At 41.3% G+C, this 104,314-nt stretch overlaps 2 protein-coding genes across 6 annotated transcripts; one reads left to right on the top strand and one right to left on the bottom strand.

Annotated features, from left to right (window-relative positions):
• Positions 1-6,135: 6,135 nt before the first annotated feature.
• zbtb21 (zinc finger and BTB domain containing 21) lies at positions 6,136-53,527 on the bottom strand. The gene is made up of 2 exons (XM_059968731.1): positions 53,395-53,527; positions 6,136-11,541 (listed from the first exon to the last, which is right to left on the bottom strand). Exon 2 carries the CDS (start codon positions 11,527-11,529, stop codon positions 8,299-8,301), a length of 3,231 nt encoding a protein of 1,076 aa, XP_059824714.1. The 5' UTR covers positions 11,530-11,541; positions 53,395-53,527; the 3' UTR covers positions 6,136-8,298.
• Positions 53,528-55,430: 1,903 nt separating this feature from the next.
• Positions 55,431-99,594, top strand: LOC132393466 (uncharacterized). 5 transcript variants are annotated; one of them, XM_059968735.1, is made up of 13 exons: positions 55,431-55,501; positions 73,297-73,503; positions 76,818-76,930; positions 79,027-79,213; positions 79,302-79,589; positions 80,447-80,559; positions 81,228-81,453; positions 84,268-84,548; positions 87,162-87,286; positions 87,993-88,271; positions 90,316-90,466; positions 95,640-95,751; positions 97,089-99,594. In XM_059968735.1, the coding sequence occupies exons 3-13, from the start codon at positions 76,844-76,846 to the stop codon at positions 97,283-97,285; spliced, it is 2,046 nt and encodes a 681-aa protein (XP_059824718.1). In that variant the 5' UTR covers positions 55,431-55,501; positions 73,297-73,503; positions 76,818-76,843; the 3' UTR covers positions 97,286-99,594. The 5 variants fall into 5 exon arrangements, with proteins under 5 accessions (XP_059824718.1, XP_059824716.1, XP_059824717.1 ...); XM_059968733.1 differs by having other exon boundaries at positions 55,467-55,691; XM_059968734.1 differs by having other exon boundaries at positions 55,467-55,691; positions 76,803-76,930; positions 79,156-79,213.
• Positions 99,595-104,314: the final 4,720 nt, after the last annotated feature.

Genomic DNA, 104,314 nt, shown 5'->3' with positions numbered 1-104,314 from the left:
AAGAGAGGCTACTGCCACACCAATAGTCATTCTGAGGGAGCTGCAGGTCAGAGATTGACTGGAGATAAAATTCGTGGCAAGGAAGCCCTGGCTAAAAAAATGCATATCTTTGCCCATAAAGACTTTGCAAAGCGTCCCTTATAAAATACTCTAAAGATGTGGAAGGAGGTCTTGTGGTTGGACGAGACTAAAGTCAAACCGTTTGGCCTCAACATTAAGTGGTACATGTAGCTTAAATTTAATACTGCACATCAGCCAGGTAACACCATTCCGACTGTGAAGTATAGTGGAGCTAGCATCATGCAATGGGTATGTGTTTCAGCAACAGAGACTGGAAATCTAATCAGGATTGCTGGGAAGATGAATGCTGCTAAATCATGAGAGATCTTAAATAAAAACCTGCTAGCCTTTGCCAGAAAGCTTACACTGGGGATGAGGTTCGTCATTCAGCAGGACAATGACCCAAAGCACAGTGGCTTCAAGCAATGAAAACTAATGTCCTTGAGTGGCCCAGTCGAGTCCTGACCTCAATCTGATTGAATGTCTCTGGCAAGATCTCAAGATTGCTGTTCATTGCCACTCCCCAACTAACCTGGCACAGCTTGAGCAATTTTACCAGGAGGAATCAGCAAACCTTGTCCAAGTTATGCAAAGGTTATAAAGACTTACCCAAAAAGACTACTGGCTGTAATAGCTGCGAGAGGCGGTTCAACTAAGGACTGAGAAAAAGGGGATGAATACTTTTGAACTGCTGACATTTCAGTTTTTGAATTTTTAAGTTTATCATGATTTACAATTTCCTTTTATTTTGGGGCTCTACTGTGAAAAAGGAGGATGTGATTCGTAAATAAAAAATTCTCAGTTAAACTGATCGAATTCCCTGGTTGTAATACTCATTTATGTGAACAAAGGGTTGGAGGCTGAATACCTATACAAGGCACTGTAATTAAAGTGGAGCTTGATAGGTTCTTGATTAGTTAAAGGTAAGACGAGAAGGATAATAAATCATCCATGATTGAATGGTGGAGACCTAATGGGCTGAATGGCCTAATTCAGCTCCCATGTTTTATGGTCTTATCTAAGCTGACACACACTGCAGTACTGAGAGAATGCTGATGGAGAATCCACCATACTGGTAAGATGCTAAAACACAACATCTACATTCATCTGTGAAAGCATCGGATCATATGAGATTGTTTCAAACTGTTTTTTTAAAATCATTTCTCGCCAGGTTTGTCAATGTTACTAAAATTGAAAACATAGCTAGTTGTTTGTAGGAGCTTCCAGTATGCAATTTGGCTACAGCTTGAACAAATTATAAGGCTTCAGAAATATCATGATGGCTGCAAAGTACTTTGGGAATTTTAAGATTGTGAAAGGTGCCACTGTATATAGTTTTCAGATATTGGAAATTTCTATGTACATGATTTCACGCCTCTGACTATTTAATCATTTGTCATGCATAATCAAATATCTGACTTATACTCACAGCAACAATGCGGAACATGAACCAAGATCCTAATCAAAGTAAGGCAATTCACATTTGGATCTAATGTACATAACAATGATATATAAATCAGATGTACATTGCAGCCTAGAAAGTTACAGGTACCATAGAGAACAGACTGAGTTTTATAAAAGAGAATCAAGATTATTAATGTTTTTTATAACACAGAGGCTATTTGGCCTATCAGATCCATGCCTGCTCCAGGCAGAGCAATGTTATCAGTCCCATTTTCCTCTTATTTACCTAAACACTTCAACTTATTCACCCTAGCCCATCAACTTCCCGTTAAATTCATTTGCCATTTCCAGTGGTCATTTAATCTATCAGAATAACCTTGGGATGTGGGAGGAAACCAGAACACTTGGTGAAACCAGACAGTCACAGGGAGAACATGCAAACTTCAAACAGGTAGCTACAACTTTCATTTTTCTTCCTCATCTCCAATATTAGACCAGGCAGTGAGATCCCTGTAATTGAGTGACATCATCATTAATGCATTCCTGGGACAGCAATGCCTCAGCTCTGCACACTTACAATGGGTGAATGCAAGTGCAAGGGATAGATGTGACTTGGTCCAGGCAGAGGTACGGAACCAAGAGGACAAAAGCTGGGTATCAAAGGTAGTGGAGTTGGGGGTCACAGGGCACCTGGTCGAAATGGGATCTTCCCAAGTGCAAGATCACTTGGGCAGAGCTTTGGAGACTGGAGCCCTTCCACATTTCCTTCCTTCTGCTGTCTGCATACAACATTCTCCCTACACCGCACACATGGGGTCTGAGAGAGGACCCCATCTGCAAGCTTTGTAGTCAGTGGGGTTTACTGGCACACATACTGTCAGGATACAAAACAGCTTTAACACAAGAACGGTATAGGTGGCACCCTAAGAAGGTTCTGTTCTCCCTTGCTGACATTTTCATCAGGGAGAGGGCCACACCAGTCATATCAAAGAGCCTAAATCAATCTGCTGCAAACTGCCAAATCATGGGAGATGAGGGTCAATGTGGGGTGGAAGCTGCAGTTCCCAGAAGTGGTGCAAACCACACTTCAACCAGACATCATACTGTGGTCTAATTAAGACAAGAAAATCATCTTGGTGGAACTCACAGTACAATGGAAAGATTGAGAAAGTAAGGAGGCATGGGATTCAAGGGGAAATTGCTTTGTGGATCCAGAACTGGCTTGCCCACAAAAGGCAAAGAGTGGTTGTAGATGGGTCATATTTTGCATGGAGGTCAGTCACCAGTGGTGTGCCTCAAGGATCTGTTCTGGGACCCTTACTCTTTGCGACCTTTATAAATGACCTGGATGAAGAAGTGGAGGGTTATGTTAGTAAATTTGCTGATGACACAAAGGTTGGAAGTGTTGTGGATAGTGTGGAGGGCTGTCAGAGGATACAGCAGGACATTGATAGGCTGCAAAACTGGGCTGAGAAGTGGCAGATGGAGTTCAATCCAGTTAAGTGTGAGATGGTTCATTTTGGTAGGTTAAGTGTGATGACAGAATATAGTATTAATGATAAGACTCTTGGCAGTGTGGAGGATCAGAGGGATCTTGGGGTCCTAGTCCACAGGACACTCAAAGTTGCTGCACAGGTTGACTGTGGTTAAGAAACTATACGGTGCATTGGGTTTCATCATTCGTGGGATTGAGTTTAGGAGCTGAGATGTAATGTTGCAGCTATATAGGGCCTTGGTCAGACCCCACTTGGAGTACTGTGCTCAGTTCTGGTCAGCTCACTAAAGGAAGGATGTGGAAACCATAGAAAGGGTGCAGAGGAGATTTACAAAGATGTTGCCTGGATTGGGGAGCATGCCTTATGGAATAGGTTGAGTGAACTCGGCCTTTTTTTCTTTGGAGCAACGGAGGATGAGAGGTGACTTGATAGAGGAGGATAAGATGGTGAGTGACATCGATCATGTGGATAGTCAGAGGCTTTTTCCAAGGGTTAAACTGGCTAGCATGAGAGGACACAGTTTTAAGGTGCTTGGAAGTAGGTACAGAGGAGATAACAGGGGTAAGTTTCATTTTTATTTTTTATTTTTAAACGCAGAGACTGGTGAGTGTGTGGAATGGGCTGCAGGCGATGGTGGTGGAGGCCGATACAATAGGGATAGAGACTCCTGGGCAGGTATATGGAGCTCAGAAAAATAGAGGGCTACAGGTAACCCTAGGTAATTTCTCAGGTAAGGACATGTTCAGCATAGCTTTGTTTCTAGAATGTGAAGAGGCTCATGAGAGGAAGGCCCTGAAGTACCATTCCTGAGTTCAGGAGTATAGTTCAAAGGATGGCTGACATGGCTATTCCCCGTGGAGATCAGCTGTAAAGAGTTCCTGACAAGGTCGATATGGAAGTTGCTGTCTGCGTTGGGCCTTGATAAAAAGAGCAAGAACCAAGCAGCTTGCAGGATGGTGGAGGAAGCAGAGAGAGCCTTGTGCTGGATATGGGGCAGCTGAGAGGGGTTGAGCTGGAAGTCAGGAGCAGATGGGCAGTGACTTGGCCACCACTGCTGACCCACCAACTGGAGAGTGTAGTAGTTAGGGTGGAAACACTCTATGAAGGTTGAGCACCACCTGACAACATCTGCTCCTGGCAAAAGGCTATGGTTATCTCATCAGGCAACTGAAGAGAGCACCCCAGTGTATGATGCAAGCAAGTTTAATCCATACTCCAATTACTTAAGAGTCAAATTTCACAAAATACTAGAATTTTTGTCCAAACTTGTTCCTCCTCTACTATATCCAACTGTTTTTTAAAAAATTATCATTGTACCCATAAGTATATTTCACATATACACAAACCTCTCCAATCCCAAGTTGTCCAATATCAGTATCAATCCTACAATTATGTTTATCCTAATTTTAATCTATAGCACTCTTAAATGCTTTTTTGCAAGATTATTATTCAAAGACCACTTTTTCAGGCCAAAATACATCATGTTTCTTTATAATTCAGAACCTTACAATGAAGAACAGCTGAGGGCTAACGCTTTGCCTTCAATATCCAAGTCTTCCTCTGTTGCTTTTTGGATAAATTTCAAGGCATGGTCTAAAATCTATGGTCTGCCTAGAACTCTACACACCACTACAGTATACCATTAGAACCTGAAACCTATATACTAAGTTAGTTAAAAACTATTAGTTACAACACTAACACTGACTTCTCTGTTCTGTGACATTTCTGTGGCACTGACTTTCAATTTCATGATCAATTGGCATTATTTGCTTTTGTCTAACCCAATCTTTCTGAAATACAGACCAGTTTTGAAGATGTTATCTAATTCCACAAAATAATATTTTGTTATGCTCAAATTTTTACATTAAACTATTAAGGTTCCTGAAATATAAATTGCTTAATATATCATGTTTATCCAACAAGATGTAGATTTAAAAAACTAAGAATTCAATAGTGTTAATATTACAAATATTGTTTAGTCCAGTTACATAGGAACTTCTATTCGGAGCAGCTGTCACCACTCTACTTGAAATTCTATAAGTATTATTCATAATTAGAAGATGTAATACCAGCAAATATCTGACACTCGCAAAATTAAAATAATATTGCCTATTTTCAAAATAAGACAACACTTTGAAGATGGATTATCTATCATCCATCAACTTTTTCTCTTTAAGATTAAATCCATTATTAAGCTTGAAATCCAAGCACGGAGACTTAGGGGATGCCTTGATTTAATTACAACTGGGGGGTATGAACTTGAAACTAGAGTCAAAACTTATGAAAACTTTGCTATATTGATTGAAAATACGTATTATTTTTATCACTGTTCCAAAATGCTTATAAGATACTTCAATTAATTTTGGTTCTCCTAGTGAAATGGCCAATTCGATCATCATTAAGCATTACAAACAATTACTTGTCTATTATTTCATTCTGTTTGCCAGAGACTGCTATGTGAAAAATTGTTTCCATGTTCCCTATATTACAAAGTGAAAGTACTTCAATTATTGTAAAGAAACTTCCGATGCCCTGGACAAGAAAAGTGTTCTAAAAATTTGGAACTTTAGCAATTTATGCATTTTTTTTTGTTCAGAATAATCTAACCTCTTCTTGAAGTTCAATCAGCTGAGACAATATTGACAGTCTTGATTTATATATCCTGGTCACCATAACTAAAAATCTTGTAATTAAAAAAAATTAAAAGTGCACATTAAATCTATGCTATAGTGCAAACAAACATAATGATCAGCTATAGTATTTATAACAAAGTTGTCTTTCTGCAATCTACAATACGATCGTTATATTCATTGCCATTCTTTCTCTATTTCATGATTCCGTTTCTTTACCTTTTGCCAATAGAAATGCTTTTTACTACTTGTAGGATCTTCTGTGCAGCTTTGAAAACAAGCAATGTAATTATCTAATGCCAACCAGGGTAGTAATATACATAGATACTCCAAGTTATAGACCGTCTTACTCCTCAATGTAACACGCTCTCTTATTCCCTGGATTTGGGAAAAGTAATGAAAGGTTAATACATTTTTTAAACCTTCGAAACTAACTTCCCTTTTTAATTTGGTTAATCATGAAAGTATCATTGTCAACAAATAGATAATTATTTCAGCCACCTTGTCTTTGTTATGCTGACTGGTGTTTACACTGACAAAATTACATTCCAAGCTAAGAGTGGAGCAGTTTTATTATGAGAAAGATCTTTTTAACTTAAAAAGACTTCATTTGGCGCTAGAGTTCCAATTTTAAAAGCAATCAGTTATCAAGATTATAGGGAATGATATATTGACTTCTGTTCCTTGTTGACTGCCATAAATGACATTTACCTGGAAATAAAGATTTACACAATTATATTCTATGCTGGTAATACGAAGTTCATTAACTCAAGAATTAAGCTGAAAATGTCCAAAGCTGCAGACTGTATACTGTCCTTTAAAATAACAATTCTGAGAATTAATGTTTAGCTACAATGAAAAATTAAGCTACCCGATTTCTTCTGCATTAAGATGAATTTTGCACTGATAATTATATTACAGATATAAGCAATAGTCCTGCCAGTATTAATAGAAGCTTTCTAATTTTCTGCTTGGGTAAAATGAGAAAGACTTTATCTGGTCCTTCAAATCATTTTAATGTAAATCACAACTGGATGCAGATCAGGAAAATCAGAACTGTTATGATCTTACTGGTCTGGACATGCCAGTATGTTTTCAATACAGCACTATCCCTACAGCAGATTCTGGTCAGATAATTCATATTTGAATGTCAAACATATACTAACCAGATGTCTTTCTATTAATTCCATGTAAAAAAAAAGAAATATTATTATGCAAAACATACTTATGGCCTGAAATGAAGGATACTGAATGACAACTTCAGTCACTGGCAGACTCTATGGAAATTTAAGTTCTTACAAACAAATGCAATGGCAATGAGCTATCCACTCTGCTGCACTACACTATTGACCTTCCTGAGATTATATTCAACAAAAACAAAGTCAGTGTAATGCTCTATTTTCTGTGCCATTGTATTTCACTGTTAAGCCAGATTATAATAAAAACACTATTCATTTATTACAAATTGGCCTGATTGGACATTCTGTACATAATTCTGAAAGACATATCCTCTTCCATGATCTCATTTATTGTCATTATTAGCAAATCATTATTTCACTAACTTTGAATATATTGTAATAGACTTAAAGAACTCAGTTATTAAGCAAACAAACCTGAACATTGTCTATCACACAAAAGAGAACTTGTGGTGGGAGTACTGTGCCCATTCTACTGTTCCCCATTAAAGTTCCAGTTATCATCTTTCAACATACACATATGCTGTTGGAGGATTAATATGGTTCTTGGACATAGTAGTTGGTTCCTTTCTCAAACTATTTGGAACTTTCATTCGTCTTGTCTGCTAATTCTGGTCCTCATCACAACATACTTTTAAAAACGAATTTCAATGTGTATTTCAAATCTCACAATGGAAGCACTTTTTGTTTAATAGGTACAGTATAAAATGATTGAATGACTGAGAGCACATGAATAAAGATAATCTTTATCCCTTTCTGGCTGGAGGTTGCAAATTATTTCTTGGAGTCACCTCAGTTAAAATTCCATTGCTTGCAGTAGCTTCTCATCCACGGTACTAACTGGTAAAGAGTGATTGACAACCATGTTTCAGTTCCTTCTCCAATCTCCTGACTGGTTTACAATTCATTTGTTGTAGGAGATCCCAATTAATTCCAAGGAGCTTTTAATGAGTTAAATCTACACTGATTGAACAATGAATTGCAACACATCCATAGAACTTAACCATCGTGTCTGTAGTCTTTGCTGTGCTGATAAATGCAACATTGTATTTGATTCCATCCAATCTAACAGTCAATCTGTCAAAACAACTGACCCAGTAATTGTTAATTAAGTTGTTGCTAATGTAATAAAATTGCTTTAATATTATCTAAACTTCATGTTATTCAATTTTAAAACCACATTGTAAGCAGCCATCTCAATGCATCAACTGGTTCAACAGTATTAATCCAGTCCTATTTAAATGAAGATTATATAATACTGGTAAACTCCCATCACATAAAAATATGCTTCTATATAGCACCGGAATAACAACGATGGATTTTTTTTTAAAAACTCTAGACATTTTACTTTCTTTTATCAGTAATACCAGTTTTATATATTACTTTACAGCTTTCTTAACAAACTCTTCAATATACTAAACATTTATATTGCCTTATAGTCAGCCCATGCTCTTTGCACCTTTTCAATAAATCTAGTGGAATTCCGTAGAAATCATAGAATTAAATCTTGTATCAGTTGTGTGTCTGTTCATGGCTCCACAAACTGAAAGCGGTCTTGAAAGTCCTGCGGCAAAATTTGCACATGAATGGCCTTTGAAAGGTAGCTGCTGCAAGAGGAGGGGCCTGTGAAAAAAGTGTATCTGATGCCTGTGGGCTGCGGGACCTATCTGAGCGATTTGAGGAGGGTTCAGGGTCAGGGGAGTGCTCTTGAGGTGGTGGCGGGGGTGGAGGAGGCGGAACACGAGAAGGACTTCTTGCAGGTTTAGAGATTTCAAGATGTTCTCCTGACTGAGAAATGTGAGACTGGAAGTGGCTCCAAAGACGGAAGTTGGTACGGAAGGCTTTATGGCAAACATGGCAAATGAATGGCTTAACAGCACACAGCAGTTCCTGATGACGCTCCAGCTGCTTATGGAGTGTGAAGAGCTTGCCACATTTTTCACATGGCCAAAGTCCATGTTCTCGTTTGTATGTTAGGTCTGCTGGTTCCCCACTACAACTGTTTGATTCAGAGGCTATGCCTTCCAAATGGATGGGATTAGAAGAGACCTCATCAGAGAGATGATCATCTTTAGTGTTGGTATTCCTGCAACTTGAGACACTCAGATCTTCAGGAAAGCAAGAGGAGTCTTCAGAATCAACATACATAGGTTCTGAAGAATCAGTGCATACTTCGTCATCCTTTGAAGTACTGGGGCTGGCTACTGAGTGTTCTCCAACTTCAGTCTGACCTTCCTTTGGCAATAAACCATTATGACCTACTGAATTCAAGCAAGACTGTTCTACTGGAGCCATTGTATTTTCATTGTGGACTTCGATCTGATGACGCCAAATGCTGAAAGAGGACTTAAATGTACGTTTACACTCTAGGCAGGTTAGTTTCTTGTATTCACACTGACTTTCGTGCTCTTGCTTTAGTTCTCTGGAACAGAACCTAAGGCTACAGTAGCAGCACACAGTAACATTCCTACAAATCCTCTCATGTTTTGCCTTCTCTGCCATCGATGGCATCTTGGTATTACAATGCTCACACTGATGTTCAGTACTATCTTCACTCAGATTTTCAGTAATACCTTGTTCTTTTGACTTGAAAGCCTTGTTATAGAGCTTGCAAACAAAGGGCTTCTCACCTGGATGGGTCTTCATGTGTTGTCTATAACGCGACAAGAAGCGGAACAGCTTTCCACATGTTGTGCAGATGTATACACCTTTGGTTACAGACTTCAAATTCTTTTTGAATCCTTGTTCTGATCGTAGCCCTGGGTAACTATGAGAGATCTGCTTGCGGCGCAACTTGTGAAAAAGGGCCTTCTTGATCTCCCTCTCACGTATCATGTCACTCAGTTTCTTATGAAATTTTTCTTCTGAAACTGGACCAGAGCTGGTGGCTGCCGACGGATTGATAACTACTCCATGTTGTGTTTGGCAGTGTGTCCAAACTTTGAAATTGGTAAGAAATCTCTTGTGGCAGATATCACAGGCATATGGCTTATCTGGATTATGGTACATGTCAACGTGGCGGAAAAGGCCTGTTGTAGATCGGAATATCTTGAAGCAGGTCCTGCATTTGAACTGCTTACCAGTTACTGCTGATTCAGGATCAGAATATTCCTCCTTGTTCTCATCAGTCTTCAACAAATCGGGATTAGCATCACCTGTAGTAGGGCTTGAACTTTCCAGAAAGCTTTGAGTTATTTTGGGAGAATGTTGGAAAGATTCTGATTTTTCAAAAGAAAACTTTGCATTTTCAGCCTGGAATCTTCTCTTCACTGGTAGCATTGATGTTCTTCTGTTCCCCTCTGCATTTTTCACTGCGAATTCTTTACTGGTAGATGGTGAAGTTTCTCCCACAGTAACCCGAATTATATCAGAAGTTTCTGAGACGGGACTACAAGGTTCTGTTTTCACTTTAACAGCTGTTGATAATGCGATGACCTCAGCATCTGCAGGCCGAGATACACCAAGTTGTTTTGGACGACACGTCTGCCCAACCTGAGGCATATCTTTTTGAAGCTGTTGCTTTATTGTATCTGCATTTAACAGCTTTTGAGATGATACATCGCAGGCCAACTCCAGTGGTTCAGGCTTACACACTGATGATGATCCATAGTTCAGTTTCTGATCAAGAGGAGAAGAGTAACAAGGGACCTGACTATCCATTGACAATGACCTCCGAAGTAAACTTTTCACTAGTGGACCACTGCTGACAACACTCTGGCTATTAGACTGCAATCTTGGAGGTTGAACTGTGGGCCCCACCTTGGTATAATACAACAAATTATTCTCTTCCATCATACCAGGATTTACTGTGTGCCCAGATTTTTGTTGGGAATATGCAAATCCTGTGGTTCCATGAAATGAGAATGCAGGTGTTAGTTGTGGCCTAGACAAAGGCTTTCCATTAACCAGGAGGTCAGTCAGACTTTGCCTTGTATCAGAAACATTGCCAGTGAAACTCGAAGTGCCATCCATGCTCATGGAACTTTTCCTATCCCACCAAAATCTCATCCTACCATTTCGTTCTTCCAAAGATTTGATGGCTTCGTGGTATTTTGTGTTGCCTGAAGTACTTGGCATATCCTTTAACGTTGGTTGTCCTTTATCTTCCAATAGATGAGTCGTCTCAACATCTCTAGCCACAGCACTAGAATTTGCTCTTAAGGCATTCATCAAAGATGAGGATTTAATACTGTGTCTTGGTTCTTCCTCTGATGTTTCCTTTTTCTGAGTGGAATCACCACCCTTTGCTTCAGACTCGTTGCTATTTTTATCAAGGTCATTGCGACTCTGACATACAATGACACTTCGTGGCTGGGAGCTACTGCCATCATCGACTTTACTCAGCTTTTTAGTAGGACCTGGTGTGCAAGAAATCTGAGGTGTCTGCGATGGGATGCTGGTGAGAAAAGAGATACCAAGGTCACCACCTAGATTATGGATGGCTGCTAGACTTTTCTTCTCTATGAAGAGGGATGAAGAGTAGATGTAATTCAGAACATTTTCAAAAATAGGTGCTTCACAGAGATCCAGCTGGAAGACTGACTGGCTCTCGTTCTCTTTCTTAGTAAATAAAGCCCGGAAGTAATCACTGCTGGCAGCCAGAACATTCTTATGGGCCCGGAATTTGTGGTCACCAACAATTAGGACTACATCACACAGCTGGCCTTTTAGACGATCTTCATTGAGAGCACTCAGGAGAGAGATGGCATGTGCTGGATTGATGTAGTGAAGTAATCCTTCCATGATCTAGTCCACCTGCAAAAGAGTAGAAAAATTAACATCAAACATCAAAAAGAAAATGTATATTGAGAATACAGCAAATACAGAAAAAATTCAATAAAGTGTTTGAAGAAATCTCGACATTCTCTAACAAACAGAAAGTATAAGCTATGCAACAGCAGTAATATTTACAGATCAGTATGACATTCACCGAAAGCCTGATTTGATATTCTTGTCCAAATTAAATACAGGTCAACCTTCTATAATCCAGCACCATTGGAACCTGAGGAGTGCCGGGTTAGTGAAGATGTTGAATTACAGAAGGATCACATTAAGCAATAGTTAACTGCCTCATCATATCTTTAAAATATCATGTAAATCAGTACAAGTTAGATAATAATGAAACAGAAATATTAAATGAGTAGCAAGTGAAATTTTAATAAAGTAATATACTGTACAGGCACAGATAAAACAAAGGGTACAGGTTAATGTACAGGAATTAACATACATACAGTTGAGCTTCCAAAGCAGGGGTCAGCAACCTTTACCACTGAAAGAGCCATATGGACCCGTTTCCCACAGAAAAGAAAACACTGGGAGCCACAAAACCCGTTTGACATTTAAAATGAAATAACACTGCATACAACGTTTTTTTTTGCCTTTATGCTATGTAAAAACAAACTATAATGTGTTGCATTTATGAAATCGATGAACTCCTGCAGAGAAAACGAAATTACATTTCTGCATGCAACAAAAACATTTTGAACTCCGAAAAAAAGACGTTGGGTTGAAGGTTACTTTTAAGTAAAATACTCAATGTCTATTTGAGTCCTTCTTGTATTTATGAAAAACGCTGAACTTAAATTTTCTGCTAGCAACAAACCAAAAATAACGTCAGCCAGCTGTCAACCTGAAAAATAAAAGGACTATTTCACTGAACCATGAAAAAATATGAATATATGTAAAATAATAGGCAATTAAAATATTTATCATACTTGGTTAATGGGATTTCTGCTCCTGGACCTCAGCGCACAGCGTCTGCACATCAGGGCACCTTCATCTTTACACAGGATCGCAAGCTGTCATCTGTGAGGCGTGCGCGATGTTTGTTTTTAATAAAGTTCATGTTGGAAAACACCTGCTCACATACATATGTGGATACAAAGATCGACAGGACTCCAAGCGCATACTTTTTAATGTTTACATAAATGTCGGGGATAGCATTCCATGTTTCGAACACGTTTGTCCGGTTAGGAGAGGTTTTCAATATCACTCCATTTGTGATTCTGAGCAAGAACGGCCTTCTGACGGGCAACATCTTCAAGGTCTGCTGTCAAGCGTCTAAACTTGGACACCCATATGTCTTTGTCGGCTATGTCGGCCAGTTCCATCTCAAGATCAGGTCGACTCACACCTGCCAATGCAGTCGTATTCGGTAGGGATGGATCGATGCTTCGGGGAGTGACCGGGAAGGATAATGTGTTTTTTTCCTCTCTGAACTCACAGAAGCGTTTCCCAAACGATGTTTGCATTGCGATGATTGCAGAATGTAAATACTCCAAATTTATCATGTCGTGAGCTTGTTTGAACTCTCTCAAATTGGGGAAGTGAGACAATGTGCCTTTCTGTAAATCTCTGGCAAGCACTGTCAACTTACGCTCGAATGCCAAAACATCCTCCAACATGTGTAGGGCTGTGCGTCCTTTCCCCTGAAGAGCTGTGTTCAGCATGTTCAGGTGCGCTGTCATGTCTACCATGAAGTGTAGCTTTTCCAGCCACTCTGGCTGTTCCAGCTCAGGAAAGGTCAGGAACTGGTTTACAGGTAGTTGGATTAGTGAAGGTCAACTGTACCATATATTTAGGAAATGTTCTGATACATTGTGCATTTCCAATTTGCACTTGACAATGAGAAATTAATCAAGCAGGATCTTTAAAGCATTCGGCTTTTGAACCAACCTACAAAACTCTAATCATTATCTCAGTATAGCAATACTATGCTCAGTTTGAGCACTTAGAAGCACTTGTTTTTGCTTATGCTGATTGTGCTCTTTCTTGTTAAAATAATGCTCTTTTTGTGGTTGTAGTCATTAGTGTCCCTGATAATTACACCTGGAGAAGTGCATGTGGCCATAGCTTCTTGCTGACTGCATTAGGAAACCAGAGCTAAAGATGGATGACCTAATTGCCGTGATTCAGGCCACACTAAGGTATCTGGGTAACCTTCAACATGATGGGATGAATATTGATTTCTTGAACTTCCTGTAATTGCCCCTGTTATGCACCAGCAGCAGTAGATATGAAGTTGAGTCAGGTTTTTATAAATAAACAATGAAATTTATTAACCTCTACTCAAAAACATCGAAAAGTAAACAAACGACTAACTTAAACGGAAGTTAACAGTGTTATGTGTCTAGTTATCAAACAGTCGAATTCAGAGATAATTCTTGACAATTCTTATTCAAGCACAGTCTTAAAGTGGTAGTTTAATAAGTCCATATGATTCATAAAGTAAGGGAGAGGAGAAGCTTCCCGAACCAGCTTTGGATTGATGCTTGAAGAAAGATCAAACTGTTGACACAGATCCCAGCCGCTAAATGCCTTTTCTGAAGAGAACCCGAAGAATAAGATTTCTCAAAGTAACTGACCTTTCGCCGGAGGTAGTCACCACATACCCGAAACCTTGCAGGGGTTAACCAAAAGTGTGTGCCACACTTCACGGCAATCACTTTGATACATACAGAACGCCATTGATTTTTACCCAATTCTTTGGGTTCACACGAAGCTGGTATTTCTTCACTCTCTCTCTCCCTCCTTCTATGATTACGTAACCGACTGCGACTCCCAACGAAATACCAACGCAACAAATTATTGTCTCCCCTTTTATACCAGCGGGGCATGCCATCATATGACATCACATCACCCCACTATCACATCATACCAATATCACAAGACAATTACATCATGCTCACAAGAAACTCACGCGACAGGTAACACCCCCCACTCCATTCCCGCTTCCTTCTCACCTTTTTCCTTACCTGCACATCACTCCCCCTCGGTGCTCCCCTTGCTTCCATGTCTTCTACCCTCTCCTATCAAATTCCCCCTTCTCTCGTCCTTTTACTAATCAACTTCCCAGCTCTTTATTTTACCACTCCTCCTCCCGATTTCACCCATCGCCTGCCACCTTGTACCTCTTCGTCCACTCCCTACTCTGACTTTTCATCTTTTCTTTCCCCCAGTCCCGAAGAAGGGTCTTGGCCTGAAATGTTAACAGTTTATTCTTTTCCATAGATGTTGCCTTACCTGCTGAGACCCTCCAGCATTTTATGTTTGTTGCCTTGGATTTCCAGCACCTGCAGGTTTTTTCTTGAGTTTGAAAGAGAATACTAGTGGCTTCTACAGATATGTTAAGAGCAAAAGGATTGCAAGGGAAAAAAAATTGGTCCTCTGTAAGATCAAAATAGTAATCTATGCGTGGAGCTAAAAGAGATGTGAGAGATCTTAAATGGAATTTTTGCATCTGTATTTCCTCGGCAGACAGATACACAAACTATAGAAATGAAGCAAAACAGCAGCGAGGTTTTTGACTCTATACAGATTACATCAGAGGAGGTGTTTGCAGTCTTAAGGCAAATTCGGGTGGATAAATCCCCAAGGCCTGACAAGGTGTTCCATTGGATCCTGTGGGAGGGAAGTGTAGAAATTGCAGGAGAACTAGCAGAGATATTTAAATCATCCTTAGCGACAGGTGAGGTACCAGAAGATTGGAAGATAGCTAATGTTGTTCCACCTAAGAAAGGAGAAGGCTCTAAGAATAAACCAGGAAATAGGCCGGTGAGCCTGACATCAGAAGTAGAAACGTTATTCTTGTAAGTTATTCTAAGGAACTGGACATATGAGAATTTGTATAGACAGGGACTAATTAGGGATAGTCAGCCTGGCTTTCAGAATGGTAGGTAGCAAGGTTCCAAATCTTGTCATTTTGTTCTATATGGTGTTGAGCTCCTTGAATGTTAATATTGCATCCATGTAAAGGAAGAATATTGGACATTACAAATGGCAAATGCTTTACATAAGGAGTCAGCAGGTAAATCACTTGGCACAGAATACCTAGTCTCTGGCCTACAGTTCCAGCCAAAGTATTTATGTGGCTGGTCTCATTAAGTTTATGGTCAATGGAGCCTCAAAGAAAAATAGCACCAATGACAGTGTTCCTCAATTCCTATTGACTTCTAGTTTGCCCATGCCCCTTAACATTTTGTCAAATTCTAGCTTGATGCTAAGGGCAGTCAACCTTTTCACACCTCTGAACTTTATCTGCTTCGTCTGGAGGTGGCTAAAGCTGTAATGAGATACCGAGTGGTTAGTCCTCATGGGACTCTAATGGAGCATGACCATGCAGGTTGTTGATGAACAAATGATCAACTTCTAGCAATCTTCCATCTCTTTTCAGATAGCATGTGATCTGCTTTTGGGCACTTGGCACAATTCAGTTTTAAGTAGGGTATCAGGAATGCTTCTCAAATATTGCTATTTCATAGCTATTGTATTCAGTAGAGTTGTGCTTAATATGTGGAGTAAAGAGAATGTAAAGATTCAAAGTACATACAGAATACAACTCAGAGATTCATCTTCCAACAGGGAGCCAAGAAACATAGAAACACCATGGAACCCATTCAAAGAAAAACATTGAACACCCTATGCACGATAAAAAAAATCAAAAAGCGAATGAACAACACATTCAACATCAAACCAGGAGTCCAGTATTAAGTTTAGTTCAGTTCAGTGCCATGATGATAGCCGAATGCAAGCTGCAGAGCTAGTCTTCACTAAAGTGCCCCAGTCTGCATTGATCACCCCGTCAAACTGCTCAAGAACAGCAAAAAAAAGAGTACCCAGAAAGCAACATGAATCTCAAAGTCCCCCAAAATGAGTCCACAACCACAAGCCTTGCTAATCAATCCTTGCCACATTGGATCCCAAGACTCCTGCACTTTCCTTTGTTAGCAACTAGTGAGAGGGAGAGAAAAACATCAAATGCAGGCAGATGGTGCTGAACACCCATCCATCTTCCACTCGTCTTCATAAATTTCAACTATTATGCACCAGCAGCAATAGATATGAAAATGAGTCGGGTTTTTATAAATAAACAACAAAATTTATTAACTTCTACTCATTAATATAGAAAAGTAAACAAACAACCAACTTAAATGGAAGTTAACAGTGTTATGCGTCTATAGTTATCAAACAGTTGAACTTAGAGACAATTCTTAACAGATCTTACTCAAGCAGAGTCTTAAAGTGGTAGTTGGATAAGTCCATATGATTCATAAAGTAAGTGAGAGGAGAGACTTCCTGAACCAGCGATGAGCAATTCTTCAAGAAAAGACGAAACCGTTGACGTAGATCCCAGCCGAGAAATGCCTTTTCGGAAGAGATCCTGAAGAATAAGATTTCTCAAAGTAACTGACCTTTCGACGGAGGTGGTCACCACACAACACCCGAGACCATGCGGGGGTTAACGAAAAGTGTGTGCCACAATCCATGTCAATCACTTTGAGACACACAGAACACCGTTGATTTCTACCCAATACTTAGGGTTCGTATGAAGCTGGTAATTCTTCACTCTCTCTCTCTCTTTTGACTCTCTCTCTCCCATTCTATGATTACATAACCATAGACCAGGGGTCAGCAACCTTTACCACTGAAAGAGCCACTTGGACCCGTTTCCCACAGAAAAGAAAACACTGGGAGCCGCAAAACCCGTTTGACATTTAAAATGAAATAACACTGCATACAACGTTTTTTTTGCCTTTATGCTATGTATAAACAAACTATAATGTGTTGCATTTATGAAATTGATGAACTCCTGCAGAGAAAACGAAATTACATTTCTGCATGCAACAAAAACATTTTGAACTCCGAAAAAAAGACATTGGGTTGAAAGTTACTTTTAAGTAAAATATTCAATGTCTATTTGAGTCCTTCTTGTATTTATGAAAAATGCCGAACTTAAATTTTCCGCCAGCAGCAAACCAAAAATAACGTCAGCCAGCTGTCATCCTGAAAAATGAAAGGACTATTTCACTGAACAATGAAAAAATATGAATATAAGTAAAATAATAGGCAATTAAAATATTTATCATACTTGGTTAATGGGATTTCTGCTCCTGGACCTCAGCGCACAGCGTCTGCACATCAGGGCTGTATGATGTCACCTTCATCTTTACACAGGATCGCAAGCTGTCATCTGTGAGGTTTTCAATATCACTCCATTTGTGTTTCTGAGCAAGAACGGCCTTCTGACGGGCAACATCTTCAAGGTCTGCTGTCAAGCGTCTAAACTTGGACACCCATATGTCTTTGTCGGCTATGTCGGCCAGTTCCATCTCAAGATCAGGTTGACTCACACCTGCCAATGCAGTCGTATTCAGTAGGGAAGGATCGATGCTTAAGGGAGTGACCGGGAAGGATAATGTGTTTTTTTCCTCTCTGAACTCACAGAAGCGTTTCCCAAACGATGTTTGCATTGCGATGATTGCAGAATGTAAATACTCCGAAATTATCATGTCGTGACCTTGTTTGAACTCTCTCAAATTGGGGAAGTGAGACAAAGTGCCTTTCTGTAAATCTCTGGCAAGCACTGTCAACTTGCGCTCGAATGCCAAAACATCCTCCAACATGTGCAGGGCTGTACGTCCTTTCCCCTGAAGAGCTGTGTTCAGCGTGTTCAGGTGCGCTGTCATGTCTACCATGAAGTGTAGCTTTTCCAGCCACTCTGGCTGTTCCAGCTCAGGAAAGGTGAGCCCTTTGCTGCCCAGGAAAGTTTTCACTTCTTCCAGACACGCGACAAAGCGTTTCAGCACCTTCCGTCTGGACAGCCAGTGATAAAAACACGTTGTAGCGGTGTCAGTAAACTGCAGTCAAAGATAGCTTTATTCGAACTAAACAGCCTTGCTTTTCAGCTTCCCTCAACCCAGCCCCCATGGACGTAGATGCTGCAAAAGACGCGTACTCACAAACCCCCGTAGGCTATCTCCCTTAGCCGGAATGCTGGCTAATTGTGAGCCGTTTCGGATGTGGCAGGAAATGTGTCGCTACACTTAGGTTGTACAAGATCACCATAATTACATTTCAAAAGCTAACAAACTAACATAAAATACATTTTAATTAAATACTGACCAATTATTTCCCAAAGCCACAGGGAGCCGCAGCACAGAGGTGAAAGAGCCACAAATGGCTCGGGAGCCGCAGGTTGCCGACCCCCGCCATAGACCATAAGACAAAGGAGCAGGAGTCAGCCATTCGGCGCATCAAGTCTGCTCCACCATTTCATCATGAGCTGATCCAATCTCCCATTTAGTCCCATTCCCCCGCCTTCTCACCATAACCTTTGATGCCCTGACTACTCAGAAACCTATCAATCTCTGCCTTAAATACACTCAATGACTTGGCCTCCACTGCTGCCTGTGGCAACAAATTCCATAGACTCACCACCCTCTGGCATCTCTGTTCTGAATGGGCGCCCTGCAATCCCCAAGTCATGTCCTCTTGTATGAGACTCCCCCACAATGGGAAACAACTTTGCCACATCCACTCTGTCCATGGCTTTCAACATATCATCCTGAGACTGCAACTCATCCCAATGGCTGCAAATTTGCTCCATCACCTGCCTGTCCTTCCTGACATCCTTACTGCTCACTACCTTAGATCTATTTCTGTTTTCCCTCTCCTCTGCTCCATCATTCCGGTTCCCATCCTCTTGCCAAAATAGCTTAAACCCTCCTGAACAGCTCTATTAAACCTTCCCGCCAGGATATTGGTCCCCCTGGGATTCAAGTGTAACTCGTCCTTTTTGTACAGGTCACACCTGCCCCAAAAGAGGTCCCAATGATCCAGAAACTTGAATCCCTGCCCCCTGCTCCAATCCCTCAGCCACGCATTTATCCTTCCCCTCATTCCACTCCTACTCTCACTGTTGCATGGCACAGGCAGTAAACCCGAGATTACTACCTTTGCGGTCCTTCTTCTCGACTGCCTTCCTAACTCCCTATATTCTCCTTTCAGGACCTCTTCCCTTTTCCTACCTATGTCATTGGTACCTACATGTACCACGACCTCTGGCTCCTCACCCTCCCGCTTCAGGATATCTTGGACGCGATCAGAAACTTCCCGGACCCTGGCACCAGGGAGGCAAACTACCATCTGGTCTCCTGATTGTGTCCACAGAATTGCCTATCTGACCCCCTAACTATCAAGTCCCCTACTACTACTGCCTTCCTCTTCCTTTCCCTACCCTTCTGAGCTACAGGGCCGGACTCTGTGCTGGAGACACAGCCACTGTTGCTTCCCCCAGGTAGACTGTCGTTCCCCCCCCCCCCCCCCCCCCCCCCAAGAGTACTCAAACAGGAGTACTTATTGTCAAGGGGTACAGCCACTGGGGTACTCTCTAGTACCTGATTCTTCCCCTTCCCTCTCCTAACCGTGACCCACCTGTTTGCCTCCCATTGCCCCAGTGTGACCACCTGCGTGTAACTCCTCTCTATCAACTCCACACTCTCCCTGACCAGATGAAGGTCTTCAAGCTGTAGCTCCAGTTCCCCAACTCGGTCCCTTAGGACATGCAGCTCGGCGCACCTGACACAGATGTGGACGTCCGGGAGGCTAGGAGACTCTAGGACCTCCCACATCCAACACCGAGAAAAACAAGCTGCCTCCAGACTCATACGTCCCCTTTCCTCAAATAACAGGAAAAACTGAAACCTAAACTTACCTTGCCTCGCCTGCTTCCACCTAAGCCCGTTGAGCCAAAGCCCTTCAGCTTACACTCTGCTCCCGGCTCACTCTGCTGCCCGCAAACGACGCTGCCTGCTGTTTAAGGCTGTGTCCTTTTTAAATCTTCCCCACTCCACTGCCCGACATCACACGCCTGCGCAGTCCCGCCTCTCTTGACTCCGATGAGAATAAGAAAAATATCAAAATGGCTCCCGCCGCACTCCCGTTCTGATCCTCTGACTTCCTTCTCCAAATGTTGGGGAGTCACCAACTGCGACTCCCCAACAATACAACTACCCAACAAACTACGGTCTCCCCTTTTATACCAGCTGGAACATGCCATCATGTGACATCACATCACCCCACTATCAGGAGACAATTACATCATACCAATATCACAAGACAATTACCTCATACCAATATCATGAGACAATTATATCATGCTCATGAGAAACTCATGAGACAGGTAACACAACCTTGTTCAATGTCTCAATCAGAGAGAAGCAATAGACTTGAACCCTACGTTCAGACCACCAGGCTGCACACTCCACTCCCATCCTCACCAAACACCCACAGAAACAGCAAAGCGCTAGATTGCTCAATTGGCTCAAAAACATACCATCAAGATGTAAATCACAGGGACCAATCATACACAGCTTATTAGCAGAATCATATTTGAAAGAAGTAAAAGTAGTTTTGTGAACTGTCTGCAGGAAGCTGCCATTAGTCACACAATTTGGTGCCATCTTGAACATATATTCTCATTTGTTATGATGGGATCTGATATGAAGATCAAGATGCCTTATCCACTCAGCTTTTCCAGCTAAAGATAGCAGTAAATACTTGTTTTTCTGATTTGCACTCATGTGGGTTTTGGCATCAGTGCAAAACAAGGCCTTCCCGTTGCTTTCCAACTTTCATCAATGATTTTGTTTTTGTTGTTCATCTCACTGGATGGGAAGGCTCTACAATGGTTAGTTAAAACTGCCTAACGCATCACTGGCACCAGCCCACCCATCAAGGACATATATAGAGAAAGTCTGCTATAAAAGTCCAGCTACATCATGAAGGATCCCATCCACCCTTTCTCCTAGATCGGGGGTCGGCAACCCGCGGCTCCGGAGCCACATGTGGCTCTTTTACGTCTGTGCTGCGGCTCCCTGTTGCTTTGGGAAATAATTGGTCAGTATTTAATTAAAATGTATTTTAATTAAAATGTTTGTTAGTTTTTGAAATGTAATTCTAAATTTGAAGATTATGGTGATCTTGTACAATCTAAATAAGATGTTGTGGCGACATTGGAACCGGCTCACAATTAGCCAGCGTTCAGGCTAAGGGAGATAGCCTACGGGGGTTTGTGAGTACGTGTCTTTTGCAGCATCCGCGCCCATGGGGGGCGGGTTGAGGGAGGCTTAAAAGCAAGGCTGTTTAGTTCGAATAAAGCTATCTTTGACTGCAGTTTACTGACTGCGTGTAGCACACCGCTACAACGTGTTTTTATCGCTGGCTGTCCAGAGGGGAGGTGCTGAAACGCTTTGTCGCGTGTCTGGAAGAAGTGAAAACTTTCCTGGGCAGCAAAGGGCTCACCTTTCCTGAGCTGGAACAGCCAGAGTGGCTGGAAAAGCTACACTTCATGGTAGACATGACAGCGCACCTGAACACGCTGAACACAGCTCTTCAGGGGAAAGGACGTACAGCCCTGCACATGTTGGAGGATGTTTTGGCATTCGAGCGCAAGTTGACAGTGCTTGCCAGAGATTTACAGAAAGGCACATTGTCTCACTTCCCCAATTTGAGAGAGTTCAAACAAGGTCACGACATGATAAATTCGGAGTATTTACATTCTGCAATCATCGCATTGCAAACATCGTTTGGGAAACGCTTCTGTGAGTTCAGAGAGGAAAAAAACACATTATCCTTCCCGGTCACTCCCCTAAGCATCGATCCATCCCTACTGAATACGACTGCATTGTCAGGTGTGAGTCAACCTGACCAAGTATGATAAATATTTTAATTGCCTAATATTTTACGTATATTCATATGTTTTCATTGTTCAGTGAAATAGTCCTTTTATTTTTCAGGTTGACAGCTGGCTGACATTATTTTTGGTTTGCTGCTGGCGGCAAATTTAAGTTTGGCGTTTTTCATAAATACAAGAAGGACTCAAATAGACGTTGAGTATTTTACTTAAAAGTAACCTTCAACCCAACGTCTTTTTTTCGGAGTTCAAAATGTTTTTGTTGCATGCAGAAATGTAATTTCGTTTTCTCTGCAGGAGTTCATCAATTTCATAAATGCAACACATTATAGTTTGTTTATACATAGCATAAAGGCAAAACAAAACGTTGTATGCAGTGTTATTTCATTTTAAATGTCAAACGGGTTTTGGGGCTCCCAGTGTTTTCTTTTCTGTGGGAAACGGGTCCAAGTGGCTCTTTCAGTGGTAAAGGTTGCTGACCCCTGTCCTAGATTGTTTAGTCCCACACCCATTAAGGAGGAGGCTACATAGCTTTCATGCCAGAACCACCAGACTCAAAATCTGTAACTTTCCCAAGCAATAAGGCTGATTAATACCTCCATTGACTAATCCACCACTTTACACTCCACCACCACCATTACCTAAATCATTTCCTGTCAGTCACCTTATAAGATTACAAGACCATAAGACACAGGAGCAGAATAAGGCTATTTGGCTCATCAAATCTGTTCTGCTATTTCATCATGGCTGAACCATTTCCTTCTCAGCCCCAATCTCCTGCCTTCCCCCATATCTCTTCATGAACTGACTAATCAAGAATCTTTCAAATTCTGTCTTAAATATACCTGTGGCAACGAATTCCACAGATGCACCACTCTCTGGCTAAAGGCATTCCATTTTAAAAGGATGTCCCTCTATTTTGAGACTGTGCCCTCTGGTCCTAGACACCCCCACCACAGGAGACATCACCTCCACATCCACTCTATCTAGGTCTTTCAACACTCAATAGGTTTCAGTGAGATTCCCCCCTCATTCTTCCGAACTGCAGTCGAAATAGATCCAGAGCCATCAATTGGTCCTCGTATGGTAACTCTTTCAGTCCTGGAATCATTTGCCTTTCTCACTACCAACTCAACTTGCAAATTAACGTTTAGGGAATCCTGCATAAGGACTCACATGTCCCATTGCACCTCCAATTTTTGAGCTTGCTCTCTATTTAGAAAATAGTCTATGCTTTTACTTTTTCTACCAAAGTCTTTCTGACACTGTATTTCCCCTGCCACTTCTTTGCCCATTCTCCAAAACTAAGTCCTTCTGCAGCCTCACTGCTTCCTCAACACTACCTGCTTCTCCATCCATCTTTGTATCATCTGCAAACCTGGAAACAAAACCATCAATTCTGTAATCCAAATCACTGACTTAGTATAAAGAGAAGTGGTCCCAATACAGACTCCTATGGAACACCACTAGTCACTGGCAGCCAACTAGAAAAGTCTGCCTTTATTCCCTCTTTTTGACTTTTGCCAATCAGCCAATGCTCTATCTATGCTGGTATCTTTTCTGTAATACCATGGGCTCTTAATTTTGTCAATAAGGCTCATGTGCAGCATGTTGTCAAAGGCCTTTTGAAAATCCAATTACATAACATCCACTGATTCTCTTTTGTCTGTTCTGCTTGTCATTTCTTCAAAGAATTTCAACAGATTTATCTGGCAAGATTTTCCCTTAAGGAAACCATGCTGACTTCGGCCTATTTTATCATGTACCTCCAAATACCCTGAACACACACCCGTAACAATCAACTCCAAGGTCTTCCCAACCACTGAGGTCAGACTAACTAGCCTATAATTTCCTTTCTTCTGCCTCTCCTTCTTGAAGGACAGTGACATTTGCAAATTTCCAGTCTTTTGGAACCATGCCAGAATCTATCGATTTTTGAAAGATCACTACTTATGCCTCCACAATCTCTTCAGTCACCCCTTTCAGTTTCCAAGCACATTCTCCCTAGTAATGCCAAGTTTACTCACTTCTGCCTCCTGACTCTCCCAAACTTCTGGCATACTGCTAGTGTGTTCCACAGTGAAAACAAGATATTCAGTTTGTCCACCATTTCTTTGTTCCCCATTACTACCTGTCCAGCATCATTTATCAGCGGTCCAATATGTACTCTCACCTCTCTTTTACTCTTTATTCACCTGAAGAAACTTTTGCTATCCTCTTTAATATTACTGGCTGGCTCTCCTTCATATTGTCTTTTCCTTTATGACTTTTTAAGTTGCCTTCTGTTATCTTCTGCTGGTTTTTAAAAGCTTCCCAATTCTCTAACTTCCCACTACTTTTTGCTCCATTATATGCCCTGTCTGTGGCTTTTATGTTGGCTCCGACTTCCCTTGTCATCTATGGTTGCATTATACTGCTTTAATATTACTACTTCTTTGAGATGTATCTATCCTGCACCTTCTGAATTTCTCCCTGAAATTCCAGTCATTGCTGCTCTGCCATCATCCCTGTGAGAGACCCCTTCCAATCAACTTCAGCCAGCTGCTTTCTCATGCCTCTCTAATTCCCTTTACTCACCTGTAATACTGATACACCTGAGTATAACTTCTCCCTCTCAAGTTGCAGGGTGAATTCTAACATATTATGATCACTGTCCTCTCAGTGTTCTTTTACTTTAAATTCTCTAATCAATTCCAGTTCATTGCACAACAACCAATCTAGAATAGCTGATCCCCTAGTGGGCTCTAGCACGAGCTGCTTTAAAAAGCCATCTTGTAGGCATTTTACAAACTCCCCCTCTTGGGATGCAGCACCAACCTGATTTTCCCAATCTACTTGCATATTGAAATCCTCCATGACTATCGTAACTTTGCCCTTTTAACATGCCTTTTCTATCTCCTGTTGTAATTTTTAACCCACATCTTTGTCACCGTTCAGGGGCCTATATATATTTTCTACCTTGTAGTTTCTTAGCTGTACCCATAACGATTCTACACCTTCTGTGATAAAGTATGTAAAGGGTTAACACAGAGTTAATCATAGCGGGCTGTTTTCTCTGAAAGAAACCATTGATGATCAACACATGTGCTATTCAATGCTGTGCAATATCTCTTCTTGAAGTTAGCCAGATAGTGTTTCAGGGTCCTTGTCCTTGTGTAGTTATACGCAGAGATAACACTAGTTTGTTCTGTGTATGAGGCCATTATACCTATTCTGTAATTTGTCTCTCGGCACTGTCAACCATATAGATAAGTCTGACTCCAGCTTGGTATATGTGGGGGTATCTCTTCTGTAAGGGGAATTGTTAGTTAGTTGGTGGACTGGTTAGGAACAGTCACAGACTGTTCTTAAAGAGCAAACATGAGGAAATCTGCAGATGGTGGAAATTCAAACAACACACACAAAATTCTGGTGGAACACAGCAGGCCAGGCAGCATCTATAAGGAAAAACACTGTCGATGTTTCGGGCTGAGATCCTTCGTCCTGACGAAGGATGACATGCAAATTGATAGTACAGTTCCTGGCAAACCTGCCTGTCCTTCCGCTGATTGAACACTGTTGGGCAGCACTGATGGGAGAGGCCAGCTTCCAACCAAGCACAGACTCCACACTACACCACTTCCAGTGTCATCTCACCTGGACTGCAGGAGCAGGCAAGCCCGCCTGAGGCCTTGCCTCACTGCAACAGAGGCCATGTTGCTGCCTCATCACCTGTCTCACCACCAATCAAGAGAAACAGACCTGCGGCATCTCACAATATCAATGTCCAACAGGGTCATGCAACCACAAGAGAACCATCCAAGACAGTCACTCATGTATACACTGCATGCTGCTTTTGCACACCAACTCTGACATTTTTGAGCAGCCGGCAACAGCACAGCTGCACCCAGCTCAGCTCCTCTGAACCTGACTGCTGGCTTCTCCTTCTCCCAGCCACCCACCAGCTTCTCCTTCTTCCGGAATAAAGAATAAAGAAGAAGAAATTTATCAGATACTTACTTTGCCCAAGTCAAAATCTCCCCACGCTCACAAAGATCGCTTCGCTTCCCGCTGCCTTATTTTAGGCGGTTGCCTCTTTTTCTCACACTTACATTCACTGACTGGCACAATTCAAACCCCGAAAACAGCCTCAAAGCACTGTTTTTTTTAATCCTCAATCACAAACTTGCTTGAAGATGCCTCTTCTCACACTTCCATCCACTGATTGGCTGCAATTCAAACTTATGTACAGATATTCCTGTCCCTAGCGTCACTTTTGACATAAAATCTATGCATATAAGCTATCTAATAATTTTAAAGTATATTGTGCTTTTTTTAATTATTGTGTTCTTTATCTTTTGTTTTGGTGCTGCATCAGATCCAGTGCAACAATTATTTTGTTCTCCGTTACAATTCAAAAATCTGAGGTACAAAAGGACTTGAAAGTCCTCATGCAGGATTCCTTAAGAGCTAAGTTGCAGTTTTAGTTGGTGGCGAGGGAAGCAAATGCGATGTTAGCATTCATTTTGAGAGGACTGTTATGTGGTTGGCAATAATGAATATAGAATTGAGTCAGGCTTTATAAACAAACATAGCATTTATTAAAAGCTGCTCAACAAAAGTGAGAAGTAAACAAATGACTAACTTAACCGTAAGCTAACTACTATACGGCAACTTAACAAAAGGCCAAACCCTGGAAAAGTTTTTAAAGTGGTAAATTCGAACACAGTCTTAAAGTAGTAAACTCGAACATAGTCTTAAAGTGGTAAATTTGAAAGTCCAAGTGATTTATACAGTCAGTAAGGGGAGATTTCCCTGAAAACTGATTTCATCAAAGACATGACGTTACTGCTGATCCCAGCCGAGATGCCTTGTCCAAAGGCTTCACAACGAAGGAAATAAAAACGGCTTAAAGGAACTGACCTTTATACTGGAGAGTGAACACTGCACAAACCTTCCTGATCTTGCAGGGTTTATCTCAGATGCAGGCCACTATTCCTGAATGAAGATTCAATAAGGTCGATCCTTTATAAAACGGCCGAACAACACCAACTTTACTCAATCCTTTGGGTTCCCATACTTTGGTAAGGTCTTCACTCTCCAGTACTAGACCGTAGCGGTAAAGCAAAGGTGCAACAAACAAAACTGGCAGCGATTAGCAAAACTGCTGGGAACAACCTTTACACCTTAAAGTAGAAAGTAAAACTCCACCTTAAAATGAAAGTACGTCATGAGACGAATACGCAGCAGAATGAATGAACTGCGTCACAAGGGTTTCCTCTTGTATACCTGTTGGAACATGCCATCAAGTGACCTCACACTGGCAGGAAAATTACATCATGTGATCTCACACTGGCAGGAAAATTACATCACCCCACCATCACAAGACAATTACATCATGCTCACAAGATACTCAATTACATCATGGTCATAAGACAGTCACAAGATACCCATGGGGGATGTAACAGGACTAGAATATTGAACTGAATTGAATTGACTTATTTCTTACATCCTTCACATACATGAGGAGTAAAAATCTTTATATTACATCTCTGTCTAAATGTGCAATCATAGTAATTTATAATAAATAGAACAGTCAATGTAACATAGAAATATACTCAAATCTGCATGAGTTAATCAGTCTGATGGCCTGGTGGAAGAAGCTGTCCTGGAACCTGTTGGTCCTGGCTTTTATGCTGTGGTACCACTTCCCAGATGGTAGCAGTCGGAATAGATTGTGGTTGGGTGACTCAGGTCCCCAAAGATCCTTCAGGCCCTTTTTTTTCCACACCTGTCTTTGTAAATGTGTTGAATCATGGGAAGTACACAACTACAGATGCGCTGGGCTGTCCGCAACACTCTCTGCAGAATCCTGCGATTAAGGGAGTACAGTTCCCATACCAGGCAGTGATACAGCCAGTCAGGATGCTCTCAATTGTGCCCCCGTAGAAAGTTCTTAGGACTTGGGGGCTCATAGCAAACTTCCTCAACCGTCTGAGGTGAGAAAGGCACTTTTGTGCCTTTTTCACATAACTGGTATGTATAGACCTCGTGAGGTCCTCAGTGATGTGGATGCTGAGGAACTTAAAGCTGCTTACCCCCTCAACCCCAGATTCATTGATGTCAATAGGGCTTAGACAGTTTCCATTCCTCCTGTAATCTACACCCAGCTCCTTTGTTTTTCCCCGACACTGAGGATAAGAACTGTGGGTGGCGACACAGTCATATGTATATAGGGAGTAAAGGTGGGGATGTAGTACACAGCCCTGAGGGGCTCCTGTGTTGAGAGTCAGAGGGTTGGAGGTGAGGGAGCCCACTCTTACCACCTGCCGGCGATTTGACAGGAAGTCCAGGATCCAGATGCACAAGGCAGGTTCAACACCAAAGTCTCTGAGCTTCCTGTCCAGCCAAGGGGGAATTTTGGTGTTGAATGTTGAACTGAAGTCCAAGAACAGTATTCTCACATAAGCATCCTTCTTCTCCAGATGTGCACAGCACTAAGTACAGCAGTGGCTATTGCGTCGTGTGTTGATCGGTTCTGTCAGAAGGTGAACTGTAGGGAGTCCAGTGTGGGTGGTGGCATGCTGCAGAGGTAGTACTTGACTAGCCTCTCAAAGCATTTGCTTATTATTGAGGAGAGTGCAACAGGACGCCAGTCATTCAGACATGTTATCTTGGTTTTTTTTGGTATAGGAACAATGGTGGATAATTTGAAGCTGGATGGCACTCTACACTGGAAGAGGGAGAGAGTAAAAATGTCTGTAAACACACCTACCAGTTGTGCTGCACCTATCCTAAGTACTCGTCTGGAATACCATCCAGTTCCACAAGCTTGCGACTGCCCACTTGTTCGAAACTCCTGCATACCTCAGCCTCAGAGATGACCAGGTTGCAGGTTGTAGCAGTGGCTTTCTCGGAGGCTCAGAGTTAGCGACATCGAATCGAGCATAAAATGGATTGAGCTCATCTAGGAGAGAGGCTGCGATGTTGGTGGCACCACTATGTTTGGCTTTAAAGTCTGCAATGGTATGTAACCCTCAGCACAAGTCTCCTGTGCTATTCGTAGTGAATCTTGATTCAATCTTGTCCCTGTATTGTTGTTTCACAGCCTTGATAGCTTTGTGCAGATCGTAGCTGCTTTTCTTGAGCTCCTGCTGATTACCGGCAACGTAAGCTGTGTCATGCTGTAAGTGCTGCTCGCACGGAACTACTGATCCAGAATTTCTGGTTCGGAAAGACCCTGACCAACTTCTGGGGACAATATTGTCAATGCACTTCCAGATGAAGCATATGATTTCATCCGTGAAATCGGAGACATCCTCATCATGGAAGACATTCCAAATAACATCAAAAGCAATGATGTAATATTGAGGCCTCACTTGGAGCACTGTGAGCAGGTTTGGGCCCCTTATCTAAGAAAGGGTGAGCTGATATTGAAGCGGGTTCAAAGGAGGGTCACGAAAATGATTTGCAGGATTTAAAGGCTCGTCATATGAGGAGCATTTGATGGCCTTGGACCTCTACTCACTGGAATTTGGAAGAACGGTGGTGGGGGAGGTGGAATCTCATTGAATCCTATTGAATGTTGAAAGGCTTCAGTACAGTGGATGTGGAGAGGATGTTTCGTATGGACGGAGAATCTAGGACCAGCGGGTACAGCCTCAGAATAGCAGGATGTCCATTTGGAATGGAGGAGGAATGTCTTTAGCCAGAGAGTGGTGAATCTGTGGAATTTGCAACCACAGGCGACAGTGGAGGTCAAGCTATTGGGTGTATTTAAGACACAGGTTCATAGATTCTTGATTAGTCAGGGCATAAAGGGGAGAAGGCAGGAGATTAGGACTGAGAGGGAAGATAGTTCAGCTATGATAAAATAGCAGAACAGACTTGATGGACCAAATGGCCTAATTCTGCTCTTATATTGTATGGTCTTATGAAGTGATAATAAACAATCTTGAATCATATAATTAAAATAGTGCAATTCTCTATGTAACATAATGCTCCATGCCTAACTCCCATGCAAAATTATTTAAGAGTAAAGAAGTTATCTTTTGAGCTAACTAGCAGAAAAGGAAAGTTGAGGCATTGATTAAATTAGCCATGATCATTTTGAATGATGGAGCATTCTCTAAAAGCCAGGTAATCTCCTCTGCCTGTTTTCTTGTGTTATGTGTCCTTGCATACAACTTACTAGTTGGGATCATGAGATAATACAATCCTCTTCCAATCATTCACTCTTTAACAATTTTGCTTCTCTATTTTTTTCATACTTTGATCCTGGGACTGTAATGATGATCACAAATCACACAATCTCAGTTTGCATGAGGATTTTAAATCCACAAATGGATTACAGGCTGAAGAATTACTCAATGCACACTCAGTTATACCTTGAGTAATTCTTAATCATAACTATTCCTTATAGATGATTTTCTTACACACCATCGACGCTGCAGCGTCGAGCGGGCAGCGGAGTCCGTGGAAGCAGAATCCTGGGCTTTGGCTAAGTGGGCTTTGGCGTAAGGGGACTTCGGTAAGCCTGTGTGATTGCTCGCTGAGGGGAAGAAGGTAAGGTCGCTAGGTGCTTTTTAGACATTCTATTAATCCAGTTCAGGTATGGGGGAGACAGTCAGAGCAGTGGTGTGCTCCGTATGCAGTATGTGGGAAGTCAGGGTCAACACAGTTGTCCCTGATGACCACACTTGCAAGAGGTGCGTCCAGCTGCAGCTCCTATCAGCCCGAGTTAGGGAGTTGGAGCTGGAGCTGGATGAACTACGGATCATTCGGGAGGCAGAGGCAGAGATAGATAGGAGTTATCAGGAGGTAGTCACACCAAAGAACCAAGATTTAGGCAGATGGGTGACGGTCCAGAGAGGCAGGGGGAGCAGGCAGAGAGAGCAGAGCACCCCTGCGGCCATTCCCATTAACAATAAGTATACCGTACTGGATACTGTTGATGGGGATGACCTACCAGGAATGAGTTGCAGTGGTCCTGCCTCTGGCACAGAGGTTGAACCCTCAACTAGAAAGGGGAGGAGGGAAGAGAAGAGAGCGATAGTTTTAGGGGATTCTATAGTTAGGGGGGCAGATAGGAGATTTTGTGGGGCAGATCGGGAGTCTCAGATGGTATGTTGCCTCCCTGGTGCCAGGGTCCGGGACATCTCAGATCGGGTGCAGGCTATTCTTGAGAACGAGGGCATGAACCCAGATGTAGTGGTCCATGTAGGGACCAACGATGTAGGTAAGGTGAGTGAGGGGGTCCTGCTTAGAGAGTTCAGGGAGTTAGGAGTGAAGCTGAAAGGCAGGACCTCCAGGGTGACAATCTCGGGATTGCTACCTGTGCCACGTGCGAGTGAGGCGAAGAATAGAATGATTATGCACGTTAATACGAGGCTGAGAGCATGGTGCAGGAAGGAAGGGTTCAGGTTTTTGGATAATTGGTCTTTGTTCCAGGGACATTGGGATCTGTTTCGAAGGGATGGTCTACATCTGAACCGGAGGGGTACTAGCATTCTTGCAGGAGTGTTTGCCAGTGCTGCTCGGGGGGGGTTTAAACTAGATGTGCAGGGGGCAGGGATCCAGATCCAGAGGGTTGGTCAGAAGGAGCATGGGATTAAATGTGTAGAAGGTTTGGGTAATCTTGAGAAGGTCATCAAAATTCAGGGTGCAATTAGCCCGATGGAAGTTCAAGGAGCTGGGTTAGGTACAGTAGACAGTCTTTTAAGCAAAGAGAGGAGGAATGGGCTAAGAATTCTATACTTGAATGCACGTAGTGTCAGAAATAAGGCAGATGAGCTTGAAGCTCAGATGAAAATGGGGAACTACGATATTGTTGGGATAACGGAGACATGGCTGCAAGGGGATCAGGCCTGGGAATTGAGTGTACCAGGGTATATGTGCTATCGTAGAGACAGAAATATGGGAAGAGGGGGTGGGGTGGCCCTGTTGGTAAGGAATGAGATTCAGTCCTTAGCAAGAGGTGACTTGGGAACAGGAGAAGTAGAGTCTGTGTGGATTGAGCTGAGGAACAGCAAGGGTAAAAAGACCCTAATGGGTGTTGTGTACAGGCCCCCAAACAGTAGCGTGGATATTGGGTACAAGTTGATTAGGGAGTTAACATTGGCATGTGCTAAAGGTAATGTAGTCGTTATGGGAGATTTCAACATGCAGGTGAACTGGGAGAATCAGGTAGGTGCTAGACCCCAGGATAGGGAGTTTGTGGAGTGTCTAAGGGATGTATTTTTGGAACAGCTTGTGCTTGAGCCAACCAGGAACGAGGCTATTTTGGACTTGGTGATGTGTAATGTACAGGAATTGATAAGTGATCTTGAAGTAAAGGAGCCATTAGGAAGTAGTGATCATAACATGATAAGTTTTTATCTACAATTTGAGAGGGATAAGGGCAGATCAGAGGTGTCAGTGTTGCAATTAAATAAAGGAGACTACGGAGCCATGAGGGAAGAGCTGGCCAAAGTTAAATGGGCGGATGCCCTGGCAGGAAAGACAGTGGATCAGCAGTGGTAGATATTCTTGGGCATAATACAAAAGATGCAAAAGCAGTTCATTCCAATGAGAAGGAAGGATTCAAAGAGGGGGAAGGGGCCACAGTGGTTGACAAAGGAAGTCAGAGATTGTATAGCATTAAAGAAAAAGAAGTATGACAGGGCTAAGATGAGTGGGAATACAGACGATTGGGAAAGTTTTAAGGAGCAGCAGATCTTAACTAAAAAAGCAATACGGAGAGAAAAAATCAGGTATGAGCTCAGTCTAGCCAGGAATATAAAAGGGGATAGCAAAAGCTTTTTTAGCTATGTGAAGAGAAAGAAGATAGTTAAGAACAATGTTGGCCCCTTGAAGAATGAATTGGGAGAAATTGTAATGGGAAACAGGGAAATGGCAACAGAATTTAATGCATACTTTAGATCTGTCTTCACCAGGGAGGACACAAGCAATCTCCCAGATGTATGGATGGGCCAGGGTCATAAGATATCAGAGGAATTGAGACAGATTGACATTAGGAAAGAAACTGTGATGAGTAGACTGGTAGGACTGAAGGCTAATAAATCCCCGGGTCCAGACGGTCTGCATCTGAGGGTTCTAAAAGAGGTGGCTCAGGAAATTGCGGATGCATTGGTAATCATTTTCCAATGTTCCTTAGATTCAGGATCAGTTCCTGAAGGTTGGAGAGTGGCTAATGTTATCCCACTTTTCAAGAAGGGAGGGAAGGAGAAAACGGAGAACTATCGCCCTGTTAGCCTAACGTCAGTCGTGGGGAAGATGCTTGAGTCCATTATTAAGGACGAAATAGTGGCACATCTAGATGGCAGAAATAGGATTAGGCCGAGCCAGCATGGATTTACCAAGGGCAAATCATGCTTGACTAATCTGTTGGAGTTTTTTGAGGGTGTAACAAGGATGTTAGACGAGGGTAAGCCAGTGGATGTTGTATACCTAGATTTTCAGAAGGCATTCGATAAGGTGCCACATAGGAGATTGGTGAGTAAAATCAGAGCTCATGGCATTGGGGGCAGGGTTTCAACATGGATAGAAAACTGGTTGGCAGATAGAAAGCAAAGGGTAGCAGTGAATGGGTGTTTCTCGGACTGGCTGGAGGTGACTAGTGGGGTACCACAGGGCTCTGTATTGGGACCATAGCTCTTTACGATTTATGTCAATGATTTAGATGAGGGCATTGAAAACTATATCAGCAAGTTTGCTGACGATACTAAACTGGGTGGCAGTGTGACATGCGAAGAGGACGTTAGGAGAATACAGGGAGACTTGGATAGGCTGGGTGAGTGGGCAGATACTTGGCAGATGTCATTCAATGTGAATAAATGTGAAGTTATCCACTTTGGAAGCAGGAACAAGAGGGCAGAGTATTGTCTGAACGGAGTAGAGTTAGGTAAGGGAGAAATGCAAAGAGACCTAGGAGTCCTAGTTCACCAGTCAATGAAGGTGAATGAGCAAGTGCAACAGGCAGTGAAGAGGGCAAATGGAATGTTGGCCTTTGTTACAAGGGGAATTGAATACAAGAGCAAGGATGTCCTTTTGCATTTGTACAGGGCCCTGGTGAGACCACACCTGGAATATTGTGTACAGTTTTGGTCTCCAGGTTTAAGGAAGGACATTCTGGCAATTGAGGAAGTGCAGCGTAGATTCACTAGGTTGATTCCTGGGATGGCAGGGCTGTCTTACGCAGAGAGATTGGAGAGATTGGGCTTGTACACGCTGGAATTGAGGAGATTGAGAGGGGATCTGATTGAAACGTTTAAGATAATTAAAGGATTTGATAGGATTGAGGCAGGAAATATGTTCCAGATGTTGGGAGAGTCCAGTACCAGAGGGCATGGATTGAGAATAAGAGGTCAGTTATTTAAAACAGAGTTGAGGAACAGCTTCTTCTCCCAGAGAGTTGTGCAGGTGTGGAATGCACTACCTCGGAAGACGGTGGAGGCCAATTCTCTGGATGCTTTCAAGAAGGAGCTAGATAGATATCTGATGGATAGGGGAAGCAAGGGATATGGGGACAAGGCAGGGACTGGGTATTGATAGTGAATGATCAGCCATGATCTCAGAATGGCGGTGCAGACTCGAGGGGCCGAATGGTCTACTTCTGCACCTATTGTCTATTGTCATCTCACTTAGTCCTTCAACACCACCTTTTTAGTCTAAAAAGCATAGCAGCATCCTCACTTCCATGAAGAAACAGAGGCTAGTGAGGCTCGCCAACCCCACCTCCAATTCTAACCAAATTTTACATGAGTACCATTGAGGATGTACTGATCAGTTACATCACTGTCTGGTATGGGAATTACATCTGACCACAAATCCCAACAAAGAACAGTGAGGACTACAGAGAGGATTATCAGGGTCTCTCTTCCACCCATCCAAGATATTTATCTAGAGCGCTGCATAAGCAGGCTGTTAACATTGTCAACGATCCCTCCAATAATCTGTTAACCCACCTCATCTCCACCATCAGGCAAGAGGTACCATAGCGTTAGGACAAGAATCGTCAGCTTCTTCACCCAGGCCATAAGACTACTGAACTCCAATCCCCACTCAGGTCTCATCATGAATGAAGGGTCAGCAGCGTTATTCTGTTTATTTTTTAAACTTGTGTCATAAATACACTTTATTATTCTTTATTTATTTGCGTAAATACTACTTTGTGTTTTTTGTGTACAGTATATGTACTGTGTTGTGCACCTTGGTCCAGAGGAATACATGTGTATGGGTTGAACAACAATAAACTGAACTTGAACTTAATTTTTCACTTTTGACAATATCAACATCAAAAGATGACATTGACACGTACTGTTAATGGGCAGAAAATGAGTATCTCCTTTCCTAAAGATATAAAAAGGAAATAAATTGTGTAAAATCTTCAAGTTTCCTTTTGGTTTAGGTTACTAATGAATTCCTAGATTAGGCTAATGCATTGCAATCAGTTTCAGATTTCTCAAGGCCAATATAAAGTATCCCACCATATTCCTGACAAGCTTTCAATTAAGATTCTGATCAAAGGTCTTGGACCTGACATGTTAATTCTTTCCACAGATGCTGTGTTTCACCACTTTCTGTTTTTATTTCTGTTTTCTTTTACCCTCTTCAATGTCATTTAACGCTGTGCCAGAGAAAGTGTTCTCAGAGCAAAGAGCTTCAACTGCGCAATGACTATGTGGTTGCCACTCCCATACAGACAGATATATTTGCAACAGGTAGTTCGATGATAATGATGATGAGGTATGTCCCTTGTGTTGATTTGTTTACTAACCAGAGATCTGATAATAAGACCATTCAACTAATAACAATGAATTATGTATGTTGCTTAGTATGCTGAATGAAGTACATTTATTCATAAAACAGATTACAAAGTTTAGGTGATAGAATCATGGTGTGGCAGAACAAATAGAAACGATTTGGCTTTCAAGGCTATGTAGACTCTCAGCAAAAATACAACTTATTTTGCTCCCTTGCCCTTTTTCCTCACTTATTATTTTTAAAACCCAAGTACTATTCCAAACTTCCTATGGACTCAACTATTGAATTACCTTCCACCACCTTGCTTTTCAGATGCAAAACACACACAGAATCACTGGCTGTGTTATGGTCTGGAATGGGAACACTAATGCCTGAGAATGGAAAATCCTTCTAAAAGTAGTGGATTCAGCCCAGTACATAACAGGTAAAGCCTTCCCAACCATTGAGCACATCTACGTGAAATGTTGCTGTAGAAAAGCAACATCCATCAGGTCCTCCCCACCCAGGCCATGCTCTTTTCTCGCTGCTGCCATCAGGTAGAAATTACAAGTGCTTCAGGACTTGCACCACCAGGTTCAGGAACATATACTACCCCTCAACCATCTGACTCTTGAGCAAAAGGGAAAACTACACTCATTCTATTTCTGGTGTTCCCACAACCAATGATTTCACTTTAAGGACTCTTTATCTTTTTATTTCATGCTCTCATTATTTGTTGCTTTTATTCATATTTGCATTTGCAGTTTGTTGTTCATTGATCCCGTTAACAGTTAACTGTTAGAAACATAGAAAACCTACAGCACAATACAGGCCCTTCGTCCCACAAAGTTGTGCCGAACATGTCCCTACCTTAGAAATTACTAGGCTTACCCATAGCCCTCTATTTTTCTAAGCTCCATGTACCTATCCAAAAGTCTCTTAAAAGACCCTAACGTATCCACCTCTACCACCGTTGCTGGCAGCCAACACAAGAAGTTCTTTTGACTTGTTGCATATGCCTGCAGGAAAAAGAATCTCAGAGCTGTATGTGGTGACATGTATGTACTCTGATAATAAATTTTACTTTGACCTTTAAACTTTGAATCAAGTAAGTTCTCCCTATTATCTGTAGTCCTTTTGTTGATCATGTTATATCTGGATACTTTGGTTGATTGAATTGAATTTCGATTTATTGTCATTTAGAAACCACAACTGCAATGCAGTTAAAAAATGGAACAACATTTCTTCTGAATGATATCACAAAAGCACATGACAAAACAGACTACACCAGAAAATCCACATAACATTTGGCAATCCCCAAATCCAGAGTCCGGAGAGGCTGCTGCGTATTAATATCGTGCTACCATCTTAGTGTGTTCCCTGGAAAGGAGCTCCAAACCCACCAGACAAAACAAGACTACCCAGACACACCAAATCAGGAGACCAATTCTACCACCAAACAAACCAAAAACTAAAGCTACAAGACCTACACAAAGCCACATAGTTACAACAGTGCAAACGATACCATAATTGATAAAAAAAAAACAGACCATGGGCACAGTAAAAATAGTCCAAAGATGTTAAAAGATTGTAAGTTCGAAAGAAACCACCACACAGTTTCTACAAGCCCTCAGGGTCCCGATAGACTCATCATACCACGCAGGCAGCAGAAATGGAATACCCCGCTATGGACTTCCACAGTGCCACCAGACACAGCCTCAGATACAGCACACAAGGAAAACGCCATTGGACCCAGCCTCGCAGACGCAGCGCACAGTGAAAAGCCCCGACTGCAGCGGACTCCGAGTCCAACGAACCTCTGAGCCTCTGACCGTCCCCAACGGCAAAGCCTCTCTGAGCACCATCCTCTGCCGAGTGCACTATGGAGCCCCCAGCACCGGCCACAGGTTCTTATCCCTGAGGGCAATTTCTCTGTAACTCCTCTCTCCAGAGACCCTTCATTATATAGAAATATCTTTTCCACTATTTCTCAATTTTGTCAGCTGTAAGAAGTGACTAGTGGTATTCCCAAGAGTTAGTGCTGGAATCACTTCTTTTCAATTATCTGTCAATGATTTGAATGATAGAATTGATGGCTCTGTGTCCAGGCTTGCGTAGAACACAAAGTAGTGTTATAGAATCATAAGTAGTACAGCACAGAAACAAGCCCTTTGGCCCATGTAGTCCATGCTGAAACCATTTAAATTGCCTACTCTCATCAACCTGCATCAGAACCTTAACCCTCCATATCCCTCCAAGTACCTATCTAAACTTCTGTTAAAGGTTGAAATTGAGCTTGCATGCACCACTTGTGCTGGCAACTCATTCCACACTCTCATGACTCTCTGTGGGAGGAAGTTTCCCCTTATGTTCCTTTCATTTAAACTTCTCACCTTTCATCCTTAACCCTTGACCTTTGGTTGTAGTCACATCCAACTTTTGTGGAAAAAGCCTGCTTGCATTTACCTTATCTATAACCCTCATAATTTTGTATACCTCTATCAAATCTCCTCTCAATCTTCTACAATTGAAACAATATAAAAGTTGACTTGACTTGAATATAGTCCTAACCTATTCAATCTTTCCTTATAACTGAGTTATTCCAGATCTGACAACACCCTTGTAAATTTTCCCTATACTCTTTCAACCTTGTTTACATCTTTCCTGTAGGTCAGTGATCAAAACTTGCGCAACGTCTCATACAATTTCATCATAACATCATATCTTCTGTACTCAGTATATTGATTTATGACGGCCAATGTGCCAAAAATTTTCTTTATGACCATCTACCTGTGACACCAGTTTCAATGAGTTATGTACCTTTATTCCCAGATCCCTTTATTCAACCACACTCCGTTCACTGTGTAAGGCCTACTCTGGTTGGTTCTATCAGTGCAAAACCTTGCACCTGTTTGCATTAAATTCCATTTGCCATTTTTCCAAATGATGCAGATCCCTCTGCAAGCCATGATAGTCATCCTTACTGTCTACTACCCCCCCCCCCCAAAACTTGGTGTTATCCACAAATCTGCTGATATAGTTAACCACATTATCATCTGGATCATTGATAAAGATGACAAAGGACCCTGCACCAATCCCTGCAACACACCAGTAGTCAAATGCCTTCGGTCAGAGAGATAACCCTATACTACCACTCTCTGGCTTCTTCCACAGAGCCAATGTCTAATCCAATTTACTACCTCATCCTGAATTTTCTTGAGCCGTGAGCAACTGAACCTTCTTGACCAGCCTTTCATGTGGGACATTGCCAGATGCCTTGCTAGAGTCCACGTAGACAACATCCGCTGCCTTGCCTTCATCCACTTTCCTGGTAACTTACTCGAAAAACTCTAGTTCGCTTAGACATGAAAGACCTATCACACACAAAACCAAGCTGCCTATCCTTAATCAGTCCTTGTCTATCCACATACTTACTGTCTATCCACGGCCCCTTAGAATACTTTCCAATAACTTTCCCACAACAGATGTTAGACTCACTAACCTTTAAATTTCTGGTTTCTGATTAGAGCCTTTTTCTAAAAAAAAGGCAGAACAACATTGGCTATCTTCCAATCCTCTGGTACCTCTCCTGTCACCAAGGAAGTTTTAAATATCTCTGCTAGGGCCCCGACAATTTTTGCACTTGCCTCCTGTAGGGTCCAAGGGAACACCTTGTAAGGCCCTAGGATTTATCCACCTGCATTTGCAAGCCACAGGGACCATGAAGTTGGTGCTGCTTTCCCTCATTTCAATAGAGTTTATATCTATCTCCTGAGTAAATACAGATGCAAAGAATGCATTTGATCTCCCCCATCTGTTTTGGTTCCACACATGGATTACCATTCTGGTCTTCCAGAGGACCAATCTTGTCCAAATCCTTTTGCTCTCAACATATCTGTAGTATCCCTTAGGATTTTCCTTTACCTTGTCTGTTAAAGCAACTTCATGACATCTTTCAGCCTTCCTGATTTCTTCCTTAAGTGTTCTCTTGCATTTCTTGTACACTATAAGCACCTTATTTGTTCCTATTAACCTAAACATGCCATACACCTACTTTTTTCTCTTAATCAGGGCCTCAGTATCTCTTGAAAACCAAGGTTCCCTACACTTGTCATCTTTACTTTTTATTGTGACAGGCATGTATAAGCTCTGTACTCTGAAAATGTCGCAATGATCCCTGTGGAAAGCAGAAAGAGGGGGGAGGGAAAGATGTGCTTGGTAGTGGGATCCCGTTGGAAGTGGCGGAAGTTACGGAGAATTATACGTTGGACCTGGAGGCTGGTGGGGTGATAGGTGAGGACAAGGGGATCCCTATCCCGAGTGGGGTGGCAGGCGAATGGGATGAGGGCAGATGTGCGGGAAATGGGAGAGATGCATTTGAGAGCAGAGTTGATGGTGGAAGAAGGGAGGCCCCTTTGTTTAAAAAAGGAAGGCATCTCCTTCGTCCTGGAATGAAGAGGCGGAGAAGGAGGAATTGTGAGAAGGGGATAGCATTTTAGCAAGAGACAGGGTGGGAAGAGGAATAGTCCAGGTGGGAAGAGTCAACACTTCACCTGTGAGTGGCCGGTGTGGCCTTTTATACATTGGTGAGACCCGACGCAGACGGGGAGACCATTTCGCTGAACACCTACGCTCTGTCTGCCAGGGAAAGCAGGATCTCCCAGTGGTCAAACATTTTAATTCCATGTCCCATTCCCATTCTGATATGTCTATCCATGGCCTCCTCTACTGTCAAGATGAAGGCACACTCAGGTTGGGGGAACAATCAGATTGTATATCGTCTGGGTAGCCTCCAACCTGATGGCATGAACATTGACCTCTCTAACTTCCATTAATGCCCCTCCTCCCCTTCTTAACCCATCCCTGATTTATTTATTTTCCCCCCTCCCCTGTTTGTTCTCTCTCTGCCCATCATTCTGCCTGTTCTCCATCTCCCTCTGGTGCTCCCCTCCCTCTTTCTCCCTAGGCCTCCTGTCCCATGGTTCTTCCCCTTCTCCAGCTCTGTATCCCTTTTGCCAATCACCTTTCCAGCTCTTAGTTTCACCCCACCCCCTCCGGTTTTCTCCTATCATTTCGCATTTCCCCCTTCCTCTCCTACTTTCAAATCTCTTACTATCTTTTCTTTCAGTTAGTCCTGACAAAGGGTCTCGGCCCAAATCGTCGACAGTACTTCTTCCTATAAATGCTGCCTGGTGAAAAGATAAGTAATGATCTATTTGTGCTGTGGTTATTTGGTCCGGTGAATTTAAGTTTGCAGGCATAGCCTCAAAATAGAAGGACATCCCTTTAGAACACAAATGAGCAGGAATTTCTTTAGCCAAAGTGTGGTGAATCTGTGGAATTCATTGCCACAGGTGGCTATGGAGGCCAAGTCAATAGGTATTTTTAAAGTAGTGATAGATAGATTCCTGGTTAGTATGGACATCAAAGGTTATGGGAAGAAGGCAGGAGAATGGGGTAAGAGGTATAATAAATCAGCTATGACAGAATAGCAGAGCAGAACTGATGGGTCAAATGGCCTAATTTAGCTCCCATGTTTTATGCTATTCCTCCAGTTTCTGCTACACGCATTAGAAATTTTGTATGTCTAAATATGGAATGTCATTGATGATCTGTGCTCCTGATCTTTACACTCTGACTTTTATAGGTGTAATTGCTGATGATGAAGAAACCAAGCTTGGTTAATTATCCTATACATAAGTCATCTGGAAAGTAAAATCAAACCCAGATATTAATTAACACCTTGAAGACAGAGAAAAAAAGACTTGTCCTTAGCATTATTACATCTCTTGTGAATGCAAAGTGCTTCATATAAAATTAATTATTTTGAATAGCTGTGCTATGTTTGGCTTGCATAACAATCTAACAGCAATCTGTCGTCTACAATGTGTCTTGAGACATATTTAGAATACAATAAGGTTCTCTCTCTCTCTCTCTCTCTCTCTCTTGAGAGAGAGAGAAATTTGAATTTTTTTGGTTCAGTTAGCAAAGATTTGATCTGGAAGGAATAAATAAGTACATGCAAGACTTTTATGCACTATTTTAAACCATTCCAACTTTTAAGCATGATAATTCAACAACCCTACAGAACAGAGATGCTTATTTGGCCACAGACTGTGCCAAGACTTTTGGTTTTAGATGTCACTGGTGATGCCCAGTGACTACTTATTGGCAGCAAAAAAAAACAACTACTAAATACCTTATTAATAACACTTTATTAATAACAGTCACCGCTAACAATCGAGAGGTGAGGAAGCCGAGGTGGAGGCAAGCAGAAGCAGAGGCAGAGGCAGGGTCAAAGCAGAGTCAAGGCATATTTGAGACTTTCCCGAGGGTGAGTAAAGTCCTGATGTTTGATCGATTTAGTTGTTGGGCCAAATCAGAAGGTCGGGTACAGGGCAAATCGTGGTGGCAGGGTCCAGTCCACAGAGCCATCTGAGAGTCACAAATATCCCGATGTTTGGAAAATTCCTAAAAGTTCAAAGTACATTTTAGGCAAGATAGAAAAGGTCAAGGTGTTGGGACTGAAGGTGAGGGATGGACCAGTTCTGCCTGGTTCTGCTTGCTGCTCCATGATGAACTGAGACTATGACTTGCTCTGGCTTCACTACGTTTACTTGGCTCTGTGATGGACTGAGGCTGCGGCCTAGTCCAGCCTGGCTTTGTGTCTTTTGTTAATCTTCAGTTCTGAATAATAGTTCTTTTGGGGCTTCTTTGTTTTGTGGCTACCTGTAGGAGACAAATTTCAAGGTTGTATAGTGCATACACACTTTGATAATAAATGTTCTTTGAACTTTTGGGAATGTTATATTTGAAATAACTGAACCTCTCAAATTCACCACTAGATATTTTTATAAGTAAATTAATGAATTAAAGTTCTTCCAATCAGTAACTCAGCGATTAATGGATCAGTACAGTACAGGTGAATAGATGATAGGTTAATATCTCATGCTAAGGAGTCATTATTAATTCAGTCTGTTAACATGTTTTATGTTTGTACAACATTTCATAAGTTCATGTAGATTCCTGGATGTGGGACACGAAGAATGCCAGGAAAAGAGATGCTGCTGATCTAAACATGCAGTTGCATTTGGAACATATGTATTCATCAACTGAGCCACCAGCAACATCAACTCATCAGTCACTATTTCAATTGATAAGTCATACGAACGTGATAGACACCAAAAGGCAGCCATCCAAAAGCATAACGATTTTTTATTTTTTCCCTATAGTCACCAACAATAGGCTGCATGTTTCTAAAGCAATAATGAATCTAGATGAAAGTATTGTGTGATCTGACATGAAGCAGTAAGATATTTGCTTTTTCCACAGCAGTTGGGTAAGACTAGAACTAGAGGTCATAGGTGAAGGAGAGCATGAGTGGAAACTTCTTCACTCAGAGATTGGAGAGAGTTTGGAACGAGCTGCCAGTAGAAGTGGTGGATTCAGTTTTGATTCCAAGACTTAGGAAATTTGGATAGGTACATGGATGGAGAACTATGGTCTGGGTGCAGGTAGAGGACTATGCAGATCAATATTCTGGCATGGACTAGTTGGACTGTAGTGTAACATGACTGTGTATAACTATCTAAAAGAAAACAGTGGAGTGCTAATTTCAATTGATTAGTCACCAGTCACAATTAGCTACATGGACTTTTTTAAAACCACATTCTTACTGAAGGCAGGGCATTTTAGTAATAGAAAATACCAACTGTCTACAAAAAGAGAAAGTCAGTTTTATTTTAAAATGTGTGTGGCAGCAGTATGAGAGGTGGAGCTTGTCAAGATTTCTACAAAATAAATCTCTGCAAACTTGAACTGGGACATTTAATTTGTTCTGGTTGCTGATGCAAAACCTAGCCCAAAACCTAGCCCTAAACAATCTAAATTTTCTATGTTCTAAATCTTTATATCTATTTTCTCTATTTTTGTTAGCCAACTAACTAGTCATATCCAAGTAATTAATTATTTTAGTTTAAAACTCTAGTCTCAGAGTTAGGTTACACACTCTCAAATTGAATGCAAAATTGAGAATATCACTTCTCTTTCATGAAGAATCTTATACAGCAAGATTCTGAACTAATGCTGCCTCAATACACATAGTTAATACAAAATAGGATATTGCAGAGAATTCTCTCAAGTGCATTTCAATCCCATGGAACAGCCTTAGAAAACATGATGGATTCAAAGTACAAGTTGTGTGAAGTTGCAAATAATTTCTATTTCACATTGACACTAAGCTATCAAAATGTAAATGTAAATATGTCCAGGCCTGAAATGACCCCAAAAAATGAAAAGCAGGGAGAGCTGCTCCTTTATCAGAACTGTCTCTTTATTCTCACTGCAACCAGGTCTGTATCATGTGAAATCACTTTAAACAGTGATGCTGGCTGCATGCTCATCCATGGAAAATATATTTGCAATACCTTCCTCAGAACCACCTTCCCAAAAAGAACAAAAATGTTTTAAAGCACTTGAACAATAACATGTTTATGATCTTAAAAATAACACTATTTGATCCTTACAATTCATTAATATTTACTCCTTCCAAACTCTCTGGGTATCTCTATGAAATATAATTATTGATTTTGTTTCACTGCAAATTTCTTTTACTATTAAACTCACTACAAAATTAACTCTTCTGGGGTTGTATTGCAGTCTGATACAAAACAATCTGACATCAGAAATAGCAAGAGTTTAGTATGTTTCCTCTAAATAAAAGATAAGAATTTATCCCAAGGGAAATTATTGCTGCAAGGATGTGCATGCAGAAATATATATACTTTAAAATACAAAATGTAAGCATTGAATTACAAAGATACAAAATGTGCATTAAAAAGTAATAGTGCAAAATACAGATGTACAATAAAACCATGTACTTCTATACTTGAGGAGGAATTGTAGAGTCTTATAGCTACAGGGTGAAAGGGAGAAATGGAGAACATTGTGACCATGCCATCTTTTCTAAAATAAACTTGATACAGTTTAACTTGACAGGAGCTCCAGTATTTTCATGTCATTGATACACAATGCTTCCTTTCCTTATCAAAAATGGCTTAAAATGCTTAATTTTGTACTTTTTAAGCAAGTTATGCTATTGAAAGTATTCTTCTTGGAATCCAATTAAGATTTCAAATGTTCTCTGACTTTCTTTAATTGTACTGGATCTAAATTTTACATGTTCCAACTACACAACACTGCGTACAGTACCTTAATCTCAAGTAGTAAAGAATCCCCATCCACTGATATGAACAAGTAATTGCTTGCTTTGCTATCTGTTTATAACTTCAAAAAGTAAAGATTCTGCAGTTGGCAGTGCCTCCCAGGACCAAGATGCTGTGTTATGTTGCACTACCCTTCAGAAATTAACAATTTACCCTAATCGCAGTTAAAATTTGCTGACTCATTGCAACCTTGTTCGTTTGGTATGCAGAAATTATAAACGCATTATTCTACCCTCCCCTCCTGTCTACTACTCCCAACCACCACACACATCCTCAACTTTAAGTCCAAGATTTGGTGATCCTGCTACAATAACGTCCTTTTCATATATCAACATGTTTTCTTTCAACTCACATTTGGTTTTTGTAAAATTCAGGAAACGATCTTTTGTCAGCTTATTTTGCAAATATCCAATTAAACCATAATCCAGCATTACTACTTGACTCTCTGGAATCTTCCTGGCTTCCCAAGGCCAGCAGCACAGTTAACGTCTAGCTACTTCATGTTGGTCTCTGCTAATACTAGTCTCAGTACTCAACAGAAAGGGCCATGCCATCTTATAAAACTTTCCACATTTGGAATTTCATTACATTGACATATCAGTGTTTTGAACATTCAAATGTTAACAAAGTGAGTTCATTTGTGTACCAACCAATGAAGAGCAGCGCTTCATGAAATTGTGCTACACATAACTATGAACATTTCTATTGACACAGATTAAATACAATCTTCTTCTTAAATCCATCACCCCTACTGGGGCAACAGCTTGCCAGAGTCTGCTGTCCAGGGCCAGTCTTTCAAGTTTTCCCATTACAGCCCACTTTCTTGATGTACCCAGGGATGAAGTTTTTGGAGTTTCTGTTGGCATTGCTGCATCACTTTTTTTTAAGAAACAGGATGGGTTGCTCGCCCCGTGCCCAACACTCCTCCTTAGAGCCTGGCTTGGTATCATTCATGGTGGAGTTAAACATACAATCTACTTTGCTAAACTATACACAAACTAATACAAGTTGTATTGTAACACTGAGGGCCCACAATCACAAAAAAACACATTCATGTCAATGGGAATGGATAAAATATGGAACATTTGCAATACGCAGGTTAGAACACAGCTGGAGAACCTTGCATAGACCTGGTTCCCATGCTATAGGAAGGACGTGATTACATTCAAGAAGGCATGGAGGAGATTCACCTGGATGTCACCTTTGATGGAGTGTTTCAGCTTTGAGGAATCGTTTTCCTTGTAGCAGAGGAGGAAACTAATTGAGATGTACAAAATTGTGAAGACATAGATAGGGTAGATAGCAAGAAACTTTTCCCTGCAGATGAGGCATTCAAATCCAGAGGTAACAGGTTTAAGTTAAGGGATAGACAGTTTGGGGGGTGGGGGGCTGAGGATCAATTGGCTGGCTGGAATCTGAAACCACACTTCCAGAGGAGTGGTAGAAGCAGGTACCGTCACAACATCATCTAGAAGAGCACCTGAATCACAAAAGCACAGAAACTTTGGTAAATTGGTTTATTATTGTTCCAGGTACTGAGATAAAGTTAAAAACTTGTCTTGCACACCATCCATACAGATCAATTCTTTACAACAGTGCACTCAGGTAGTAGAAGGTAAAACAATAACAGAGTGTAGAATAAAGTGCTACAATTATAGAAAAACAGCAGTACAGGTAGGCATTAAAGTGCAAAGTCACAACAACTTATGAGGTCACGTGTCCATTCTGATCATAGTAGAGAACCATTCAATAGTCTTGCTATTGTAGGATAGCAGATGTCCTTGAGTCTGGCAGTATGTGCTTTCAGGCTTTAGTATCTGCCTGATGGGAGGGGAGAGAAGAAAGAATGTCCAGGGTGGTTGGAACTTTTGCTAATGCTGCCTGAGGTACTGAGAAGTGTAGATAGGGTCTACGGAGGGGAGGCTGGCTTCCACAATGTGCTGAGTTGTGTCCACAATGCTCTACACTCATGAGCCGAGCAGCTGCCATACAAAATCACAACAGATCCAGATACGATGCTTTCTATGGAGCACTGGTGAGAATCAAAGGAGACATGCCAAATTTCTTTAACCTCCGAGGAAGTAGTGGCACTTGTAAGTCTGTTTGGCTTGATGTCAATGTGGTTAGACAAGAGAGGCACTTGACGAAGGTCCCGAAACGTTGACTGCTCATTTCTACAGATGCTGCCCGACCTGCTGAGTTCCTCCAGCGTGTTGTATGGATTTGACCACAGCATCTGCAGTGTACTTTGTGTTTGATGCAACAATAATCTCTCACTCAATGTCAAAAAAAAAACACGAAGAGCTGAATGTTGACTACAGGAGAACAAAACCAGAGGTCTGTGAGCTAATCTTTATCAGGGGATCAGGGGATCAGAGGTGGAGAGAGTCAGCAAATTTAAATTCCTCTATGTTATCATTTTAGAGGATCTGTCTTGGGTCCAGCATGTAAGTGCCATGACAAAGAAGGCATGACAGCGTACCCACTTCCTTAAAAGTTTGTGCAGATTCAGCATCTCATCTAAAACTCTGACAAACTTCTATGGAGTACACTGACTGGTGGTATCATGATCTGGTATGGGAACACCAGTGCCCTTGAACAGAAAAGTCTTCAAAACATAGTGGGCAGAACCCAGTTCATCACAGGTAGAGCTCACCATCGAGCACATTTACAAGGACTATTGTCACAGGAAAGTTGCATCCAATATCTTGGACCCCCACCATCTAGTCCATGCTCTCTTTTTGCTGCTGCCATCAGGCAGGGTACAGGAGCTTCAAGTCCCACACCAAGTACAGGAACAGTTATTACTCCTCATCCATCAGGCTCTTGATCTAGAGGGGATAACTTCACTCACCTCAATACTGAACTGATTCCACAATCTATGGACTCACTTTTAAGGACTCTACAGCTTGTATTCTCAATATTGATTATTATGTTCTTTTGTATTTGCAGAGTTTGCTGTTCTTGCACATTGGTTGGTTGTCTGTCTCTGGTGTGTGCATTTTTTCACTGTTTCTATTGTGTTTGTATTTACTGTGAATGCCCATAAGAAAATGAATCTCAGGGTTCTATATGGTCCTTTGATAATAAATCTACTGTGAACTTTGATATGTAACCAAATCATGGAAAATCGTTGGGGATTCACACCTAAATTCATTAGTCGATTTCAATCTGATTCATATTTTAAATGTAAAAATGGAACAGTGTACAGATATTACTTTCAACAACTCCAGTGATGAATTCACAACCTTCAAGACACAATGTTGTGTTTATTTTAGATTTTTCTTTTGCTACTTAGTGAAAGTTGCTGCTGATGTGACTGGTTATAAAAGAAAAAGGTGTTAAGATCAAAGAATGGTTGGTAAACTTGAGGTAAGCATAAGCTAGAAAATGGTTACATGCTGCTGTAGTTGTGGGTACAATGTGCGCTAAAGATGGCCCACAATTACAAATCCTGTTAAAGGGAACAAAGTCAGCCTTAACTTGGTGAAGGGAAGCAGGAAATATTGTACAGTATCTCAAATGCATGTATTGACCACCAGAACAAAGAGTGCTCAACACCATCTTGCTCCTGTATGCCTTCGCATCACCCTCTGAAATTCTGCCAACAATCAGCAAATTTATTGATGGCATGAGTTGTGCCTAGCCACAAAGTTGTGGGTGTAAAGAGAGCAGAGCAGTGGGCTAAGCACACATCCTTGAGTTGTGCCAGTTTTGATTATCAGTGAGGTGGAGATGTTATTTTGATCCGCCAAGACTGTGGTCTCCCGGTGAGGAAGTCGAAGATCAAGCTGCAGAGGAAGGTACTGAGGCCCAGGTCTTGGACCTTCTTGTTCAGAACTGTAGAAATGATTGTGTTAAACACTGAGCTATAGTCAATAAACAACAGCCTGAAGTATTAGTATTGTCCAGGCGATCCAAGGCCAAGCGAAGAGCATCCATTGTAGACCTACTGTGGTGAGAGGCAGTTTGCAGTGGGTCTGTGTCCTTGTTTAGGAAGGAATTCATCCTGACTACGACCAACCTCTCAAAGCACTCCATTACCGTAGATGTGAACAACACAAATTCTTCAGGTGCTGGAAATTCGAGCAACACACATAAAATGCTGGAGGATCTCGGCAGAGCAGGCAGCTTTTAAGGAAAAAAGTACAGTCGATGTTTCGGGCCAAAACCCTTCGGCAGGACTGGAGAAAAAAAGCTGAGGAATAGATTTAAAATGTGGTGGGAGGGGAGAGAGAAACACCAGGTACTAAGTGAAACCTGGAAGGGGAGGGATGAAGAGCTGGAAAATTGATAGGTGAAAAAGACAGAAGGCCACGGAAGAAAGAAAAAGGGGGAAGGAGTACCAGAAGGAGGCAATGGGCAGGCAAGGAGGTAAGGTGAGAGATGGAAAAAGAATGGGAAATGGTGAAGGAGTGAGGGTGGGGACTGGACCAGAAGTTTGAGAAATCAATGTTCATGCCATCAGGTTGCAGGCAATCCAAAAAGAATATAAAGGTGGTGTTGTTCCAGCCGAAGTGTGGCCTTATCAACACAGTAGAGAAAGCCATGGATGGACATATCAGAATGGGAATGGGAAGTGGAATTAAAATGGGTGGTCACTGGGAGATCCCGCTTGTTCTGGCAGATGGAGTTTCAATGCTCGGTGAAGCAATCTCTCAATCTACATCAGGTCTCACTAATATACAGGAGGCCAAACTGGGAGCACCAAGCACAGTAAATGACCCCAAGAGACTAACAGGTGAAGTGGCGCCTCACCTGGAAGGACTGTTTAGGGCCCTAACTGGTAAGTGAGGGAGGAGGTGCAGCACTTACTCTGCCTGCAAAGATATGCCAGGAGGGAGATCAGTGGGGATGGACAAATGAACAAGGGAGTCGTGTAGGGAGCGATCCCTGCGGAAAGCAGAAGGTGGGGAGGGGAAGATGTGCTTGGTGGTGGGATTCTGTTGGAAGTGGCAGAGATTTCGAAGAATTATGTGCTGGATGCGGAAGTTGGGAGGTGAGGACAAGAGGAACCCTGTCCCTGCTAGCACAGCATGAGGATGGGGGGGTAAGAGCAGACGTGTGTGAAGTGTAAGAGATGTGGCAGCCTTGATTCTAGAATGAAAAGCCTCATTCTGAGAGCAGATGCAGTGGAGATGGAGGAATTGAGAGAAGGGGATGGCATTTTTACAAGTAGCAGGGTGGGATGAGTTATAGTCCAGGTAGCTGTGAGAATCAGTGGGTTTGTAATAGATATCGGTGGAGAAGCTGTCTCTGGAGATAGAGACAGAGAGATCACAAAAGGGAAGGGAGGTGTCGGAAATGGACCAGGTGAATTTGAGAGCAGGGTGGAAGTTGGAGGCAAAGTGGAGAGGTTGACGAGTTCAGCATGGGTGCAGGAAGCAGCACCGATGCAGTCATTCATTGTGCAGAATGGTCACCAGTGTAGACTTGGAACATAGACTGTTCCATAGCCGACAAACTGGCACACTGTAGATGTGAGTGCTTAAAGGCAGCTCACCCAGCTCTTCTTGGGCACTGGTATTATTGTTGCCCTTTTGAAGCAGGTGGAAACTTCTGACTATAGCAATGAGACATTAAAAATGCCTTTGAACACACCTGCCAGTTGGTTGGCACAGGTTTTCAGAGCCCTACCTATCTCGAAAGACATTCTGACGTTGGCATCCAAACAGAAATCACAGGGTCAATGGATCCTGCAGGGATCCTCATAGCTGTAGTTTTATTCTCCCTCTCAAACCATGTATAAAAGGTGCTGACCTCAGCTGGAAGCGAAGGTCCTGCTGAAGAGTCTCAACCCGAAATGTTCACTGCACTCTTTTCCACTGATGCTGCCTGGCTTGCTGAGTTCCTCCAGCATTTTGTGTCTGTAGCATGGATTTCCAGCATCTGCAAATTTCCCTTGTCTGCCATTTATGTTAGTTTTCACTTTGTAGGAAGTAATGGCCTGCAAACCCTTCCAGAGTTGACGTGCATCCAATTCAGCCTCTAACCACTAACATTGCATGGAAGTTTCTTATAATGGGAGAGTTGAATGAAGAATGCTTAAAAGAACAGCAGTATATAACTCTTATGAAATTGTTATTCTGGCCATATGTGTAGGCTATTAGTTGCACTGTGGTATAGGATAATGCCTTTCTTTGAAATCATGTTATCTGGCTAAAAATATAAAGAATGATCATGCTGTATTTTCACAAGGACCAAGGCAGTGAACAAGTAATGCCAATAGGCTTTTAGTCACTGATAATATAAATCCTTCACTGTAAGGATCTAACCACACCTGAACAGAAAAGTTATCTGTAAAATTCTTCTTTACTTTTCTTCCACCCTTTCTCCCTGCAAAACCTCCAGCTTCCCAACAAAGGAAGAATCTGTTCAACTTGGACACACCCAGAGCTGCATTCCTGCTAACTTCTCCAAAATCACTGCACGAGTATCCTTTCCTAGGCCAAGATCCACAGCACTGAGGCCCTACTTACACTCTAATGCATAGGTCACTTCATTCAAGTACCCAATAACAGACTCCTGAATACAGCCCTGTCACATAAAGAAATAGTAGATATTAAAAGACGGTCTCAAAAATCTCCATGAGGAAAATTACAACATTCTCAATGACACTTTGGAATTCCCGGGTCACAGCAAACTGAAGAAGCAGTATTTGGAATAATATTGAGAATCTTATGCCCATGCCTTGGGAAAACACATGATCCCGTGTAAATGGGAGACAAGAGTACCACAGCACAAACTACCTTCCTACCTACGCCATCGGGTGGCTGTCTGATCTGTGGAAGAGAGTTAAAGAAATGCAGATGCAGAGAATCTGGAAAAGAAACATGTTGAAAACACCTTTCAGATTAGTTGGCATTTGTAGACAAGGAAACATAAATTCAGGTCAAAAAGTCTTTGTCAGAATTGGGAAAAAGACAAATTAAGTTTAAAGTTTTTTTTGCAGAGAGCAAAGTCAATGCACAATATTTAATTTATATTGAATAGTAGTGTTAGTGAGTATAAAAAAAATAGCTGAAACTGATATTTCTAGCTGGGCCAACTCCTTTGTCTCTGTTTCAGAAAACGTTAAACTTTGTTGAAAACATTTATGACATTCTTCTCACAATACCAAACATTCACAATTAATCCACACAAAATGCTGGATGAATTCAGTAGGCCAGGCAGCATCTATAGAAGAGTAAACAGTTGACGTTTTGGCCCAGACCCTTCATCAGTCTTAATGAAGGGTCTTGGCTCAAAACTTTGCTGTTTACTCCTTTCCACAGTTGGTTGTATTTTCAGCATTTGCAGATTTTCTCTAGTATGTGATTCACGATTCATCTATCTTTTCTGCTCATTTGATCAGTAAAACTTAGTTTGATTAACTATATATCTTCACCCAAAGATACATTTGAATCAGTTTGTTGAAATAACCTTTCACAAAAAATGTACTTTAACAGTTAAAACACGAATACATCTACGCTCCAAATATCAAAAATAGTAGAATATGGAGTAACGGCAACAAAATGAAGACAATTCAATTTTTTTCACCGTACTATCCTACAACCTTTTGCATTTAAAACACAATTGCTTAATAGAAGCACAGATCTCCTTCAGAGTAGTGCGTTAATAGGGTAAGGTCTTCGTTTCAAAAAGTTACATATTTCTCTTGCGTAAAATATACTTTATTCACTTAAAGAACACGGGAAAAGGGGAGGCCATCAGTCTACAAACAGCATTTTTTCCATTTGCAATGCCACGCTCCTATTTTTCCATGATACTTTGTCATTCTATAATCTGAGAAAAAGTTCAGCTTTATGCCCTGTAGAATTTGCATCCATTTTCTCTAAAAAATTAATTACACAGCAACACACAGAGACGAAAACCAACAGGAGGTTAGCCCTTTTCCTCCCTCCTTTTGAATACACACGTTAACGCATGCGCGGTATAGATAACCGAGCCCGCGAAACAAAGCCACTGCGCATGAGCGTAACGCCGTCACGTCACGCTGTCTGGTTCACGCCTGCGTGCTAGGTCGGCGGCGCCCGAAGCCGCCGGAGGAGGGGGATGGGGGAAGAATAACAGTGAGTGTGAGTTACGTCAGGACAGGCCGCGTTCCCTCTCTCTATCCCCTCACACAGAGAACTCTGCGAACTTCCGGTTTTCCGTACCGCATATACCACAAATTCGGTAACTACTCACTCTCACGGGTGTCTCAAACTTTGGAAAAAGTCGCCGGACGATCCTCTGCTTTCGGTTATTATTTTTTGTTGCTTTAGATTTTAGTGCCGCGCGCCGCCGCAGTGATTCCATCCATCTTGAATTTGACGTCATCCCACACTAGGGATGAGGTCATTCCATGGACTGCTCGTCATGCACGCTGCTTTCGGATTGGCTGAAAAGCCAAACGGCAGAGGCGGGTCTTAAGCGTAATTTCCGATAATGTCTGTCAATCACACGAAAAAAATGTTGGAGGGACTCCATCAATCAGCGTTTTGGCAGGGTTTTATATAAAAAAACAATTCTAGTTCGGGGTGGGGATGGTTTGATCTACAAGCATAAATTTACATTTGTGTCATGCAACACGTAAGTTATTAAAGGCAGTAAGAAACTACGCAACTCAGCTCTTAATTAGATATTACCAAGCGGCATGTGAACTGAAATTTAGAAGTAGCTGCTAAAATTTCTTACGCCCCTAAATACTGCTTTGCATGTGCTTCCTGTGTAGCCATGTTGGCGGTTCCTCGGTATAGCGCTGATGAAGGGAGTGGGGCTTTCACGCTGAAGTGTCTGAGGCGTGGCTCCAATTTTATTAAAAGTGGGCTTGGCTGAATGGGAGCAGGAAAGGCAACAGCAGAGCTGTGTAGGGAGGTCGGCTCAGAGAGGAGACCTGGAAAGGAAGGGATTGAGGAGAAAAGTGGCGTGGAAAGGGAGAAGGTAACTGGAGGAAGTGGAATGGGGAGGGAAAAGATGAAAAGGATAGTGAGAAGGGACGCAGGAGGAGACTGAAGAACGAAATGGAGTGATGGGAGGGAGGCACAATCTCGGGAAAAAGTGGGTGTAGAGAGTCATGAGGTAAATGTGAGAGTGGGATGGCAGGGTGTGAAAGAGGGAATATGGAAAGATGACTAAGGGGAGGAAAGATCAAAAGGGTGGGTGAAATAGGAAGAGAAGGATGGAAGAATGTATTGGGAAGCTGAGGTGGGCAGTGAGGTAGAGAAGAATTGGGAAAGAAGGGAGAAGAAATATATGGGGGGAAGGAAACAATGAGATAGGAAAGAGGGTGAATGATAGTGATATAGATTAACTTAGTTAATAATAAATACAAGGTCTATAGTTCCAAACATTCGAACTTTTAACTTGGAAGCCACAATTGTTTGAATGATTTGTGGATCAATAGCACATGCAATCACTTACCTGAGTGGATATCTAACAGGAGGGCCCCATCTACTGATACCAAAAGATAATTTGATTGGTAATGTATGCCTGCTGACATCGTACTTAGCGAACTGAGATGGTTTTATTAAATAAAGAGCGGCAGTTTTAAGTAATGAAGCATACAGGGAAGTTGAAATCAAGCAATTATTTATCTTGGACAGAACACAAACTGACAGATGAGGAAATTCATGAGCCCCAGGCAAAAAGAGATGAGAAGAGTTTAACCCCTCCTCTGTCACTCCTCTCCCCCTCCCAAAAGATGGTGGATGTGGAATGTGGTCTCTGAATGTTAAAAAAATCAATATATTTAAAGAAAATAGTTGTGGATTCTTAGATTGATATTAATATAAATGTGAAGAATAGAGAACTTTGTTGAAGTGCGATGGAAACCATGACTGAGTTAGAGCTAATATACGAGGAAATCTGCAGATGCTGGAAATTCAAACAACAACACACACAAAATGCTGCCTGGCTTGCTGTGTTCCACCACCATTTTGTGTGTGTTGTTGTCTGAGTTAGAGCTGATTGGATCATGTGCCAAATTGCCAAAACTCCACTATTTTAAAACATCTAAAGTTGCTTAAGATAATTGTTTTAAGCTATCAATTTGCTTTTTTCTTAGTCTGACCAAAAAGTAATTAATACATTATAAGGGAACATAAGTAAGTCTCCTGTAAGATATTGATGCAGGATTACAACCAGTATCACCATTGCCTTGGCTGAAATAAAAAACTCAGATCAGGAGATCATTAACCTTGAATACTCTCTGGCATTCTTACTCATTACTTTTGGTTGAAGGAGCAATGATCACAAACAGGAAGTGCTGCTAAGAAAGATCTTCTGTTGTGAACAACAACTACATGAGGAATCCGTGAGTAGATAAGCTTACGTCGTACACTCACAGATTTGTACTCAAACATCTTGCCAAATGCCAGGAGAAATCATTCTTTTCACCTTGGTGACAGTTGGTAGCATAGTGTTGTATGTGCAGCCTGGATTAGTACAAACTACTGAGAGGGAAAGCTATGTCAAGTCAAGTGGGCAGCATCCACCTAAAGCAGGTAAGTTTCATAGCCCTTGTATCAGAGATGGTGATTATTACATTTGATAAACTGCTTCAAGTAGATTTAAGTGAGCATCCTTGTCAGTATTTTGACTGTTACTAAATGATAGATAATTAATGAGCAGATTTACATCTGGGTGCCAAATTCTGTGACGGTAACGCACTGCTCATCTTCAGCAATCAGAAGCTGAAATTGAAAAGTTGAAATCTATAAACAAAACGAGAATTTGAACAAGAGAAAATCTGCTGATGCTGGAAATCCAAGCAATGCACACAAATTTTGCCGAAGCGTTTCAGCCCAAAACTTCAACTGTAGTCTTTTCTTAGATGCTGCCTGTCCTGGTGAGTTCTTCCAGCATTTTGTGTGTGTTGCTAAGGCTTATTCCTGATGGCTTGATTTATAAGCCATCTTATAAAAGCCATCTTATTTCTGCCTCCTTCAGCCAAAGACCATGTAAACTTTGGAAGGTCCTTGAACAATTTACAATTTATGGCAGTATATGTTACTATTTCCAGTAATTTTTTTATTTTATTGAGGTACAGACGGGAATAGGTCGTTCCGGCCCTTAAAACAGCGCCGTGCAGCAATCCCCAAATTTAATCCTAACCTGATCGCTGGACAATTAGCCTAACAACCGGTATGGTTTCGACTGTGGAAGGAAACCCACGCAGTCATGAGGAGAACATACAAATTCCTCACAGGCAATGGTGGGATATTTGTATAAATCACCTACATTCCTCACCCCCTCTCACCATCACTTTTATATGTCCTCTTGTTATTTTTTCAACTGCAAGTCAATTCTCAGGAGACTACCTGAATTTCCACAGCTGCCTTACTTTGCCTCTTGTCAACTGACATTGCAGAGTTGAATTGCCTCCTGATGCCTCTGCATTTGGTCTTTGAATACCCATATTGAGGATCACCTTATTTAAAAGTAGAAATGATTTGCAATATGTCAAGTGTGCACTTACCTATATACATCAGAGTTATCCAGAATAGCAAGTACTTCCAGAGGCCAGAGAACGCTAAAGTGATTTCCCTTGTTCACTTTTGTTAAGTAAGAATGGGTTTATTCGCTTCTGTTAGTGAGATTTTCTGCAAAATAACTCACGTTTTACACTGATAACAATCATTGGTCATTATCATTCCAGTGGTCATCTTAATCTCATTTTCAGTTTTGTCTCTGAGCTTAAAAATGTGAAATTGATCAAATACAAAAATGTAAAATGTGAAGTTATTTTCAGATATTTCTGTTTTACAGAAACTATACAATTATCTTCCAACAAAAACTGACAGAAAGACCACATAGTCTGTTTCACACAACTTCAGTGCCTTGTCTTACAGTATACATTCAACCCATGAAAGAAGGGGAAAAAACAATGATATTGAAGAAATGAGGAGCCAAATACAGCTGCCTGGGTCTTGTGTTGAAGAGCATGATGCTGTAGGATGTGTTGGGACACATCATCAGTGATGTAACTGGGTCAATGGATGTTTTGGGTTTTTCAACATCTCCCAGGCAACTCGGTTGATCAGACCCTGGCTTGTGTCCCAGCAGCACTGGTTCCTAGTTCACCTCTTGATCCATAGCCATCTGGAGGCTTGCTCAGCAGCCTCTGTGATGGTCTTGATGGCTCTTCTCTTTGCAACCCTCGTAATGCCAAGGAAAGTTCCAAGTCACTTTTTATTGTCATTTCAACCATAATTGCTGGTACAGTACACAGTAAAAACGAGACAATGTTTTTCAGGACTGTGGTGCTACATGAAACAATACAAAAACTCCACTGAACTACGTAAAACAACACAAAAAATTACACTAGACTACAGACCTACCCAGGACTGCATAAAGTGCACAAAACAGTGCAGGCATTACAATAAATAATAAACAAGACAATAGGCACAATAGAGGGCAGTAAGTTGGTGTCAGTCCAGACTCTGGGTATTGAGGAGTCAGATGGCTTGGAAGAAACTGTTGCACAGTCTGGTCGTGAGAGCCCAAATGCTTCAGTGCCTTTTCCCAGATGGCAGGAGGGAGAAGAGTTTGTATGAGGGGTGCATGGGGTCCTTTATAATGCTGTTTGCTTTGCGGATGCAGCGTGTGGTGTAAATGTCTGTAATGGCAGGAAGAGAGACATCGAGAGACCCCAATGATCTACTCAGCTGACTTCACTATCCACTGCAGGGTCTTGCAATGCGAGATGGTGCAATTTCTGAACCAGACAGTGATGCAGCTGCTCAGGATGCTCTCAAAACAACCCTTGTAGAATGTGGTGAGTATGGGGGGTGGGAGATGGACTTTACTCAGCCTTTGCAAAAAGTAGAGATGCTGCTGGGCTTTCTTTTCTATGAAGCTGGTGTTGAGGGACCAGGTGAGATTCTCCGCCAGGTGAACACCAAGAAATTTGGTGCTCTTAACTATCTCTACTGAGGAGCCGTCGATGTTTAGTGGAGAGTGGTCGCTCCGCTGAAGAGTAGATTCTGCAGAGTGATCAGCCAGCAAAACCTCTATACCCCTCCTCTATAGGCTGACATTGTACCCTCCACCCCAGTCTCTGAGACTGCTCTATCATCAGGTATTTGGCCTTCTTATACTCAAATGCCTCCTCCATCTGGTCTTCTCAAGGAGTGCTCAGTTCTACCATGACCACCTGCTTTGAGGTTTCTGACAGAGTGGCCATGTCAGGCCTTAAGGATGATGATGTAATGAAGTCAGGCAGCTTTAATTGCTTGCCAATTTTGACTTTCAGTTGCCAGACGCCATGTCGAGCAAGTCTGCTGGTGATTTGGGCTGAGGCTGTAGTTGGTCTCCAGCTTTGACAAAGGATATGGGTTTTCTGGCTTGTTCAAGGTGCTTAATATGGTTAATGAGCAAGGAGATATTTTCTGCCTTTAGCACCTGGTCATGGCGTCAGCAGTAGCGGCCTTCTCCTAGGTCTTTGGAGCAGCTGCTGAGGATGTGTTCCAGGGTCCTAGTTCTAGGGCAGAGAGAACATGATGGTGCCTTGCTGTTGCCCCAAGCAAAATGGGTTGCTGGACTAGGCAGGATGTTGTACTCAGCCTGGGTCATGAACTTTAGGGGGCTGGGGTTCTGCTTGCCAGATGTTGAACTGGGATATCTTCTGTTTCAGCACACCTTCCCATCTTATCCAAGCTCCTTGCTGCCCCATCCCTACCATCCTGATGACATGCATTTCCCCAATAGCTACTCACACCTCTTCTGGACCAGAATCAGGTTTATTATCACTGATATGAGGCGTGAAATTTGTTAACTTAGCAGCAGCAGTTCAATGCAATGCATAATATAGAAGAGAAAATAATAATAATAATAATAATAAATTAATTAAATAAAATAATAATAAGTAAGTCAAGTATGGTATACCTATATTGAATAGATTTTTTAAAAAGCTTCCAGTTTGCAGATGTCCCTGTTGAAGTGGGTTGAAGAAAACCCACCCAGCCCCACCTGACCAGGTGCCACTTTGTCCACCAGATCCCTGCCTCTACCATTTCCACTGCGTCCTTGGCCTTCCTCTTCCTGCCTGTCCGGACCTCAGTGGCTGCTGATGTGACTTTGGGGTTGCTGGAATATTTGTATAGCAGCAATGCTCTTGTACGGGAAACAAACTCCTCATTCCGACAAACACGAGGAAATCTGCAGATGCTGGAAATTCAAGCAACACACATAAAATGCTGGTGGAACACAGCAGGCCAGGCAGCAACTATAGGGAGAAGCACTGTTGACGTTTCGGGCCGAGACCCTTCGTCAAGACTCGCCTTCGTTTCAGCCCAAAACGTCGACAGTGCTTCTCCCTATAGATGCTGCCTGGCCTGCTACATTCCACCAGCATTTTGTGTGTATTGCTGTCCTCATTCAGACTGGTGAAGGGAAGCTGCAGTTTAATTCCCTCCCCTTTCAGAGCAATGCTGCTCAAGGTATGTGGGAGGCCCAGCTATCTTCGATAGTAACCATTGATCTTTCTTTCAAAAATGTAGATCATGGGCTCTTCAATGACCCACTTGGGTAGGTTTCTGATCCACAGTATTTAATGAGCAAATTATTTTAGGAAAATGTATGAATCATTTGCTTAAATCATTGTTAATTTGCTGTCTAACATTCAGCTCCTTAATCTGAATTGCAGTGGTAGGAAGGTAAGCTCTGAGAGTCCAAGTGTAGGCAAGGTATATTGCTTACCAGAATGCTCCTTCTTCAGCCCTCTACCTCTTCCATCTATCACCTCTCACCCTTTCCCCACCACCTAATTTCCCCATCACTCGGTCTCATATAGTATATTACCTTCCACGTTGTACTCCTCCTCCTCCCCCCCACCTTATTCTGGCTTCTGACCCCTTCCTTTCCAGTCCTGATGAGGGGCTTCAGCCTGAAACATCAATTGTTTATTCACTTCTATAGAAACCACCTGACGCTGAGTTCCTTCCGCATTGTGTGTGTGTGTGTGTGTGTTGTTTAAGGTATAAGCAATACCAGCTGGGCATGATGTTTGACCTGCTGAACAACAACGTCACATGATAGGTAAATCAATGTGTTTTTCAGTGGGTCCCTAGGGAAAAAAACACAGGGAGTGGATACACTACCAGAGTTCCAAATATGAGATGACATATGCTATTGGTTTACAGCCCTGAAGCTGTAGCTCGCTAAATTCTTTATACAGAAGGTGGCATTCATTCCCAAATTCAAAACTGGGTAACTTGCAGGATAGATCATACAAAATGACTCTATTTTTAACATTTGCTTTATTGCAGATTAAATTTATTTATTTATTTATTTATTGAGATACAGTGTGAAACAGGCCCTTCCAGCCCTTCAAACCACTCTGCCCCACAACCACCGATTTAGTCCAAGCCTAATCACAGGACAATTTACAATGACCAATTAACCTACCAACCGGTATGTCTTTGGATTGTGGGAAGAGACTGGAGCACCGGGAGGAAACCCATGTGGTCACAGGGAGAACATACAAACTCCTTACAGGTAGTGGCAGGAATTGAACCCTTGTCACTGGTACTGCAAAGCAATCTGTTAACCAGTACGCTGCCATGCCATTATTTTAGAACTTTGATTATTTTAATGTGTGTCTCATGATAAGAGATCAGGTAATTAGAGTCTCACATGCCTTAAAATTTACTAAATAATCTGCAATTTGCAGTTCAGAAATTTCAGAATTGCACAAATGCCGATTGTGACTGATCTCTCCCTTGATATATTAATACATATGCTGGTATTATCATGCCAGCATATCTCAAAGTTAGCTGCACAGTAAATTGATGTAATGCTATTTGATTGCTCTAATGGGGTCAAATATTCTGTGCCAGCACTGTCTCACTAACAAAAATGAGATTGTATTTGTATAATTCCTCGTGATATTTTCCCAAAATGGCCCATATACAAAGAGTTGCTTTGAAGCACAGTCATGATAGTTACAGTGAGATAAATTAGGAAGTTACTGTTTTCTATGCTCAGTTTTATTTTAACTCATTCACACAATGTAGACATTAGAGACCAAACCTACATTAATAGTTCATCTGCAATTGCCTTTGAGAAGATTTGTGGTGAGTGACTTTTACAAGCTTCCATAGGCCTGGTGGTGAAAACACCCCTACGTGCTATAAGGTGGGCAGTTCCAGGATCTAGAGTACAAGCCTTCAACCTTTGCTGTATCGAAAGACTTCAGCCTTGATTATCAAATGACAAATTAACATTTTTGTAAACTGACTTCTATGATGGCAGGAACATGAAGAAGAGGAGTGGCAGATCCTATTGGAGTGGCGAATAGGGATTTAATGGTTATTAATTGTTTGAAGCTTCATCATCATGACTGAATGTGGCCCTAATAATGCGTTCCTCAATCAGTGTGGGGGATATTAACCTGGCCAGCTTGAAGAAATTTTTGACCATCACCAGATAACCTTTGGAACCAGAGGAGTCAGCACAGCTGACCACTCTAACACCACCAGGAAGCCATCAAGAACACTTAAAATGCCATCCCACACCTGCATGTTGGAAGGACTGAACAGCTGGCTGTACTTCTACTCCCGGAGTACAGGCCGAGACTGAGGACTATAGGACCAATGGTGAGGATTACATAGGGAGGCAGAGGAGCACCTACTGGACAATATTCAGGGATTCAACTTCAAATCTGAATGGACATGCCACAGTTGTCAGTTATCATAACCTGTGTGGATGAGTGTGTGCTTCTGAGAACATAGCGACATATCCAAACCAAAAGCTAGAGATGAAGCAGGAGATTCACAATCTACTGTGGGCTAGATCTGTGTTGTTCAAGACCCATGATAAAGAACTATACAAGAAGTCCAGATATGAATGGTTATTTTAAGAGTGAAGAAACAATTTTGATTGAGGTTAGAGATATTATTGGATGTACATTAGCTCTGGCAGGGGATAGGGGATGGGGGGGGGGGGTTGGTGGAAGGGTGTGTGTGTGTGTGTGTGTGTGTGTGTGTGTGTGTGTGTGTGTGTGTGTATGTATGTATGTGTATATATATATAAATATAAATAAATAGTCAATGGTTTGGGCCGAGACATTTATTCAGGACTGGAAAGGAGGGACGAAGATGCCAGAATAAAAAAAAACTGGGGGAAGGGAAGGAGGAGGGCACCCAGGGAGAGATGATAGGCAGGTGAGGAGAAGTAAGAGTCCAGAGTGGGGAATAGAAGAAAAGGGGAGGTGGAAGGATTTCTTTTTACTGGAAGTAGAAATCAATATTCATGCCATCAGGCTGCCTAGATGCAAGGTGCTCTTCCACCCTGAGGGCAGCTTTGGCAGAAGAGGGAGTCATGCACTGACATGTTGGAATGGAAATGAGAATTAGAATTAAAATGTTTGGCCATCAGGAAGTTTCGCTTTTGACAGATGGAGTGGGGGTGCTGGATGAAGCGGTTCCCCAATTTTTATGACAAGTCTCACCGAGCTACATTTGGAGCATCGGACACAATAGACAACCCCAGCAGATTCACAGATGAAGTGTTGTCTGCACGTGGAAGGACTGTTTGAGGCCCTGACTGGAGGTGAGGGAGGAGGTGAATGGGCACGTGTAGCACTTTGACCACTTGCAGGGATAAATGCCAGGAGGGAGATAGTGAGGAGGAACGAATGGACAAGGAAATCACGGCAGGAGCAATACCTGGGGGGGGGGGGGGGAAGAGATAGATATGCTTGGTGGTAGGATCTCCTGGGAGATATGGAAGTTGAAGAGGATAATGTGTTGGATGCAGAGGCTCACAGGGTGACAGGTAAGGACAAGAGAAATTCTGTCACTGTTAAGGCAGGAAGGTTGGGTGAATGCAGATTTTCATGAAATGGAGGAGCTACAGTGAGGGCAACATCAAGAGCCTCTGACCAAAATGTCAGCTGCTTACTCACTTTCATAGATGCTGTCTGAGTTGCTGCAGCATTCTGTATTGTGTTGCCAATGAAGAGGCACACTCAAACTGGGTACCTTTGGCTACATGTTGAGTCTGGAGAAAGTGGAAAGCGCCAAAGGAAAAACTGTTGAGGGTGAGGACCAATTTTGTCAGATAGAGGAGGGTGGTGGTGGAGAGGAACTGGTTGTTTATTTTACTGAGAAAAATGCAGAGAGCTTTATGACCTGCTTTATGGGAGCTAGACTTTGATGGTGTAAGTGAGGCAGTTAGGGCTAGAGAATCATAAGTTATTGAAGAGATTGAGAGCATGAGAAGTGTTGCAAATACAGGTGGGAAGGGACTGGTTCAAGGGTGATAGAATGAAGTTAAAGTATGAGCACACTTCTTGATGGGAGATAGTTCTTACTGTAATTTATAGCTTTAAGTACTGCTGCTGTAAAACAACAAATTTCATGGCATCACACAAAATGCTGGAAGAACTCATCAGGCCAGACAGCATCTGTGGAAAAGAGTGCAGATGACGTTTTGGGCCGGACTCTTCAGCAGGACATATCGTGGCATATGCCAGTGATATTAAACCTGATTCTGACATTTCAGAGGTTTGATGTGATGGACATGAGGTTGCTAAATTTCCTTTGCAACATATTGGATAGGCAAAGGAAACTTAGCAACCTCATGTCAAGCAGATCATATTGGATATGCTGCTCAGAGTTCCTTGCTCTAACTTCATCATGTTGGCCTCCTATTTTCATGTATGCCAGTGTTGCTCTTAACATGTTCTTCTGCACTCTGAACTTGGGACCTACTGCATGGTAAAGTCAGAGTGAAGGATAAGCTGAGCTGTAGGGTTACAGTTAGCTGTAGAATCAAATCTTCTACATTACTTCATGAATTTGAGCTGCTTGATTTGGTCAGAATCTATCCCAATAGGAGGGTGTTCCTGCTGCACAAAGAATCCCTGATAGCAATATTAATAGATCACTTTCAGACAGAAATAAGGATACATAAAATGTTGGGGATTCCCTCATGTTGGTTCTCTTCCCAGCTACTGCAAATCCATTTTGTAGTCACATCCTCATGACATGCTCAGCTCTGTCACAGTAACAGTCCCTTAACTCAGAATGCAATTTCTGCGCCAAATGCTTCTTCCAAGTTGTATTGAAGAGAGAGAATTATAGATCCATGGACTGAAATAGATGGTTGGTCGTAATCAGTAAGACAAAACAATTCCTCCCTCTTTCCTCCACACCCCACCCCCCCAAACTACTGCTTGATTGACTGAGTTCCTTGAGCAGATTGTTTGTATTTGATAGGTGGTGTGAACTCTGTGACCAAAAGGATTATTAAATGTGCTGTGTAACTCAATGGCTCAAGACAGGACAAAATGGACAAGGGAAACTCCTGCTTATTACTACCAATCAGTAAATGGCACGACCCTTGGGAACATTAATGTACTGAGGAATCATGGGTGAAGATCCATTATTCCATGAAAGAGGCAGCTCAATTGGTTAGGATGGTAAAGATGGTGTATGGCACATTTGGGCATTGAGTTTAAAAATTGGCAAGTCATGTTGCAGCTGTATAAAGCTTTGGTAAGGCTATGTTCGAAGTATTCTCTGCAGTTCTATAAAGAAGTATGTGGGAGTTTTGCAGAGCTTCAGAAGTTTGCCAGGATAATGCCTGTATTGGAGAGAGGTTTGGGCGAATTTGGAATATTTTTGCTGGAGTTTTGGATACTGAGGAGGCAACTTAATAGAAGTATATAGTTATAAGAAGAATAGTTAGTGTTGATAGGGTACCCAGGGTAGAAATGTTAAATACTGGAGGACCACAGGTTTATGATGAAAGGGGGTAAGTTTAAAGGAGATGTGTAAGGTCAGAGGAGTAGAGACATTTAAAAGGCATTTACACCTGCACATAAACAGGCAGGGAATAGAGGCATGTGGGATTAATTTAGATTGGCATCATGGTCACTGTCAAGATGATAAATGAATGCTCTGTTCCTGTATTGTACTGTTCAGTGTTCTAATAATAACGTTGGATGGTAAAGCTTAAGGAGCAATATGGTTTAATAGTTCTGTTTCTAGTGTTTTTATGATCTCTTACTTTAGCTTCATTATCTCTGAGTTATTATTGCTGGTTCTTAACTCATTCCTTCACCTCCTGTACCTAATAAAGTGACCATTGAGTGTATGTTTGTCATTTTCCACTGCTATAGCCCATCCACTTCAAGGTTCAATGAGTTGTGTGTTCAGAGTTGTTCCTCAGCGCACCTCTGCCGTAACGCGTGCTTATTTCAGTTAATGTCGCCTTCTTGTCAGCTTGAATCAGTCTGGACATTCTCTGCTGACCTCTCAATAACAAGGCATTCTCACCCGAGAACTGCTGCTCACCGGATGTTCCTTTGTTTTTCACACCGTTCTCTGTAAACTCTGGAGACCGTTGGGTGTGAAAAACCCAGATCAGCAGATTCTGAGGTACTCAACCCACCCCATGGCACCAACAACCATTTTATCGTCAAAGTCATTTAGTTCATATTTCTTTCCTTATTCTGATGTTTGCTCTGAACAACAACTGAACCTCTAGACCACGTCTGCATGTTTTATGCACTGAGTTTCTGCTACCTGATTGGCTGATTAGATATTTACATTACCGAGCAGGTATACCTAATAAAACAGCTACTGAGTGTATGCCACCATTTTTCCTATATCTGTAAGATCAGTTGATATCCTGTGAAATGACAGTGTGCACAGAAGGTTTCCAGAATATTAGGAATAGTGTTTTAATGGTTGCACGAGTTCTTTAATATCCATTTGATCCTCAGGAATGAAAAATAAGATTAAGGTCTAATGTTTCATCATTGAAGTGTGGGACATGTACAGTGATAGCTTTTCATTTGTGAGTCAGCCTGCAGCTCTCTGATCTCTGAGTGAGACTGCTGTCAGTTCAGCTCGTACTGCAAAGTCTTAGGCATGTAATCCAGGTTGACATTCCCCTGCCATTCTGAGTGCTGCACTTCAATTGAGAAGTTAAACCAAGACATCATCTGTCATCTCACGAGGCTGTGAACTGATTAACATTATTAGTCAGCTAGGATCACTAAAAACAGATTACCTATATTTGCAAGAAGTCTGTCCACCCTAATCAAACTTTTGCCTCCGATCATTCCTCAGATGTGGACACAGAAACCTCATGCCTTATAGTCATACATAGAAACTTTAACTTATTAGTGGTAATATTACTTTATCAGCTGTGTGTCAGTTATACGTAGTGCATTGTGAACCTAGTTTCAGAGGAACTTTGTTCCATTTGGAAGTATACATTTATGTGGTTGAATGACAATAAACTTGAACTTGATTCTAGTCTTATAAATTGAGCATCCTTCTATCACCAAGAATTCTGAAATAATTGGTATACAAAGTTCAAGCTTTGTTCATCACAGTGATTATAATTAGCCTTGTAAATATTCAAAAATAAATGGCAACTGAAACTCATTGTTACTGTGGAATAAGAGCATGGGAAGAAGTATAGTCGAGATGACCTTAGAATGAGTGGGTTTATAAAAGATGTCATTTGAGGTTTGTCTCTGGAGATGGAGACGGGTATCGAGAAAGGGGAGGGAGGTGTCAGAGATGGACTGAGTGAATTTAAGGGCAGGGAGGAAGTTAGAGGAAATGTAGATAAAATTGACGAACTCAGTATAGGTGCATGAAGCAATGCTAGTGCAGTAGTCAGTGTAGCAGAGGAAGAGTTGGGGAGTCTAACCAGGGAAGGCTTTGAACATGCACTGTTCTATGCAGCCAACAAAGAAGCAGGCATAGCTGGGGCCCATGTGAGTGCCTATCCCTTGGGTTTGGAGAAAGTGGAGGAGCTGAAGGGAAATTATTCACGGTGAGGGCTAGTTCTGCCAGATGGGGGAAGGTGATGGCGGAGGGGGATTGCTTTGGTCTTTTGTCAACAAAGAGGTGGGGAGCTTTGAGGCATTCTTGATGGAGGATAGAAGTGTATAGGGACTGGACATTCATGGTGAAAATGAGGAGGTCAGGGCCAGGAAATTGAAAGTTCAAAGTAAAATTTATTACCAGAGTACATACATGTCACCACATACAATCCTGAGATTCATTTTCCTCTGGGCATAATGAGCAAATCTATAGAACAGTAACTGTAAACATGATCAATGAACATGCAAGAGCATAGAAGGAAACAAACTGCAAATGCAAATATAAATAAATAGAAATAAATAATGAGAGCATGAAATAACAAGGTAAAGTGAGATCATTGGTTGTGGCAACACCAGGAATAGAATGAGTGTAGTTATCCTCTTTTGCTTAAGAGCCTGATGGTTGAGGGGTAGGAACTGTTCCTGAACGTGGCGGTGTGAGTCCTGATATTCTTGTACCTTCTGCTTGATGGCAGCAGTGAAAAAAGCACATGGCCTGGATGGTGAGGATCTTGGCTAATGGATGACAACATTTCATATCAATGAGCTCAATAGTTTGAAGGGTTTTACCTGCGATGTACCGGACCGAATCCACTACCTTTTGAACTCAAAGTCATTGTAGTTCCCGTACCAGGCCGCAGTACAGCCAGTCAATACACTTCCCACTACACATCTATAGAAGTTTGTCAAGGTTTTTGATGGCATGCCAAATCTCCGCAGACTCTGAAGGAAGTAGAGGCACTGCAGTGCTTTCTTTGCAGTTACATTAATGTGATGTGTTACTGAGGAGATCGAGGGCATGAGAGGTGTCGCAGATGTAGGTTGAAAGGACTGAACCAAGTGGGACAGAATGAAATCAAGATGTTCAGTGGAGCAGGGCCTACTTGGATAGCCTAGAATTTCATACTAATCTAGCATACAAAAATTCCTGATGATAATGACCAGGTTTAAAATTTTGAGGATGTGTCATGCTTGTAAGTGTCCTTTGATAGAACAGTTAAAAGACTACAGGACAAATTTTTCACTTATTGTAAAGCAGGAACATGGTGTTAGTTGCTATATAAACTGAAGTAATTCATGTTGAAGTATTGCTTCCTTTGCTGCATGGCTTCCTGCCAAATTTTGGTAGAATTGTCAGAATGAGTAGAAAGAAGAGATCTTCATCCAAAAAAATCTAGGGTGGATGCAGTCCAAATTCTCTTGTTAGTAGCCCAGAAACATGTTAGCTAGGCCATAAAGGAATGCATTCTTGGATGTCGTCCTAGTGGAGTTACATGAAGACCCATATCCTTATGGTTAAAGTGCTTGTAACCAGAGATTTAGACAATTGATGAAAGATGTGTTTGAATTCCACCATTATCACTGGGGAGTGTAAGTTCATTCCATTAAATAAGCAACTGGATTCTCATAAAAATGTATCTGGTTCAATGAATGATGCCTGCCTCTTTGTCTGGCCTTTTATGTATTTCCTGGCCTATATTCTGATTTGAATATGAATTGAAAGATATAAGGAGGCTTGTATAGTAAAAACATCAGGTCAGAATCAAAATTAAGTTTATTACTGACTCTTATGTGGAGGCCAACTCACTGGGTATATCTTAAGTGGAGATTGATAAGTTCTTCAGTGTAAGGTTGGGAGCAGAGAGAGAGGCTGTCACTGAACTCCTGTCGGAGAACTCCTGATGAAGGGTTTCGGCGCAAAACGTCGTCACTACCTCCTCCTATAGATGCTGTCTGGCCTGCTGAGTTCTGCCAGCATTTTGTGTTTTTTATTGATAGGTTCTTGATTAGTAAGTGCATCAAAGGTTATGGGGAGAAGGCAGGAGAATGGGATTGAGAGAGAAAAAAACATCAGCCATGATTAAATATTAGAGCAGACTTGATGGGCGGCATGGCCCAATTCTCCTGCTGTGCCTTATGGTCTATCATCTTATATGATGTGAAATTTTTTGTTTGCAGTGGCAGTACAGTGCAGAGATTTAAATATTACTATATATTAAATAGCACAAAAAGAAGGAAGACAAGATAGTGTTCATGGATCATTCAGAAATCTGATGGCAGAATGAAGGAGTGGTTTCTAAATGACTGAGTGTGGTTATTCAGGCTCTTGTACTTTCTGATGGCAGTAATATCTTTATGTGGCTTATGAGGAAAGGTTGAATGAGTTAGGGGTTTTCTCTGGAGCGATGGAGGATGAGAGGTGGTCTATAAGATTATGAGAAGCATAGAGCCAGCATTTTTATCCCTCAAGGTGCCAGTGGCCCAAATGAGAGGGCATCCATTTAAGGTGAGAGGAGGAAAGATTAGAGGAGATGCCAGAGGGAGGTTTTTTACAGTGTGAGGGTGCCTGTACCAACTGTTGGGGTGGCGCTAGAGGCATTTAAAAGACCCTTAGATAGGCACATGGATGTAAGAAAACCGAAGGGTTATGGACTGTGTAGGAGGGAAGGGTCAGATGGAGTAGTTTTTTTACAGGTTGGAACAATGTTGTGTGCTGAGGGCCTGTACTGAGCTGTGCTGCTCTAACGAGAAGAAAGCAGGTACTGGATATTGGGTTTCCTTACTGATGGATGCTGACTCTTGAGGCAGGGTCTCTCAAAGATGTCCTTGATAGTGGGGAGGGTTGCTTTTGTGATTAAGCTGGCTAATTCTACAACCCACTGCAGCCTCTTGTGATCATATTGGATAACTGTATTGGAGTCACAATACCAGGCTGTGATGCAACCAGTCAGAACGCTCTCCACCGTACATCAATTGAAATTTTCTAGAGCCTTTGGCAGCATGCCGAATCTCCTCATGCTCTGGACAAAGTAGAGTTATGACATGCCTTTTTCATGATTGCATCAATATGTGGAGCCCAGGGTAGATCTTCAGGCATGTTGACAGCCAGGAACTTGAAGCTGCTCACCTTTTCCACTACTGACCCCACAATGAGGACTGATGTGTGTTCTCCCGACTTCCCCTTCCTGGTCCACAATCAATTCCTTGGTCTTGCTGACATTGAGCGTGAGACCACCCAAACAAGCTCATCTGTTACACTTCCTTGTTGCCATCTGAGATGTTGCCAGCAACAGTGGTGTTATCTGTGAATTTATAAATGGAGTATTGTGTTCATTTCTGGTCGCCTCACTACAGGAAGGATGTGGAAGCCATAGAAAGGGTGCAGAGGAGATTTACAAGGAAATTGCCTGGATTGGGGAGCATGCCTTATGAAAACAGGTTGAGTGAACTTGAGTGAACCTTTACTCCTTGCAGAGACGGAGGATGAGAGGTGACCTGAGAGAGGTGTATAAGATGTTGAGAGGCATTGATCATGTGGATAGACAGAGGCTTTTTCTCCGGGCTGAAATGGTTGCCACAAAAGGACACAGGTTGAAGGTGCTGGGGAGTAGGTACAAAGGAGATGTCAGGGGTAAGCTTTTTAACTCAGAGAGTGGTGAGTGTGTGGAATGGGCTGCCGGCAACAGTGGTGGTGGCAGATACGATAGGGTCTTTTAAGAGACTTTTCGATAGGTACATGGAGCTTAGTAAAATAGAGAGGTATAGGTAAGCCTAGTTATTTCTAAGGTAGGGACATGTTCAGCACAACTTTGTGGGCCAAAGGGCCTGTATTGTGCTGTAGGTTTTCTATGTTTCTATGTTACTGGTGCTCTTTCAGCACCTCTCTTTACATATGTAGGCTGGTGGGCTGGTATTTTGGTGTGTTGTGCAGTTTTGAATTCCTATTATAGAGCGCTAAAGACAAAAATCAATAAATTTAAAAATAAATAAATATTGGGAAAAATGAATAACGAGGTGGGATTCATGGGTTCCTGGAATGTTCATAGCTCTGATGGTGGAGGGGAAGAAGCTGTTCTTGAATTATTAAGTATGGGTCACTTTCCTTGATGGTGGTAATGAGAAGAGAACATGTCTTGGAAGATGAGAGTCTTTAGTGAGATGCTGCCGTCTTCAGGCACTAAACTACAAACATATATTACAGTATTGAGAAATGCTGATGACTCTACACAGAGTTGTCAGCATTTCTCTGTACATGAATGCGCAGAAGCACAGATCTCCCACTGTTTGTCAGGGTTTCTGTGACCACACTTCTCTTCTGAACTCCTCATGGAGGCCAGTGGTGACCTTCTCATGCACTTACACCCACCAAATTTGTGATGTGTCAGTACAAGCACTGGAGACACAATTCCAGAGGCATTTGGAATACTTGTGTCAGTCCCTCATTGAAATGCATGCAGGAACAGTGATGCTGATGCTCAGGATGATCTTGGAGAGGAAGTTCCTAATGAAGGTCCATCCAAGGCAAGAGTAAGCTTAGTGAGTAGGTCACCATCGCAGTATACTTCCATGTAAAGGAATCAAGTTGATTTATGCATTTAAGTTCTAATAAATGGAACCAATGCGCTTCAAGGCAACATACTGCAAACTTTGAGACTTTGGACTCCTGATCTGTGTTGTTGCAGCAACTGAAATGAGTAACCCATGACCCTTTTGTGCTTAGTGCACTTAACTAAAATTAAAGATAAAGCATGCTCAGACACGAGGTCCAAACAAAGGTGTATTTGTTCATCCTTTATGTCTTTTTCATGATCACACGACACTGCCCCATTAGTGAGTTGCTGGATTGTGGTGGGGCTTGACTTGTTGAGAACCGTGTTGCAGGCTGCTTCAGTTCAGCCGCCCAGGGAAGACACCGTTGATGACGGTGTGCAGAGGTGCGTGCGATCCAACAGCTGAGTGCAGGATGTCTTTCTTGTGATCCCAAGTCCCTGTAGGACATTAATAATGCGGAATACTCCGAGTCCCATTCGCTGGTTCGTTGGCAAGACCAGAGGCGAGGGAGCTGTGTGGACCACTCGCTCGTTCACGCCCTGGGGTCACCTATTGCAGCCACTGAGGAAAGAGCTGCCAGAGCTGGCTGTGTGTCACAGGATTCTGTGCTAGGTTGGTGGCTGTCTCCTCCGTCAGTGCTGCCCTCCAGTGTTTGCTTGGTGGGAAACAAGCTGGATTGCTTTCGTCTCAGGCTGCACTGCAAGATATGAAGAACTGCTATGGGCTGTTCTTGCGGAAACATGGCTCCAGGTCAACATCAGTCTACAGACCGTGACTCTCAGGGTTTGGGCTAGATTATTACTTCTTACATTCTTGTTCATATCTGTATGTTTTTCTCTGTTATCATAGTTACATGTGGTATGTGTGTTATAAGCTATGTGTTGGTTCTGTGTTTTGTATCTTGGATCCAAAGAAATGCTGTTCTGTTTGGCTGCATTTATGTGTATGGTTGAATGTCAATTAAATTTGAACTTGAATTCTTTACTGTTGAAATGATCGCTGTTTTATTCCTTAACTATATTCCTGGTCTTGCAAATAACATTATGTAAATGATTATCCTCCGTACACTGTCTTAAATCTCAGAAATGGCACAGAAAGTACCCTATTGCTTTTCTCCAGCACTCAACATCGGTAAGACCAAAGAACTGACTGTGGACTTCAGAAAGGGTAAGATGAGGGAACACACACCAGTTCTCTTATAGAGGGATGAGAAATGGAGGGAGTGAGCAATTTCAAGTTCCTGGGTATCAATATCTCTTGAGGATCTAACCTGGTCCCAACACATCGATGCAGCTACAAAGAAAGCATGGCAGCAGCTACATTTCACCAGGGGTTTGAGGAGATTTGGTATGTCGCTAAAGGCACTCGCAAATTTCTACAGATATACCTTGAAGAGCATTCTAACTGGTTACATCACTGTCTGGTATGGGTGGGGAGGGCTACTGCACAGGATCAAAATAAGCTGCAGGGAGTTGTAAACCTAGTCAGCTCCATCATGGGCACCAGCCTCCATAGTATCCAGGACATCTTCCAGGAGCGATGCCTCAAAAAGGCAGTGTCCATCATTAAGGACCCATATCATCCAGGTCATGCCTTATTCTCATTGCTACCATCAGGAAGGAGGTACAGGTGCCTAAAGGTACACACTCAGTGATGCAGGAACAATCTCCTCCCCTCTGCCATCTGATTTCTGAATGGACATTGAACCCATGAACACTACCTCACTACTCTTTAATTTCTATTTTTACACTACTTATTTTAAGTTAACTGTGTAATATACATATTTACTGTCATTCACAGGTTTTTTCTATTAATATGTATTGCACTGTGCTGCTGGTGCAAAGACAACAGATTTCACAACATATACCAGTGATATTTAACCTGATTCTTCCATCAGACTCCTAACGATTTACCTATTTGTTTCTCAGGCCCACAAGATGTTACTGATTTCTCACTGGATTCAGAGAACTGCACTGATTACACTGCTATAAGACTGTTCCAGATCAATGGTAATAAGACAGAAGGCTTGCTTTCAACACACCTTGAGGAATGCAAAATTAACACTACTTGCTGGGAATTTGAATTATCTTGTACAAATGCTACCTCTTCCACGTGTGTCACGCCTCAGGATCAGGGTGAGTGAACTCACAAGTACATGAGTCAAGTCAAACAAAACTGAAACTATCCAGTACCCTGTGGTGAGAAATTATTCCATGTTTGATGACAGCAGGCTTTCTTTTCTTTTTGTAATTTATTTTTTTATTGAAGTTCATCAAACATTTCCATAAGATGTATTTCAGACATTGTACATATATAAATCATATATATATATCACAAATCTCCACAAAGTATTTATCTGAGGTATACACTTACAGAAAAGAGTGGAAAGAAAAAACAAGCAAAAGGAAAGAACTATGTACAAGTAGGGAGTGATCTTTTTTTTACAACAGATTCATTGATTTGTGAGAATAAGATCAGACCTATGAGGCATTATGTAGTTAAACCATTTTTCCCAGAATGAATCAAATTGTTCCAGCTGATGTTAGAAGGTAGAAGGTATAATATCTGAGCTAAAAAGTTGGACAGCACCTTGGTGTGATCCAGAAATGTAAGTGTAGAGTCGAGGGACAAGATATGATTAAGGTTCTCAAGATGTTCCATTCACTGACATCCAGTCATCTAGTATCTCTTGCATGGCAAAGAAAATCTAAGTATCTGTCAGAGCTCCATCAAGTACCTCCCTTAGCAGTCTTGATTCATCTCATCTGGCCACGTGTATTTACTGTATCTAAACCCACTCCTTTTCTATGCTAATTTGTTTTAGAATGTACTGTCTCCCTTCCTGAATTCTCCATCTATAAAGCCCTTCTCTGTAGTGAACACAGATATTCATTCCAGATCTCACTTACAGTACATCTGGTTGCATGCATATGTTGCAACGTTGGTCTTTATTGACCCTGATGTTTCACTGGTTACCTGCTTGTCCTTAATATTAAAAATCATTAGAATTTTACTTATCTTTCCCTTCGGTGCCTCTTCAGGCTCTAACTTTGCCCTTTTAATTACTTTCTAAAGTACATTTCCTCCACTACATGTCATATAATCTTGTAGGGCTTCCATTGCTTTTGATTATTTAAACCTGCCATAAGCTAGCTTTTTGAAGTAATCTGGCTCTTAATGTCTCCTAAACATCAGGGTTTCCCAGGTTTGTTGCCTTGACCTTTGTCTTCGCCATTACAGAAGTACTTTGGTCTGAACTCTCACTATGAATGCCTTCCACATGTTACCTGTAGACATGCCTGCTAATTGCACTTGGGTTACTGCTGCCAGGTTCTCTCTTAACATATTGAAATCAGCCTTTTCCCAGCACAGGTCCCACTACAGGACCTCATACTTGTCCTTCTCCATAATCACCTTAAAACTTATGGTCACTTTCTTCTTGCTGCGTCCATGAGGAAGAAGGTATCTATCTGTCTTTGTTATTAACTTGATTTTTTAAAAAAAAATTTATATTTGCACAATTTGTTTGTCAATGTTTGTGTGCAGTTTTTAAAAACTGATTCTATTGTGTTCTTTGTATTTGCTGTGAATGCTCACAAGAAAATGAATCTCTGGGTTGTATATAGTGCTCTATAAGTACTTTGATAATAAATTAACCTAGAACTTTGAATTAGTTCTGAATTGTTCACCCAATGACATTTCCTCCATTCGCTTTGTTATATCTCCAAAGATTAGATCTAATAGTTCTTAGTCAGGCCATCCAGGTACTGGCTACAAGTACTCACCTGGATACATTTGCAGAATTACTACCCTTGTAAGCCTTTCATTTTAAAGCAATTATAGCTGTATTTGTGTTGAAACGTTTTGTAAGGTGTAACATAAAGTTTATAGGTTGCTTAATTTCGTCATTTGCCATACATGATTTAATAATAATAACAAGAAATATGCTGAATTAAAAGAGGAAATTGAAAGACTGTGGAAAGTAAACAGGGTATACATTGTTCCAATAGTAATTTCTACAACCAGTATCATTCCAATGCAATTACACAATAGCATTACACAGCAATATTTGTGAAAATCTCCACAAAGCCACAATCACTAGAACAGTCCGAAAGTTCTGAGCAATTGAGAAATGAGCTTGCTTGTTTATGCCTGTTCCTCAAGTTTTACCAGCTTGAGATGAGAAAATATAAATAAAAATATTAATAATAACTTTATTTATAAAGCAGTTTTCATATAGTTTATGTTGTTCAAAATATAAATAGTATACAAAATAAATATGAAAATATAAGATAAAAAGATATTAGTCAAAAGCAAGGCTTATTAAATATGCTTTGAGCTGGCATTTAGAAGTGTTAACTGAGTCTGCATTCTTTATAGTTTTCAGTATAGAATTCCACAGTTTAGGAGCATAGTTTAAAAAGCTGACTTGCCAATTTTCTTTTGAGGGAGATTGTTTCAATTTAAGAGACTGGTGGAAGAAGACCTGAGAACTGAAGCAGGATTATAAAATGAAAACATTTCTGTGACGTACAGTCCCAAACCATAAAGAGCTTTAAAAACAAGTGATTAGAACTTTAAACTCAATTCTAAAAGATACAGGAAGCTAGTGCAGGGTAGCTGGTATGGGAATGATCTGTTCCCTTATCCTGGTTTTGGTTAGAAGTGTAGCAGTGGCATTCTGAACGAGTAGAAGTTTGTCAGTAGCTTGATGTGGAAGGCCAGTGAAAGGAGCACTGCAGTAATCTAGTCTATTCACTATAACGGTGTGAATTAGAACTGAGACTCTAGTTAGCATCAGTACTGAGATTAACGCCTCTGGCAATTTTGGTAAGGGCCATCTCCATGCTGTGGTTTGCTCCTATATCTGACTATAGCTTTTTCTAGAATATTGCTCTCATTCAGAAAGTTGTTGAGCTGGTCGATAAGCACTTTCTCAAGAATCTTGCCCAGGAAGGGAAGATTTGATATGGGCCTATTTGATAGTTAGCTAGTACCTCACTATCAAGATTTGACTTTTTAAGCTGCAGCTTTGAAGGTGTCTGGAACAACTTCAGTCTCTAGGGATGTATTAACAAATCTCCCTAACAGAATTGAAAACACTACTAAAAGAATCCTTAAGAAGTGTGATAGGGACAGGGTTGAGATAGCAAGTAGATGGTTTACTCTCTGTTACAGTCTTAAAGAATTCTGAATTACAAATACTTGTAAATTTTGACATGGTTGTTGTCTTTTTAAGAGGTTGGCTGTAGAGGTTACATACTCTTTCAAATGGAAGTAATTTTGTTGGTAAAAAACATTACAAATTCCTCACATATTTTGGCATTAAGGACATTATAGGTGGGGGCAGGGTTCAACAGTTCAATTTATAGTTGAGAACAATATTCTTAAGATAATTAACAATATTGATATGATGTTAACAATCTTTACTAAGCTCTTTCATTTACAGTTGAAATTAAATACTTTCTGGGATGGATGAAATTTAAGGTCAATACATCCGAGAAGGGCACCGACTCCAGCAACTGCGATTATTTAGATCAGTTTTGGAACAATTGGAGTTGGGTATGTAAAACCATTGAATGCATGTTCTTAGGTTTTTTTTTACTGTAAAAGCCAGTGATCAAACACCTTTGTAAGCACTGAAACAAGACTTCCATAAATGGTATTAGTCACAGAGATTTTACAACTCTCTGCACTTTGCCCAAATTGCTATTCTTCCTGTCAGTATGTAATGTGATTTTTAGAAATACAGAAGGGGTTCTTAGTAGCAATCTCTTAATGCTATCCTTCTCTCCCCATGCCTTTACCCTCTATCACTATTTTGCACAGACACAGATTAATTCCTATAGTGCCCCTAAAGAGCTTCCATTTATAGAATGCCTTCTTGCAGCCACTGTACATCCAAAGGAGCTTGACCCCATTGACAGCATGAAGTAGAAACCTTGACAGCAACTTACAGTATCTGGGGAGGCAGAAGTCTGGCTCAGAGGAAAATTTCTTCCAAGCAGAATCATTGTCCTTTTTATGGGTTTATCTGCCTTCACAGACTGAACCCTTAGTTCTGAGAGAATGCCACACTCTAAGAATGTTGTATTCATATTGGGCACTAACAGGAGTCTCCAAAGCCAGCACATCTTTCCTTAGATAAGTTGCCAAATCTGTTGAAGATGTTCTGAATGGGGGTCTGTTGATACCTTATAAAGCCTCAGCAGTACATCATTTTTCCCATCATCTTGAATGCTATTCTCTCCCATGTTCCTTCCCCTGTGGGTTTCCTCTGGGCGCTCTGGTTTCCTCCTACAATCTTAAAACTTGTCAGTCAGTGGGTTATTTGGTTTTTGTAAATTGTTCTGTGACTAGGCTAGGATACGCTGGTTGGCACAGCTCGGTGGGCTGGAAGGACCTCTTCTATGTTGTATCCCCAAAGTCCCTTTACTACTCTGATTTCTGAATACTTTCCCCATTTAAAAAAATAGTCTACACCTTTATTCTTTATACCAAAGTGCAAACCATGTTTCCCTATGCTGTATTCCATCAGCAACTTACTTACCCTCTCTCCCACCTTCTTTTCCCACTCAGCACATCACAGAAACCAACCTCTACTCCATGGTCTGTTTGCACTTTGTGCTGCCTCGATAAAGCAGCCAGCATAATCAAAGACCCCAACGCCCTCCTGGTAGGAATTTTCTCTTCTTTCCTCTCCTGCGGTTAGAAGATACAAAAGCCTGAAAGCACATTCCACCAGGGTCAAGTGTCCTACTATTACAAGAATATTGAACAGTTCCCTAATGAAATAAGGGGGACTCTTGACCACACAATCTACCTCATTTTGACCTTGTGCTTTACTGTCTATCTGTGCTGCACTTACCTGTAACTGTCGTGATCTATTATTCTTTCACCTTCCTCAAAGTACTGTTGTAAGGAATTGATCTCGAAAGGCAACACGCAACACAAGCTTTTCACGATATCTGGGTACATGTGACGAATTAGATCAATTTACCAATTTATATGTGGTAAAGATGAAGTATCTGTGCTTCTTATCCAAGGTTCAATAGATTTTAAGTTTATTGATAGAAGGATCAGCGGGCAGTCACTGAGAAGGACAGCACAGAAACAGGCCTTTTGGCCACTGAGTCTATGCAGCCCATCAAAATACACATTTACATGAATTCTACACCAATCCCACTTCATTCTCTCCACATTCTCATCATTCCCCTCCAGATTCCACCACTCACCAGGGGCAACATAAAGAGACCAATTAACCTACATAACAATAACCTACACGTCATTGTGAGGAAACGGGTCGCAGGGATGCTCCACACAGATAGCAGCTGATGTCATGATTCACTCTGGGTCTCTGACACTGTGAGGCAGCAGATCTACCATTTGTGCCACTCAGAGTTCAAGAAAGCTTTCAAAACATGCAAAGGGGAGGCAGAAATCTCAGTATTTTGATAGATATCTGTGCCGTAACTGAATTGTATTCCTCAAACACATTAGGCCAAATGGAGGCCCCCGATTCACAAGTTGTATGAAGTCCTTCATTTTCGCAATCCTACTTGGCACATCAGCACTCTCTAATTATAATGACAACACTATAGCAATTAGCATTATTTCAATCAAAACACTTCCTGATATATTATAATTTTGTGTTACAGTTGACAAATATGCTCAGCGTTTCTGATGCAAATGTCCACATTCTCTGCCTAAATTCAAGCTTTGGAATCAACCTGTACCCAAGTTTTCACTTTATTTTTGGGCTGAATCAGAATTTTGCTCTTGTTCAGTTTCACCAGGCGCTCAGGAACTTTACGGACACCAATGAATTTGACATTGAAGTTGGAGGTAAGATGGGTATTTGAATGTTAAGTGAGTTTAGGTACTTTATGTTGTACAGGGAGGCAAAGACTTACTGTTAATTATTCTGTTGCAGCAAAGGTTCTCTACCCATGTGATGAACAAAGTGAGAGTGTTTTCATGTATTATGAGACGGGGGGAACATGGAATTCAATTATGTTCCCTGAAGTGATCCAGTCAACAGATAGTAGCTCAACCTCGGCACATTCTGAGATATCCAGCCAACCAGTAACTTTGAATCTTAGCGGGAACCCCCAGTCAATGAGCCAATTAGAAGAAAGCAGAGAAACCACTGTTCCAACTGAGGGGCCTAAATGGTGGGGGATGACCTCAGGCACAGCGGCATCCAACAGAACAGAAGCAGGTAAGCTGAATACCTCTGTCAGTAAATGATATCTCCTCCCACTCTAGTTTCTTATACTCATTTAGAAATGTAATACCCCAGCCTTTTCCCCTTTATGCTGTATGCTAAAACCTGCATTCTCCACCCTGAACTTCTCCAGCTCTCCTTTCTGCAATAAGATGCTTTGTTACAGCTCCCTCTTTGGTAAGTCTACTCTATGGAATGGTCCTTTTACCTGTTATTGGTTAATGTGGTTCTGCCCTAATTCAGTTTTAGTATTGCTGACATTTTTGTGAAATATATTATTTTGTGGCAGAAGTACAGTGCAAAGCATAAAAAATTACTGTTAGTACAATAAATAAATAGTGCAAAAGAGGAATAGTGAGGTAGTGTTGATGGGTTCATGGACAGTTCAGGAATCTGATGGTGGAGGGGAAGAATAAATATGCTTAACGTTGTTCTTTGCGTATGATGGGGAAGATTCCTCCCTGTCAGAGATCAGAATCAGTTAGCATGGCCAAGTAATAATCAGGTTTAAAGTTGATCTGCACCATTTTTTGGCGGCATTAAACAAGTGTTGCACATCTTCTTATTGGTGTTTTGAAACAATTATAAACTTCCTGGTGCCATTAAAAAAGTAGCATTTTCAGGCTCTTTCGCATGTCTCAGAAGCCACAGGAACACTGAAGCAGAATTTCCAGTAGGTGGCAACAAGTAGGCACTCAGAGAACTCATCACTCACACCTTAAAGTTGAAAGAGGCACCTCAGCATCATTCCATTACTGGAGGGTACTGTTTACTTATACAGTGTCCTACTCACTCCTGAAAGAAGGGAGAGAGAATGCTAAGTCCATGTTTCAATTTGTCTTATTCTCCAGCCTTTACTGCATTCAGAGGTTCTCTCTCAATCACTAACTGGACCTTTTGCGATGACCTCATCAACAAAACAAGCATCAATTACAGGAAACTGGAGAACATCTTGATGGCCCAGGTTATGTTTCATTCCAGTTAAAAATGTATTCAAATTAGACTTGCATTTATATAATGTCTTCATATAATAATTTATAATAAATACATTTATATAAATTATTTTGAATGTGTCATTTTAAGAGTGGTTGCTGCTGAAGAAGATGTTGCAATGGCCTTGTATACAGATAGTTCCCACAAAGTGGAAATGGAATAATGATCAGATAAATATTTTTGAATAGATCTACTGTGTTCTTCTTTGAATACTGTATTGATAGATTTATCAAAAAAATTGGATTTATTGTCATATGATTTCACTTTCCAGGACTCTTCATCTCATGTTTTTGGTATTTATTTCTTCTTACTTTTTTTTTTGTATTTGCACTCGTTGTTGTCTTTTGTACATTGATGGTGTGTCTGTGCCATTGGGGGTGCCATTGTATTTCTTATATTTATTGTGAATGTCACATACAGTGTATGTACTTAGATAATAAATTTACTTTGAACTTTGAGATTTAGGCCATTTCCTCTGCTCAATATGTGATCCAGACTTACTGTAAAAATTAAAACAGAGAATGCTGGAGATAGAAAAGTAGAATTAACACTTCATGTCAATGATCTTTCATTCCTTTATGGTAGGTAATGTTTTAATGCAGTCCGATACTAAACACTGTCGTTTTTTTTCATCTACAGTTACCTCAGCTGCTAACTGAAGCTGCAGAAGTAATATTGAACCGTGCACTTGAATTCACTGTGGTTGTGGAAGAATTCAGTAAAGACAGCTTGATTGTTAACTTGATCCTTCTGACTCACCTTGTGAAGAATGTAAACCTTGCCAGCATGAACTCTGTATTGTCTGCTGTTAACCATTTGCAGAGCTTCAAGGGTTGTCTCTTAAAGTTGTATGGAAACATTGAAGGTATGGGGTAGCCACCCTTATTACACCAGTAGTGTGGTATAATGTATTACCATGGAGCCAGCCTGAAAGATTTAGGAATTTTGATTGCAAGTGATTCCCCAAAAAAAATTTGCTGGGTTAAGGACAGTTTATCCTGTTCACTCCTTGCCGGTGAAAGGAGTCGCAGCATAGCTCAAAGCTACAAGATTACACTATTCATGAATATTTACAAATAGAACTTTTTGGGGTTTTTTTGGCATAAATAATTATGACATTTTGAAAGTTAGAGTCATATAGCACAGAGCAGATCCTCCAGCCGCTCGTCCATACTGGCCACCAAGCATCCATAGCTATTAATCCCATTCACCAGCACCTGGTCCACAGCCTTCATTGCCTCAATGATTCAGGGCCTCATCCAAATACTTCTGAAATGTTAAGAGGGTCATGCCTCTTGGGCAGTGCATTTCAAACTCCAGCCACCTTCTTGGCAAAGTAATTCTTTATTTTATCCTCTCTAAACGTTTTCCTACTTACCTTAAACTGATGCCAAAAGTACCTCTGCTTTGTGGAAAAGTTATTGTTATCTATCCTGTCTATGCCCCATCTGTTAGAGACATAGAAAACCTACAGCATAATACAAGTCCTTTGACCCACAAAGCTGTGCCGAACATGTCCTTACCCGAGAACTACCTAGGCTTTACCATAGTCTTTTATTTTTCTAAGCTCCATGTAGCCATCCAACAGTCTCTTAAAATACCCTGTCGTTTCTGCCTCCACTAGTGCCGCCGGCAGCCCATTCCATGCACTCACCACTCTCTGCATAAAAAACTTACCCCTGACATCTCCTCTGTACCTACTTCCAAATATCTTAAAACTATGCCCTCTTGTGCTAGCCATTTCAGCCCTGGGAAAATGCCTTTGACTATCCACACGATCAATGCCTCTCATTGTCTTGTACACCTCTATCAGGTCACCTCTCATCCTCCTTCGCTCCAAGGAGAAGAGTCCACTACTCCAAGTGGGGTCCAACCAGGGTCCTATATAGCTGCAACATTAACTCACGGTCTCTTAAACTCAATCCCATGATTGATGAAGGCCAATACACCATATGCCTTCTTAACTACAGAGTCAACCTGCGTAGCAGCTTTGAGTGTCCTATGGACTCGGACCCCAAGATCCCTCTGATCCTCCACACTGCCAAGGGTCTTACCATTAATACTATATTCTGCCATCATATTTGACCCACCAAAATGAACCACCTCACACTTATCTGGGTTGAACTCCATCTTCCACTTCTCAGCCCAGTTTTGCATCCTATCAGTCCCGTCGTAACTTCTGACAGCCCTCCACACCATCCACCTTTGTGTCATCAGCAAATTTACTAACCCATCCTTCCACTTCCTCATCCAGGTCATTTATAAAAATCACAAAGAGTAGGGGTCCCAGAACAGGTCCCTGAGGCACACCACTGGTCACCGGCCTGCATGCAGAATATGACCCATCTACAACCACTCTTTGCCTTCTGTAGGTAAGCCAGTTCTGGATCCACAAAGCAATGTCCCCTTGGATCCCATGCCTCCTTACTTTCTCAATAAGCCTTATATGGGGTACTTTATCAAATGCCTTGCTGAAATCCATATACACATATCTAAGGCTCTATCTTCATCAATGTGCTTAGTCACATCCTCAAAAATTTCAATCAGGCTCATAAGGCACGACCTGCCCTTGACAAAGCCATGCTGACTATTCTTAATCATATTATGCCTCTCCAAATCTTCATAAATCCTGCCTCTCAGGATCTTCTCCATCAACTTACCAACCACTGAAGTAATACTCACTGGCCTATAATTTCCTGGGCTATCCTTACTCCCTTTCTTGAATAAGGGAACAACATCTGCAACCCTCCAATTCTCTGGAACCTCTCCCGTCCTCACTGATGATGGAAATATCATCGCCAGAGGCTCGGCAATCTCCTCCCTCGCTTCCCACAGTAGCCTAGGGTACATCCCATCTGATCCCGGTGACTTATCCAACTTGATGCTTTCCAACATCAAGTTGTTATTCCCATCTGTTATTTTAAGATATATTCAACTCTCCATGAAAAAAAGAATCAGCCATGACCTACTGAAAGAGCAAGAAATTTTGATGGGTGATTGAGCCTAATTCTGCTTTTTCTTATATTCTGAATAATAGTTTAAAAAATATACCCTTGTGTGACTGGAGGGAGTGGAAGGCTTCTCCAGGCTTTGCACGGGAACTGTGAGGATCAGAAACCCGAAAATTTGACTGCCATTCTCTAGCCAGTGAGCTTTTCTCATCACATGCAGACAGGAGACAAAGTTAGAATCTTCTGAGCCTCACATGGTAGAGGATTTGATGATTGCTCAACCCTGATGACGCAGGGGTCAAAAATCATCTCTTTTGTGGGGATGGAGACAACCAAGGTAGGGGTGGTAGATACCTATTAATACACACACATACTTAGTTTACTTACCAACAAAGGGGAACTCTCTCTGACCCATGCAAATAACCAGGAACCAAATATGTTTTGAGAGGAAAAAAAATTATACAGTAGGTCAGGAGCAATCTGTACTAACTGGGCCCTGTTTCTTTTTATAATTTTCCTATGTGAATGTTGAATATAAATGATCAGGAATTCAAATTAGTTTTGCCTTTTCAAATTCAGCAGATATAGAGCAACGCTTGGTTATTTTTCAAGAAATGTTCAATTTCTTTAACACAGTAATATTAAGATGCTAGTAGCCGTTTTACTTATTTTAATTGCTTAGAACATCAATTCCACTTTCCTTACTTCTCATTTTCTTCCTGTTACAGACTTTGTACCATGTGGGAATAACATTTGTGTCTACAATTGTAATGTCACTAATGGGATGAACAAATGCACGTGCTTAAACGCATTGAATGGTGACAGATTTATCTGTATGCCTGATGATACAAGCTCATGTGAAGGAACCCAGGTTGTGATTCCAGGACCTCTTGCAGTGGATCTTGAAAAAATGGCACAGCTTCTAGACTTTGCAAATAACACAGGATGTTCTTTCAACAGAAGCACAGCTGGCACATCTGGAACTCTGCATGTGAGAGGTTTGTGTCTGGTAAGTGGAAAATAAGAAGCAAAGCATTGCGCTGTTTGCTTAATCAACTAGCCTTTTAGAAAACGATGTGTGAAAGGTTGGGACAATTTATATTCTGGTCCAAACTCTGACAGGTTTCTCCAAGTTGATAGGAAGATCAGACTCTCTTATCTAGTAATAGTCTGAATCATTTCCATTGTACTTATGGTTTCTTTGTTGGCTCTGCAAATTTTTTTTTTGAAAATCCGAAGGGTTAATATTTATCTCCAACTTCTAAAAAATGATCTTTAATATTGATGTTGACATTAAAGATAGACTGATATTGGAATGTTTTCACTTTGTGAACAACCTCACATCTTGAATACAATAAAGGATAATTGCATTTTGCTTTCCTCTGAAGCTTCTGTCCACCTTAATTTTCTTGTCCTTTCTTATAAATCAGGAAATGTTTCATGTAAATAGCCGTGCATCTTGTAGATTTTAAATGATGCAGTTTCCAGAGAAATATGTTCAATGGAAGGCAAATGTCAAGGACATGTGTTTTTAAATGGTGTATTGAAGGTTGAGAGGATTCCCTATTACAAAGGATGCTCAGATCATGAACCAGCAATCAGTCATAGTGGTAACAAGCAGTGACAGTATTGGTTTATTATTGTCACACATACAAGATACAGAGAAAAGCTTGTCTTGCATACTATTTATGCAGATCAAATCTGCATTGAGCTGGAATAAGGTAAAGCAGTAACAATGCAGGATAAAGTGTAAAAACTACTGGAAAAAGTACAGTGCAGGTAAACGATAAAGTGCAAGATAATAATGAGGTAGATGTGAGTCTAAGAGTCCATTTTATCATACAAAATTCTGTTCAAGATTCTGATAGCAAAATAAAAGTTGACCTTGAGCCTGTTGGTATGTACTTTCAGGGTTTTGTATCTTCTGCCCAATGGGAGAGAAGAGAAGAGACAATGTAGTCAGAGGTACATCATTTGAATTCCATGCAAACTTGACATTCCACCAGGAATTCTGTCAATGTAACAGTGTGGCAGTGAATTGCCTCTGTTGGGAGGTTGGAGATTCATTTTCTGAGAAGGTGTAATACTGTCACAAATACTGAACTTCAGATGATTGTTAAACTACAGGGCCATCCACTAGGTAGACACTACACTATCTTTATGTTCATCAGTTCCATTGTATTCATTGCATTCATCATGCTTAGCATCCAATATTCAGCCCTAAAGCAGAATTAAAAATATTAATTATCTGCTCACTATCATAGAACTTGTTGTTGTTGTTATTCTTTTTCACACATCGTGGTGCATTGAGTGGCGTTTTTTGCCATTTCTGAAGCATTTGACTTTTTTTATGACCAAGTTGCTAGCTTGACACTTAACCCAACACGGATGGAAAATGTGCAAGGATCCAGCCGGATCTGAACTTGGGACCATTTGCCTCAAAGTGTGGTGCCAATAACCACTACTCCACCTGCTGGCATCAAAGAACTTATTAGTGTTCATATTATGTAAATTATAACAATGCTTCCTTTTCAAGAACTCACTGACTTATAAAATATTTTAAGATGTCCTAAGGCTACGAAGGCTGCAGTAAAGGTACAACTCTTTTATATTGTGCAGTACTCTCACCAAATTTTTCTTCTTCAATTGCGAAGGAAGTGTACAAGAGCATGATGAGTAAGATAGAATTGAATTGAATTGAATTGACTTTATTACTTACATCCTTCAAATACATGAGGAGTAAAATTATTTACATCATGTCTCCATTTAAATGTGCAATGTGCAATTATTGTAATTTTATAATAAATATTATGTACAACAGATAGTCAATATTATATAGAAATACAGCAGTGTCAGCATGAATTAAGCAATCTGGTGGCCTGGTGGAAGAAGCTGTCCCGGAGCCTGTTGATCCTGGCTTTTATGCTGTGGTACCGTTTCCTGGAAGGTAGCAAATGGAACAGTTTATGATTGGGGGACTTGGGTATCCAATAATCCTTTGGGCTCCTTTTTACACACCTGTCTTTGTAAATGTCCTGAATAGTGGGAAGTTCACATCTACTGATGTGCTAGGCTGTCCACACCATTCTCTGCAGAGTCCTGCGATTGAAAGAAGTACAGTTCCCATACCAGGCAGTGATGCAGCCAGTCAGGATGCTCTCAATCGTGCCCCTACATAAAGTTCTTAGAATTTGGGAATTGAGTGAAGTTATTCCAATTCGTAAGTGGCTCAGGGACCAAGGGACATGGATTCAAAATGATGATTTTTTTTCATGGTTTCAAAAGTAAATTGAATAAACATTTGAAAGAAAGTAATTTGCAGGATTATGTGGAAAGAGCTGGGATAGATATCGGTCTTTCTGTACCAAATCAAATATATATTCCTATGAATCTCAAATATACCTGTGCCTAAACTAAAGGGAACACAAGACGATGCAGCTGGGATCTAGAGCAAAGAGTAAGTTTCCAGAGGAAGCATTGAGCAGTGTCTGTTGGGGAAGTAGAATTGGATTCTGACTCTGCATCTAAACTAGGAGAACCTCTGTAGTAAATAGACCCTTTAATCAGTTAGGAGGAGTAATGATAACACACCACTTTTCTTGCTCACCTCATCATGTTACAGGACATCACTGATGGTGTTACAGATCTCTGGCTGGATTGGAAAAACAATGAAGTTCTGCACTTGGTTTTGGAGGGACCCAATATCACAGTCTGCCAATTCTCAGTCCCTCCTAAAGAGCAGATGACGTGAGTACAGCTCCTGATAAAGAATTACAGTAAGTAAGGTAATTGGACTCATTGGAAGGAGTTGCAACAGAACCAGATGCTTGAATCTAAATCTGCTGGCATTTGTAAGGTTAATATTGTGTATATGAGTACGTGAGTGAATGAAGAGATGAGGAACATGTTGCCTCATTAGAAATACTGTGAAGCTTCCTTCCGTGGAAATTTTAGTGGAACAATAGTAGTCTAGCGGTTGGTGCAAAGCTGTTACAGCTTGGAGCTTTCTGGGGTTTAGAGTTTAATTTCGATGCCGACTGTAAGGAGTTTGTACGTTCTCCCATGAACTGTGTGGGCTTCCTCTGGGTGCTCCAATTTCTTCCCACAGTCCAAAGATGTACCAGTTGGTAGGTTAATTGTTTGTTGTAAGTTGCCCTGTGAATAGGTGGGTTGCTGGGTGTTGTGGCTCATCGGGCATGAAGGGCCTGTATACAAAATCAGAAATCAGAGATATTGTTACCATGCAACGTCAACTCAATCTCCACAGCTGATGAGAAACCTGCTGGACCTTTTCTAAATTTTCAACTTTTATTTCAGATTTTTAAGCATCTGCAGATTTTGGTTTTAAATTATAGAAGCACATACTGTTTTAGTTGTACTAGCAAGACAATGTGGTGATTGAAACCTGGAGGTTCTTACTGCTACACAGTAATGCATTTTTAATGTCTTGCAGATTCAAATTAATTGATAGCACAGATAGATTTAAAGGATCTTTCCTGGTTGGCTATACACAACTGAATAAAGAAAAATCCCATGCGTCTGAAAAATTTGAAAGTTTGACAGGAAACTGGATGAATCATCGGAAGACCTTGGCTGTTTACACAAATGAAAGTCTGTCTGTGAATGTGAGCATCCAGACCAGGCTGGCCAGTAACCCCAAGCTTTTTCTGAAGAGCTGTGAGGTTGTGTCAGCATACCAAGATTCTGAAAGGACCAAGCTCATTGAGGATGGGTAAGGAAAGATGCTCAAACCCATTGTTCATTCATTGGATCTTGGTGTTCAAGTCCATAACTCCCTGAAATTGCTGTACAAGTTGACAGGGTGGTAAAGAAGACATATTGCATGCTTTTCGTCAGTTAAGATACTGAGTTCAGGAGTCAGGAAACTGTATAACCTTCTGGTTAGGCCACATCCTATATTGTTCCATGTTCTATTGTCTTCAAACTAACCTTGTGGTAATTGTTGGTCAATGAATTGTTGACACCATCACCGCAAAATATTGATTAGTTTTAGACAGATAATACAGCTTAAAACTTGGTATCCTGGAAGCACAAAAGGCATGCTGTTGCATCGCATGTCATCTGTAAGCTTCTGTCTTGGCATAACTATCACTATACCCTTGTCTTCAAGTCAGAAGTGAGGTGTGAGCATAGTAAACTATATCAGGAGCAACACCAGGCCAACTCAAAGTGCAGTGAAGTTGTGGCTCAGGACTTCATGTATTGCAAACAGTGGAAGCAGCATGCTGTACACAGAGGTAACCAATCACACAGCCGATAGATCAAATCAAAACTTCGCAGTCATCAATTGTAGTAGCCATGGCTCCCTAAAGTCTTTACACCGTCTACAAGGAGTACACAGGAGTGCAATGGAACCATCCACCTATCTGGGTGAGTTTAGCCGAAGAAGTTTGACACCATTCAGGTTAAAGCAGTTCATCTTCAGATATTCAGTTTTTTTTTACCACTGGTACGTTCTTGTTATTGTGTATAACTTCTACCAAACACAAGAGGCTAGCATGGCTTCTTCTTCTGCAAGGTTCTACGAGGGCTGTGGTCCTCAAGTTCCCATTCAAACCATTCTATATTATGCCTTGGAAATATATATTTTTATTCTCTAATTATCACTGAAAATCCTGAAAATCTCTACTTTGTACTTTGAGATACCTTCTTTACCTACACTTTGGTAATTCATTTAAGCAAGTTGTGGGTTGGGCAGTAAATGCCGACTTCTCTAGCCTTGTCTACGACCACAAAGAAATTAAAATAATAAGTACTCCATGCATACATTAGATAGTGAGAGAAATTCTGATCTTTTGAGTTTCAATGAAAGAATCTTTGTTGCAGTCTTCATTAACATTTGATGGTCAGCATTGATCAAAAACTTACACTCAGTTTATTCGGTACATCCCATACTAAATAGTGGCCACTGAGTGTATATTCCTGGTGTCCTCCTGTTGTAGCCCATCCACTTCAAGGTTCAACGTGTTGTGCATTCAAAGATGCTCTTCTGCACACCACTGTTGTAATGTGTGGTTATTTGACTTACTGTTGCCTTCCTGTCAGCTTGAACTTGTTTGGCCATTCTCCTCTGACCTCTCATTACCAAAGCAATTTTGCCCACATCGTTGCATGATTTTTGTTTCTCAAACCATTCTCTGTAATCTCTGGAGAGTATGGTGTGTGAAATCCCAAGATATCAGTAGTTTCTGAGATACTCAAACTCCCTAGTCTGGCACCAACAATCATTCCAAGCCTGGCAACTCAAAGGCAAGATCCTCACCACTTGTTAAGGCAAATGTGCATATAGCCAGAAATGGCCATGCTTGACTGTACTACCTGTGAGTCAAGTTTCACAAAAGTCTCTGCCCTGCTCATAGCATCTTGATGTTAAATCCTTCAGAAGAGATCATGAGAACATTTCAAAACAGGTGAAGGTTTTTTATCTGTCAAAATGATCACCCTTAATTCTGGGTAGTATAGGCTAGTCTGCTTACTATCTCCTCTGGGGTCAAATCCACCATACTAGAAATCAAAGTGATCAGCATTCAATGGACTCTTTCTGTTGTATGTCCTTTCTTAGATAGGGAGACCATATCTACACACAATATTCTAGACCGTGGTTTGCTAGGGCTCTGTACACTTGGATCTAGTACTCAGATCCTCTTTCAAAAAGGCCAAAGAACTACTTACCTTCCTAATTGAGGAGAAATACTGCAAATTTAAAAACTGCTTGTACTTCAATCCTCTGACTACTTTTTCTTTTAATCTAATAGGTGTCCTATGGTAAATGGATTATCTAACTTTCTTAATGGAAATTCCTCATTTGTGTTGCTTTCTGTCAATTCATCGATACCAAAGAATTTTACCGTCTTGATATGCAAATTGCTGATTTGTGCTGCAAACCACTGTGGCTGCTCCAGAAATGTGAGTAAAACTTTCAATTGATGAATAGTGCTTAAGGAGTGATGCTACCTTTGTAGTGTCTGGGACAAAGTAACGGGCAGGAGAAGTCATTGCAGACACTAATCACCCAGCAAACCGCCTTTTTCTAAAGCTCGCTTCTGGAAAGCACTATAGGGCTATTAAAACAAAAACTAAACGCCCTTTTAAAGTTTCTTTTCCCCGGCAGTTAATCTGATCAACCATTCTAGTTAGCTCCTCTATCTCCCTCTAGCTATTATCTCAGTCACTACACTGCACTGTGAACACTTTAAACCTCTTATTATAATGCTGTTTACATTGTAAATGCATGTTGGTATTTAAGTACATTCATTCTATAATCGTACTTTCAAATTAATTTTTATATAATTCTTTATTCTTTACAGTGTTGAGTTTTGTTTTTCGTTGCATGCCACACCAACTTATTGCTTGTAATGCCACTGGCATTTAGGGCAGTAATGACGGTCCTCCATCACTGTCAGTCCATACAGTCACACACAGATATAGAAAGATTCTTCATTGCTGTTTCTGTAATTAATTTTTTTTACCAGTCAGGGATGTTAGCCCAGAGCTGGACCCCCGAACCTGGAGGACTAGTGGACCACTACCCCCTGTCTGGCCTCTACCTTTTGACCTGTTTGGCATGGGTGACCCTACTGAGAGGCAAAGCACAAGGCCTGCCATCAGCCTGCGTAGCACTCTGGGTCGTTGAGGCACACAGGCCTCCAAACTCTACGACAAGGTTGTGGTCCTTTTGGAGGATGGCATGCCAGCACACCACAGCAAATTTCTAAAACATGTAAATGTGCACAGTGAATAAAGTTGATCCTTGTAAATTGATCTAAACTTGTTAGCATGTTTAGTGTAGAATTGGGACCATAAGACTGACGATCACAATTTGGCCATTCAGCCTATTGAGTATGCTACACCATTCCATCATGGCTGATCCCAGATCCCACTCAACTCCATACACCTGCCTTCTTGCCATAGCCTTTGATGCCCTGCCCAATCAGAAAACTATCAACTTCCTCTTTAAATATACCCACAGACTTGGCCTCTTTTGCAGTCTGTGGCACAACATTCCACAGATTTACTAATCTCTTGCAAAAAAAAATCCTCCTTAACTTTGTTCTAAAGGGTTGCCCCTCAATTTTGAGGCTGTTCTGGATAGCCCCATCATAGGAAATGTTCTCTCCACATCCACCTCATGTAGTCCTTTAAACATTTAGTAGACTTCAAGGCAATCTCCCCACATGCTTCAAAATTCCAGCGAGTACAGGCCCAAAATTGCCAAATGCCCCTCATATATTGACCCCTTAATTCCCAGAATCATCCTTGAGGATCTCCTCTGGACTGTCTCCAATGACAACATATCCTTTCTGAGACATGGAGCCCCAAATTATTAAAAATACTCCAAATGCGGCCTGAACATTATCACCTTGTTTTTATATTATTTCCCCCTTGAAATAAATGTCAATGTTACAATTGCCTTCTTTACCACAGACTCAACCTGTAAATTAATTTTCTGGGGGTTTTGCATGAGGACTCCCAAGACCCTCTGCACCTCTAATGTTTGACCCTTTTCCCCATTTAGAAATAGTCCACAGTTCTGTTCCTTTTACCAATATGCATTATCATACATTTTCCCACACTATTCCATCTGCCATCTTTTTGCCCATTCTTCCAATTTGTCTAAGTCCTGCTTCAATCACATTGCTTCCTCAGCACTACCTACCCCTCCACCTATATTTATATCACTCTCAAACTTTGCCACAAAGCCATTCATTCCATTATCCAAATCATTGACAATGTGATAGTAGTGGTCCCAATACTGACACCTAAGGAACACCACTGCTTCTCCCTCTCAAATTACAGTATGAATTCAATCATATTATGATCACTACCTCCTAAGCTCTCTAATAGGATCACAACGCCCAATCTAAGATGGCCTTTCCCCAGCTCAAGCACAAGCTGCTCTAAAAATCCATCTTGTAGACACTCAACAAATTCCCTCTCTTGAGATCCAACACCAACCTGATTTTCCCAATCCCCTTGCATATTGAAGTCCCCCCTTACAATTGTGACATTACCCTTATTGCATGACTTTTCCAGCCCCCTTAGTAATCTCAACCCCACATCTTGGCTACTATTTGGAGGCCTATATATGATTCCCATGATTTTTTCACCCTTACAGTTTCTTAACTCCACCCACAAAGATTCAATATTCTCTGACCCTATGTCACCTCTTTCTAAAGATGTAATTCCATCTCTTACCAACAGAGCCACACCACCGCTTATACCTTCCTGCCTGTCTTTTCGATACAAAGTATATCCTTTGCTGTTAAGTTCCCAACTATGGCCTTCTTTCAGCCAAGACTGAGTAATGCCCACAACATAATAGCGTACGATCTCTAATTGTCTCATGAGTTCATCCACCTTATTCCGAATACTACGTGCATTTAAATACAACACCTTCAGTCCTGCATTCTTCACCCTTTTGAATTTTACCCCTGTGGTACAATTTAACTCTTTGCTCTGTTTGCATTTGTACCCAATCATTGGCTTGTCCTTCCTTACATTCATATTACATCCATCATCTCCTTGTAAACTTGCTGTCTTATCCTCAGCTCAATCATCCTGGTTCTCATCCCCCTGCCATATTAATTTAAACCACTCCCAGCAGCTCTAGTATACCTACCTGCAAGAATATTGGTCCCCATTGGATTCAAGTGCAACCTGTCCCTTCTGTACAGGTCACATATGCCACAGAAGAGGTCCTAATTATCCAGAAATCTGAATCCATGCCCCCTGCACCCCCTTGGCCACACATTTATCTGTCACCTCATTCCATTCCTATCCTCAACTGTTGTGTGGCACAGGCAGCAATCCTGAGTTTACTACCCTTGAGGTCCTGCTTCTCAGCTTCCTTCCCAACTCCCTGTATTCTGTTTTCAGGACCGCCACCAATTTTCTACCTGTGTCATTGGTACCAATATGTATTATGACTTCTGGCTGCTCGCCCTTCCTTTGCAAGACACTGTGGACGCATTCAGAAACATCGCAGACTCTGGCATCTGGGAGGCAAACTGCCACTTGTGCTTCTTTTTCACATCCACAGAATCGCCTATCTGTCCCCCTAACTATAGAGTTCCCTGTTACTGCTGCCATCCTCTTCATTTCCCTACCCTTGTGAGCCTGTTCATCTTCATGATGGGCAAATGAGCTCCGAAACTGTGCCGTAACATCTGCTCATTATTTCTGGCAAACTCTAAATTTGCTCACAAATTAAGTCTGAGCAGTTTTACTAGAAACTAACCATGAATAATATTACTTATTTATTTGTAAGTTATTTTTAATTAACACGCAGCTTCATTAATTTAAACCTTTACTTCACTATAGAAGAAAATGATTTGTATCAGACATTTAAACCAGTGGTACTTCCATCCATTCTCCATTTATTTCTCCTTTTTACCCTCTCAGTGATGTTATTGAGTAATGGAAAATGCACGAGTGGTCTGGAGACCTGCTCCTTCCTGCATGGATATCTGTGCCTCACATTACCCCTAGTTTGTTTGCAAGTTGCTTCAAACCTATGTCATCCATTTCTTCAGCCGGCTTTTCCTTCAGTGACAATTATTTCTCTTTATTTAGTTTGTCTTCATCCTTTGTGATTTTAACACCATCTTATCATCTTAACTCCTTCTTTAGTCTGTCAAACAATAGTAGCTTTGTAGCTTCTCCTAGCTCAGTCCCTTATTCAGAGCATAGGACAAAGCATAAATAGGCCCTTTTATCCCACCTTTTCCATGCCGACTGTGATGCAACTCTATGCAAACCTCATTTACAGTGTTTTAAGAGACACTTGGCCAGGTACTTGAATAGGAAATGAGTAGAGGGGTATGGGCACAATGTGGGCAAGCAGTTGTACAGTCATAGAGTTGGCTCTTTGCCTACTTTGTCCATGTCAGCTGAGATGCCTATTTGCTTGCATTAGGCTTGTATACTTCTTTACCTATCCTTCCCAAGTGCCTATCCAACCCCCTTTTCAATATCAGCTTCCACCACCTCTTTTAGCAGCTCACTTCAGGTAACCACCACCCTCTGTATGGGTACATTTCACAACCCCTTTACATTTCTCCCCCTTTACCCTCTAGATCTTGATAATCCCTGAACTGGAGAAAAAGTCCTGCATTATTACTTTTATTTTCTTGCTTTGTTTTGTATCTTCACTTTATACTTGCTTTTCTCTACCCTCCCCACTCAAGTGCGGTATGTAGAATGCTCGCAGAAGTGTGATGGCATAAATAATATTTCTTACTCCATCCAAACATCATCCTTACCTTTCCATTTAACCAACATATGTTGTCAATCTGGAATGGTAGCCTTCTATTTTGACTTGGCTTATAGAAACATAGAAAACCTACAGCACAATACAGGCCCTTCAGCCCACAAAGTTGTGCCGAACATGTCCCTACCTCAGAAATTACTAGGCTTACCTATAGCTCTCTACTTTACTAAGCTCCAAGTAACTATCTAAGAGCCTCTTAAAAGACCCTATCGTATCTGCCTCCACCACTGTTGCCAGCGGCCCATTCCACGCACTCACCTGACATCTCCTCTGTACCTACTCCCCAGCACCTTAAACCTATGTCCTCTTGTGGGAACCATTTCAGCCCTGGGAAAAAGCCTCTGACTATCCACACGATCAATGCCTCTTATCATCTTATACACCTCTATCAGGTCACCTCTCATCCTCCTTCTCTCCAATGAGAAAAGGCCAAGTTCACTCAATCTATTCTCATTAGGCATGCTCCCCAATCCAGGGAACACCCTTGTAAATCTCCTCTGCACCCCTTCAATGGTTTCCATGTCCTTGCTGTAGTGAGGTGACCAGAACTGAGCACAGGACTCCAAGCGGGGTCTGACCAGGGTCCTATATACCTGCAACATTACCTCTTGGCTCCTAAGTTCAATTTCACTATTGATGAAGGCTGATACACCATACGCCTTCTTAACCACAGAGTCAACCTGCGCAGCTGCTCTGAGCGTCCTATGGACTCGGACCCGAAGATCCCTCTGATCCTGCACACTGCTAACAGTCTTACCATTAATACTTTATTCTGCCATATACTATATTATAGTTTATCTTTTATTCCAGAAGCTACAAAAATACTTTGGTCCAAATTCAAACTCTCTCCAGGAGAACTTTGTTGAGATTGGGCCAATCGTAGTAATGGAAAGGACGGCTGAAGATAAAAATAAGAATGATGGTAAATATCTTTTTTTTTTGTTGCTTTCATTGGTTAAATTGTTAAACTGGTATATTATTGTCATAGATACCAAGGTACAGTTAAAATATTGTCTTGCACACCAACCGTACAGATTAATTAATTGCAACAGTGCATTGAGGTAGTACCAGGTAAAACAATAATAGAACGCAGAATAAAGTGTCACCCTTAGAGAGAAGGTGCAGTGCAGATAGAGAATAAGGCACCTAAGATAGATTGTGAGATAAAGGGTCCACCTTTTTGTACAAAGGCACTATTCTATAATGAATTTTTGGGCTGTTTATGGTAATATACATTTATTTTGACAATAAATTCACTTTGAACTTTGAATTGTTTTCTTATAGTATGTGTTTTTAAGTGTGTGTATCTTCTGCCCCATGGGAGAGGGAAGATGAGAGAATGTCCGGATTGGACAGAGTCTCTGATTATGCTGGCACCTTTACTGAGGCGGTGACAAATGCAAATAAGATCCATGGAGGGAATAACATGCCCACAGTACTGGAGGAACTCAGCAGGCCAGGTAGCATCAATGGAAAAGAGTGAACGTTGATGTTTCGGGCTGAGACCCATCATTAGTACGGAGGAGAGGGGAAGCTGGTTTCTGTATTGTGTTGAGCTCTGTTCACAAACTTTCCACAGTCTCTTGCAGTCACAGTCAGGACAGCTGTGATGCATCAGGATAGGATACTTGCTATGATGGATTGATAAAAGTTCATAAATGCCAAATTCTTTAGCCTTCTGCACAGATGTAGAGGGGCTGGTGATCTTTCTTGGCCTTGGAGTCATTGTGGTTGGACCAGACTGGCTATTGCTGATGTTGACTCCTGGGGACTTAAAGCTCTCAACCATCTCAACCTCAGCACCATTGATGTAAACAGAATCATGTGCCCCTCCCTCTTCCTGAAGTCTGAGAATTATTTAGGTTAATGAGCGATTTTGCCGGGGTAAAAGGACTAAAACTGTTTCCAGCAGCAAGAAGGTACAAACAAACAAAAACATAAAATGGTCAAAACACTCAACAGGGTTGATGGCATCTTTGGAGAGAGAGTCAGATTCAGATTGTCAAGAAACAAGCAATAAACACTAAAATACCAGTCTAGGAACAACAGGGAAAGAAACATCCAAAGTAGCTTTGACAAAGAAATACTTTTTAATTGATTAATGGGAAATTAAAACAGTATAGCATGTAGAAACTAGGTTAACTTCCCGAGAGTCACTTCGGAATATTGGTATTCACTGCTTTATTTCAATGCTATTAGTCAAAGACTGAGCATTCTTTTGTGTAATGTAACAAGTTATTTTTTGTGTTTTTACACTAGAACTTCACATGATGATGGTGATTTTTATAACAATTGGTTCTATACTGCTGGTGATTATGATAATTAGTATCCTACGATTTATATATCGGCGCGTTTCTGATGCAATGTATACTGCCAGAGTCTTCAAGAAGATGAGATTTTTGAAACGACAGTCGTCAATGGATCCTATTAGCTTAATTTCCTGGAAGCAATTGTAGCACTCTTCAATCTGGGAACAAGCCAGTTCTCCAATTAACATCAAAATATCTTTAAACGGTAATACAGGAATGGACTTGTAACTATATAGTACCTCTCATGCCTTGGGACATTTTAAGAGTGATCCACAGCCAGAGAAGAAATTTTTGAAGTGCAGTCATTTTGGTTTTGTCAGTTGCAACAGTGGCAGTCTGCATTTACCAGCAACAAAAATAAGTAAAGGGAAAGGAAAGACTGGTGTTTTCATAATGCCTTTGATACCTTCAAAACAACTTAAAGTGCTTTATAGTAAAGAATTATGTAGCAACTGTTCTAAGAAGTGCAGCAATTATTTTGAAGGCAGCAAGATCTTATCATAACTTAATAATGATCTGATTATTCGTGTTTTTGGTGTCAATATTTGTGAGGTTATTCTCATTGGGGAAGGAAAGGTTTGAAAAATAAGTGACCTTTGATAGAAAAAACTTTTTTTCCATAATGGAAATAAAATCTTCCTCTTTGTTTATAAGTCATGAGGTTTCAAGTTGGTTGTCATGTTTAAAAAATTAAGGTTCGCATTTAAGTCATGCCTAAGATGTCCTCCCGAAATACTGACAAAGCAGTTCTTGAAGCTTGCATTTTCCCTCAATTTCTCAATCTCCACATCTGTTCTCAAGAAAAAAAATGTCTTAAATTCCAGAACATCCAAAATTTCCAGGAAACATTGTTGATAGACACCCTCCTCTCATAACTCATGTTTCTTGGAAACCTACTGTCAACCCACCTCCCTCCAGAAAGAACAGAGATAGTGCTCCCTTGGTCTTCACCTTTGACCCCATGAGCCTTCACATCCGGCACATTATTCTACATCGTTTTCATAGTCCATAACAAGATCCCATTTCTAGCCGCAATCTTCTCCTGTCTGCCTCTTTCCACCTGCTGCAGGGACCACCTCATTCCATGACTCCCTGGGTGTGGTCATCCCTTCCCACTCACCCTCTCTGATCCCTGACACTTCCCTTGAAACAACAGGAAAAGCCATATTTGGTTTTACATCTCCTCCCTCGCCACAATTCCAAGAGCCTTCCAGATGAGGCAAGGATTCACCTGTACCTCTTCTACAGTATTTCGTGCTCCTGATGTGGCCACAGATGTAGAGGAGGTAGACCAAGTACAGTGTAGGTGACTGTTTTGTGGTGCACCTACACTTTGTCTCCCAATCTGAATGCCGTTTCAATTCCCCTTCCCTATTCCACAGTGATCTGTCCATCCTCAACTTCATCCACTGCTGGTGTGACGTGCAATGAAAACTAGAGGAACGATAGCTTCCATTCTGCTCGGCTAGCCTAATTACAATGGTATGCCTTCCTAACTCTCTCCACTTTCACTCTCCCCTTTCCCCACCTGGCTCCATTGACCTCTTTTTTTAAAATCTGCCATCATCTTGTCAGCCATCTGCCTCCATCTTCCACCTCTACCCCCTCCCTAACTTAGTTCGATCTGCCCGTCTTTCATCCCTCCTCATACCTGGCTTCTGTCTTGCTCACCCCCTCTGTTTATACTGGCTATCTCTTCCGCAACACCCCCCCCCCCCCCAAATCCTGATGCAGGGTTTTGACCTAAAATGTCAACAGTTCTTTTCTCATAGATGCTGAGTTCGACTTGCTCAGTTCCTCCAGCAGATTGCTTGTTACACCTCAATATATAAGCCTTGTTGTTGATGCATCTGAATATTAGTTCCCAGTGGGAATACATAACTGTCATAAAAATATATTTATTGCATGCCAAACTTTGATGCAAAATAGGATTTTTTTGGCTCAATATGCAATTTACTGTTTTGTTTGTTCACTGATAAGCTTTCTATTTTAATGATTCAATAATAATTGTTTTCACAAAGATGTGTTTTGCAAACTTTTTTCTTCATCTGTTTATGACTGTGGGCTCAGCTGGTGAAAAAATTGTTAACATCATAAAGGTTCCAGGTTGGATCTTGGTCTGTGTTGAATTGTTTGATCTCAACCAAGGAAGAAATTGGTGTTGAGAGCAGAGGAAGGCACCAAGAATTGGATGGGGCTCCAAGCCTAGATTACAATGACTATCATTGGGAAGAGAACATGCATAATTAATGTGTGAAGGCAGGAATTCATTTAGTTGTTATGTGTGAATAAATACTGAAAATCCAGCATGGTGTCGGCATAAGTGGTTAGGGGAGGAACTGCAAGGCAGCAGTCCTGAAGCATGTGTCTTTTATCAGCAGTGATATGATGATTAAACCAAATGTTGTAATCAATATGAAAGCTTATTATTCAACAATAAACTGAAGTACTTCTAAGCCTTCTAGTCCTTTTGCTTCAAGTAACAAAGCTCTGTCAATGTAAAGAACACAACTTCTGGGGAAAAAAATCTCAGCACAGACAACTCTGAATAAATGCCTTGGATCAGTGATAATACTCAGACTGACTTAGCAAAATAACAAACACATGCTTAGAAAATACACTCAGTGGACACTTTATTAGGTACATCTGCTCATTAATGCAAATAAAAGCATGCATACATGGTCAAGAGTTGCTGCTCAGACTAAACATCAGAATGGGGAGGAAATGTGGATTTGATTGTGGAATGATTGTTGTTGCCAGATGAGGTGATCTGATTATCTCAGAAAATGCTGAACTCCTGGGATTATTACACACACCATTCTCTAGAGTTGATAGAGAATGGTGCAAAAAAACAAGACAAAAATCCAGTGAGAGGCAGTTCTGTGACAAAAATGCCTTGTTAATGAGAGAGGTTAGAGGAGAATGGCCAGACTGGTTCCAGCTAACAGGAAGGCGACAGTAACTCAAACAATTATTTGTTACAACAGCGGTGTGCAGAAGAGCATCGCTGAATACACAACATATCAAACCTTGATGGGTTACAACAGCAAAAGTCTACAAGCATAGACAGTAGAGGAGGTACCTAATAAAGTGGCCACTGAGTGTAGATCTCATATAGAAGTTGTACTTACCATCTACTTACCTGATTCCAGGACCTATTTGGACTTATGAAGATGTACATACAACAGAATAAATGTGACAATGACTATATTTGGGTAGCAGTGCTCTGGAAATGTGACTGGGCATATCCCAGTATGAGTTGTGCCTCGTGTATCTCAAATGCCCACAAACCCACTCAATTTGTAAAGAATTGCAACAGCTTTTCAGTAGCCTGCAGCCTCTGTCATTGCTGAATCTTGCAGTGTGGGGCCCACAGATAGAATAGAATGCCTCTGCTCTGGGGCATACTAAAAATCTAAAGCCATTTTGTCCTAGTTCTCTTAGGTATTTTGGTGCCAAGTTTTCCAGAAGTTAATATTGACCTTCCTTATCTCTCTCCTAGCTCTAGAATCTGAAGCCTCTGTGGTTCTACTTGTGCATTTCTAACCTCCTTTGGCCAACCAGTTGGGGAAGTGTTTTCAGTGACGGAGGCCTAAGGCCTGTAATTCCTATCTTCAATCCCTTCACTCTTCCTTTCTTCTTTCAGCACCTCTCTTAAAATGACCTCTTCAAAGATTTATTTTATCACACATCTGAATATATGAATAAATTTTTGTCTTAGTTTATGAAACAGTACAGCACTGGACAGGCCATTTGCCCCACAATGTTGTGCCAATTACAGACAATAGGTGCAGGAGTGGGCCATTCGGCCCTTCGAACCAACACCGTCATTCACAGTGATCACAGCTGATCATCCGCAATCAGTACCCTGTTCCTGCCTTCTCCCCATATCCCTTGACTCCACCATCCTTAAGAGCTCTATCTAACTCTTTCTTGAAAACATCCAGAGAATTGGCCTCCACTATCTTCTGAGGCTGAGCATTCCATAGATTCACAACTTTCTGAGTGAAAAAGTTTTTCCTCAACTCTGTTCTAAATGGCCTACCCTTTATTCTTAAACTGTGGCCTCTGGTTCTGGACTTCCCCAACATCGGGAACATGTTTCCTGCTTCTAGCGTTTCTAATCCCTTAATAATCTTATATGTTTCAATCAGATCCCCTCTCATCCTTCTAAACTCCAGTGTATACAAGCCCAGCCACTCCAATCTTATATTGTATTATATCCAATCTCCAATTATACTAAATGATCTCCTGTCTTTTATCCATATCCCTCCATTACCTTCATATTCGTGTGCTTATCGAATAGCCGTCTATGCTCCACCAAACTGCTTGCTTCCACTACTACTTCTACAACTCTGCATGAAAACTTCTCACATCACCTTTAAACTCCCCCCAACCTTAAAAGCATTTCCATTAACCAAGGTAAAAGATTCTGACTGCTTGTCCTATCCTATGCTTCACATAATTAAAAAAAAAAATCTGTCAGGTCTCTCTTAAGCCTTTGACATTCCAGGGAGAACAGCTCAAGTTTATCCAACCTTTCCTTATAGTTCACACCCTCTAATCCAGGCAGCATCCTGGTAAATCTCTTCTGCACCCACTCCTGAGACTTCACATCCTTCCAATAATGGGACAATCAGAATTGCACAAAATAGTCCCAAGCATGGTCTGACTAAAGTTTTATCTAGCTGCAGCATAACTTATTTACTCTTATACTCAGCACCCCTACCAATGCCAGCATGCCAAATGCTGTCTTTACACCTTATCCACTTGAAAAGCCACTTACAGTGAACAATGGACCTAAACTCAAAGATCTCTCTATATCTCAATGTGTTTAAGGGGTCCAGCATTAACTGTATACTTTCTCCTTTCATTTGACCTCCAAAGTGCAAAAACACATAATTTGCTGGATTGAATGCCATCTGCCACTTCTCTGCCATATCTGTAACTGATTCTTAACACTGTCCACAACTCCACCCATCTTGGTGTCATTTGCAAACTTGCTAATCCACCTAATTTTGTTCCTGTGAAGCATTTTAGGACATTTTGCTGCTCTGTACGTGAATGCTGTTGTTGATCTAGTGGAAATAACCAGTGACTCATCCATGCAGGTTCTGCTCATCATGATCGTCCTTCTGCCTGATGACTTCCCCGAGGAGATCCAATTGCTAGCAGTGCAGGGAAATGCAATGACTTATTTGGGCACTAGCTGCAGTCTTTGCATAAGGGAGGTTAGGGTTCAGAAGCCATAACACAATCAATAAATCTGTAGAGATAAGGTTCTGTGGTAATGGTTACAGTACCAGCAACCGAGATTCAATTCCACTACTGTCTGTACCTTCTCCCCATGACCACGTGGGTTTCCTCTGAATGCTCCGGTTTCCTCTCTCATTCCAAAGACGTATGGATCAGTACGTTAATTGGTCACGAGTGTAATTGGGTGACACGGGCTCATTGGACTGGAAGTGCCTGTTAATGTGCGGAATCCCTAAATAAAATAAAATATATAATAATTATTGTCATTAAGACTGCTCAATGTTTAATTATGTGGATGTAATGCATACATTGTACTCATGTGAACACCAGAGGGAGTGGATATTTAATTTGTAGATAATCAAAGCTTATGGATGCATATATATTCTGGCAATCCGGAGGTGACATTATGGCAAAGGATTGCTGAAAGAACAGTATGTAGAGTAGCTGTTACTCTTTATTCTGTGTTGTTACCATTTTACCTTGCTTTGCTTTGATGCACTGTTAATGATTTGATTGTATGAAGACTATTGAAGACTAGCTCTTCACTGTACCTTGGTACATGTGATGAGTATAAGCCAATACCAATACCAATTAAAAGTCTGCATCAGGTTGAAAGACATCTAGTAGTTGGGTTGCAGGAAGATCAGTGGTGGTCCTACATCTACTAATATTGATTACAGGTGAGGGAGCAAGTGGTGTTTATCAGGGTTTGCTGATAGCAAAGCAAGGAAGGAAAGTGAGGAATGAAGAATCTTGCAAAATTATATGTATCTTTTATTAAAATGAGCAAAAAGAGTATTATAATGGAAAATGTCATGGAAAAAGAATGGAATATTGAACCTAGTACAGGAACAGTCCCCTTGACATATGTACCCATGCCAACTATGAAAATACACATCTTGTTGCAGTTCCCTGCTATATCCCCCATTCCCTGCCTGTTAGTGCATCTGTCTAAATGCACTTAAATGTTGCTGCCATATCTGCTTCCACCACCTCTCCAGCACTTGTCATACTCTCTGTAAAATACTTGCCTCATAAATCTCCTTTAAACTTTCCCCTCTCACTGTAAAGCTGAGCCCTTGATATTTGACATTTTCAACATTGGAATTGACATTTTGAACACAGAAAGCTAGAAAAATAGAAAGGCAGGATTATTTTTCATTGAAGAGAGTGCAGAACACCTTGGTGTGCAGAGGTAACAATGGGCAGGTTCATGAGATGTTCAAAGTAATAAAGTAGGTACATAAAGCATTTAGAGAAAGCATTTATTGCAGGAGGGTTGGAATACAAAAGGAAGGGGGCAGCCTTTCTGAAGTTGCGCAGAACTTTGGTGAGAGCACAGCTGGAATACATTGTTCAAAGTCTTCATACCTAAGGTAAAAAAAAAAGACCTGTGTTGGTGTTACAGTGTGGTCTACATTCACTTGAATGAGTCCTGGGATGAAGGTCATTTGTCTTTCAGGGGGACTGAACAATCTACAGTATATTCACTGGAGTATAAGAGAGCATACATACTTAAGCTTAGGACACAACATCTCAGGGCATATCCTGAGATTTTTGCTCAGCAATCATTGGGAATGTTTTGACTACCTCTATCACTGTTTGGCTTCCTGCCTTTTTCTCCTCCTCCAAGTCCAGCTTGCAGTGAGTGGTCCACTTAATGGAGAAGATCAGTGGCTGTCAGTTACCAATATTAAAAGACCTGTTCATCACCAGAGTGAAGAGAGCTGAAAAAGTTACTGCTGACTCAGCTTTCCCTAGCAGTCAACTATCCACCAAATTGCCATTGGGGAAACACTGCAAGTCCATTACCACCAGAACTACATGCCATCTCCGAAATTTCTTTCCTATAGCTATCCACTTTCTCAACAAAACTGACTCAGGTGTCATAAGATATAGGAGCAGAATTAGGCCATTTGG

The sequence above is a fragment of the Hypanus sabinus genome, chromosome 4 (assembly GCF_030144855.1).
Source record: "Hypanus sabinus isolate sHypSab1 chromosome 4, sHypSab1.hap1, whole genome shotgun sequence".
In the NCBI taxonomy this organism is placed as follows: Eukaryota; Metazoa; Chordata; class Chondrichthyes; order Myliobatiformes; family Dasyatidae; genus Hypanus; species Hypanus sabinus.
The sequence above is the reverse complement of the archived record's forward strand: the minus strand, read 5'-3'. Positions and strand labels throughout refer to the sequence as shown.

Coding starts and splice junctions, on each gene's coding strand:
- zbtb21 (XM_059968731.1), bottom strand. CDS start 11,529: ATGGAAGGATTACTTCACTACATCAATCCAGCACATGCCATCTCTCTC.
- LOC132393466 (XM_059968732.1), top strand. CDS start 55,559: ATGCCAGGAGAAATCATTCTTTTCACCTTGGTGACAGTTGGTAGCATA. Junction 76,931..79,026: donor TTTGGAACAATTGGAGTTGG/GTATGTAAAACC, acceptor TTTGTGTTACAG/TTGACAAATATGCTCAGCGT. Junction 81,454..84,267: donor GTTGTATGGAAACATTGAAG/GTATGGGGTAGC, acceptor TTCCTGTTACAG/ACTTTGTACCATGTGGGAAT.